Source organism: Doryrhamphus excisus, linkage group LG21 (genome assembly GCF_037039965.1).
Source record: "Doryrhamphus excisus strain RoL-2023G ecotype Guam linkage group LG21, RoL_Dexc_Guam_v1.1, whole genome shotgun sequence".
Taxonomy (NCBI): Eukaryota; Metazoa; Chordata; class Actinopteri; order Syngnathiformes; family Syngnathidae; genus Doryrhamphus; species Doryrhamphus excisus.
The window spans coordinates 15381124-15501447 of record NC_136377.1 but is presented as its reverse complement, the minus strand read 5'-3'; the positions used below and the strand labels follow the sequence as shown (position 1 = coordinate 15501447).

Below are 120324 nucleotides of genomic sequence, written 5' to 3'. Positions count from 1 at the left end.
AAAATAATTTTTACTATAAAATATTGAATGTACTATAAATGGACATTTTCCAAATCTAAAACATTTCAACAAATGTAACTAGCTAATTCCACCAAAACCCATAGTAATGGCTGATTTAATGTTTTGACTTACAGCTGACTACCACTACCACTAGAGGGCAGCAGATGCATGGCAAACTAGTGAGGAAGCGCCAATAGACAAAGTCAATAAATCAAGTATTTTCAGGCATATTACTCATCATTGTCTAGTCACTTCGTCAGAATGTTGAAATGGAACTTTTCTTTTGGACCCTCGGGTGATTCCTCACACCAACATCTGGCTGTGAGATGCTATCTTTCAGGAGGAGTAAAGTTTAATAGAAGCTGCTGCAGCTGGGAAAGATGACGGGGAGGAAGAGAGCTAATAAAAGTCTGAGTCTCTGAAAGAAATGAGTGACGAGAATGAAGGGTTCATTAGTGAATAAGTGGACATTGTTAGGTGAAATAGACACAGCATGGTTTTAAAGGCGAGCTAATGATGTCTTAAAATGCGGTTCACAGAGTCATTAAAAGTGGGGGGCGTACTTCAGGTTATGTGAGCACAAAGTTTACAAGAGAAAGGGTATCGTGTTTTTTTTACACAAAATGATGGCTGAATTCATTGCAGATGTGTGACCTTTAGTGGCCTACTTCCTGAGCTACTGTTTGAGTCCTTTTCCAGCTCGTGCTGCTGACGCCGCTTTGGGAAGGCCGCGATTGTTTCTGCTCGCCGATCCCATTAGGTCATTTTTTCCCTAAAGAACACTCTCAAGACCCCTGCAAACAAATACAAATAACATAAGAGAAATGGATTGAAAAAAAAACTTCTTTTATTTGGCATTTTCCTGCAAAAACGTATTTTTAAAAAACGCAAGCATCAAAAGAATCACATGTACAGTATTTAATTTACACACAATTGTTTTTTTCAGAAGAAACATAAAATAAAAACAATGTCTCGTCCTGCTTGTACAAAAGACTTTTGGAACACCGCACATCTCAACTGCCCAGATCTAACACAAAGAACAATATATGATGCTCACAAAAGTGTCCCTGCATGTTGTGATATGAATCCTAACGCTCATTGTCCCTTTGTGCCACGCAGGCCAAACTAGCACAGATATGAAACGTAAATTGTATCGAGACGGGAGTAAAGTAAATGGCCCTTTGAAACACAAACAAAAAGAAGAAAATACTCAAATTCAGTGTCTGACACATTCTCAAAAAACACAACCAAAGGGCACAGCAGATCGCCAACCTTGAGCGCCTGTGCGCCTGTGAACTCCGCCTGGCAACAGCCCGCTGGCAAGTGGTGTATTTACAAACAGTATGAGGGGGCGGGGGCGGGGCTTGACAGCAGTTGTTGTGAACCCGCACATGCACGCCCCGACCAGGGAGTTTAACACGTGTGTGAAAATATCTTAAATAACAAAATATATATATAATATGTACACTTTTTGATGGAGGATGAAACACGAAGCCAAAACCACGACCACGATGGCTGGGAAAGTTGAGAAAAAATAACGACAAACATTCATTCAAAAGTCAGTGTGTGTGTGTGTGTGTGTGTGTGTGTGTGTGTGTGTGTGTGTGTGGTGAATACTGCTGCTGATGTCCACTGTGATTGGTGTCCCTGCTGGTCTCAGATCAGCTCCTTGTCTTCTTAGTGGGCATGACCCCGCTGATCCTTGCGCAACTTTACTGCAAAGACACACATGCAAAAAACGTCATGGCATCACTGGAGTTTACACGTGACTTCAGTGACCGCGTTGTGTCACTTGCTCTGCCCCTTTGGCACCCCACTCAACCGGAGGGTGCCGAACATGGTCAAGAGATTATTACTAATATTGCGACACCCCTAACAACTGACTTTTTATAACGTTCATGTTTTGTTACATATATGTTTTACCCTTGTAACGCTAATACTTGGGCCTGTCAAGAATGATGTCATTGACATTTGAATCATTAGATGGTACTCAGGTATAGTGTACCTGCGTGAGCCCCATTAGCATGACACAGAAGGTGCCTGTACGTATTCTATGTTGTTTATCCAATCCAATACACTTTATTTATATAGCACATTTTATAAACAGAGTTTCCAAAGTGCTGCACAGACTAGTAAAAAAAATAAAAAGTAAAAATAAAATACAATAAATAAAGGTACAAATTGAATTTAATCCAAAACTAAAAGATCAAATAAGAAATAAAATAGTAAAATAGATATTAAAATATTAAAAACAAGAAGCAAAGCAATAAAAGTATAAAAAATAAAACCAATTAAAATAAAAAGAAAGAACTAAAAGGCACAGGACAAGACGACTCACTCAGAGTTAAAAGCCAGAGAATAAAAGTGGGTTTTAAGACGAGACTTAAAGCTTTCGATGTTGGGGGCCTTTTTTACTTGGGAGGGGAGAGAGTTCCATATCTTGGGGCCAACCACAGAAAAGGCTCGGTCTCCCCTGGTCTTAAGTCTCATCTTGGGCACCACAAGTTGGAGCTGGCCCTCGGACCTCAGTGGCCGCGCTGGAGAGTCATTTTGGATGAGGTCCGAGATGTATTTGGGGGCCAGCCCATTCAACGCCTTAAAAGCAAATCAAATCTTCAAATCAACCCTAAAGCGAACAGGCAACCAATGCAGGGAGGCCAGAATTTAAAATGTATGCCATATCCAATGGTTGCACTTCTTTTGCAATGTAGCGAGCGACACTGTCTGTGAGCGTGCATCATTTTTGAACTGTTTTGTTTATATTTCCATTGCCGACCAAACGCCCCACAAGAAGGCCGAATGAGATGAGGGCTCACCTTCTCCCTTCATGCACTACAGAACCAATGCGTCCCTCTTGTCATCCAGCCTGTTTTTTGGTGACATGACCTCTGTAATTCTTGTAAGGTTACAACTTTGCTCTGATAAAATGATGACTTATTTTCATAATATTACAAAGTTAGGTCTTTTTTCATTGGAATTGGGGGTTATTGATTGGAATTTAGCCGTAACACTACTATACATAAATCCCATTTTTAGATAATTATTACTATTACTATCATGTTTAGTTAGGAAAGCAAGTTAGGAAAATATGGTTCTTTAAATAAGCTGTGAAAATCAACTTATGTACATAAAAGGAAAAAAAAAGGGTACCTGCTCACTCGGGCCGTTTTTGCCCCCGTTGACGGCCTTCAGGAGCACAGTGTCCTCGCTCTTTGTTTCGGTCTTCATCTCTACCACGATGTCATCTTTGGTGGTTTTCTCTTTGCAGCTAAAGGGGGTGATGCAGGAGATATACAGTATTTAGAAAGAAACACAACAACAACAAAAGCCAAGTCGGCCAAAACTCACATCTCCTGCTTCCCCGAGCGTCCGCAGGGGATCTTGCCCTTCTTGTGTAGGAAGTAGAGGACGCTGCCCAGGATGGCGAGCAGCAGCAGACACAGGATGATCACCACGATGATCACGCCGCTGCCCTCCACTACACAAACACACAAAAGTACAGCGTCATTACACATCATCCATTTTTCCCTCCATTCCATACAATCAATTCTATAGCTGACTTACTGATGATTGTACCCATTCCTCATTTGAACACAGAAGTGGAAACAAAAGCAGAAGAAAAGGACAAACAGACAAAATAACAATTTATGTTTGTAAAATTTGGTCAACACGTTAACTTTCACTTGACGTTTTCTGTCACTGTGGTCATTTTTTTGACACATAATTAATGTGTGTGCCTCCTGTTTGACCCTCATCCCACACCGTAGTTTGATTGACGCATGGTGACTGGACAAAAAATAAGAAAAAGAGCACTTTGATTAGTAAAGTTGGCTTCAAAGCCCTGGCAGATGGCTCTTGTAGCAAGACCTAAGTTATTTGTATCTACTGTTGCTGTGTTTGACTTATCACGGATTACGTAGCCTGCCAGAGACTGGAACTGTTTTCAATGCCATATACAGCAGTGCATTGAACCACAAGCTAGAATTGGAGTTACAGGCTGTCCATATGATGACTGTGGCTGTTGTGCTAGCATTTGCGATTTAGCACGGAACTAGCTAGTGGAAGATTATCAACACCTCAGTAAAAGACACATACATTATAGCGATGTGATTGATCTTATCTATGATGTATTGTGTAAAACTATGACAGGAACAACATCAAAAGAAAAGCACTAAATGAATACAGAGCCACCATCCCGCTTGGTGGACTTTGTTTTTCAGATAGGTTGTGTACCACAATTATGCACATTAGCGCTCAAAGTCATCACATCTTACCTTTATGGATTACCCCATAGTATCAACATCTGGGAGTAAATATGAGGTGAAAGAAAAAGGGGTGAAAATACATACAAAATACAGCCAGGTGTGCATGGGACAATGGTAGATGGTGCGTTCAGGGACCGTCAAACAAAGTAGGAAAAATCAGCGCTTGCATTAAATTTTCAGACAGTATCCTGCTCCAAGATAAAATGTGTTTTAGGTATTTTAATTTGCACATGTCAAGAAGGAAAGGTCATTGTGGCAAATATTTCATAATAATCCTTTCTGAATGTTCCCAAATTTTCTACTGCCAGCACAAACATATTCATGTCACAAACATATTCGTAATATTAAACCAGCATGATAAATAAACCAATCTTACTTTGAGCTGACACTGTAATTAAAAAAACAGTGTGAGAGGTCTCACTCGCTCACATTTTGTATTTACTGCACCACTGGCATGTTTAAGAGCGAATAAGCTATTAATAAAGAAAAATAGTAATACAAACATATGACTGTGTATTATTATTATTAAAAATATAATGGCCCATCTTTCTGAAATTGATATCCTTTTATATAAAATTTGATGTACTTATCGTTGTAGTTGCACATCGAAGTGTTTACCATAAAGCGATTCCCCCTACTTATTATGAAGAAAAACTTTATATCTGCAATTAAATGAGGAATTAACTCAGAGTAAACTGTGGACAAAATGTGATTAATCATGATCAAGTATTTTCAGCGATTGACTGATACGTGTACACACACACACACACACACACACACATCTGGACTGTTATTTTACTGCATTAGCTTTTCCATGAATGTAATTATCCACATCAGCAATGTGGAATGGACTGAATATGTAAATACATATACATAACATTTTACTTTCCATACATTTTCTACACGTCATACAGCATAAGCTCGCTGGCCACCTTATTAGGAACACTAGTATAGTCTAAGAAGATGGACAATCAGACCTTTGTTGCTAACTTTGTGCTCACTATACAGCTGAGGGTGCTGCTGTACGACACCAAATGTTCATTGAAGGCATCATAATTGAGCACTGTTATGTTTCTAAAACCATGTCTGCTACAGTTCCAGTATGTGATTAGTGTACCTAATGATGTGGCCAGTACATTATAGGATGAGTACCCTAGAAGTAAAAAAATCAAGTGCTAGAAATGAGGATTGGATGAAGGCATGCAGCTTTGTAACATAATTAGAGAGAATTTCCACGCAGTCATTCAAACGGCTGTGATGTTTTCTCTCCTTCTATGTAAAAGAGAATATTTAATCTGCCCACAGGCCGTCCGAAAAGCTCTGCCAGCAAAACTAGCAACAGTCCCAGAAAGAGAGATCATAAATAAAGCATGGACCAGCTCCTCAAAGCCTTCACTGTCAAAAACGAGGAGGAGGAGGAGGAGTTGGCGTGAAATGAGCGAGGAGCAAAAAGCGAGTGCGGTCGCAGGACGATTCTTACCGGGGGAGAAGGGAGCGCTTGAGGTGACCAGGGGAACTGCGAACAAGTAGAACAACACTTAGAGACATGTCTGTCGCCATGCGCTTTCTGATGTAACCCCTAATGTCATGTCACTCCATAGCCACTGTTACGTGTAAGAAAAGCCTCAAAATAAAGCAACACAATGGACTACAAGCTCCCAAAAAGAAAATACAGTAGGAAGTTTTTGATTCGGGGGGGCTAGACATCGTTAACAACTTACTAACAGCTTACACTTCCGTTAAATGAGCAGTCGTTTTTTTTTTGTTGATCCATCTAGACAATAAAGTTTCTTGAAATTGATTTTGAAGTCCTCGTGTCCACATTGCTGGCACAAAAGTGGTTGGTTAATCAGCTAAGTTAGTGGGATGACACATTCATTCATTCATTTTCCACCGCTTATCCTCACGAGGGTCGCGGGGGTGCTGGAGCCTATCCCAGCTGTCTTTGGGCGAGAGGCCCAATCACAGGGCACATATAGACAAACAACCATTCAAATATTTCCGTGACATTTTGTAGAGCGGTGGAACATGGACAAAGAAAGAAGATATTACATTTGGTGCAGATCTGGATAGAGATGCGCATCAAGGTTGGTGGCACAGCAGGATGTGCTCGGATGCAAATGTTGAAGCTCTACAAAAGGCCTTAAAGTAATTCACACAATGTGTAAACTATGTTTTACCGGTGAAATATCAATTTTCCCATCACAGATGCGCATCAAGTGACAGTCTACTTTCAGCGGCAGTAGTGTGTGCCACAGGGTGTGGTGCAGGGGTATCCAAAGTGGAGCCCCAGGGTCATTTTCTATTGGTCCTTGGCATAATCTCAAAAATAAAGAACTTCATATGGTATTAGATATTAAAATAATTTTCTTTGTCACCTACACCACAAAGCTAAAAGTGTCTGCTTTGTTCATATAGCTTAGCATGTACTGACCTAATTGGATTGCTTTTAATCTTTCATGTACAAAAAGGAAGTGCCCGAGAACCCCGTAATTTTTCTGTATTCAGCCATCACTGAAAAACTTGACGGATTTAATGCAAAAATTGTCACATTCAATAATCCACATTAGTCCATCATGCACCTCTCTACCCAGAAATGAAAAGACAAAACACACTACGGTATGATCGCTCGCTCTTACTGGCTTTGACGCTGAAGGCTCTGACGTCAGCGCCCATGTCGTTGGACGCGTTGCACAGGGCGCTAATATCCGAGTCGATGGCGACGGACACCACGCTGCGGGTCATGTAGTCGTTTGATTTGCTGACTACCTCGTACCAGCTCTGTGGAGACCAATGGGGGTGTCGGTTTGCATTTTAGCTCAATCAGGAAGGGGCAAAGCTTAGTGCTGAAAATGATTCCTGCACATCTGCCTGCAATGACTCACATGGCTTCCGACAAAGATCCACGTGATGCTGGGCGCAGGGTGGCCCCGTGCCTCGCAGCTCAGGTTCACCATCCTGCCCACGGCCTCCTCCAGCTGCACCTCCTGCTCCTCGCCCACCAGCTGAGGACCACCTGTGTTTATGCACACACAACCACCGCAGTGTGACACAGGTTAGGTGTGACGTGACATATTTAGAGAGGGGAAATGGTAGTGAAGGGAATTACTGACCGTGAACAACAATGTGAATGGTGCCACTGGTGTGCAGGGTGGGCAGGGAGGGTACAGCCACCTCGCATACGTACTCTCCCGCCATTTCGTAGGTGGCGTCCTGCAGGTGTAGTGTGTTTCCTTGACTCACCATCTTACCATCCTACACACACACACACATTAATTACAACTTACTTGCATTTTAATGAAATGGCGTCGTGTTTCAGCACACCAACCTTGTACCAGATGGTAGATGTTTTCAGGGAAGACAAGGCGTTGCATGTTGCAGTCAAATCTTCACCTTTGAACATGGCCTCTGATTCTTTGGGGACCATCACAGCTGGGTCCAGGTCTGAACACAAAAGAACTGACTGAGTGCAAATGAATGTTAATGGCTACTAGATTTCATGGGGGTTATCATGTGTGTTTACACTGCGTCCTCTTATCGCTTGACCCCTCTGTGTGTGTGTGTGTGTGTGTGTGTGTGTGTGCTCGTTTCTCACAGTGCACAGTGAGCTGCATCTCTCCTTTGACCTTGTGGCGGGTGTTGATGTCCAGAGTGCGACACTGGTAGATGCCGCTGTCTTTGCGCGACACCGCCTGCAGCATCAACACGCTGCCACGGCCCTCCAGGTCCACATCCGGGTCCTGCACAAAAACAAAAAGGTCTGACGTGTAAAAAGGGAATTTAAAAGCGTGGGTATCCACGAGGCAATGGGGAAAATGGTAATTAACAAAATAATTAAATCTTAAGAACAATGACTTATTTTTACACATACGTGACATGTAGCCTACACTTCAATAATTAGCAGAAAAGTTTTAATGTCAAACTTTTGAACACAGGAGCAGCTATATAACTATTTCCTTTATATTTCTTTTATTTGAATGAATTCACATCTCATTAGCCTGCTGGAACAGATTGTGTTTAGTTTCTAAGAGTCTACTGTGAACAACTCGATTGACTGATGTTTCTCACAGTTGCCTGCTATGTCAAGATGACCTCACTATTATGTGTTGTGCTGACACACAATGGTTTTGTGTTTGACATGGGAATGAGTCCTACCCCTGAGCCCTGCCAGTGTCTCAGACCCCAGACCGGATCTGCTGGGTCACATGGGAGAGGGACCTTTGCACATTCATGTCTACATGGGGGCCCTGCGTGTGAGCTCTCCGTATCAAAAACATTCTCTACGTGTCTCTTGCGTGTCACCCCTCTCTGTCTTGGGGACGGAGAGACAGAGAAGGCTGGCCATTCTTACATGCTCCCTGCTGAAAATGAAGCTTGGCGGGGGGTTTCCGTCACCGTGGCAACGCAGCTCCACAGTATCCCCCTCTTTGACCAATCCCTGAGGTGACTCCCTCCAAAGCTCCACCATGGTGGTGGGGTCTGGACAGACAGACAGACAGACAGTCAAGTTAAACGGTCTTACTCAGCATGCTAGTAAAGTCTCATTCCAAAATGATTTCCATGAGGCTGACAGCACAGACTGTGTTTGGCTCTGACTGACAAAACAATGGACCAACACAAAGCTAATGTGCCTCTTAAAATGTCTTTTACACAACCCTTGGCCGACATTTGACAGTGGGGTGGCCCTTTAAATGACAAGCTGTTTTTGGCCAAACGAATGGGAAGTGGTGCTGTGTGTTTTACAGTGACAATACACAGCCACGTATGTACAAATGTTGGAAATTACAGACACAAAGCAGTCATACGTCAGCCTGTTCGTTTCACCCACCGAGCCCTGACTTACAGTGAATGCTGATGCTGACGCTGTTGGACTCCACAGTCCTGATGGCCCCTGGCACAAAGAAGCTGACCTCACAGGAAAAATTAGCATCCTTGTCCTCCTTGTGCACCGTGTATTCCAGCGTGCTCTGCACCGAGTACAGTCCACTGGACTCAGCTCTATCGGCAGTCCACACATTGACACCTGCAGGAGCACAGTGCTCAATAGTTTTATTATTTTGACAGTCAAAAACATCTAACTACTAGGTACTAAAAGACTTACAGCAGCATGCAAACAGGCTAACTCGCAGAGATGCGAGATGCAAAAGTAGCTAAATGTATTAGATGCATGTGTAACCTATTGTGTGTATTTGAATATGCTTACTTCGCATATCTTCTTTGCGTTTGACCTTGTCAAAGTGTTCCAAGTAACTTGTACTTATATACAATTGTTATGAAAAAATTTAAGTTTAAATATTTATAATTACAGCATGTATATATAATTTTGACCCTTTGTACATTACAGAAAATACACAATAAATTCAAATGTCTATTGTCCATGTCATTCCATCCATACATCATTTTTTTATACCACTTGTTCTCATTAGGGTCAAGGTGAGCTGGAGCCTATCCCAGGAGAGTTTGGGCAAGAGGCAAGGTAGACCCTGCACTGGTTGCCAGTCAATCGCAGGGCAAACATAAACAATAATTCACACACACAATTTACAGCGCAGGTGTCAAACTCAAGGCTACTAATTGTACATCTGGCCTAACACAGCATTTTATGTGGCCCTCGAAAACCTCAACTGGCGTTTCAAACCCAAATCTCCTGACTGTGAGGCCAACGTGCTAACCACAATTCCACCGTGCAGCCCTATAATCATTGCACCCAGAAATAAGAATAGAGCAAAGAAACCATCAAGGCCTCAAAATAATAATAATAATAACTCAACTGTTTAAGAGAAAAAGTCAAAAAGTGAAAGGAAACGCAAAAGATCCGGCAAGTTAATCCTTCGATATTCACTGAGGCTCACATCTTGAATAATGTCATGCTTGACAAGGGTTTTTTCTCGACATTTTCAGTGACACTCCTGCCCTCATCAGGTAACTTCTGAATTATGGGGTCTTGTTGAACGCTTGAGCCTTCAAGCAAATACCTAGCTTGGCCACTTACGTCCCTCTGCAGGCACTAGAGGCATGTTGTTCCTGTACCAGGTGATGTTGGGCTTGGGAAAGCCATTACGGGCCTCACAAGTTGCCACCTAAAGGAAGTGACAAATCGAAGAAAGATGGCAACATGGCTCTTCCTTTTAACCCTCGTGGCTTAATAATATTCAGATTACCCACCTTTGACGGCATCTCATGTGTTACAGATATACCAGTTTCGACACCACTGATTACTGGAGCATCTGGGGGAGCTGATGAAGAAGCATTTGAGTCATTTTAATGAGCTACCTAGGATTATAGGTTGTTATAAACATTACTGTAAGTGCAGCCAGGGGCCAACTTCCTCACCAAACACCTTGAGGTGGGTCCTGCTCTCCATGCTGCCAGCAGCCAGACCATTCACCACACAGAAGAACTCCCTCTCGTCCGAAAGCTGGACCTCCTGGATGCTGAGGAGGGTCCCCTGCTGGTCCAAAGTTACCTGGATGCGACCACTGTACTCCGTATTCTGGTCCACCATCGTATCCTTGTCATCACCATAGTATATGCGGATCCGCATGCTGCTTCGCTCAGCTTTCTGGATAGAACAGTTAGAAATGTCACAGTAGAACATTAGTATTTGGTGGGAATACAGTTTCATTCTGCCAGTCCGCTTATGTAAATACGACTTCTAAAAGGCACAGCTTGGTCCAATTCATTACACTTTAGTCACACTCTAAGTGAGACTGAGGAGATGGATGACATCCTTCATGCACACGTGGACTGTCCCACAGAAAGCACCACTCACCACAAACCACTGGATCATAACCAGGTTGGGCACACTGTTGACGTCGGTGAAATTGTACTGGCATGGGATCTCGGCCGAGTCGCCCACGTAGACTTCAACACTCTCGGGCATAGTCACATCCACTGTGGCCCACACTGGAACATAAGTACATTCATGAGGCATAACAACAAAGAAAGATAATTCCATCTCAACCAATAGTTAAATTCCTAATATGCAACCTAACCCTCAAGCGTCTCTTCGCTCTCTTTTATTTGGCACAAGACATACGGGAACAGAAGTGGAACAAAGAAAAGGCTTCTTGTCCACATGGTGTAGTTTTTTGTCTCCCTTCCGCCTGGCTAACTGACACATCTTGGCCACAAAACCAGTTTCCTGGGCATCATCGGGGGGAATTTAAGCAAAAAAAAAAGTGGCCAGGCTGACACCGGACTGCTGAATCCCTGAGCCAAGTTGTTCAGCAGCCATGTTGGACTTGGCTGCTGTCTTCTTTCGCACAGTCAAAAAGAAAACATTTTGGCACAATATTCTGTTTAATCTGGCGTAGAGTAGTTATGCGAGACGGCGGAGGATACTCTTGTTCTCCACTTACACGGTCAAAAATAACTCTGTGATTTATTTTCAGTGATCTGTTTCCTCAAACCATTTTTTACATTTATTTGTTTGCTATTTGCTAGCACAGAAAGAGGACTGTTGTTGTGTTTTGTTTAACTGAGATACTACCATCATTAGTGATGGAAATGTGGGGTGAGGTACAGTGAATGTCGATGAATGCAGTCGAGCGGAAGTCCCCAAACACCGATCCATGGGGGGCAACCCGGGTCGGGGACCGGTGGTTGAACTTTCAGAGGAAATTATAAAAAAGACATGTTTTTTTGAATAGTTTGTCAGTGACTACATCAAATTTGATGTGAATGTATGTCAATTTTGAAAACAAGGACTGTTATTTTCTTGGCCAGATAGTATACTAGGCCTGTCACAATAACACATTTTGCTGGTCAATAATTGTCCTAAAAATTATTGTTGAAAATCAATATTAAAGACAACATTTCTAGAGACCATTTTAAAAATAATTATATGGCATAATAATGAGAGTACATGGTATCAAAAGCAATAAACTTTCATGTCTCAAGAGTATTTAACATTGAAACTGAAATGTGAAGAACTTTGAAATAAATTGAACAATTAAACATTAAACAACATAATAAACAGACAAAAAATGAAAATGAAACAGACTCAAAACAATAAAAAATAAACTCTGTCTCTGAGTTCAAGTTGTACATAACCTCAAGTTAATTCATGCTAGCACACTGCCTGGCACTAACACATCAAACAATGATGTAAGAATCCTCTCTCCGGAAAACAAATTCCAGGCTTGTAGCAATGGTGAGTTTGTATCCATTTTATCCTTTTAATTTGATGATGCTGTAAGCTACTTTTTTGTTTTGTTTGGTGCAGTCAGACATGATGAAATGTGCTGCACTTTTATTTTTAATCTGGACACTTCAGAGGTAGATTGTAGTCGACTTTTGAAAAAGTCCAAACACTGATTGTTACTGCTGTGATAAGAAACAACTACCAGGAGGTAGACCTCCAAGTTTTCAGTGTAGGTTAAAAACAGACCAAGCATGAAAAGCGCTTTAAGACACCCGTCAACGCCCTGCTGCCCCCATTCAGTTGACTGCACCCCCATCAGTGGCTCGTCTCCCTCCCTTGGTCTGCACCAATCAGTTTCACGACTCAGGTTTTTCTCTAACCCTCCCTCCTCAACTCGGGCCCGTGCTCAACCAAGCATTGCTGTAAGACGATGGGTGAGCCATTGTTCCCCCACCTGGGTGGACTCCATCCCTCCTCTCACTCCCCTTCTCGCTCTCTCGCACACACCCATAAAAACACATGAACAGAGAGGTGAACAGTTCATTGAGGGCTGAAGTTGTTGTTTACTGAAACAAAACTGAGCGACGAGGAGGGCGAGGAGCAGATTATGGCGGCTGAAGAGGGTGGGGGTGGCAAAAGGGCAAACCATGTCAGAGAAGTCGATGTAAAAAATGTTGTTGCTCTTTGGGGCCGCACCGCTAAACTTTTCAGCTAATCCGATTAGCGATGGGGGTTTGCCGGGGATTTGGCTTCCAGAGCCAACCTGGGACCGGTCTTATCTATTCCCGTTGTGCTTTTATGTTACATTGACTTGAGCACAAATACACATCACCCACGATCTGTGGAGCCTGACAACCAAAAGTTCTGCCTTCAGGGTGTACAAGCATGCTTTATACTGATGTACGTAGTCTGAGGTCTAGCTGATACGGCGCTGAGTCATACAAAGAAAACTACAGTATATTTGGAGCTGTTGACAGGACTGGGCCTGTAGACCCCATTATCTCTCCAAGAGATAACCAACTTCGCAAACACAGTAGGGCTGTTTCACAGCAGACATTTAAGGAAAGTTCAGTCGAAAGGTCTAAAATTATGAGAAAAGAAAAATGTGAAAAGTTTAGGGGAAATTTAATGTTTGCTTATCAATCAAACAAAACCAAAAAGCAAACAAACCCTTGAGGTAATACGAAAGCCTCTCGAGGACCTGACGAGAGTTTAGGCCACAAAACAGATGCAATAAATAACAGGCTTTGCTGAGGCAGCTACTTAGAAGAAAGCCTGTATGCATACAGTGCCTCACTAGGTCATTAGCACACAGACAATGCCCTCGGACGCTAACAGGAGTGGTCACCATTATTGGCTTCCACATTTGATTAACGCTGTCAGCTTAAGTCTGTGCTAGATCTACAGCCCTGCCACTGATAAGAGCCCCCAAAATCACCTCCGACACCACAAAATGGGCCCCGGTTCTAATCCTTCACGTGGCTGGCGAGCCATGAAATTAGGCAAGACGCTTGTGAAATAATAAACCTTTATTGTAATGAAGGTTTTTAAAGCTGCCATGTCCACTGCGGGCTACTGTGTCACGTCTCCATCGCTTCTTAACAGTTTAGCTTCCATTTTGGAAATACAGTCACCCCTTGTTTATGGAGGTGAATTGGTTCCAAACCTGACCACGTCAAATGAATTTCCGAAGTAAAGGATTCAATGGATATTCAATGAAATATTATCATAGAGCATAGAAAACCTGTTAAATACTTTCTAAATACTGTTTTAATTATTAGAGCCCTGTAGACATGAAATAACACCCCTATAGTTACCTTTACACGCCTTTTATTCATTGTTTACACCACATTGCAAGCTAGCAAGCTAACAGGTTAGCCTCACACGTATTTATTCTAAACTTAAGAAGCCACCTACCACTAAACCACTTCCACACAGAATGGGAGGAGAATAGGCCTGACACAACATCAAATTTTGCTGGTCAATAATTGTGATACAAAATATCGTCAATATTTAATATTATTAAAATTTTTGAGACCATTTTTTTCATTTGAACCACTAGTGTACCTTGTACCTGTGTGGGACATTAACTTAACACAGAAGTTCCCTGTATGTGTGTATGGTTTTGCAATGTAGAATGTTTTGAGTCATTACTGCTGCCTCGTGACCAGAATCCTACATATCACTTGTATTTCAGTATGTTTTGACTAATCATAGACCATATAGTCTACCACAAAACACCAATCATTGATTAATTTCTTAAAAAATGCAATATAGGAGGGAGCAATTTCTCAAAGCACGATATTGCAAAGGACGACTGTAATGTGGTTTCAGCTATGTAAAATACAGTTTCATCATTTTCAGGTATACTAATGCGGCAAAACCCGTGTGTGTTGTGTGCGGAGAGATGTTTTTTGTTCTGTCATCTTGGATGAAAGTACATTGCAATAGCATTCGATTACGCTGGTCTCTGGTCTCTGGGTTCAGAAAAGTTTGGGGACCACTGACTCTAAAGCGAAGCTCATTGAAAAGCTTCGTTGGTATGTAGCTAGCTAATCTGAAATGTGCTGCAGTGAGTGCAGACGTAGAGAGAGGCTCCCTCAGAGGGTGTGAAAGAGCTAGCATGTAAGTAAGTCTGACAGGCAGGAGGATTTCTCTATACACAAGGCTGGTGTGGTGATGAACACCTGGGGGACAAAGTGTACTGTCTCACATCAAAGCGAGCACACACACAGAGCAGAGAGAGGAGAGGTCCTTGTCGCGCTTTCATAAGCAGAATGTGGCACAAATCTCTCAGCGGTTTGTTCCCTTGGAGACAGTCAGTAGCCGTGAGCGAGTCCACGCTTCTTTAGTCTTTTGGCAAAGACAGATAAGGAAGTGCTATGTATCTCCTCAAAGGCCTCTCTTTATGTAATTATCTTCCCTTTCATGCAGCACAGCACAGCACCGGTCGAGGTCATGACTTGAACGTTTGTGACTGATGTTCAGGTGGACCTCCTCCAGGGTAGGATCACTCTGGATGGCTTGCTTTGGTTTCAACACTCAAAAAAAAAAAAGTTTTATTTTTTCCTAAATTCCACTTTATTCTTTCCCAAATGTTTCCATTTCATTTGTTTTGTTATTAATACAAAAAATTGTTTTACTTTTTTCTGCTTATTTTACCAGTATATTGCGTGTGCTTTTTGGGTTAGTGGATAAAATGTCCATTAAATGCAAAAACCTTTACATTTATAGATGCGATGCATCATTGAGAAATGGATGTAGCCTGGCTAACTTTTCTAATGGGATTTCAGCTTCACACATTGCCACAAAGTATTTTTTTGAAATGATAATGCCCATGCTTGTGATTAAGGAAGATGTAGTCACAGAAGTAATTCCAATGTAAGATATTTTTATGACACCCTGATTTTAAAACATGGCAAACAGTGCTCTTACTTGGAAAGCAGGAAGTGCATTGTGTGTTGAGAAGCTAGGTGCAAGAATAAACGTGCCTCTCGTCTTCTTAGCTCAGAACCTGCACGTCGTTAGCTGGCATTGCAAAACACTTACTTACAATGAAGCAGTAAAACACAACACGTTGTAAACACTCATCGAGCTGGAGTCGCATGCACTGCTAAGCTAACCATGCTAGCTTCCATTCATGAGTCATACGGATTTTCCGAGTTTACTCACCGCAGTTTTGACATATTTGGGAGGTGGGTGGTGTTTGTGATGAGATTCAGCTATGATTGAGCAGTATGCCCCGAAAATACTTCCCCACACAAATGTACCTCGTCCTCCTGATGACATAATTTTGTTCACATCACGTCACTTTCCGCGAGATTCTGCGTTTAACAGTAAATTGTGTTTTATTGGCCAATTCCACGATTCTGTCCACTATTCCGAACGCAGAAATCATCGGGCCCTATGTTTGTTTATTTTTGTGGCTTCAAATTATTTCTGGGAACACAAAATGACCAGAGTGAATACTATCACTAGAGCAGCTAAAACCTTGTACCATCTTTTTTACCAACTATTTTCATGTTTTTTCTAGCCATTTAATGGTTTCACTGCCTTGGCATTCCAATACTCAAGAATCATCATTTGCATTTTACTGGAATTAGTCTGACTAAAAGTCCTCTGATGCTGGCTTTTAAGGAACTCTAAACTATTTCTCCTGGTTAGCAACTTCTCAGGCAACTACATAAATTTTTCATCATCGCACCCTGTGGGTGAGACTTCATGAAGGGGGGAGTAACATAAATGTTTTATGTATGCTTGTATCTGATGTGTTGCGTCCCCCCCGCCTTAGAGCTGCGGGGTTTGGCCATGCAGGTTGCTCTGCAGATACAGAATGGCTAATTAAAGGTCAACATGCTAAACACAGAGTATACACAAAGGAGAGGGGAGGCAATGCAATCAACAGAACAAAAACAAGACTGCAGTCAAAGAAGTTTGCTAAACATTCATTTAGCAGTCACTGGTTAAAAAAAAGCTGAGGATCTCATTGGACCCCCACGGTCCCAATATGGAAATGCAGAATAAGCAGTTGTATAATTTACCATGTACAACTGCCAATACAAATGTGACTAGACACCCCATAAGCCTAGAAAAATGTTTTTAAATAGCAGAGACAGACTACAATGGACAGCTAACAATGGACAGAGCTCCCCCCAGTTCATGGTTGAGCACGTGTCCATGTAAAGATAATGTTGACGATTCGGCACCTTGTTATAAAAGCGAGAGAAAGACGGGACATGAAGGGAAGAGGGGCCAGGTATGCGGAGTAGGCTTGTGTCGACAGCACGCCATCATATTGCAGAATACCAACAAAGGCCTTCTTATGCATGCCGGCCTTATGGTCATCATCGTCATCATCACAGCTCGAAATATCCTTGAAAGATATAAGCCTGGTGCCAACTAATTCAGCCTGCCTTGCTATAATTGGCTTTCACTGGGGTAAAAACTTAGTTTAATCCTTACAAAACCAACTATCCACATAAAGGTCATTTCATCTGGTCTAAATGAGTTGGTTCCTTCTCGAATCCAAGCATAACAAAAAGCATCACAACAAACAACCAGTTGTTAGGTCACCATCAAGACGAATGCTAGATGAGGGTATCTTCAATGGGAATAAACACTAATACCATGTAATTGCATTATAAAATGGTTTTATGAGAGATGACCAGCTGTTTCTGTCCACTGTGTTGGTTGGTTTGTTTGTTTCTGTGTATAATAGCATTAATGCAGCTCCAGTCCCAAAACAACAAAGCTCCTTTCACAACACTGCCACTCCTTTTATCCCATCCAACAGACGTGAGGGGAGCTGTCGGCCGAGCATGCCACACCTAATTCACCGGGATCAAAAATGGCAAAACCCCTGCCCCCTTAAAATATCCCCCACTGAGAAGCTTAATGCTCTCAAAGAGAATATTAGAGCGATCACAGGTGCACTGCTGCGATAATGAGGCAGAGAGGCTACTCCCTGCGCCCAGGCCAGCACTCCTACAGACCCCTCAGACACACAAAGTCCATGCATGATTCAAAAGTACAATTACCATCACTAGCCCCAAATCCAAGAACCATCCCTCATTTAGCATCAAGTGTAAAAATGGACAATCAAACAATCCTGACAGAGCACGTTTGAGCAAACAAGTACCAAAAGAAACTGAAATAGGGATTTCAAACATGGCTTACTGACTGGTTGGTTAGAAAGCCAATGATAAAATCATATTTAGGGATCAAATTCACAGGAGGAAAGATGTATGGCGCAGATTAGCCCCTTTGGCTGCTGGTGTTTTGTCGAGTTAGCCAGTGAATCATTTGCTGTGTGAGCTCTGAAGATGACCACAAGCTGGCCAGGAGCCTTTATAGTGGCGTGGTGGTGTGGAGCCGTGGGGGGGTCTGGCGGAGCTAGCAGAGGATTGCAGATGTTCCAAAACACTTCAGAGTCATTTAGGAGACTCTGAGACAGGATTTTACAACTCTGGAAAGTTGGTGGCAATTGTTCCAACAAGACAGTCATCAACACGGTTCTTTGACTACTACTTCTGACTGAGGACTCCCTTGAACAAATACGTAAATAATGCTCCCAAGCCTTTTTGACATTTTCTCCCAATAAGCTGGCTTGCTGTGTGCATATAAACAGTCTGGGGTTAAAGATTCAAAACATGTCTAAAACGGACATGTATTGACACAACAAACTCGCCCTTTATTTCTCTTCGGAACAGCGTCACGGCCTCCAGCAAAAGTTGTCAAAGAATTCAAGAAAAATAGTATGTGCATCGTCGTCCACTATTCCTATCCAGCCCCTTTATCTTGATCGCTAGACAGGAGGCTCCCGTTCTCAGACACTATCCACCACTGTTTGTGGGCCCGGTGCCAAGGCCTTGAGCCTGTGGTTATGACTGGATTCCCAGTAGTCTGGTGGCACTGTGTCCCGCTGGGCTGGGTTGGATGGAGGAGGTGGGCTTTACTTTAACGCAAAGAGAGCTGAGAACAATTGGAACGTTGCCCCCATTCCCATAGAGAGTATGTTTTTGTGTGTGTGTGTGGGGGGGGGGGGGGGGGGGGTGCTGCTGCTGCTGCAACAACACCTGTGGGCAGTCCATTTTTCAAATGATTTGTGGGAAGGAGTGCATGTGCAATCGGAAGAGCGGAAGGGAAGGAGAGCCAGTGAAGCCTGTGGAGGCTGCTGGTGGTGGTGGGGTGTAAACTTAGTTGAGCTGAGCATTATCACAAGACCACACACAATGTATGTGTGACAATGCTCACTCACTCACTTACTCACAAACACATACACACTCACACGCACACCTGTCTTATATGATGTTGTACTTCCTGTCTACTGGTAGTATTCATGTTCAGTGTTAGATATTGTATTTGATATTTTGCATGAAGCACACCTCTCTTTACTTTGACTATTCTCCCCCCGTCTAAAGTCAGCTGTGCTTTTCCTTGAGGACAATTGCTCAGTAATTCAAGGAAGACCAGGAAACCTGCACCCAAGATGAGCTTTAAGAAACACACATTAAAAAAAAATGACCCTGACGTGATTTGAACACGCAACCTTCTGATCTGGAGTCAGACGCGCTACCGTTGCGCCACAGAGTCTGACAGCAGGTGCTGATGTCAGTATTCTAACATACTCCAAAGGCACAGCTTGAAACTGGCCTACTTGCCAGATAAACCCAAATTTTGTGCTAACACCTAAACGCTAACTCCGCTGTGAAAATCCTGCACTCTTTGATTAGGCCGTTGATCTTTTAACAGCATCCAATATGAGGGCCAGGGAAGCGGGGGGAGGATTTGATATGTTAGCGTCTCTTTATCCTCTCCTTTTTGAAATGTCAAGTTCAAAGATGCAAGCACAGCCGCCTTGATCTGTGAGCTAAGACGACCTCGGGAATCGCCCAGTGACTCCGAGAGACGGACGTAGCGAGCGGCGAGACGGTACACACAAAATGTTATTAAGTCTGATTGTATTAAAGTCAGGAGACAGGCTTTTGATGTTTGTTCCTCGTGCTCCCGACAGACCTGTTTAAGCTAATTACAGCAGTGTTTTATCTTCAATGAAACGCTGATGTACCTTCTTTGGGGAGAGCTGAATTGACGGTATTTAATTACACTTTCCCAAGCTGTCTGTCTGATGTAAAATCGTGCATACACTGTAATGTTTAAAAACTGCATTTTGAGTTTTTGTTGAGACTTTTGCATCTCCTGCAAAGAAAACTACTGGTTTATTTGCTAATACGCAAGCAACGCTTCAACGACCTACTTTTATCATATGAATGATCACTAATTAGCCCACCAAATGGCTGTTTAAAGGCAGTTTAATGGCTAAGGAAGATTAATCTTAGGCAGTCAAAACTCAATAGGCCAAAATCAATATCAGCCGATTTCCGTGAAAAATGACACAATCGGTTGTTGCCTTAAAACATTGACCACTAAAGCCGATCAACTCTGACTCGTACTATTGCAGCATGCAGCCTGTAGCGAGTGCCCCCGCCCACTTTCCTTCACACTGCGCAGACGTGCCAAACCCAAAACAAACATGTCTGCCATGTGGAACTTACAGCTGTGTACATGTTGATTAGCCACAGGTTTTCTGCACAGTTATTGTTAATATCGTTCAAGTTCACTCATACAGTAGATCATTGGTATCAGAATTGGCAGCATAAAACCCTGATCGGAGCATCCCTACTTTTAAAAAGTAAGATGAAAGTTTTCTGAGGTCAGGCTCTTTGAAAGGAAAGAGTCCCGCAATGGACAGCGTGACAGTCCACCGAGTTACCCCCCGGACTGTGTTTTCTAACCATGCAAATCGCTTCTGCATGATACGCTTTGCAGCTTCAAAGGAAAACTACACTTTTGGGGGAATTTTGTCCATCATCCACAATCCTTAAGTGAGCCATGAGCTTCTTATTTTTTAGTATTTAAAAGTGCTTTATTTGTACTTTCTCATTGTTTTTTGTGCCATACCGAGACCTCGAGCATGTGTGCAGCTACGGATGTTCATCTTATGTTTGCAGCTTGCCTCTTGCTCCATTGTTTACACTCGGGAGGAGCTGTTAACTTTGAGCACCCCTTCGCTATGCCAAGTGACCGGAGATCCCCGCGGATCTGCATAGGAGAGGCCGCACAGCAGGGGTGAACAGCGGAGGAGTACAGGCGATTCTTTTTGATAATGTGCTGCAACATCAATGTACTACAGTTTTGCCACCGTTATGCCAGCTCCATTTGACAGCGTAAACATCGCACCACTCTGTCTGCCTTTTTGAATTTGATATGATCCCAAACTTTTGACAACCTTTATTGTTTGACTTCAGCCCAGTTTTTCCCCCATGTCGTTATTGTTTTCATTTGAGCCTGTCTCCTGTCTCCATAGAATCCAGCACCAACATCACCCCTTTCACGTGTGCTCCATTGCAGCAGATATTTTAAGTCCCCGTCATTCGGTGCAGTCCGGATTTGATCAATTATTATTCATTATACTCATTAAACAAATCATTGGAGCAACAGAATACTAATCCAAGCTTTTATCAAATTAATCCTTGAATCATTGCAGCTCTAAAACAAAGCATCAGAGCTTTTACTGTAGAAGGATAAGGTGCATGAACTTCCTATGTAAATAAAGTGTTAAACCATAAATGTTTTTCAGTGTATAAAAAGACATTTGAAAACCAAATTTTGATCTCTTGCTGTCCTTTTAATGGAAAACCTGTATTAGCATAAACAAATTTGAAAGGAGTGAGTGCCTCACCAGCCATGAACCTCACCAACGACCTATTATGTGGCACTAATAACCGTCTGCGTAATGTAGACCTTTAACAAGCAACAGTATGTTTTTAAACCCTGTCGATATCAGTGTTCCGGCCCTCCGCTGGGCAGCAGATGCCAACCTGGCTGGAGGTCGAGGAAGCCCATGGTGTCAAAGTCCTCCAGCCCTTCAGGGGGCCTTGCAGCGTTAGAGTCAGGTTCTATCGTTTTCAATGTTTACATGTGGCTTTTTTTGGCCATGGTTTTACTATTGGCCCAAAAAACACTACTAAAAACACACACAGGCCACATTTATTTACAATTTGAAGACAGCCGTAGATGTTGTAGATATTGTATAGTAAAACAAATCATGCAGCACGACTACAGTAACACTTCATTACTTATTAAATGGAGCTCTGGATGGGTTCTGGTATATCAACATGAATGCATATTAGATGACTGCGGCATATGCTGCAACTTAAACACATCTTTGTTGGTTATTGAGAGCAAATGACTGCTTGTCTGGTCACTGAAGGCTGTGGAATTCTACTCTTCTTCTTCAGTGTGAGCAGGTAAGCTGAGCAGCAGCTAATCACACCTTAAGACAGCCTTACAATTTTTGTTTTATTCTTCAATTCGAGAGGGAAGAGAAACAACACCCCCGAAGGTACATTCTTGACCCCAAACTTGAGCCTTAGAGGAGGATCGCATTCCAACTTTCATTAAGAACGTTTTATAAAGACTGTGATGGTGTCTAACAGGTGCTAAATTACCCGAAAAGTCCTCTGTGATGAATAAATCCAGAGAGTGTGAATCCCCCTTTGAGAGCCAGATTCTTATCTCAGAACAAAGGCAGCTATCCTGTTCCACCTCAGGACCTGTGACATCACAGGACTAGAGTGGAACATCAAAGCTCTAAGATAATTCCTTCCGGGAAGCTGGTCAACCTCCACTTTGTTCAGATTTCAAAACTATTTTACCCACTGGAAATAATAGAATTTAACTAATTTGTTAGAGGTTTTTTTTTTTAAATCAGAGCCTATTCCAGCTGACTTCAGGCAAGAGATGGGATACACCTGGACTAGTCGCCAGCCAAACACTGGCCACATACATTCCAACAACCGTTCATATCTACGGGCAATTAGCTCGTAGCCTACAATTAGTCTAACACGCATGTTTTTGGAATGTCTAGTCTGAGAAAAAGCCAAAGCACCCACAGAAAAGCCACACAAGCAGGGGGAGAACATCCAAAGTTCATACAAAGATGTTCCAATGGAGATTCAAACCTGTATCTACAGACTGTGAGGCTGATTTCCACTTATCACTTTGAAACTCTGTACCTGTACGTCAGAAAGGACATTAAATTCTGCCTCGCATAGCGCACATACACCTGACGTATGGAAAGCAAAGGGGGGTAAGCATGCATATTTGCTTGTTTTCTGTGTCTTCTGTGCTTGCAAGTATAAACGTACTATAATTACAATGATGTGCAGCCCAGATATGTCAGATTGTTGCAAGGAACAGACAGTCCGAAGGTATTGTAAATCAACAGTTGAGATTCCTCCACCAATCTGATTTTCTTTAATCTGTTCTCTTATAGTTTAATGTTCCAGAGAGACACTTAAAGAGATTAGCCCTCTGGGGGGATCGGCCAAACACATGAGCTGAAATGACTAACTGAACCAATGCGTGAGAGAGACAAAAAATAATTAGCCCCTGCACAATGAATGAGCTGAAGGGCAGAGCCCCCCACTGAAAACATGATAGGTGACATAAATCTGGCATGATGGTTTGTGCCTCCAGGGTTAGCAAAACATTTAGAGACGCACTGACACATGACCCCTTGTGCATGATATCATAAACAGCCTTTCCTACAGTTTGCGGTTTCCTACAGATATCATTTCAACGAATGTGGGTCAGAGAGAGCTGCTAATTACAATAGAAACCAATAAATGACTATACTGTTTGCTGTAATGATGAGATTAATCAAGGGGAAATAAAAACACCAGAAAGCAGCCAGCCGAGTGTGCCATTCATGGCATGGCACAGCTCATTAGCACAAGAGGCAAATATGTTGGTTAGCCTGGAGGTTAGCATGAATATTCATGTGCACATGTAGGCGCCGCGCTCATGAAATGTCTTTTTGACTTCAAAGTCCGCGCTGCAGCACATCATTTTTAATTTGATGACAGATGCCAACGATTGTGCAGGGACAGGCGAGGAACTGGCACTGTGCCTGGTGTGGGGTGGTTTACTTTTACTGACTAAACTCAATAACTGAATAAAAGTGGTGTTGTTTTGGCCACTTGCTTACATAACAAAGGGGCCTCACGGTGGTAATATTTAGAACTGTAGACATTTTTGAAACAACAGCATTACAATTTCCATGAAAATTGTCATATAGGATGCACCAGTAGGTTAAGGTCTAAAGCAGTAGTTCTCCACTGGTTTGTTTGCGGGACCCACCATCACTCCTCAGTGCCAAGCGGTGACCTAAATTACGAATCGTTTGTTAACTAAAATATCAAAATATCATAAAATATCTTTTATTTAAAGGCACTGTTTGCAACAGTTGCCAGGCTGTCTGTAGGGCGCTAACTCGATGATGAGCAGTAGGCTGGTCACGATAAGTTAATAAATCAATATATCTATGTCTATAGACAATACATCCATCCATCCATCCATTTTTTATACCGCTTATCCTCACCAGGGTTGCAGGCATGCTGCAGCTTATTCCAGCTGTCTTCAATTAAATACAACTAAAATATCAAATTTAATCTGAAATCTTAATGTTCAGAATAAGGGTTATTATTTTATTAAAAATACTATAGAATGACATTTATTTATTTGAAAAGTAAAGGTTACAGATTTGGAGTCTTTTATCTTCACTCATCAATCATTCAATAGTGTAAAAGGTTTGTCAATAAGGAAGTAGGTGCTACCAATACAACCTAATCCCATGTATCCTTTTCTTGAACCCTTCACCCACAAACCCCCCAAAAAACCTACAATTTACTCTGAGTGGCAGGTAGCAATGAATTATTTGTGCTCTTTGGTCTAAAATGTCACGGAAAATGTCACTCCTATTATTTTAACCTACGCCAAAATGTACTCAATATATCCTGCTGCAACTTAATCTGGGTAAAGCTGAATAGCACACAAAGTCATTTTTTCTAAGCGCTACAGGTGACGCTTGTCACTTTTTGCTGTTTGACACTAACCCCAAGGACAAAAGGTATCAGACGACTTGGAATTCCTCTGGACAATAACAAGGTCAGAGGGGATGCCCTGAGCAAATAAAGTGGAGACGACTCTGTGGCATTTGCCTTTGTCCTGAGAAGAAACATGCCTCATATCCATTACAAGAGAGCTGACTTCCAAGATAGTGAAACCATGACATAATGCTGCTGAGGTCGCATTTCACACACCTCAAGCCCTCAGGATTTAAGACGGAATGTGTGGATTTTTTCTCTCTCAGCCAGCAGGAGTGACAAGAGTTCATCTTGGCTTCTTTTACAAACACTCTGTAGCAATCACCACTGATGGCTTTTGTGCTGACAGTCTCCTTCTTGTTGTTAAAACTTTCCAGCAGTGCAGTTTCATGTAATTGTTTGGTGGTTTAAAGTAAGAAGGACTTGAGAAGCAAAGAGGGTTGTGATTCTGATTCATCGGACAATTATTTAGTTAAAAAGGGAAAGAAAACGGCATCAGAGGGAAGTCGAGGAGAGGAAGAAGTTCACCATGAGATGAAAATTTGGGTCAAACCAAAGAAAAGCTTCTTATTTTGTTGCATTCGCTAACCAGCTCCTGCACAGTAACATGAATAGCTTCCAGCAGAGAGCAGACCACCAGCATACAGGAACCATACAGTATATCTACGTATATCTACAGTAAATGATGCTGGTCGATAATTGTAGTATTATCACAACATTTTTTAGACCATTTTTTTCATTTCATATTTTAGTCACGAGAAGTGTCATTCACATTGGAACCACAAGTGTACCATGTACCTGTGTGATACATTAGCTCGACACAGAAGTTGCCTGTGTGTGTGTGTGTGTGTGTATGTTTTTGCAATGTAGCCAAGTGACACTGTAAATTCTGTGGGCGCGCACCATTTTGCAGTATTTTGTTTATATTTGTCGATCAAACGCCTCAGCAAGCATTGGCTGTTGGGACGAAGGCGGCACTGACCGAGCACCTTCAACTGTCCACGTCGGTCGCTGGTGTTAATACGCTCACTGTGGTCATTCTGTTTAAAACCGAAATATTACCACAATGTGGCTATGGCATTCACCTTAAAATCATTTTACAAATTTCCCCACGGAGAGACGAATAAAGGCATATCTTAATCATTTTGTGTGGCCATTCATGTTAGTGTATGCCAGGGGTCGGGAACCTTTTTGGCTAAGAGAGCCATGAAGGCCAGATATTTTAAAATGTGTATCTGTGAGAGCCATATACATATTTTTAAACATTGAATGCAATAAAATGTGTGCATTTTTATGTAAGACCAACAGTTCTAGATATAATGGGCTCTAATTACGTAGACCAGGCACACTACCCCACGCCAATGGGGTGTGGCCAGCACACTTTCGTGAGCAGCGCAGTGTCTGATAATAAATCAAATACTTGTTGCCATTAATGCAACTTCTGCTGCTGCATAGTTTTGCACCATACTCAGTATATTTCATTCTTTTGGCCATCTTTGCCAGAAGGCTTGGTTCTGCAGCTTTAGCTAGGTGACTACTTGACTAAAGGAGAAAAGTTTATATTTACATGTTGACATCTCAATGACCGAGGTAGACTACCGCATTATCCAGTAATAATCGAGTTTTGGTGTTTGACCTGGAAAATATCAGGAAAGATGGATATGGTCGGCCGTATTGCAGTAGAAAATAGATGGACGAATTAAAATGCATAAAAAAGTTGTTGATTTTTAATATTATTTTTCTGTGATGTTTACTTTAAAATGTTAGCAAAAATACATTTTTATTGTGGTAAGAAATGCTTGAGAGCCAGATACAGTCATCAAAAGAGCCCTACCTGGCTCCCGAGCCATAGGTTCCCTACCTCTGGTGTATGCTCACAGAGCTGGCTAACTACAGTAGCCCCGCCTCCACAAAGATGCTGAATGACATGAGAGCCCACTCTCTCCGTTCATTCCACTTATAGAACCAATGCACACAGACAGATCTAGCTCGGGTGTCACAGAGAGATGAGCAGACACGCAAACACGCATACATACATGCATATCATTTTATCGGAGACATCATAATTATCAACCTGTTTTTTTTATTGTTCAATAAGTCGATTTATGACAGGCCTACATATATCTGTTTGCTGATCCATCTGTTTGTTATTAATCAAACTAGCTTCGACTTCATAGACTGGCTCGTGGACACAAGATGTTGTGAATTGACTGCTGGTCTAATTTTGATTCTTAAGTAGTCAACTCATACCAAGCTGGGTTTTGGAATAGGAAAAGGATAGAAAAACAAACTTAGCGACCAACAATAAGCCATTTACAAGCAGTAAATTTGTTGGCGGTAAAAAATGTGAAATAATCAATTAGGTTATTAGCTGCTAAAACTCCAGTTGATTGTGCGAAACACTTGATAATGGTGTCTGGGGGTAACATAACGTCAGCGATGGGGTGCTGGGCAACACACAGATTGCTGCATTATTCTGCTCAATACAATGCAGGTATTGACTTAATTGATTGTTAATTTTGTCAAGTCCATGAAAAAAATTCAGCCCAAATGAAAAGTGATTAACAGATGGCAAGATTAGATCATGAAAAAAGAAGATGTAAAACCTTTAGATGCAACCAGATGCAAAATCTTGATGGGTTGGCTAAGACTTGGCATTTCTCACTCATCCATTCCACATTTATTGAATTAACCCCACTTTTTATTTGCATGCTACTACTTCTTTTGTGCTCCTGTTGTTGACAGCCACAAAAGTAAATATTCCCAGGCCCCATCAACTGCCCTCAAGAAGCAAAAAAGCCTATGATAGTGGTGGTGGGAGGGCATGAGAGAGGTGTGTGAGGACATAAGACAAGGGGGTGGGACACCGCTAAGAAAAGGCGCGAAGGTCCCCAAACTATTGTGGCGTCCCGTTTCAGTGTAACGTGAGCAGTGTACCTCATTGTGACGGAGAGTCAGATGTGTGCAGCTGCTGGTTAAGCTCTGTTTGGAGAGTAAAGCGGCAGGGAGGCGGCAAAGGGAGGAGGAAGGAGAGGACTATTAATGAAGGAACACTGTAGGCTGTTATTTTGTCTCTCTGTCTGTCTGACACTGATGGGACTGATGCCAGGAAATGGATGGCGGCCCAAGACAGTGCCATGTGTCCCACAGATGGGCCCTCTAAATATGAGGGGACGTCATGTACAGATGGCCACTTTTGTCCGAGTACAGTTGAGAGAAAAGCGGCCAAACCTTCATCAATCAGAAAGGTCTTTTTTAAGAGATGGGAAGACCAGATTAAAGAAAAAGGAGATGAAAAACCTTTGATTGTCACCTAATGAGCAAAGTCCATAATGCTTGCATTGAAAAATGTAATATTTATGTGACGATTTTTAGAGCTGCAACAATGACTCAATGAATATCCAATTCATTGACAACTATTTTGGCATCAATTAATCGTTTTTGAACTTCAAAATGTAAATATCCTCTGATTCCAGCCTCTCCAATGTGAATATTTTCATCTCCTTTATTATCCATGAAAGCAGACCTATTATCTTTGATTTTTAGGTAAACACACATCAGCTGTGACTTTGGAAACCGGTGATACACATGTTTACCTCTTTTCTGATATGTTGCGGACCAAACCACTAACTGTGTTCGGTTCATATTGAACTTGATCCGCCTGGGGTACCGGTGCCCATTACATCAATCAAATGTAGTGTGGGTCGATCGCATGTGTCACCCACAGCCTAAATGTCACATGGTAGATGTCACATGACATCAGTCAACTGACATTAAGATCCCCTCCTGGTTTGCTGTTGCACCTCTGCGGCAAAGTAAGCGGTGATCAGATTATGGCTAAACTAACTCTGTGGTAAATTGCCTATAACAAAAGTGATCTGTGTACTTGTACTTGTTTGGCAAACTATTGTTTCATGATTGATTGGTATGTATATAGCACCTACCATGTCATTAAAATATCATTCAAAGGCTAACAAAGGCCAATTTAGCCATACAAAAGTGACCTACATGCGGCAATCTGACAACGATAAGCAAAATTACATCTTTTGTCATCAATTCAAAACATTTCGGTCATTATCCAAGGTTGTCAAAACAAAGTTAAGTGTGTCTCTTGAGTATCTTTGTATGTCAGCCTCCCATCCTGGCATCAGCAAACATGGATGTAATCATATCTGGGTCAGAACGCAACAGTGTGTCTAGCTGCAATGCTACCCTCAGTTATCTTGTTTGTGTTTCGTTTGCGACAACTGTTTTTTTTTCTTTGTGATAATATGTCACTATTTGAGTGTGCAATATGAAGAACATCGCTTGCAATCTCACCAGCACAGTCTGGATGTCAACTTGAACAGACAGTAAGTGGATATTTACTTGTCTGTGGTGCAACGCTAAGGCCAATAAAAAGGGAGCAGACAAAAACCACCATGTGCATCACACTTCTGTACAAACAATCCAAACCAAGTACACAAATCCAATGTCAGCTTTCAGGAAAAATGCTTATGTAGATCCCTGTTCCACGTTTAAAAGATATTACAGCAACTATCAGCAACATGGTGAACACACTGTACCTTCTTTTTACCACGGTATGTACTAAGTAACACATGACCTGACAGATTCTCATGAGTAATCCCCTGCAGTTCGCCTCTGGAGTGAGTTGGCTACCTCAAATTCCCAAGACAGATCTTATCTTCTCAAGGGCAGATTGCTCACCGTATGGATTTTCCACCCTTTCGAATGATGCGCTCTGTAAGCAACAGCGCAGCAGTGAGGACGTTCCAGGCCTCTTTCCTCAGCACCTAGTAGGTAGTCGATACGGGAGCTGCAGGAGAAATTCCCCTCCCGGAAGGAGTGGGATCAAACTACACAGGCAGCTGCTGGATATAAAATCCCCGCTCTGACATCAGGCTGTCTACGAAGCGCGCACATACAAAGACAAAAAGCTTTTAAAACCCCAGAGTTTAGGCTTCAGGGTGGAAGGCAGCTTTGGCTTTGATTGTCCAAAAACACACCAAGATCTGAGCACGCACTGGCTTTATAGAAACCACTGAAAGATGGTGTAGAATAAGGCAATACAAATAATACACTATGTTCACAAAGTGACAGCAGAACCCTTCCAACAGTCATATCACTTTTTTTTTTAATTTGCAAAAAGCTAGGGTCTTTTTAGCCCTGTCTTCATATAAATACAGTGGAACCTTGGTTAGGGTCATTAATTTGTTCTGACACTAACAAATACATTTTTCTCACAGGTAATAATGTAAATCCAATCCAATTAATCTGTTCCAGAAAGCCAAAAATGTTAATGCAAAACACATTGTTATAATTTTGTAATTATAGTTTAACATGCAGAAAACAATTAAAAAACACATAATTTATGAATGGAAGGGAAGATGTGATTCTTGACTGTTCCCAAAGGCACATTGTGGCAGCAAGACACCATCCTCCTGTTTATTTCTTAAATTCGCCAGCTAACAGGATGCTAACATGGAGTTTTTGTGTTAAAAATGCACAAAAAACTCACACAGTGTATTAACAACACGCCATATTGTACGCTAACTGGGGAATGCATAAAATCATCGAACTGAAACTGAAAAACATGCTAACCGGGGCAGACGCTAACCCAGGTTCCACTGTATTCCTTAAATCTTTCACTGTTCTTCAAAGACTGGTTCAACAGTCAGGTGTGGCACAACTGTTTCTCTCATCAGAAATGTCGGTCAAACCAACAGAAATATCCAGAGAGCATTCATGAACGCAGTCCAATTAATAGCAACGCACACAACATGGTTATCTGCATTAGCTTGCATCTATTTGAGAGTGTTGCACCATACACCATTATAATGCCAATGGGATGAAACGGCGCACTCTCTTTAATGAAAACAATGAGCCAATACATTAGATTACATGGCTGTCAGGCCGGGCTATCACTCAGACAGAGGCACTAATCCTAGTGAACAACTGTAGCCGACAGCTGCACACTTCCTGCTTCACGCACACAGAGCATGGCGGCGCTACCAAGGCATCCTCGGGCAGTCGGCCGCCAAGACGACACGAGGGCGTGAATGGGGCGGGGCAGGTTCATGGAGAGAGCAGCCAATATTTACACCAGGAAATTTACTCCAGGGTAGAAATAACAACACATTTTCACATTTAAGTCAATAAAAACAAAATAATTTGATTGGATAAACAAAAGTAACCCACACCAAGGCCTAAACATTTCTTTGGTAGACTGCACTGACCAAAAACATGACATATTAAGCCAGTTGTGTGGATTAAATAGTGGAGATAAAGCAATGCTTTTCTTCACCGCTTCAGAAACATACATTGTATGAGACTTCATGTTTCGGACCATAAAAATGCCAAGACCCTCACCGGACCCTGCTTTAAGACTCCATAAGTCAAACAACTGTTGTCCTACATATGCCGGTGTACAGCTGTCCCACATATTTTAACTGCACAGGATACTTCACTTGACAGAGAGACACTTGAAGGATCTCCCTGCACGTCTGGCCTGCGCAACAAGGATGATTTATTCACAACATACATGAAGGCTTTGCTGTGATTTAATGTCCAAAATGACCGCCTGGACGGCTTGTTTGTGCCTGCAACACAACATGACCATCATGCTGATGAATGAAGTCCGCTGGAATCAATACAGGTCAGCATGCACGGCACCCACTATACCTATTTGGTTTTCCTGTCATACCCACCAAGGCTTTTTTCCATGAAGGGAAAAAAACACTCTGAAATTGTATTTAAGTAAGTGCTCCTCAAGGCCCATTAGGGAAGAGGAGGCCAGTTTTGACAAGGGCCTGGTTTAGCTGCTCTTTAGATGGATGACTTCTCCATCAGTGGCCAGTGACCTAATCCAAAAACAGACGGCTTTAGTACGTCTCCGAAGGAGGTAGAAGGGAAGACAAGGATTAGGTTGTGGTAAACCTAATTAAGACAAGGCTGATAGAGTCAAAAACAGGGATTTAGGGCAAAAATAAGGATAAGGTGAGTGTTGTCCTGTTGTGAGGCATGGGGTAGACATCTAGTATGGTGTCTATTGTTTGGTGGTATATTCCGTTTTTACTGATGTTCATTGGCATCCATAGGTACCGCAAAAACGCAGTTTGGTAAATAGGCTTGGAGTAACATACTGTACAGTGAAACATCTAAAGAGCACATGACTTAGTATTCTTAGTTTTAGTATACAAAACTAAATTAACCACCTGAAAGTTCCATTTAAAATCAATTGTGTTTTCAGCATGAACTGCAAAGAAAGGCAAGCCTGGAAGTAAAGGTCTTCTTCTTTTGCTGATGTCGGCTTATTGCCCCTTAAGCCATATTGTACTGAGCAGCCAGGACAGTCACGCACGGATGTCGAGATAGATTCCTTTTCCTGCTCTACGGTAATCATCTAACTATACGTGGTGGCCTCACGAAAATAAAAACAAAGAAAAACAAAATATGCGTGGCATTATTGCTTCCAATGCTCACTGAGCTGAAGTCTTCCACTGGATTTGTTTCATAATGGGAAAAAGATTTTTATAAAACGGCCCCCTCCAAAAACCTACAGCTCGTCAGTCCAATGGATAATAGCCAGTTATCGTAGTTAATAGCATTATTGAATAAATGCACTTGAACAGACATTTAATGAGATGTAACTGTAGCTCATTCAGAGTCCAAGTAAGGCAATGAAACCCCGAACATGACTTGAAGTGCGCACTCTGTGGGAGTCCAGGGGAATATTTTGGCAGTTTGCGGTTCCGCTAGTTATTTAACACTCACACAGATGCCAGCAACTTCCATCCTCCAACAGAAAACTGCTAAGAGCACCACTGCGCTGCTTTTAATTCGAATTGCACGTCCCTCATGCTGAATTTTAAGCATGTATCCACCCTCAGGGGATTTGGATTGTCTTTTTGTTCGCCTATATTTCAATAAATAAGATACAAATACGTACATATACGTATATCATAAATATTCAGCACTGCACAATGGTGCACAATAATGAAATGGGAATTTCAATGTATTGCTATATTTTTCCATTCATTCATTTTCTACCACTTATCCTCACAAGGGTCGCAGGCATGCTGGGGCCTATCCCAGTAGTCTTCGGACAAGAGGCGGGGTCCACCCTGGACTGGTCGCCAGCCAATCACAGGGCACATATTGACAAAGAACCATTTACACTCAAATTCATACCTATGGACAATTTGGAGTCACCAATTAACCTAGCATGTTTTTGGAATGTGGGAGGAAACCGGAGTACCCGGAGAAAACCCACACATGCACGGGGAGAACATGCAAACTCCACACAGAGATGGCCGAGGGTGGAATTGAACTCCGGTCTCCCAGCTGTGTGGCCTGTGTGCTAACTACCCGTGCAGCCTATATTTTTCCAATTAGTGAAGGAATTGGGATATTAGGAGTCAATTAAATACATATTGTACACAATACATACATAACAGTACATGTATTTGTAAGAGGATATTTTGGTATGGAACCTTAGATTACATTTTCAAGCTGCCTACACAAAAGGTAAGCATATTTATGTTTTGCATTCCATTTTTGCCTTGTGTAGCAACAAAGCCTTTTTGTCATAGCATGAGTACCCCCTTACTCATACGTGTTGATAATTCTCCAAAAGTCGAATTTAACACAACTGTCTCTCTGGGGAATCCTGTTATAGCGCACGCGTTCCATTATATTGTGTGGCTTAATATGAAATGACTGAGAATGTTTAATTATTACCTTGGATGTGAAATGTTTCCGCGTACCCCCTGCAATTTGCTGGCATACCACAAGGGGCGCGCGTACCCCTGGTTGGGAGTCACTGTCTCAAGTTACCAAAAATGAACGTGAACTTGAAACCGTGGTATGTATAAAACTGTTATTATGCCATATAACTATCAGTACATAATAATAATAATTACTGAAATAGATAAATATGAATATAATACACACATGATGACCGCATATGACACTGTACTGTAGTTACTACAGTCAAGTTCTTGAGGTGAAAGCGTGGACATTTGGGATAGAATGGTTTAGACCATATAAATGTATTTTTTTTTTCAGATATGTTGACTTTTCAAAAAAAAAAGTTGGAAATGTTCTTTTCATTTACGTGATGCTGATGCTAGCAGCGATCTAGCAGGTAATTGGCCCTAACGGCATCAATTATACCGTAATTAAACGCACCTTTACACGTGTAACAATAGCAAGAAACGTCCTGCTATTTAGACAATGAATGAAAGAGGTGCTAAAATAAGACACGCCACTGTTATTAATCATGAATGTGATTCAACAACACGTGAATTAGCTTTCAAATGAATCCTTGAAATAAAGGACAAAACTAATAGCATCAAGTGTGCACGAGGCGGAGGGGTGGGGGGTGTTGCGTGGTTTCATTCAAACTCGACGAACTGCTTCAAAAACATTATAACATTATAATTATAACATTACAAAAAATATTTATATCAAAAGAAGAGTTTGTTTCAACTCACCACTCCAGGCGTGAAGAAAGAGAAGGATAAAAGCTCCTCGCTGGAGAGTCATGTCGTTGCTGTTCGCCGTATCCAAGCCAGAAAGTAAATGAAGTGTGCCGGAGGAGGAGAAGTGGGCCTGACGAGGTGGCTTGGCGAGGAGGCTTAGGGAGGAGGAGACTAAGGGAGGAGGAAAGGAGACTTGCGGAGACAATCGAGTAAGGACAGGAGTGAAGTAGGCAAGATTCGAACAACGAAAGGAAGGACGTATAAGGAGCCTAATTCGTTTTTTTATATTGCTTATCATTTCCTTTTTTAATCCTCAAGGTCCAATTCCTTATCATCAATGCCCACCTTTTCACCCCAAACCACATCACCTTACCCTTCTTTATGTGTATTTTGATGAATGGATTGTAATTTAGCTAATTACAAAAGTGAAGTTGAATGGATGAAACGATCATTAGCGATATCGGTACAGTATCAGATCAATACTATAGCGGGATGAAATCAATATTTTTCAGCGCTGTATTTTCATAAACATCTGCATGGTTTTAGTTATGCTGTTCCAATATATTGTACGTATGTATATATCAGGGGCCTCAAACTCAATTTACCCGGGGGCCACTGGAGCTAGGGTCTGGGTGAGGCTGGGCTGCATCAGGTTTTCAAAAAAAAATTTTAATTATTAAAAACTGAATTTTTTTTTTGCGGTTTTTACTGCTCTCAAATATCTTAATTTTATCTTAAATATCTTAAAATAAACAATTAAATAAACAATTTAATCAGTCATTTCTGGGTTCATGATACCATACAGCATCCATATCATTCATGTCAAGGCGGGGGCCTCAAACTAGCATCCTGTGGGCCGCATTTGGCCCGTGGGCCGCCAGTTTGAGACCCCTGGTATATATCGTTGACAAACTCCTACAGCCAACAGCAGTTCTTGCTTTTGGTTACTTAATTAGCACTATTGTTTTGAAACATGTTCGAGGAAAGTATCGGTATCGGCGATACTGGCCCTTTCTACTGAGCATCTGTTTACTTGGCATCAGATTAATGCCAAAATATTGAGCCTATAATAGCATTGCCTACATGTAGCCAGGCTCACGGTGGGTGGATCAATCCCAATATCGATAGTAGCCATACCGAGGGTAGTCAGAATTAGTACCCGAGCAATATTAACATAATGAGCTTGATATTTTTTTGCCTGGTTTTGATCATCTATCCATTTTCTAAGCTGCTTATCCTCATTAGGGCATGCTGGAGTCTATCCCAGGTGTCTTTGGGCGAGAGGCGGGGTATACCCTGAACTGATCGCCAGCCAATAGTAGGGCACATAGTATAGACAAACAACCATTCATTCATTCATTCATTTTCTACCGCTTTTCCTCACAAGGGTCGCGGGGGTGCGGGAGCCTATCCCAGCTGTCTTCGGGTGAGAGGCGGGGTACACCCTGGACTGGTCACCAGCCAATCACAGGGCACATATAGACAAACAACCATTCACGGTTAAAAACAATGAAAGTACATACTGTAACTACTACTACTACAACGCTGCATATCACAGTGAAACCCAGAAACACGGGCACTTTTACGACTTTTTAACAGATCTGCCGCTACCACAGAAGATGGTAAAGTGGTTGTGAGATGAATACTGGTGCCTAAGAGTTTGACTGAGGAAAAAACCCTGATAATAACGACAATGACGGCAACGGTTGTGGCAGTTATACCATTGTTTACATTTCACCCACATACGTACAGTATCTCCCCCGGAAACATGCAATTTCATGTCCATGTGATACCAAGTAGCATTCTGGAGGTAAAAGGATGACCAGGAAGTTTTTAGTAACACCAGAGACAACCTTTGCTAACAGCTGCTACAGGGAAGTTTCACGGGGTTGCTCGCACAAGCCGCCACACCCCCCGCAGCTGTCCCGCCACCATCCCACAGCTGCTGTGAAGGGTAGACGTTTACAGCTTGGTGGCTCCACTTTGTAAAAAGCTGTATCGTTCCCTCTGGTATGCCACTGTCAGGATTTACACACTTGCACACCTGCACCAGGGTCGACCCGGGGACAAGAAAGACCATTCAGTACAAATCCGCCCAGCGGCGCTTTTTAGATTCAAAAGTGAAAGGAAACCACTTGGGTAACTACTTTAGTGGACAGTTTGTATAGCAGTATAGATTTACTATCCAATGAAAATAAATCAGCACACGCACATCTTTCCCGTAATGAATCGTAGCTCCCTGAGGGCCGGCAGCACTCATGCAGCCACAGCCCAGACACAATGATCTTGTACTCACTTGTGTTGCCAGCTATTTAGACGATAATACCAGTATGTTGAGAGTTAGTGGATGGTAACTCTACCTCATTTCCTTTACGTCAGTGGACAGTAAACCTGTGTACCTGCATAAGCTGTACACTGACTACTCTAGTATGTACAAGTTTACTTTCTATAGTATCGACCACAATGTTAGTTGTGTAGCTCAGCTCACATACGGTACATTTGTGTATTCCTGTCCCCGTGTCCCATTCCTTGATGTTACGTTGTTGTATGTGATATACGTATGGCATCTATTGTGTTTGCCAAGTGACAAGTTACAGTGTATCTGTAAAAAGTAGGCAAAGTGGAGACACACACCGTCAGAAACAGGCATGGACAAACACAGCTCATTAGAATTAAAGCTACAGACGTGTTCCCATTGGGATTATAACAGACTGTTATAGCACCTCTGATACTAGTATTTAAAATTGGGGGAAAATAGTATAATACTGTAACCTGGGTTTTTAATGCTTTTGCTAACTGGTCCTTCCATTGACAGTAGTCATTACCTCTAATGGAATAGCACTTTAGCTTTTCATGCCAAGTAGCCTGGCCTAAAGTGAGGGCTCACATGTGTAAAGAGTATCTTGCACCTCATCAGGGACTATTTGCTTTGGAATTGAGCCAACATCGCTCCCTTGACTCACCTCTTGAATGAAATCTACTGGCAGGCTGCTCTTAGAACAGGTTTTTCCTCTATTTGCACACACACACGTAACGTTCACTCCATGGTTACAGTCATCAGCACGCAAGCCTTTCCTATCTAAATGCTATAAATCCATGCATAACTGACTTGCATTGCAATGTAAATCCAAACAGAACTTTTATTTCTGTTTTTATAATCAAAACCCCTGAACTTTGATATTCTAAAGTAACCCGAAGCAGCGTCCTATTAAATCTGATCTCTTTATTGAAAATTGTTTTATTACGCAATATTCTTCCTTGACGTTGCCTATTCTCCCATATCTGATAACAAGGTCTTCTGTGAAAAGCAGAACTTACATAGTTAAAGTGTGTTTGCATACGTCTCCAAATATCCCCCTGGCCATGCACACCATGCAGGACTGTTTTTTTTTTTTTCATCAAAAGCGAGTCGCACACTTTAACGAAACATCTGTGAACTTGACAGCACTTTACATGTGAAGTTTTTCTTCTTTTCCAGCCCTCGAGGCAAGAATAAAGACGACTCCATGCTGACAAATCACTCAACTTTAAATCAAAGTGAAGCTTATTTTGTTTTTTTTTTATTATTTTACTCATCTCTTTCTTTAGAGCAGATAGCTGTGGTACCAATGTGAGGGTAGAAACAGATGATTTTGATTTCTTTTCATGAAATATGACCCTATCTCTGAATCTCTGATATGTATATTAAAATAAAGTTCACAATATTTTCTGAGGATAATGCTTATTTTTCATTGCAATTGTGGTTGCCTGCACAAGCAAAACCTATCCTATCCAATGTGGAACTGAGCGTAGACATTCAGTGCTACTTATTGATTGAATAAGTGATGCAATAGGACACATCCAGGCAACAAAACACACTTGCCAGTTTTGCTCACATAAAAAAAGGGTGAGCTCAAACAAGATGCTTGTGCATCCAATCCAGATAATTGACCTCACCGTTCCAAAGTACTTCAGGAGAGCACTGCATTTATAAAAGACCAGAATTATGTGTGGACGCTACCTTCCCGTAAAGCCACATTTTTGTAACGATGGCGGTGATCATCATATCTGCATCGCCTGTTCCACGTGCCCCCTGCAGCCCACACGCGGGGCACCCAGATTGGGGGGCAGAGTGCCTCACTGCAGGGGTGCCAGACAATGTCGAGGACGGCTGCGTTGGAGAGAAACAGAGCGACATGAGTGTCTTCAAGGGCAGGGGAAAACGTGCTGACAGTTAAAGCTGATTTATGTCTATAATAATATCTAAAAGTGAATTACATCAATGGTGCCCACAAGCCAAACTGAAAGCTTATTGCATCACGTTTATTGTGCATTCTGACCACATAAACAGCCTTGTACTGGCCTCTTTATGTTGCTGATATTTTCCATAATATCAATGTCTATTTTATAGTCTTATATCAGGAGAAAAAGGAGGCCACCAGATCCCCAATACTACATTTCATTTTACATTTCATTTTAACATCAATAAACAGATACCGATATCTGCGATTGGCTGACGACGAGTCCAGAGTGTACCCAGCCTCTCGCCTCAAGTCAGCTGGGATAGGCTCCTGCCTACCCCCGCTACCCTAGTGAGGATAAGCGGCATAGAAAATGGATGGATATCTATAATATCAATAAATTTACTATAATATCAATACATAGATAATCTTTGACAATGTTTTCCAATGATCTGAGTTACCTTGTCTTACTTCCCGTCCTGTCTACTCTCCTTGTCCTTGTGTGCGAATGTGCCTAGTAGCAACGCATCACTGAGCATGCTAGCTTGCTAAAGCTTTGTTTATGGTTTTAGAAAGCTGCAGAGTAATGGAAGAAATGGAAGAGAAAGCTATTAATTGAATGGAACTTTATGTTGTGGAGGCATAACGTGGAATTACATAGTGGCAGGATTTTCAATCATTTTTGTTGTCCGTGCAGTTTAACAGAGAAGTTTACTTTGCTACAAAATTGGTCGATATGAGGAATTACAAGATTGATTATTTGATGAGATTATTATGAGATTGTTCCATGAATCAGATAGATGGCTGGACGGCAAGTGCATGTGTGTTTGTGCAAGGTAGAGAACGTAAATGACTTAGAAGACTTTTAGCGGGGGGTTAAATGAATGATGACTGTAAGCCCCCCCCCGTCCAACCCCACCCCCTCTGGAGGGGACTGTGGTGTTCCAGCTGACGCCACAGTCACCATGGTTACAAGTCACCCTAATGAACTCATGCATCACGGTGGCACACCTCATCGCCGACACATCAGTGTCTAGTTGAGAGCACAGAAGGATTGTGTGGAGCCAAGTGGGAGTTCATACAGATATAAATTCTACAAAGTGGGGGGGCAGGACACAGGTGGCTGAATGTGCCTAAATGCAGACATGGCAGCTCTTAATCACCTGCAGACAGCTTCACGTTGATTAGATTGCATTAATACAACGTGCTGAGCTTCACAGTCTAATTTTGTTGAGTCTACTCACATTAGCAAGAAGCCTGAGCCACGTTTGTGTATTTTGGTGCTCTTCGGTATGTGGACATCCTCCAAGTAGGAAGTTTGAGCTATACTCCATCCAGGCCTGCATGGACACAAAGAAAAAGAGTATATTATTATATGATTGACGGGCTAGTGTGGAGGAAAAGACACGACTTTAATGAGACTTTAAGAAAGTAAAGATTTGCTGATTGTTTTCAGTTACAGTATGTTGTTGTTGTGTTTACTAGCTAAAGATTTGCCTGCAAAGAATTGCATGGACAATGTTATGTATGGCACTGGAAGACAAAAAATACAGTGTAGTGTCCCTGACCTGGCAAAAATTGAGTCATTGTGCTGTCGTACAATGTACAACATACAGTGATGCAAGAACTTTCACTGAAGGTGAGCATTGGCTGTGCTACAGATACGTCATATAAGGTCATGTTTACAATGTGCCTCCCCCTGTAACTTGAGTGACAGCCCCAGGTCAGGTGGCCACTGTTTAACCCAGGCTGTCACGAGACACTTCATTCACGAGATGAGATTAGGTCTTCAAGCATGAGACGAGATTTTAATATTAACATTCATTCATTCATTCATTTTCTACCGCTTATCCTCACGAGGGTCGCGGGGGTGCTGGAGCCTATCCCAGCTGTCTTCGGGCGAGAGGCGGGGTACACCCCGGACTGGTGGCCAGCCAATCCCAGGGCACATATAGACAAACAACCATTCACACTCACATTCATACCTATGGACAATTTGGAGTGGCCAATTAACCTAGCATGTTTTTGGAATGTGGGAGGAAACCGGAGTACCCGGAGAAAACCCACGCATGCACGGGGAGAACATGCAAACTCCACACAGTGATGGTCGACGGTGGAATCAAACTTGGGTCTTCTAGCTGTGTGGCTCGCGTGCTAACCACTTGGCCAGTTTTGGAACCTCCCATACAAAATATTATTGAGAAACTGATTGTATCTATGAATTTATGTGTACTGTACAGACTGAACTTGAAACTGAAGTGAACTGCAGTGAAGCGTATTCAAGAGTCAAATTGCAAGCTGAGTACCACAAATGTTGGCAGGTCTGCACTAATATTGAAAGTCCTCCCTGCCACAGTTCACCACATACCCGGGGGAGGGGGGGGGATGGGGGTCCCGCCCCACTATTTGAGAAGCACTGATGTTTTGTATATGAGTGGGTTCAAAAGGTCATGCTTGTCTCTTTAGGTTGGATTTTATTTTATTGCGCTGCAAGGATTTGCTGTACGCTGACAACACAAGATCAGTGTGCAGCTTACCGTTCACTCAAGCAACGTTTTGAAACGTGTGAAGTTGACTTATTGTGGAGCAGGGACTGTATCAAGAATGTAAATGATGATGATAATGATGATACTCACATTTGCATGCCAGTTGTGCGTGCATTGTGTTGTGTTCAGGCCTGCAGAGTAGGAGCTGCATGGCCGTGAGGTTGTAACCAAGGGAGCAGCTGTAGTGACCGGCGTTCATCAACAATGGCTGCAGTAAAAACAACAATGGGGCTTTGGAAATAAATGCAAAAGATACAAACAAAAGCAAACAAAAAAAGAGCTGGATGGAAAGAAAAGAAAGAGTATTTTAAAGCTGTCACAGAGCAGCTGTTTTTGTGTTTTAGGAGGGCCCGCTGGCCTTAGTGTTACCGCATCCTTAGCATTTTGGAATGGACAAGCAGAGCTCTGCCCCTGTCCTTCCTGTTCCTGCAATTTTGCATGACAATGAGTAAATCGGTTGTAAACACGTGTTAAGTATGTATTAACAGTGCGCAAAGAAAAAAAGCCATGTTGTTTGGTCTGGAGACAGCGCCACTGAGGGAAAGACAGGAAGCAGAACTGGAGGTAGCAGAGATGAGGATGCCGAGGTTCTCATTGGGAGTGACCAGGATGGATAGGATCAGGAACGATTACATGAGAGGGACATTACATGTTAGAGGTCTTGGAGATGAAGTCAGAGAGGCCAGACTGAGATGGAGAGATGGTGAATATATCGGTAGAAGGATGCTGTCAGGTAGGAGGCGTAGAGGAAGACCAAAGAGGAGGTTTATGGATGTAATGAAGGAGGACATGAGGGTAGTTGGTGTGAGAGAGACTGATGTAGAAGACAGGGTTGGATGGAGGAGATTGATTTGCTGGCGCGACCCCTGAAGGGAAAAAAAAGAGAAGCCCAAAGAGAAAGAAGAAGAAGTAAAAACTAGCATAACAGTTTGAAATTTATTCACAATTGGTCATTGTTTCAAAAGACAAACATTTCATTTCAGTCATAAATTGCATGTAAGTTATGAAAACATAAGTAAACACAACACAAACAATGTGCAAACTGGTCTTCACGCTTTTCAGAGCGAATTGAGGGACAAAGAGGAGGCAAAATTCGGGCAAGTGTCAAGGTGGCATTAGTGTTTCCAAATCCTTGCTGTTGTTCATTCCTTGGAGTTTTGCCATCCTTTGTGGTTCTCCTACCTGGTTGGTTTTCCTTCCTTGGGCTTTCTCTATTCATAGTGTTTCTTGATGTCTGTGGTGTTTATGGTGTTTCTCCATCACAGCTTTTCCATCTTTTGCGTTTTTCAATCATGGTGTTCCTCCAACCTTTGTGTTTTTTCTCGACACTTAAGTATTGTCTTCAACCTAAGTGTTTCACCAACCTCCAGTCTTTCAATCCTTGGAGTTTGATCATTCTTGTGGTTTTGTCATCCTTGGGGTTTTTCGTATCCTTAATGGTTTTCCCTCTTTTGGTGATTTCTCCATCCTTGTTGTTGCCCCATTCCTAGCTGTTTTCCAGTCTTTGGTGTTTTCTCCATCTTTGTCTCCATCCTTGATGCTCCTTTATTGTTGATGTTTGTCTAATGTTCGTGTTCTCCAATCATATATTTTGCCCTTCTTCGTGTTTCTTCATCCCATGGGTTTCTCCATCTTTGTCCATTTTGGTGTTTGTCCATTATGAGCGTTCGACATTGCCAGTTTTTCTTATCCTTGATGTTTGTCCAGCCTTCCTGTTCCGAGGGCTTCTTTCTTCTTTGTCAGTCTCTCCATCCCGTGTGTTTCTTCATCCCTTGGGTGTCTCCACCCTTGCAGTTTCTCCATGATTGTGTTGCTCCATCCATGGTGTTTCTTTGTTCTTCGTGTTTAGATTGGATTAGATGCTTTGTCTGCCCTCAAGGAACGTAAGGTTCCAACAGCAGCGACATTGTATGTCGTACACGAGACACTAGTGGCAATAGCAGCACATCGCACAGTGAACAGGTTTCAAAAAACACAATGACCAACTATGATAGTTAATCATTTCTTATCAAAATGAGAATTCATTTTAAAGAACTGTATTTTTTTCTCTCCAATGCCTGCTTCAAGACACTCCAAGTCTCCCACTGTGCTGAATCAGTTCATGAAGGTGGGTTGTTGAAGGTACACGTTTTGCACCTGATGCATATGCTAGCTGTGCACGGCAGGAGAATTACTGCATTTTTCCATTCAGGCAGACGTGGGACTAAACACCTTGTGATTAATTTTCCTGCAGCTCCAACCAAATTGGCCATCTGGCCCACAAGAAATCCCGGTGTGTGGGAGTGGACCCACTCAAGCACTTTATTGTGTGCAATGCCCCTCAGGAACAAACATATCTCATATGTGGGTCAAGGACTGCGTGGGATGAGGTACCATCGACATTCTTAACTTTGGAATTGAATTCATTTGTCTAGTCAATATTTTTGTAGCGTCCTAGCTTTAGCTGCACATTACAAAGTGAGTGTTTTCATGTATTTTTCTCAGCTTTGTGTTAGGAGATTGCTATTAGTGTTACAGTGGTGTCATATCCTTGACTCCCATTCATTTTGTTGTATTATTGAATATGTTTACATTCTTATAATCAGACTTTGCTTTTAAGAAAAATCCTATTTATATGTAGCCCTACTATGCTTTATCTCCCTCTGTATGCGCTTTAAAATGCTGCTGATGGGAAAATCATGTGCGTTACACTTGCTAGGCTGTTGTTTACAAGGAACTCATCAGCGCTATTAATGCTGCTTGAGTACTTTGCTCCTCTTGTGACTACAACATTGGTTCTGTTGCTGCTGTGTTGTGCAATGAGAGCGATTTTACACCTAAAAGGATAAAACTGCCAAAACTGCAAAAAGTAACTAGGCACACCCACAGTGTAATTAGATATAGATATGACATCTACTGTGTTTTGATTGTTAGATGAACATCAAAACTGGTCATACCCAAAAAGTAGGATATGGTTTATTAGAATGTATTTCCATGAGCTGCTGCTTACTTTTTAATCAGGGAGCTGACAAAGAAGGTACCTGTTCCAAAATTCTATTTGATGCATCAACAAGAAGTACGAAATAAAAACGATGAAGCACAAGCTAGGCAAGTCTGATTTTGGTGGTTGCTATGGGAACCCATCGTGTGCAATCAGCTCATTGGTCGGTGGTGGAGGGGATGTGTGTTGTGCTTTGCTGGGGTGAGGAGTGGTGAGGAGGGGTCCTGCCATGCTGGGATTTAAAATAAAGATGAATTCTCTTTTTTCCTGCACCCGCGCACACGCTCTGCGGGACCTTGAAGCTTTCACTCATTAGACAAGTGGATGCAATCATGTACCCCCCTTATTAAATATGCATATTTGGGTTTTTGCACGGAAGCTATAAGCTGCTGTTGTGGGACTTCATTTGCTAATGAGGAGCAAGAAGAGAGGAGGAGAACTCTCGTTTATGCTGTGGCAAGAGCATTACAAGTGGTTTTCCAGAGGATATCATTTGGATGAAGCATTTAGTTAACATATGAATGAATTATGACACCCGGCCCTCTCATTGGTTTTATTACGACAAATGTAAATGGACAAAATTGTCCTTGTTTAAGTCTTTCTGGGTCAACAGTTCATTTTTTATGATGAAATGTGCACTACTATGAAATGCATTAGCAATATCAACAGCAGAGCATATCCACGTTTTTTTTACCCTACCCTACTTTTTACCCGACTGTTCCAGACCAGACTGTGATGAGAGTTTCTTCAAAATTGGATTCTTTATTTATAAACCCAATGGTTACAGCATAGAAAACCTGCATATCACCTTCTGTGGTGTTTAACATTATTAGAGCCCTATAGATATGAAATAACATAATATTTCCCAACAGAATAGACAAGTGATTCCATTATAGTATAAGCCATTATAATAAGTAAATACATTTATGTTATATTACATTTTATACTATATTATAATAGACCAGAGTTCAATCCCACCCTCGCCCATCTCCGGGTACTCCGGTTTCCTCCCACATTCCAAAAACATGCTAGGTTAATTGAGACTCCAAATTGTCCATAGGTATGAATGTGAGTGTGAATGGTTGTTTGTCTATATGTGCCCTGGGATTGGCTGGCGACCAGTCCAGGGTGTACCCCGCCTCTCGCCCGAAGACAGCTGGGATAGGCTCCAGCACCCCCCGCGACCCTCGTGAGGAAAAAGTGGTAGAAAATGAATGAATGAATAATAGACCAGAGTTCAATCCCACCCTCGCCCATCTCCGAGTACTCCGGTTTCCTCCCACATTCCAAAAACATGCTAGGTTAATGGGCGACTCCAAATTGTCCATAGGTATGAATGTGAGTGTGAATGGTTGTTTGTCTATATGTGCCCTGTGATTGGCTGGCGACCAGTCCAGGATGTACCCCGCCTCTTGCCCCAAGACAGCTGGGATAGGCTCCAGCACCCCCTACGACTCTTGTGAGGATAAGCGGTAGAAAATGAATGAATGAGTAAATGATACCATAGTAAGCCATAAGCCATTTAATACATAAATAAGATTCATGCTAGTTTGTGTAGCTGTAAATGTGTTGCCGTGTGAGGGGAGCTGAGTGGGGGGTGGACAGGAAGTGATGTCAGGGTTCTACTTGAAAATGCTTAATTTGGGAAAACAAATAGGTAAAATTTGCATTATTATGGGCTTCACAACTAGGAGACCAGAGTTCAATTCAACCCTCGGGCTTCTCTGTGTGGAGTTGCATGTTCTCCCCACGCACGTGTGGGTTTTCTCCAGGTACTCCTACACACATTTCCTCCACCAATCGCCCATAGGTATGAATGTGAGTGTGAATGGTTGTTTGTCTATATGTGCCCTGTGATTGGCGGGCGACCAGTCCAGGGTGTACCCCGCTTCTCGCCCAAAGACAGCTGGGATAGGCTCCAGCACGCCCGCGACCCTTGTGAGTATAAGCGGTAGAAAATGAATGAATCCACCAGTATGCTTTTTTAACTAATAGACCATATTCAACCACCAAACAGCATGATTTATTGATTAATATATATTTTTAAAGCTATGAAGCTGTGAAATTTGAAGTGCAAAGTGGCGAGGGAGGACTGTAGTGAAATATGAAATGGACAAAGACGTGCTCATTATTTGAGTGTGTATTAGATGACAAATAATGGTCCGGCCTCACGCTAACAAAGCCATTGATCGGGTGGTGAAAAGAGGAGAAAATATGGAGAAAACTGGAACAATAAAGTAGTCTCCCGACTGAGGTGTGTCCCAGAGACTTGAGTCTTTGGGTCTGATACATGCTTTAAATCAAAGACTCGTCTTTGCTCCGGCCTCCCTTTTAATCATTCCCGTGATAGAAGCTTATCATCTTGGGCTCTCCCAAAGGAAGTGTGTGCATATCTGACCTGCTCCAGATAAGAAGCCTCCCATGGTGGAGCTTCTCAGGTCCTTGGAATCTTTATCTTGGTCCAGCAGGGAGGTTTGACAGGGCGGTCCTTCCATGCCTCCATGGTTCCACCACCCCCATCTTCAACTCCTAGTTGCTGGGACTCAGTCCCCCGATCCCCATGTCCTCGGGCTCCTTCTTCTCCTTGCAGCTTTATAATGAGACACATGAAAGAAGAGTCGGCTAGAAGGGAAGAAGAAGAGAATCATCCCATCCTCCAACCTCCTCATTTACCTCATTGCCCTGGAGCTCCAACACATACATACATGCATACTATACTTTTGGACAGCATTGGTAGAAAACTGGTTTCCATTTAAAAAAATATAAGTGTCACTCCTTGTGATCTTTTGTGCACATTTCTTGCCATCCTTTCATGTCTCTCAATGTGGTAGCAGCTGCCACGGTCAAGATGTTTAAATCATAAAGCCAAGGAAATACTGCACAGGCTTACAGGGATATCATAAATTTTATGTCATTAGCTCATATATATGTTAGAACTGTGGCTTTTGGGCCATGGATTGAAAGAGCATCCCGGATTGAAATGCCAGATTCAAATTCTCAATAAGTAAAAGTACCAAAGCTAGTTTTGCTGTCATATTTCTATGCTGTGTTTGGTGAATAAGCACCTAATTGGAGCTAGATGGCCTCAGGGACGTTTAATCTTAAGAAAAAGCAAATATGGCTAAAGTAGACTTGGAGGAGGAGGAGTGGGGTCAACACAACCTACAATAATGTAGTGGTATTGCTGCCACCTTGTGGAAGGTTTAGTGTACTGCTGCTCATTTCGACTGCTGTTTTTTTCTGCAGAAAATAACATTGGAAGGTGTTTTTTTTATTTCATGAAAAATTCTATCTATTTATGTATTTATTAGGTGCTGTGGAGCAGAATCCCCCATCTTCAAGTATGCTCTGCAACAAATTTAAATAAACTTGAACACTAATTTTAAAACTAATATATTCAATTCTGAAATTAAAGAATTAATCTTTTATTATGTTGTCATAATAAACAGATTTTTGAAATACATAAAGAAAAATGAAATTAGTGTTGAGCAACAACACTAAAGCAGGATGCCATGAAGGAGTGCTTTTATTCACTTTTTGGAAGGAAAATAATAATAAACATGGCAGCAGCTGAGATGCAAACTACCCATTTTTTACCCCAAGAAACATATTTTTGAGGTGTTTTGTTCAGAAACACATCCAGCAAGGACACTTGAGTAACATTCTTCTACAGCAAAACAACAGTTTGACCAACAAACTGACTGATAAGCTGATAAGCTTAACAGTAAAACGGTGCAGGGAACAACAGATTCCAAGGACTACAAGGACTTAGACTTGTTGTCCTGGTTCTTCATGTACTTCTGGTAAACCACGCCCAGTGTGGTGAAGAAATTCCCCAGATAGAGCACCATGTAGGAGCAGCCGCACATGGCAACCTCGACATAAAAAAAATCATGTTTGATAACTTTTAACTAACACAATAAGAAACGCAATCACAATAATCAATATTTACATTCACATCTTAAGGATACACACCTGCCACTCTTTGCATTCTGGGAGCTGGATCATCTTGAAAAGTGTGATGCTGTTGTAGAGCTGCCAGAACTATGATGAGGGGGAGGAGGACAATTACATTCAAGGATTTGGACAGGATGATGATGATGATGATGATGATGATGATGATGATGATGGGAAAAAATGTTGGTTGTTGTCTGAAGCCTCTATTAAATGTGCGGTTTTAATTGATCGCCAATAATGGCACACAAAAGTGATTTATGATTCATGTTTACCACAAAGTCATATCCTCTATGGTTTGCGTACAACATTTATCCATGATATGGAAATACATTATGTATTTTCAAAAGTTTGGTCCCAATTTGGCTACAAAGCCAAAATATGAAGAAAAGTCCTTTTTTCAGTACTGCCTACCCAGAGGTTAATTGGCGACTCCAAATTGTCCATAGGTATGAATGTGAGTGTGAATGGTTGTTGATGGATGGATGAATAAACTAAGAAATAGGTAACACATTTACTGATAAAGATTTGTGCACATAAAGTAATTTTTAAATTACACTCAACATTTTTTATGTAATTAATGAAATAAATCAGGTACTGCCGCTGATGTTTTTTGACAGCCCTAATAATTACAAAGTTCAATTCTAATACAATTATAATAAAAGGGTGTTCTTAGCAAATCAACTACAACTACAAATCAATTCATAAACTTTTTTAATAGTGTTTTTTTATGGATTGTATTATATTCTGTTTCTCTTGGTGACAATAAACTTTCTTTGTACTATAATCTATAAACTATATTGTACTTTCTTTGTACAATAAACTATCTTTGTAAGAGTAAACTCAGCAGAGGACTCTTTCCTGGTTTGTAGAGGACAATGACCAGTGTTGTGATTCGGTGTGTTCCATTGATGCCAAAGTCACTTATTAACAGTAGAAATAAATGATCGCGCCTTTATCCCTCACCAAACATGAACAGTGTCTTACAAAGTCAGCGATATTGGTGAAAAATGTGTGCAGTTTTTTTAAAGTCTAAAACTACAAACTCACGTGACCAAAGAACAAGAATGGCAGCAGGAAGGTAAGGCCTCTCCACATCCATGACTGGAAGCCCTCTGAACAACACAAGAAGAAGTCACAAGAGCGCCGATGACTGAATGATTGACGCCACCATTGTATCGTTGAGATTAATATTGTTCATGTGTACCTAATATTGCGACCAGTGTACATGTATGTGCGTATAGAGACACGAACCAACAGTGAGGTCCATGTTGTGTCGCTCTCCCAGCGCTCGTAGTCTGTACAAGCAGCCGCTCTGGTAGTAGTACTGTAGAAACTGCACAAAGCCTACAGAGGGTAAACATCATCACATATTTTTAATTGGCATACAAGCGTAAAAATAAGTTAACCACTGTTAATAGTGAATGCTAAAAACATCTACTTTCGTCTACTTTTGATAAGATGCATATGGTGACGATAAATGGGACACTAGAAGTTAAGCTAGGCTGTTATTGCTGTCATCACAGGGGTTAACTTCTCTTTTGCACTTTAGCAACAATGAATAGTGGAAGTGGAAGGGTGACTGATTAAGCTGTACAGTAGCATTATTAATTTTTCACTTATTTTCATACTTCTATGACAGTTAACCTAACACAACATATGAATGAATACGTTTGGGTAGTATGGATGTCCTACTTTGATACAAGCAGTATGAAAGGAACTGGTTCCGAAACATCTGGTACAGGGTCCCCTCCGGCCTGCAAGCACAGACGACAAAAACATTTTAAAGGAGGGACCTTTGTGATGAGAGAGAGCTAAAGTGCTGTTTTTGCAGCAACGCGGACTCACCACGTGAGCATGACTCCCGACAGGAAGGTGGACACATAGTGATGGAACACCCACCAGCCTCGGATCCTAAAAGCAGACAGGGGGACAACGTTTGGTGAGGAAGGTTTCAGAATAGTTTTGTAACCATACCAAACTGTAATCTTCAGTTCCTCAAGATACCTCGAAATTGCACCACTAGAGCTGTAAAGTGAGATACAGTAGATACCAAAATTCACAATTCATGTGATAAATGATAGGGTACAGTGAGCATCTATTCATTTGCCACCATGAGGTGCATGCCATGTTTATGACCGACTTGGCCAAGCTTGAGCAGGGGCACGGAAGGACACGGAGTGGACTGTAGACTTAAGACACTGTCCCTTAAGACACTTCCCTCACTCGTGAACAAGAGATACCCTGAGATACTTGAGCTCCTCCACCTGGCACAGGACCTCATTGCCAACCTGGAGGGAGCACGGCACCATTTTCCGACTGAGAACCATGATGCCCCAGCACCTCCAAATCAGCACATCTGGATTGGAGGTGTATTTAGACATATATTGTATATTTAGAGTAGTTACTCAGGAACTATTGAGGAATTCATGAGTGGCATAGTTATGGAACAACTAAGGCACATATGTACATTTAGTGCAATTACTGAAGAACGAATGAGTAGTGGTTAGGGTTAGGTAGGATTGTTCCTCATTAACTTCTGTAAATCATGTTAATGTAAAGTGTTACCATCCATGGTTAGTAGCCTTCTTTGTATTATTCCATATGATGTTGTTAGCCTTCTTTAGATGTCAGCATGTGATGGTATGTCCTTTTTTTCAAAGACGTCCTCCATAGAGGAATGTTCTCTCCTGCCTGGGTGTTTGACCATGTGGTAGATAGCTTTAACCTCTCACTGCGGAGTACCCCTCCCCTCGCATATGGACATCCTATCTATTTGTCTCCTTGCACGCAAGCTTTATTCAACTGTACCTGTCATTAATCTCAAAGAATTTGAGAGTCTCTTGTCTATTCTGAACTCATGGGAGACTATCACTTAAGAACAGTGAAATGATTGCTTGAAGTCTGGTCCTGCTGGCCAATGTTAAAAATGCATGTGGGTCATTCATTCATTTTCTACCGCTTTTCCTCACGAGGGTCGTGGGGGTGCTGGAGCCTATCCCAGCAGTCTTCAGGCGAGAGGCGGGGTCCACCCTGGACTGGTTGCCAGTCAATCAATCACAGGGCACATATAGACAAACAACCATTCACACTCACATTCATACCTATGGACAATTTGGAGTGGCCAATTAACCTAGCATGTTTTTGGAATGTGGGAAGAAACCGGAGTACCCGGAGAAAACCCACGAATGCACGGGGAGAACATGCAAACTCCACACAGAGCTAAGCACTCGACCGCCGTGCAGCCCCATGTGGGTCATTATTCATCATAATTCTGCACCGTGAGCCGTTGTTGATAAGGATGCTCTCGCGGATGGTGAGCGTGCAGTAATACCACACCAGGAGGAAGTTGAACATGGCGTCTAAGGCTCTGAAAAAAGAAGGGAAAGAAAGGTTTTGCTATAAAAAGTTTTTACAGATGTTTGCATGAACTTTGCCTCCGGTCCATGCTACTCAAACTCATGCACTTTATGTACTATTCACACAGGCTAACTTCTTTTTACGCTTGTATGCCGACTTATTTCTACACTTGCAAGCACGTAGACATGGTAGTAAGTGCGTTCCTACCTGTAGCTGAACAAAAAGCGACACGTGAAGGAGAAGAGAAAGAGGATGACGGTGAGGACCAGCTTAAATTTCTCGTATTCATCTTTGTAAGCAAATCTGTTCAGTTATGAAAGATATTTAGGAGGTTAACAACAGTGTGCCTTGGAAGCCCATTACCATGACAACGACAAGTGATACTTACTTTGACTGCTTATTGAGGAGCGTAACGTTGACATTTCCTAAAACAAGAGTGAGGTATAACCTGAAAGAGGAAGAAGAGTGAGTGGAGCTGAAGTCCCAAAGGCAGCAAATAGAAAACAGGAACCCGTTCAAACCCGTTCTTCTTTGGCAGGAAGGCTTCCATCTCAGAGAAAGTGTTGTCTCTCTCTCCGATTGACACCTCGATGTCAGAGATAGACTCCACATCCTCCGGACTTAACTTTTGCTCTGGATGTTTGGCCTTGCACCTAAAAATAGAAAAGAACAGTGCAAGACCCTAAGTAGCATGCGTGGATGGTGACAAAAGTATTGGGACATGTCTCTATTAGACCAAAAGGATCCAAATATGGGGTTGGTTCCCCCTTTTTGCAGCTATACCAGCTTCCTCTCATCTCGGAAGACTTTCTGCAAGATGTTGTAGCATTTCTTATGGAATTTTTGCCCATTTCTGAAATCAGTTGACACCTCTTACACACTAAACTCATTCAAGAATCCATCTTTAATTCTCCATATGGGCGACTTACTCATTTAGTGATGCAGAGAGCTCTTTCAGCTTCTTCCTCTGACGCTCGATGGCAGCGGTGCAGCTCACTTGCATTTTGGTGACTTCCTCAAGTTTCAGTTTATAGAGGCGATGGGTGTCCTGAAAGGGGAGAAAACAGATGAGATGAATTGTGGACAGGGTTCATGCACACCGCTTTGACAAAGCAGGTCTATCTCAGCAGCCATTGAATAGGGAACTGTAAAATGAGTATAAATGCGTATATGTGTGTTCATGACATTGCTACCATTTAAGTAGAGCCAGTATAAGAGTCGTATGCACAATTATGCCTTGATTGAGATGATAAAACTCAGTTTTGATTGTACCAGGTGTACCTGATGTTGTGATAAGTATCTCGCCATTTAACTTGGATAATTGTTAGCTAGTCTTTTTCAATTAGTGTCCACATACTAACATTCATTGTTGGGGTTGAAAATTGTTAAAATAAACTAAAATAAGCCTCAAATAATTGGTGATCCAGCGACCAATTTAACGGTAGGACAAACGCTCAGACACCCGCTGTGTTGCGTTCGCTTGCTAGTTTTATAGTCTTGACTTTGTCATTTGTTTTCATAGAAATATATAAAATACGGAAATATCTCCTGTAGGCAGAAAAAAATGACACCATCTTAAAGAGGGCGGGTCCCGGAGACGCCTCCTTCCCGCCCACTGGGCTGGAAGCTAGCTAGCATTTTCCAGGTGACGTTTTGACCACAGGCTAGCGTCTTCCCCTGAGACGCACACAGACACAACTTACTTGAATTTGTTGGTAGTCCTTCTCTAAGTCGCCCCATTCTCGAAAACACTCCGACACGCCTGTTGGACTGAACAACATGTCGGGAAACGTCCAGTGGTTGGGAAATGTTCCTCTGTGTGTGTGAGTGTGAGTGTGAGTGTGTGTGAAAGATTTGTTTGAGGAGCAGTCAAGTCAGCTTCCTCTTAAAAGGTTCCGGTTAAAACTTTCAAAATAATGCATACAATTGTGGCTGCCATTTGATCAATTTCACGCACCGAGACGTCTTGTAAATGAGTTTGAGCGTACATTTTTGCACACTTCTCGAAGTAACGTTCTCCCTCGTTTTCTGCAACTGTAGCGAGCTCTGTTTAATGAAAGCATATTTAGCAAATTCCGTTTACCACAGCTCAAATTGGCGGCTTTACCAAGCTGTCAAAAATACATCTGTCCGTGTTACGTAAAGGGTCAATATGCTAATTAGCAACGCCAGCGTCCAATCAGATGTTTAGTTTTTAGCCCGTTCTTGAGTCTTCAAGACCGTTGCATTTGAAGCGCTTAACCTTAGTTATTGCTCTCATCTTTATTATTGTCATTATTTTTAATCCTGTTTTTAATTAAAAACTGTACATTTATATTGTACATATCTTTTGTTTAAGTAACAAAATACAATTGTGATCATATTGTACTGTATATGTATATTCAATGCTGTTTTCTCACTTACATACAGCACACAGAAAAAAAATTTACTTGGGAGACGTCCAAAGTACAGCTCGGGGGCCATTTGTGTCCCACATTGTTTTTTATTGGCCCTCTCAGCTTATTACACAATTTAAATTAAACACATCCCGTGTTACATTACACAGACAAAAAGATTTTCTGATGCGGGGTATTCCTTTGGTTAAATTAAGCATGTATTTATGGCATTTGTGCTTGGTAAGTTTCTGAGTATGTTAAAGCCCCCCAATTAGCTGATTAGCAGTTTATTTAGCAGTGGCTGAAATGATAGCAAATCATACAAATGCACATTTATTTAATATTTCAAAAGAAAATTTGGGTGATCTTTAGATTTTAAACTTATGTAACTACAACAAAATCATGCTTTACCATAACTAACTTTAAGAACTAGACATTATTTTTTGTCTGGAAAAAAGAACTGAAGAATGCAACAGTGTTTTTCCTAAGTGAGTGGCATGTGTAGTTTTAATGAAACTACACAACATTAGATGGAAAGCCCTCACTAATTACATATCATGCATGTCAAGTCCATGTTTGCAAAAAAGGGCCAAAATGAGTCTTCTCACGTGAGATAAATGTGCATAGTGATGTCTTTATAAGCCAAGCAAGAGTCCCAATTGGTGTAGAAGAAGGTGGTCCGAGTTTCAGCTACACCTCTGCATGGACTGGGCATTCGCCCTGGTAAGAGAATCAACATAGTGAGTATAACTTGGAGGGTGATCAAGTTCAGAAGTGGATCCAATACTGTTGACGGAAGAGTCACCCGGGGAAAGATCCTGCCGAACAAAACTTGGTGAGGTCCCAACCTGAATCAGTCATTTTGTAAGGTCTACCTTTTGCTGCAGGATGAAAAGCGACGTCACCGCATTCTTTGCGCTGTGCTGCATCTCTTGTGGAGAGGCATCAGCTGTAGGAAAAACAATATGTATGACTAAGTGTATGTAGGGTCATTTTAGCATTCCACCCTCCAGCCAAGTAGCTGGCAGTATTGACCCTATTGGCTGATTTGCCGAACCCATACAACATTAAAAAATTATGATTGATTTTGAAAACAGTGGTCCCCAAACTTTTTACAGTTACGTACCCCTTCACACATTTGATCCTTACTCGTGGACTCTTGAAAAAAACAAACCTTTTTATCTTAAATGAAAATGAACTTCAAATATTGAAGGTAATTAATTGAAATGAATGAATGGTATAGTAATTGCGGATCAAAAATGTGTATTTTGCATGGTCACATTTTGAAGTTTGACATGAGCACTGATAAAAACCTAAGTCATCATTCTACATATCTTTTATCATATCTCATTCCCTTTGAATGGCTTGAAATTAAGCATATACTGATAGAAGATACTGTATTAGTCTACATATTTATTCAATGGGAAACTGTAACAATCACAACAAAGTAGTATCCAAACTACAAGAACGCATCGTACAAGTATTGATGAAGCCGGATTTCTGGGGGAATACCCACACACAAAGTGGCAAAAGTGCCAGGTTTTCCCCACTGCACCATGCAGGGATTGGATAAATGAAATCTTCAAGATAAAACACTCTTAATGCACAAAACAATAACTTATTTGTTTACATGATGCACACAGAGCAATGAACAGCTTAATACTCTGTCTCCTCTCTGCGCCGTGAGGCGTTCAGGCGCACCTGTAATTTTGAGTGTTGGGCGTAAATTTCTTTTTCATTTTTATTCACATACCCCCCAATTGGTGCACATCATGGGAGTACGTGAATAAAAATTAAAAAAAATAATTAGCACCTATAGTGAAGCTCTGTTCAAATGAAATGGATTGAAAGGGAAGGATGCCAACATCAGAGTGGAGTGGAAGATACGTACGTATGTGGGATGATAACTTACCCATTTATCAGTGCTCATGTCAAACTTTATCATACGTTTGGGAACCACTGCTCTTGGGTGTACCATTCCAAACATTATTTCCCATGTTTATTATTTTTTCAAATTTTGGGATTAGTTCAATTGTTTTTTTATTCCAGTGCATTATTTCTAATTTGAAAATCAATCCTCCAAAATGTAACTGTAAATTTTCAAATTAATTTGCCTACCTGTGCGCGGCCTTGATGTGCGTTGATTATAAAGTCTGGAGAAAGACTTTCTCATCGGGCGTCTTGGGCTAATATAACACAAACAAACAGATTGCTTGCATTAGGCTATTTAGTTTTGATTTTAAAGTCAATAAAGATGGTTGATACTTTTTGTATGGTGTCCAGCAGGCGCAGACTGTTACCAAGGTGATCAGGAGGAAGATCCCACCAGTGGAGAGAATGATATAGATGGAACTTCTTTCTAATAGGAGAATCATGCAGTACAGTGAACACAACAATAATAGTTCCCATGGGTCTTTACTCACTGTAGACACTCAGTCTGATTGGCAGGCTTGTTGAGGAGCCCACCGGGTTTTCTACGATGCAGCTGTAGACATCGTCATCCGCCATGGTGACTCGAGTGATGGTCAGGTGCTTGTGGTCATGTGACAGCACAAGCCTGGTGTCATTGCCAAGCGCTGTGCCGCCTTTTAACCACCTGTATGAGGTCCTGGTTCCTGTTTCGTGCGAACAGTTGAGGATGACGTTTTCACTGCGCTCCAGCACGGATGAAGCCTCCAGGAGGATGTAAGGTTGGGACACTGGCTCTGTGGGGAGACAAGGATGTCCCGTTGTAAATGGTAAGTAAATGGTAACCGAATCCACTTGATGGCACTGTGGGGAAAAACCAATATTTAAAAATGTGTCACTTCAACTGCAAGGTGAATGCGTACAAATAAACTTGCCTCATATACTTTCTAGTTTTGTTTCCTTAGCCATTTCTAGAACTTTTACAGTGTTGTTGCCAACTCTCCCTGTCCTTTTTCAGACCTATGGGGCAGTGCACGCCTCTGCCCCAAGTTGCCATAATGCGCATGACTGGTACACACCAATTTTATTTATTCAGGTTGGACAAAAATTGTGCCCCTCCATATTCTACCTGTCAACAAGCTTTAGACGTTGCTGTGTATGTTGTAGCAAGCTAAAATGTGACATTAGGAAGACCCGGGTTCCATTCTCCGCAGTTTGGATGTTCTCCCTGTGCGTGCGTGACTTTTCTCTTTCTCTAATGAGTTTTAGGATATAAATGACATCTGTCTGCTCTCCTACCATCCACCGTGAGCGTGATGCTTCCTTCCCCCGTGAATGTATCATCCGTGATGGAGATCTCCACATCATACGTCCCCTCATCAGACACCCTCAGGTTGTGCAGGAGCAGAGATCCGTTCTCAAATATCAAGATGCGATCGCGATACTCAGGCCTGAGCGTCCCCACGATGTCCGTACCGATGGACTGGACGATGGTGACTGACTTTTCCCTGCGGAGCTGCCACTTGATGATAGGCATGTCGGTGCTAAAGCTAGCATAGTGTACCGATAGGAGGGCCTCGCTTCCCATGATGCCTCGGATGAGGGTGCTGGGGAGGGTCATGTTGACCGCTAGCACCACACCTGCACAGAAAGTCATGGCCTTGAATAGTGCTTCAACAACAAAACTGCAGGAAGAAAGGAACTTTCGACTCAATGGTGAGGCAGTTTACACGGCGGCGCCATGTCACCACGGCAACCGTTGTCAAATGTCTGTAGGATGCATGGGCCAACATCCGTTAACAAAAGTGGCAATTGTCCCTTTCTTGGCAGATGATGGGGAGCAATACAGCTGCCATGCTATGCTAGCAGCTCCGTGACTTTGCAGCTTGCTACAATGGCTGCAAACAACAAACTTCTGGAAATCAGTATCAAAAAGGTGGCATGTTAAAGTTCATACAAACATACACGCACGTGGGAATATCTGCACTTGTGGTAATACTGCACATTATTTTTCCATTAAACGATGGAAAACGACAAATCAAGGAAGTAAAGCTATCTGCCAAAAGTGCGTGTGCGTGTCTTATTTATACAAAAGAAGTATGAATGACCATTACATACCATCAAATGATGGGAAAAGTCCATAAGAAGCCATAAACGTTTGAAGAATGGCCAATATTTCAATGTGCAGCATTAAAATGTTAGCATCCAACATTGTTGTTATAATTGAATCCAAAAACTCAGAGCACTGCTTGACACATCAGTTACATTTGCTGTGAACTTTGAGGCAAACGTATAAAAAGTGCACACTAACCTGTTTGGAAATAATCCAGACACGACAGCAACAAAATCCATCGATTTATTTTGGCTTTTAATAAGGGAGACTCAGCCATCATCTTCATCATCATCATGACTTTCTATCTCCGTTTGCCCCGCCCCCTTGGCCAGAAAATGACGTTACGATGGGCGGGACTGAGGGGATGTCCGCCATTGGTTAATTCATACACACATTAGTAGAAATGTGCAGATGATGCTACTTGCTGTTATGTCGCATTTAGAAGCTACTGTACGAGTGTGATGACGTCACAGGCGTATTCGACTCTTGTATTTGCCTTTAATGCGGCGTTAAAAAGGCAGCATCGACGCTAATGCCTCTCCCTTCCAAACTGTCAGTTTGGGGCGTTGCGAGAGGCAGGGAGTACTTTCAATGTTTATTTTTTTCATTTAAATTGATCCATTTTCTACCAATTATCCTCACGAGGGTCGCGGGCGTGCTGGAGCCTATCCCAGCTGTCTTTGGGCGAGAGGCGGGGTCCACCCTGGACTGGTGGCCAGCCAATCCCAGGGCACATATAGACAAACAACCATTCACACTCACATTCATACCTATGGACAATTTGGAGTTGCCAATTAACCTAGCATGTTTTTGGAATGTGGGAGAGCCACGCACGCACAGGGAAAACATGAACTCCACACAGAGACGCTTAGATGATGCCAGGTCTTTCCCGATCTCCTGACTGGGTGGCCTCCATGCTAACTAGTTATGTAAATAAAAGGTTCATTGATTAACTACAGGCTGCACAGCTGAGTTCGATCCCACCCTCGGCCATTTCTGTGTGGAGTTTGCATGTTCTCCTCGTGTGTGCGTGGGAGTTCTCCGGGTACTCCGGTTTCCTCCCACATTCCAAAAACATGCTTGGTTAATTGGTGACTCCAAATTGTCCATAGGTATGAATGTGAGTGTGAATGGTTGTTTGTCTATATGACCAGTCCAGGGTGTTCCCCACCTCTCGCCCGAAGATAGGCTCCAGCACCCCTGCAACCCTCGTGAGGATAAGCAGTAGAAAATGAATGAATGATTAACTACAATGAATATGTCCATTTATTAGTAACTTACACAACAGCAACACAACCGATGTTGGGTAATATTGGTAATGAGCAAATCGCTTAGTAGTGTGACATTTCACAGCACATGGAGAGGTAGGTAAGGTGCGCATGATACTTCAAATGCAGCTACCGTCATCTTGTGGACTTATTAAAAGCCCCAAAACCTACACGAGTTGCTTACAGGTACAGCTGTTAATGCTAATTATTTTTTTTAAAACTTGGCATTAATTAGAGGCCTCAGGAAGCAACTATAGGAAACTGAATGGCTAAGTGACAGAAGGCATGAAACAACATTTTCAGTTAGTTTGTTGTCAACACCTTACTTACTGGTTCCCTCGTCATATCATTTTGGGCATTCATTATCCAGTGTTTTGAGCATGAATCCTATTGATTTCAAATGAACAGCTAACAAAATGGCTGAGGTAGTAATACGATAAACTCATACATTTGAGTTAATTATCATTAATGTACTGATGAAATATAAATGATGAAAATACGAATGAAAGTTAGAAGAACCACATGGCCCTCAACCCTGGTGGACATTCCTGCAGTCAACGTGCCTTTGTATTGTTTGTTAGACTGTCGAGATGTCCTGCAGAAGAGTCTGACTGCGTCACCGAAAGAACGGGCCACCCTAAAAGAAGCTGCAGAATCACCGCTGGCTCAGATACAACGACAAAGACGTTATCATGGTATGCCACTTTTTTGCAGGGTTTGGGTTTCAATGAATTCACGCCTCCCTTTCTGTGTTACTTTAGATTTCCAGGATTTCCAGGACAGACAACATCTGTTTTCAAATCTACCTTTCATATCAAGTTGCAATAAAGTCAACACACACAAAGCTTGACTTGACAACAGCAATGCATGGTGACACTTTATTGATGCAGGACAAAATCATTTCATTCAATTCTTTTACCGCACTGCTGGTTAAAGATGTTTACTGGAGTGCACCAACAAAAAAAAAACAACATAAACCTGCAAGTCACTGTTTTAAATTGGGGAAAATCCACAGCAAGGGATAAAAATGGACACATGGAGTATGTTTTTGTACATAGTATTCCCGCCAACAAGTGATATGCAGCCAGAAGTAGGCTTAATTGTGTTATATATAAAGGGTAATCAATGCCAATGTAGCGTACTTTCTACTGACACAAATATCATGACTAATCTACACAGGACAAAGGCAATACTGGGCCTCCACACCTGAATTGCACACAAAGCGCAAATATTTGGGGACATATTAGCTCATTAGAACAAAACAAACATATATGGCGAATGCTTGGTCCTGCAAATTTGGTTTACTGAGATGCAAAAGGTTTGAACTGGCTCAACAAAAAGTATGAAACGAAAACAAGAGTTCATTGGAAACCACAACAACCAAAAGGCTACCGTCATTTTAAAGGAAACATAAGAGGTAGATGAACAATAAATAGCATTCAGAGTTTGCTAAAGTACAACTATGTGGTTGCAATAGTGGGACGATGGGTTCCATCAGGGAGGTTACTTTACAGTTATGTAATATAAGCGAAAGAGGTCCATTAAATGTAGCTTTAAGATTCAACATCAGTGCTTTGCAATCATTTGGTCATGGATTAAAACAGCAACTTAGCAAATGCTAACTAATCCAAAAGATGGAGTGCTGAGTAAGACGCATGGTAACAATAGCGGTATCATGGCAGGCCTAAAGAAAAAGATAGAAAGAAAGCCATAAACAATGATGTCTGGAAGTTTCTCTTGGGGGGGGGGGGGGGGGGGTACTGTCTCACTGTTTCCACTGTAGGTCACAACATTAAGACACTTGAGGATGGAATGATTGACACGCTTTCACAGAGAAGCTAAAAATATCATGAATGTTTAACTAAGTGTTCCAAAATAAAATCTCTTACCTCATATTGTGCATGGTGTACAACACATTTGCATGAGTGATTACATAACATTTATCTTTTCATCTATGGGAAGGAAATCTATTTGTCTTGTCCTGTTGGATGTAGGATGTCTGCCTCCATTTTTTTTTGGCAGGGAGGTAACAGGATGAATGAAAAGGGCCGGTTCTTCAGTTCTTCAGCACTGCGTCGTACATCTGGAACACGTACTGAGAGACTTCGGGGGCCCGACACTTCAGAGACAGCTGTAGGACCAGCCAGGACACAAGAGTCAGTCACACCTATCCGACCAGGTCATTTGAAACAGCACTTTTTATCCTAGCGACAAAAATGTCATCTTCTCAAAAACAGTGGTAAAAAATCTTATATGTTGATATTTAGTAAACTGATGTAAATGCTTACTATATTAATGTCAGCTGACCGAAAAAACGCACTGTGTATATTATGTATATACTGCTTAAAAAAATAAACGTGTGCTCCACATTTGATGTCACATAAAGTGTTTGAAGGTTTTTTGAGCAGTACATTATATACCGTACCGTGTAGTTCGGGTTTCCCGGCTGGATGCGGAGCTCAGCCAAGATCCAGATGCCGTTGGTGAGCTTGAGTGACTGGTAGAGCATGTCCTGTCCTTCTACATTCCTCTTGGCGATGGTGTAGATGTTGTTGTTCTGCAGCTTGCCTGACACCGTGTCTGCAAGAGTTTAAGCGTCACTGAGGAAAAAACATCCGCCGCAATGCTGCTGTGATGCTAGTCTAATTAAAACAGCTATTATAAGCAACATCTCTATGAGGAAGAGGATGATAAAGTGTCTCTATGTGGGTTTAACTGACAAGCTAGCTACTTTGCTCAAATTCGTACAATTCTGAGCATCATCTGATAGGAATGATGATGTTTCCTTCAGCAGGAAGAGCAGGCGGTGATGTGTCCTATAAGAAGCATGAGGGCAAAAAAAAAAACAAAAAACAGGACTCCGGGTCAGTTCTTGTCAATGTACATGTTTGACTGGCATGTAACTAGTCAGTAGCCGTTGCCGTTTCACGCTGTAAAGCAATTTTTCTTAGAAATGACCCCTTCAGGTCTCCCATTTTATGTCGACAATAGAGGTTCCACTGTACCATCACTACTGTTGTAGTCATGGGAGACCTACCTGCATTTAGGTGGCACTCCTTTATCTGGTACTGCAGCTCATTCTCATTGGGAATGTCCTTCCAGGTGGCAAGAAACACTTGTCGCTCTAAGGACAGAACACACAAAAACAAGATTTCCGACTAACACGACATATGTTTTATTCAATGCAGCCGTTTTTGTGTGTGTTAGTACTGTCATAGTAGGGGATCTATGGCACCCTTGTGCTGTGTTACCTACTGTTGTACGTTAACAAAGGGGTGGAGCTAAATACATAGCATATCTTCAGCAAAGTTACCCATTTTCCCATCCTCCACAAAGAATATGTTGAGAGGGATGAGCACGCTGTAGTAGAATACATCAATGTTGTTCTTCACAGCCACCTGTGTGGAAAAAGAAGAATATTGCATGAATCCTTCTCAGCAGGTGTCTTATTGTTTGGATGTGTTTCCATACCTGGAGATTATTGAGAGGGTCCATCTTCATGACTGGCCCGATGGTGTTGATGGGCAAGGAGATGTCAATGCTCTGGCTGGGCATTAGAGGAGTGTGGATGGGCAGCGGGCTGGTTGGGATCATCCCAAAGCTGCAGTAGACCACAAAGGCTAATGCTCAGCAACAGCGTCCACTTCATTATAAACACACACACTCACCTGTTCTTGTTGAACTGGACTGCAAAGTCAGTCATGTGCTGCAGTGCCTTGTTGGTGAAGGTCATGTCCATGTACATATGGCCCTGACGGCGAGAAAACGTTCCGGAGATCTCCAGTCCCTTGGCTTTCACTGCAGGCAGCCACACCTGGAGAAATACGTGAAATACGTTCTCTATATGCTGCAATAGCACGAGCCACGGAATCAGATCAGCCGTTATAGGGATATGCCGATCACGTATTATTCCACAGAAATCCTCCGATACTGATTGGTGGCCAATCACTCAAAGCATCCCAATTTCCACGGCTAAGTTACTAAGTGGGACAACCAAAGCTCTCACAGCTGCTAATTTAATAATATACCTGAGATTATTGGAGCAGTTTAAATGATCAAATGATTTGTTCTCACAGCTTTGGGTGCCACATAGCCTCCGGACGCAATGGCCATGCCTGTAGAGAGCTCAAACAAGTCGTTGAGGCCGCTGCTGCTGACGGCCGGAGGTGCCGGAGTGGGCGATGGGGCAAACGTGCTGGGGACGGACGAAGGGATGAAGTTCTGGCCCACCTGAGGGAACATCACAGTGAGAGTATGTGGTCATAAAGTCGGCCCTCATAGCATTAGCTAAAGCTATAGCAAAGTCAAAAAAAAAGAGTGCTATGAAGCTGAGAAGAATCACACAAGAAGCTCATGCAAATGTTCTCCACTGCGAAAACACCTTTATGAGAAGAGGTGAACAAAGTCAATGTAGGTGTCACTTTTTCATGTTTTAGCCCAGATTATACCTTTGATGCTAACATTTTGTTGCTGTTGTACTGCATTGGATAACATCAAATGGGCATAGCCATCTGCCCCAATGTGCTCTGCTGTCAGCATTCACATTTCTGCATAGAAAACACAGCAACAGGGCCAAAACATGCAAAGTGCAACAATGTGCGCTTTTAGCTGAAAGCATGCAAGAGGAGTAGAGCGCTTCTCAACTTGATTCTAGCACGCAGGCAGGCAAAGAGAGAGGGGCTTGACTTACAGCTGGACTGCCCCCAACACCTCCGCCAAGGTCTCCCCCCAGCTACAGGAGAGAAAAGGATCAGGACCCCCCCAGGAAAGGGCATCCAACATCACAGACAACACCAAACACACAAAAAAAGACAAGACAAGAAAGACTTTTCTTAGCAACCGCAAGCCATCAAGAATAGTTGTCGCTTCTGGAACAAAAGCATTTCAATTTGTACACCACGCTACTACAGCATTTCTTTGAAATAAAAGTAACATTAATACACTTTTAAGAACTTTCAAAATCGCATTTAATACATTTGATGAGATTTTAAAATAATCTTAGACATTTTAAGGCCTTAAAGTGCACATGACACCAAGAAATTAATGAAAGTACTCCTGCTGTCATACTGCTGTCATAGATAAAGAAACAACTAGGAATTTTCTGAACTGACGCCATCTTGGATGTGAAGACCAGAACACGATCCAGGAACCAGATTCAAACAAGCAGCAAAGCCAAGAAAGTGACATATTATTAGTGACATACTATGTTTTGATAACTATCATACAACACACACAAAAAATGGCCACATTTTTTGGACTACCACTAAGTGGCACTGACAGCTCTATGTACAAAATAAAAGACCAGTTATTGCTTCTTTAGCACTGGAATGAGCGCCCATAGAACATATCTACTCAAAATATTGACAGAAATTGACATTGACTGCAAGATGCAAGACAGCAAGCCACGTTTTGCTCACAATTCAGGTCTAGAACCCCTACGGGTGACACAGCAATAAAGTGACATATTCACCACAATAAAACCATTCACTAATATGGTGTTGTGAGGCGTATATTTTACTGGTAGTGATAGCCTAAGAGCCACCAGCTTGCTCTCTGCACAAAGCACAGAGCTGAAGACAATAAACAGTGTTATTTAGCAAGTTGGGGCTATCCAGATCTGACATCACTTGCAAGAAGTGACCGAAATTATAAAAAATACTGAAACATTTGATCACACATCTAACACAGGAAATATGCATTTGTTTTTGTGTCATGGGCACTTTAAATTCAAATGCTTGGACTTTAGACTTCTTAAGACCCTGCAGATACCCTGATTACTGTGCACGTTGCGGCTCTAAGGGCATAATTTCCCCCCATGTGGACAAATAAAGAATATCTTCTACTTCTAGTCATCCTCAATGGATTAATGATGGTGATCATGTTGTAGCGGCAACTCTAAAGCTAAGCATAAGTGTTTAAGGTCAAATGCATTGTTGATTCTCACCAAGCTGTCCAGGCCCCCTCCCAGAAGGTCCACCGCACCCATCTGCATGGAGGACACCTGGGGAACATTGACAGGAGGGCCCAGGTCCAGGTTGAGAAGGTCACCCAGCAGATCGCCCTGGCTGGGGATTACATGCGGCTGGTCCATGGCAGCTGCTGGCCCACCGCTCACTGGACTCTCACCTGTGTCGATGCTGTAAATGTGTACACGGGGGCTTATTATCCACCCAACTAAGTCAACACACCATCCAAAACATTAGGTACAATAATCTTACATAATCCAATACAAAAGTTGTAAAAGAAGATTGTGTTGTCATGTTAGCTTACACAATACATAGCATTTTGGTGCAGATCTGGATAAAGTTGAAGGTATTGACAATATAGTTATTGTACCCATAGGACATGTTGAAAGTCTAATGCAGGTGTCACCAACACGGTGCCCGCGGGCACCCGGTCGCCCGCAAGGACCACATGAGTCGCCCGCGGGCCGTTTCCAAAAATAGCACATCTCATAGAGAGCTGCGTCTAAAAATTAATTTTGTTCTGTTGCTATTATTTTTTTAATCACACTTGTATGTATATAGATTTAAAAAATACTATCTTAAAAATACTTTAAGGTTAACGCGCACAATATTTACCTATGGGCAGTAAAGTAGAGCTTGTGGGATGTGGAGAGTAAGCTAGCGGGCGCTGTATGCACTTTCGTACCCCAAAAACATGGCAGAAAAAAGAAAGAAAACGTATCTCTTTCACAGTGAATGGGAAGAGGAGTTCTTTTTTACGACTGTAAAAGAAACCTGCGTGTGTCTGATTTGCGGGACGACCGTGGCGACAGCAAAACGGCACAATGTGGAGAGACATTTCAATACGTGTCACAAAAGCTACCATGATAAATATCCACCTGCAAGCGCCCTACGGGCAGAAAAAGCCCGTGAGCTAAAGACCGCTCTGGGTAAGCAACAGTCTTTTTTTACGAGGCCGGCCAAAAACTCACAAAAAGCAACCGAAGCCTCGTTTAGAGCTACACATTTTCTGATCAAGAAAAAAAAGGCATTTACAGATGGAGAAGTTGTCAAAGAAGCGATGTTATTAATTGCTAACACTGTATTTAAAGACGAGAAAAATGGAAGCGACCTAATCTCCACTCTTTCCGACGTCCAACTGGGGGCATCTACGATGGCAAGACGAGTATCAGCTATGTCCAGTAACTTGGTCGATCAGTTGGAGCAGGATCTGGCGAAGTGCAAGTGGTTTAGCCTCCAGTGCGATGAGTCCGTGGACAGCAGCAGTACAGCGCAGTTATTGGTTTTTATCCGGATGGTGTTTAATGATTTCTCCACAAAAGAAGAACTCCTGACACTACTGCCCTTAAAGACAACTACGAGAGGAGTTGACATTTATAACACGGTGAAGGAGTTTTTCGTGCAGAAAAAGGTGCCATTGGAAAAGCTGGTAGCGGTGACAACAGACGGGGCTCCTGCTATGGTCGGCCGACAGACAGGTTTCATCGCTCACTGTAAACGTGACCCAGACTTCCCCAAATTTCTGCATTACCATTGCATCATTCACCAGCAGGCGTTGTGTGCGAAAGTGATCGGCTTTGGGCACGTGATGACTCTCGTTGTGAAAATCATAAACAACATCCGCTCCAAAGCAAAGCAGCACAGGATTTTCAAGGTACTATTAGAGGAGATGTCAGCAGAATATGGGGACCTACTGCTACACACAGAAATCAGATGGCTCAGCAGAGGACGAGTTTTGCATCGTTTTTTGTCTCTTTTGCGTGAAATCAAAGAGTTCATGCAGTCCAAAGGCGAAGATGTCTCACTGCTAGAGGACACAGAGTGGACACTTGACCTTGCATTTTTGGTGGACATTACTGGGAAACTAAACCTCCTGAACTGCCAGCTGCAAGGCAAAGGTAAGACTGTTGTCGATATGATAAGTGCTTTAAATGCATTTAAAGCCAAAATGAATGCATTCTCTGCAGATTTACAGAGAAAAAAAGTTCTGCACTTTCCCTCTGTGCAGTCAGTGCTGAAAGACAATGCTTCTGCATCTGAGACATTTGAAAAAGTGGCAGAAAAGTACATTGAAGTAATAAACAGACTTGGGCAAGAGTTTGAGAATAGGTTTTGTGACCTTCATCAGCTTGAACCATGTGTGTTCTTCATTTCCAACCCTTTCATGAATGGGGACACAGCATGCTTTGCTGAGCAGTTAAGTGCAACGTTCAACTTGGATGCTGGACAGGTGGAGATTGAAATTATAACATTGCAAAATGATCTCCATCTCAAAGCCTACCAGGCTGCACCAAACTTTTGGCGCCTTGTTGACACAGAGAAGTACAGTGGAGTATGCACAGCAGCCATGAAGGTTGCCAGCCTGTTTGGCTCAACCTATCTCTGTGAATCAGCATTTTCTGACATGAACTTCATCAAAAACAAACACAGAACACGCCTCACTGATGCACATCTGAGAGACTCACTCACAGTTGCAGTGTCAAGTTACACACCAGATTACAACACACTGGTGAACAGCATGCAATGCCAGTCTTCCCACTAACCAAGGACGGATACCAGATGTAGTCAGTGACAACATGGTAGTGCCATGGCAAAGTTGAATTAAAATATTGAAGAATTGTGTTCAATTTAAAAGTGTGTTCATGACATTTAAAAGTTATAATTTTGTTAAACATAACACAGACTTGGCCACTAGTTCAAAATGTGAAATAAAAAATGTATTACATATTTAAAAATATGTAAGTTGATTTTGTTTAACATTACATAATTGTTAACTTTTTGAAACATGTTGCAACATAGTTCATGATTTGTTAACAGGGCATGTCAGTGGCTTGTGCAAATGGGATATTTTTTGCTAAAATGTAGTGATGTAAGTGATCATCTGAAAATGTAACAAATACTGTGATTAATAGAGATAAAGTGTTGAATATTGATATCTGTTTCCCACCTTGTTGTCATTTTTGATAATCATTGTTAGAAATCATTAACATGATCAGTGTCTTTACATAGGTGAGTATTACTAATCATTATAAATAATGTATAACTAAAGGCAAACTGAGCAAATTTGTTATTTCAGAAGAGCGTATCAAACTGGTAGCCCTTCGTATGATTCAGTAACCGTGAAGTAGCTCTCAGTTTCAAAAAGGTTGGTGACCCCTGGTCTAATGCATCCATGACAGTTTCAATAGACAACATAATGTGGCCAGTATGTGTGCATGCTGTGTCAGACCTGCTGTGCTGGACAGGGAGGTGTTTCCGGTGGATTCCGTGACTGCCCTCCACAAAGGCGCTGGGCGGCTTGTGATAGACAGACGCCAGAGAGCCGATGTGGCAGATAAGTTCATCCAGAAGGGTGGGCTCAATAAGATCAGTCTCCTCTGAGATGAGGGGCTTCTCGGACAGCACCACCTCCTTGGCGGTGACCGGGTCGGTGGAGAGCAGGCGCCAGTAGATGTAGCCTCTGTCGCGTAGGTCAGGGTTGTCCGAATCCTGGAGAGAATGACGCCAGGTCAACACTCACACATTCAGTGCAGGAGAAGCTGTGTTTCAATTGACAATTCACAGTTCACCTGAGTGGCCAGGCTCAGGACCTGCTGCACCAACTCCTGCGTCTCAGATGGCTTCTTCAGGAAGAGCTTGACAATGGCGGTCAGGAGAGTGAGCTGGACCTGGAAGGCACAGCACACATCGTTTGACTAGGCAGCTATGGCAGGATGCTCCTTAGAAGTAAAATTAAACCAAGACAAACCTGCGTGCTCTCATCATGGAAGCCCTCCAGGAAGCTCTCCAGCAGCTCATCGGCATTGTCAATCCTCTCAGCGTACTCGCCAACGATCCAGATCATAGCGGCGCGAGCATCTGGCTCATCCAGAGAGTCCAGGTTCTCACATAGGGTGGCGATGATGCTCTCATACCTGGGGAAGAACCAGTCTCTCAGTACTGACAACTCTGTAGGTACAGTCATTAGCGGTGTACCTCTCTGCTAACATTAATGACATACTTGTTGGGGTACTTGCGGAAGATGTCTCTGATGACCACAATGGCCTCCTGAACCACATAGTTGACTTTGGTCTGGATGAGGTCCAGAAGGGTGCTGACACAGCGCTCTGCCGATTGCTAGAAGCGTCCAGGACAAGATGACATCAGTGTTGTCAAAGTTTATTTTCATTCATTCATTTTCTACCGCTTATCCTCACAAGGGTCGCCAGGGTATCCCAGCTGTCTTGGGGCGAGAGGCGGGGTACACCCTGGACTGGTGGCCAGCCAATCACAGGGCACATATAGACAAACAACCATTCACACTCACATTCATACCTATGGACAATTTGGAGTCTCCAATTAACCTAGCATGTTTTTGGAATGTGGGAGGAAACCTGAGAAAAACCCACGCATGCACAGGGAGAACATGCAAACTACACACAGAGATGCCGAAGGTGGAATTGAACTAGGGTCTTCTAGCTGTGAGGCCTGCGCGCTAACCACTCAGTCGCCTTGCAGCCAGTTTATCATCAATTCCATTCAAATATTTAAAGGTTACTGTTGGATGAGGAGGAAGTGTTTAGGAGAGAGAATGTGAGGAGGAGCTGCTGGAATTAAGAATTCCTATTATAAGAAGAAGGTGGTAATTGATTTTCTATGCTCCAACTATGAAAATATTCCATTTATGAATAACAAGCAAAGACTGTACACTGTATTGAATGTGTACGAATAACAAAGTAGCTCAGCCAATATTGGAGGAAATAATATCCCTTGACTGCTGTCACGTATTTACTTGTAGGACAAGTTACCTCAACTTTGATGGCACAGCGACCAATTGCACGTACAGCCTTGCGCACAAAGTCAACGTCCACCTCTGTGGCATACTCCTTCAACTCAGCCAGCACCTGTAAAACGGACCAATCCGATTTGTTATTTCCAATAAAAGTGACAGTTCTAACACATTAATTCCATCTCAAATAACATTCTCCATCTCTCTTTAACTCTCAGGAGTCTACGACCATGACATTGTAGGTCGTCGCAGGCACAGCATAATAGGTGGCGTAGCATGATGACGCAGCTAAACAAATGATCCCTTTCAACTCGTGGTGAAAGTGCAAACTTCAAAAAATCGGTCAGATAAAACCAGATTAATGATCAGCCGTGTTTACTGTGATTTTGTCATTGTGTTGTCATGTTATGTCTCATTTGTAAGTGCTTTCAGTGTCGGAAACCACTGCTTTGAAAGCTATAGTGAAGCCAGCAATGAAACATGGCCCCACTTTCCTATTGGTGGAAAAAAGCTTGTCATCAATCAATCCAGTGCCATCAAGTAGCCAAATGTCACACATCATGGCTAGGAAACGCAGACACGGGCTGGAGTTTTCGCTTTATTCAGCTTTCTTGAGGTTGACAAAGCCTATATTTGGAATGGGACACAGTATTAGTTGTATACATACGTAGTACACGCATAGTAAATTTTAATAGCCAAGGCCATGTCTGCTTTGAAGGTAAATATTTATTCCACTACCTCTTTACTTACGATGTATTTATCTAATTTATATACGTTGTACACAAGGTTTTGAATTTTACATTTGCTTTTTAAGCTATAAAAAGCGTTCATTACATGTTAGTAGGCCTGTCATTATAACCAATAAATAACTTAATCGAACATGTGCTTGCGTGTTTGTTTTCTCTTTATCGCACAGGCTGGATGACAAGAGGCTTCACTCTGCATTACGGTGAAGTTAGTTCCACATTTTAAATAATTTCACATAGGCAGTATGAATATTCGGCTCTGTTGCATGGTCTTAAAAGTGTTGTCAATAATATCGATTATCAACAATCATTTGTAGGTCAATTATCGTCCAGCAAAAATTCGTTATCGTGATCTACATATGAGACTAGTCTGATTTTAGGTATGTGGGTGATTTTGGGGCCTATGTGTTAAAAAAAAAGACACCAACCCAGCCAAGAGAGTTAGTTTTTAAGATGAGCCATGAATGTAAACAACAGTATGTAAAAACACTCCACAACTCCAAAGTGTTAATTCTTTAGTGACATTGGTAACCAAGGGGCCATGTGTTTCATACCTGAGCAATGTTAGCCTGGGAAGCCAAGCGGATCATGATGTCCAGTTTCTCCAGTTTTACATAAATGGGGTCGTTGTACTTGACGAAGAACACTTTGATTTCCTGCTTTAGTATCTCAGGCCTGCACACAAACACAAGATGAATTCCAGTGACATAACACAACACTGCCATTTGAATTTGCATGCTACAGTATGATCCGCCACACACCTTTTCTGCACTATGAGGTTGATGTTCCTCAGCGCCACGTACTGTACCTCAGGCTCCCCGGAGAGCAAGGTGACGAGTGGCGGGGATAGCTTCTTCAGCAAGGTGTTGTAGTAGTCGGAGTCTTTGGGCAGAAGCTCCAGGAACTTCATCAGCACCTTGACCGCTGACAGAACCACTGCAGAGTTGGCGTGGGAGAGCCGAGGAGTGACGCGCTCGCAAATGCTTCAAGGGGGGAAAAAAAATAAAACAAATTCAAATGTCAACATTGAAAATGTTTTGTGTGTGGCTGGTACCTCTGGGCCTCGCGCTCATCTTTGGGGTTGTAGTTGGACAGGCAGTCCAAGATGAAGATCTGACCCCATTCAGTGCACTCGTTGAGGGCAGTCAGCAGCTTGTTGATGTTCTGGGGGTTGAGGTCCAGCAGGTTGCTGTTGGGGTGAGACTCGCTGATCTCTGACAGGGCGGCGACGGCGTTGGCAACGACCTGAGAGTATGGGATTTTATTTCAGTAAAGACAAAAGGGAACCTTTTTATCTCAGGGGCCTGCACACCTACCATGGGGTTGGAGTCGGCAATGAGATCCCTCAGCGAGTCCAAGAAGCCCTGGTCCTCCACCATCTGGGCGTTGATGTCGTGAAGCTTGGCCACACACACAGCTGCCGTCTTCCTCACATAAGGGTCCTCGTCCTTCAGGCACTTCCTCAGTGGCTCACACAGGTACTCCGTGATCTTGTCCACTCGGATGCAGCCCATAGTGCGGACGGCCAGGGCCCGGATCAGGGGGTTGGGGTCCTCACAGTCCTGGAAGGCACAATAAGACTCACAAATACTCCCACTGTGGTCCCGGAAGGACAAATCCAAACTAATCTGTGTTTGAATACAATATAATCACAGAAAAACAGAGCACTGCAGCAATGTGGAGACTCTGGACTGGCATGTGTTATATCATGCAGTGGAAAATAGCACATTGTAATGCCTGCTTCTGCCAGCGGAAAAGGGACATGTACTGTAGGTACTGTGCAGCAAATAGTGGGCATTGCGGCCTTGCCTTGACAAAGCTGTTGACGGCCATGATGGCCATGTCCGGCTGGCTTTTGGCGTAGTTCATCAAGTAGAGGTACACCAACTTCTTCAGCTCCAGGTTGTCGGTCTGCATGCAGTTGACCACATCCGGGAACAAAGAGCTGCAAAGATAGATAGATAGATAGATAGATAGATAGATAGATGGATAGATAGATAGATAGATAGATAGATAGATAGATAGATAGATAGATAGATAGCTGGAACTCAAACACTCACTTTACAGGTGTTGTACTTCTACCTGGCTGGATGGTTTGGACTTTACCTGACATCCTTGCCCACTGTCATGGCAGCAATGACCTTCTTGACCGCTTCCTTTCGCTTCTCCTTCTTCTCATTGTTCAGCTCTGCCTTCAGCTCAAAGATCTCCCCTGGAGGAGGGTCGGAGCAGGTTAGTTTTACATTTTCAAAAAGCTTCACTGTCAAATCATGTGGAAAGACACACTGTAACGTGGACTCACCTTTTTTGTTAGTGGTGAAATATTTGGAGTCAGTCATAACTGGTTCCTGTAGTCTGCACAAAATACAACCAACATTAAATGTGCTTTCAGGATCACTTTCTTTCTGTGGCCCAATGGGGGAAATGCACAGCAACATCCAAACAACACAAACTGAAATGGTTGAAAACCAAAAACACACCAACATCATAAAAAACAACGCAGTGCGAAAATGCTGTCAACTAAAAATACTGCAATCATATAAACGCTGCAACACATAACTCCCTCAAAACTACTGAATGAGATAAATGCTCCAGGTTCACAGAACCAAACAGAAGTTTGCCAGACTAAGAAGGGGTAGACCTCAGGAATAAGACAACTAACAGAATGCCCAGAAGGAAGTCTTTGTGAAAACACTTGGTCTCATTCAGTTGCTCTACAATATTGTAAAAATATTACGACCAAATTGTTTACATTTCACACTCTGGCATCTCTGTGTGGAGTTTGCATGTTCTCCCCGTGCATGCGTGGGTTTTTTCCAGGTACTCCGGTTTCCTCCCACATTCCAAAAACATGCTAGGTTAATTGGCGACACCTAATTGTCCATAGGTATGAATGTGAGTGTGAATGGTTGTTTGTCTATATGTGCCCTGGGATTGGCTGGCTTGTTTTAATCCTTCACCATATCTCATGCAGTTGTTTTGGGGCTTTTATGTAGTTTTGGGATTTGCAGCAGTTTTGCATTTTTTAAATCCTGCAGCATATGAGATTGCATCATTTTTAATTTGCAGCATTACCCCGTTGCATGTGTTTTTGGTTGTATCGTTTCAGTGTTTGGAGCAGTTTGCTCCAGTCGCCTGCGGTACGTGACTGTCTCTCTCGCTCGCTCGCTCACTCTCTCGCTCGCTCACTCTCTCGCTCACACTCACACGCCGTCGATCTCCTCTGGTCAGTCAAAAGTCAACATTACAACAGCTCTTAAACTCGAACAGGTTTTTCGAATAAAGTGTCCAGTAAGATGAGAAACTACAAAGGGCTTGTTCCGCCTATTTCTGCAACGTAGCTAACAGCATATTCACACTAAAGCTTATTTAGTCGCCAATTTCATCGGCATCGTATTAAATATTTGCTATCCTACGACACGAACAATGAGTCTATGGCCGAGATAACGTTTGGTTTAAACTCACTCGAACGTAATTTTGGCTCAAATGAAGCCCGAAAGGATGTTTGCTAATGCTAGCCTGTTAGCTAAATTGCTAAAGGCTTCAGGGAGTCTGCGATGAGCTTCAATCTGTCGACTGGTAATAAAAAAAAACGCTGTTTGACAAAAATTAGTGATTACAATTTGGTGTCATCCAGGTCGGTGTTAAAACATTAAATGCAGCATGAAAAGAAGCCAAGAGAACGCTGGCCCACTTTCAATTGGCGCTGACACATCTCTATGGTCGTCATCTGTAAATCCAAACCTAACGACAACTTACAACTTACATCTTGTGTGTATGCTGACAAAACAGAATCATCTACTTACCGAGACGAGTGAGCAGAATTGGTCAAATATTTTAGATATGCGCAGGACGAAGGTTGGTCCCTTGCCTAGTCGGAGGAAGATGGAGAATTGTGTAAATCGATGCGACGTTCACGGAACACTTCCCTCTTCATGTTCAAAGGCTTGATGAAGTGCAAACAGGAAGTCCACAAGACATTGAAATGACTGTTTGAATATTTGCGTCATTTATATTATAGTTTGTTTTTGACCTAATACTAGAAAATAAGATTTTCTACTGCTCTTGACAGTTCGGCAATGCTACTTTCCCAATGTATTTGAAGGCACCATTGAATCCATGTGAATTATCAAAGATACTGTATTACCAGGTGTTTCATCGATGGAATATTCAGTATATGTGAAATACAACTCCATACTTCACAGTGGCCTTCAAAGACAGTGGCACAACTACTTCATCGCATCTTCAAATATTTAATTAGCAGTAAAACAACCACCTTACAACCTTTGAGGTTTCCTTTAAAAAAGTCCTCATTTATTTTGACTTTATGTATTACAAAAACATGTAGTGACATTGCAGCAAATTGTTCATAAAAATATAGTCACAAATGACTATCTAGTCTGTGCTTGTATCACAGTCATATTGTTTTAAACAGCAAATGCAATTTAGTCACACTGATTTTCACTCGTAGGCGGATCATTAAATTTGGAGTTGGGAGGCTGAGGCGATGAAGTCTCTGGGAAGACTTTCTCTGACTTCTTGCATTTTTCTTCTGGCCCGTTGAAATGCATCTGACAAAGTAAAAAAAGTGACATAATTCAAAATGTTGCATAAGAAATGATTATTATCCTACAACACTGATACCCATGGTGCTTAAGAGCGTATCGTGATGACTAAATCCCTGGGTGTGGTCAGCGACATAGTGCCTTCTTCTTTTCGATGTTGCAGAATCCACAAAGGCCCTGCAACAAAATGCGGATGTAGGCAAACCGATCAAGAAGAACGCTCTTGTTTTATTTCAGTGCTGCAAACCCTTACTTAGATTGCTGGATGCAGTGAAGATTAAAGGTCACGCTTCCTGAACTTTCAGTAGAAAAGCCCAAGCGACTTAGCCTCTCTCCCTGCAATGAAAATATTGTTTTTGTGTTTTGTCAATACATATATTCAGAAGAATTCAACCAACAAAACTGCAGACCTTGAAATGTCCTGGTATCCTCACGTAGCTATGATCCTCTAGCTCTGGAGAACCTCCAATGAAGAAGCGTCGCATTGCAGAGGCTGTGCCTGTCTGGACGGGTCTCCATGTGTGACACGTCTGAGTGTGTTTACCTGCAGCGCACACATGCAAGTAGGGCTTGATCTTGCTGCTATATGGGGGGAAAATGCATGTTGCATCCCCTCAAACTTTGAACATACATCATTTAGTGGCTCAAAATTACAGTATATACCTCAGGGGTCTCAAACTCATGGCCCCTGAGCCACACTTTGAACACCTCTGCCCGCAAAAGATACCTTGATAGACTTGTGTTGACTTGTACAACTATTTCACTTTTTTTAATATTATGGAATGCTTCTTATTGCATCAGTCTCTCTCTCACACCTACTACCCTCATGTCCTCCTTCACTACATCCATAAACCTCCTCATTGGTCTTCCTCTATGCCTCCTATCTGGCAGTTCTAAACGCAGCATCCTTCTACCAATATATTCACTATCTCACCATCTCAGTCTGGCCTCTCTGACTTTATCTGCAAGGCCTCTAACATGTAATGTCCCTCTGATGTACTCGCTCCTGATCCTATCCATCCTGGTCACCCCCAGTGATGAGCCAGAAATCTTTGGTTTTTTGGTTTTAAAATGAAAGAATTGTGTGCATTTCCATCATGCATGTAAACACACGGGAGGATGAAAGCACATTTATGTGATACCTGCCGTGTCAGGAAAGAGCAGGTACCCGTAGCCCTCAGTCCGATACCGCTGCCAGGCGTCCAGAGACAGAACCTTGAAATACAACACGGGCCAATGGGGAACTGATTCTGAAATGACAGGAAGTGGATTCATGCATCCTTCATTCAGTCTCTGCAGCCACAGCATCCACATGCAACACCAACCCTCGCTCTCTTTTTCAGTCATGTAGAACGCCTCAAAGGTGAAGGGGCAACAGAAGTAAGCCACGTTGTCCTGTTGACACAGAGAAAGCAGCATGGTGAGCAAAGTTCTGAGTCTCATCCTGGAAAATTGTCCACCAGTTTGTCAAATACACACCTTCCCTAATGCTTTGGTGCGTGAGGTGTGGGTGACTCCGGAGTGAGACTGCATTGGCAAGCTGGACCAGTCTAGATCGCAAAAATAACTATTTATTAGGACTATGAAGAGGCATTGAAGTTGTAAAATGTGGCTGTAACTTACTGTTTGGCAGCTCCATTATGTAATCGATGTATAGGTTATCATACTCAAAGCCCTTGGCAGACACTGGACACAAACAGAGCAAGACTTTGATTTAATAAATATGGACACAAAATGTCATAAATAAGTCATTTTTAAAATGTATATTATAAACACTAAAATAATGAACAATGAAGTCTCAGCTTTCCTTACCTATCTCCCCGTTTATTAAGTACCGCAGAATACCTGGAGGAGGCTATAAGAGAGAAACACACAAAATCAACATACTTGCCTAATATTCTAGGTAGAGGCATTTTTATATGGGTAAAATGGTGAGTCTCACTACTAACAGGGGCTTTGTATCAGGAAAACTACAGTACTTTTACTTTTTCCCTCCAGTGACTAAACCAAATAGTTTAACTGAATGACTTTAAAACACAATAGACAAAACATGCTGACACATTTTGCTCATTCTTTTGGTCCACTTGTTGCTGAGGATAAAATTGTTTTTGCCAACCCCCCCCAGCATTTATAGCGTACATTATAATGGCAAAATTCACTCAGACCACAGCACCATCTGCTGGACATAAAGGGGCACTGCTGACTAATGTCCCTAATGCAACACAGCCACTGACTGATGAGTGTACAGTTCTGCACTGACATTTAACATATTTGCAATAACGTACCATTTCAAAGTCCTGCCCGACAAGGCTATTTGGGAAGTCCTTGTGCCTCACTAAAAGCTGCAAACAGAAAGAGAGCAAAGTGAATGTTAAACAAAGATGTATCGATACTTTTTATACACGCGAATGCCTGATCCCAAAGACGTATTTACACATCTTTTAGCGTGAGAGGCCAAAAAAGGCAATGACACAACTGCACACTAATAATGGGCTGACGACCCCGCCTCTTGCCCAAAGACCGCTGGGATAGGCTCCAGCATGCCCACAACCCCCGTGAGGATAAGCGGTACAGAAAATGGATAAATGTATAAACCCACATCTTTGTACAGGTGCTTCTCTCTCTCCTTTTCCTCGGTTTTCATGGGCGCTGAAACATTATCCACGGTGAGACGCCAAACTTCTTTGTTGGTCCCCTCAGTGGTAATCCTGAACAAGCGACAAACGTGTCATTAGTTTTTGCATGTACCTTAAACTTGGCCATGTCTTCGGTGAACTCGCCTGTAGGGCTCTTTGCCCTTGTTGAAGTCAGGTTTTACGATGATCGTTCCGTTGCCGTCGGTTTTTACAGTGACCAGCAGACATTCGTTCTCTTTTTGGCCCAGTCTGAAATAGTAATGCAATTAACGTTTACAGACAAAGCAAAAACATTCAGACATGGACGTTGAATACATGACATATGTAAATTGCATCATATCCAGATAAAATATGGTTTGACACTATTTTTTCAGTGTACATACACGTTCAAGATGTCATTCAAATGTTACAAGATTTGGGGTTTTGCATAAACCCAAACATACATGAGCTGCACAGTGTATTGGTTCATCTAATAGAGACTGCATGTTGACTTTAAGTACCAATAGCCAACATTTTCCAGCAATAAGATGCTTCACAAGTCGTGATGTTTTGTTAGTAAAATACTGCACACTGTAAGCCTGTAGTTGCTTCTCAACATGTAGAACAAAATTTAAAATGAGAAACATTTCATAGGGTTTTTGGCTGTTTTTAGGGCTTTTTATGGGTGCGTCCATTCTATTCTATTCACAGATTTTGTTATTCACAGGGATTACTTTCACAGACCTCCAGGAATCTACTGGACTATAATAAGCCTACATTTAATGGAGTATTTTTGTAATTAGAGCATAGAAAGTGTCTTAACAACCTTGTAGGTATGCTTTAGACATTATCTAGATATGAACTAACACCCCCATCGTGACCTTTACACTCATATTACCCAATATAGTAAACATAATAAGAGTAAATAAGTCATTTAAAACATAAGTCAGGGTGACGTCAGGGTTTCAGAGTGGTCGGCGTTACATTACTGACACCGAGTGACGCCTTATATTTGTATTTCAGGTCATTTAATAATGTATACTTAATTTAGACACTATTTACTAACAACAGGCCGTACTGAGCCACGAAACAGCACGACTTATTAATTAATATAGTTTTGAAAAAACGTGATAAGGGGCAGTTTGTTTTTAATTGGACCGCTATCAATGTGGTCTTACTTTCCAGGCGGTCCCAGGTCTGCCATAATGTGCATGGTCTGCATGACACTGTTCATCTCATGACTGCTCCTCATGAAGTCTTCACTGGGCTCCCAGTTGATGATCTTGGACTTGGGGAAGCTGGAGTCCCTGCAGACAGAAAAAAAACAAAAAAATTACAAACTAGTAAGTCTGTCTTTGTAAAACGACCAAAGACAAATGATTTTGTTTTTCCAAACTAACATGGTTCGCCGATCCTGCCGTCTGTGTCTCACGCTGGCCATTCTCTCAGCCAGGAAGGTGGGCCTGGATTTGGTTGTGGTCAGTAAATCGTTGCCCTGCTGCTTTAAAGGTTAAAAAAAAATCCCCATTCAATAGTTTATATTAATTATACATTATATGCCCTTGCTATAGTTGGCAACCTACTAGCTGCTGGAGCGGATGGTAGTTGGTGTAGCGATCGTAATCTGTGTATGTGAAGATCCTGTTATTCTGCCGACCCTTTGCCTTGTTCAGGGCCGTGACCTCTTTGTGGTACTGGCGGTCCAGAGGAGTCTGGCAAGCCGCCTCGTTTTGGAACAACTCCATTTCATACTGGACGTAGTAAAAGACATGTAATAGCAATACTCAAATGTATAGAGTATAACATATAAAGTCCTACCTGACTGAAGAGTTTCTCCTGCCAGCCCACAACTACTTGCTCCTCGTTGTCACCTGGCCCCATCAGAGAAACATGTCAGGTTTTTGGAATATGACTTAGGTTCCTATCCAAAGGTTCTATTCTCACCACTCTGGGCCTGTGAGGTGAGAGGTTTCAGTTCAATGGCTCCTCCATCCTGCTGGGTCAGAACTTCTTGCTGGAAGTGCATAGAGAGAGTCGCAGTGGTGGTCACCCTCTCTAAGTGCACCCTTTGAGTGGACGCACATAGGCAGATGTTGCATTAAAATACATGCTAACTGAATTAATATATGCTAGAATTAAACCTGCAAAGTTATGAAGCTATCGCTAAAAAACACCGTTAACAACAAAATGCACATTTTAGCTTTAAATGTAAAATTATGTTTACATGAATACTTACTTTATCCGCAGGTTTTTGATAGCATCCAGAGACCGGTAGACAGCCTCTCCTGTGTCGGTGTTGCACCAATCTGACATGATCGATTATAAGCTAGCAAACAACTTGCAGCTAACTGTTTTGATCCGTTGGTCAACACTTCCTTCACCTTTCACCCGTCATTTCCTCTACATTACAGCTTCTTAACTATCTAGATGACCTATACCAGCCATTTTTACTAATCGAAATGAACGAGTTTGATAGTAGAATAACGATAAGCTAAACACGCCGCCGCTAGCCCACAAAAGCGCTATGCTAAATATTTGTGGTTGCCATAGAGATATGCAGACGCTCTTCTTCTAGCATATAAGAGCATGTACGCAAACACAACAGCGTCACACACCGGACTGTCAATTACAGTACAGACATAGAGTACACCAATGCACTATGCTTGGTGTATGAATCCATATGAATGGATAATTAATAAACCCAGTGCAAGTTATCCATCTGACGCTTGGTGGCAGAAGTGATGTATTTTGTGACATTTGCAGATCTCCAGAGAAACGAAGAAAAATAAAAGCATTGGGAAAAGTGGAAGAGATGGGGTATCCTGGGTCTTTACGCGAGCCAATCGGGAAGTGGAGGGGGTGGGGCATCCTGACCATTTGCGCGAGCCAATCAAATCGCCTGGCGCGCCTTGAACTGTCATAGTTTTACAAATAAAATATCTATATACCCTTGTGTTTCCCGATGTCGTCGTTTGTCACTGACGTTCTCGCCATGTCTGGCAAACTGGAGAAAGAGGACCTGTCCAGTAAAATCAGCAAAATGTCACGCAAGATTGAAGACACAAAGGTAGGATGCCCCGTAGTAGCATAACATAACATAGCTTAGCATAGCATTAGCTAAACTGATGCTAGTCGCTGGAAGTTTTGGGCGAGCATTGATAGCTCACGTTGACCTAATATGACTACCTCTAACTCCTACAACTGTACACTCACATGCATTTGAATGTAGATGTTCCGTACAAAAAAATGCCAATAGGAATTTTTGAGGAGTTTTGTGCTTCTTTTCTGTCAACGTGGCCCCGTTACAGTTGAACACTTGATAACGTTAACGGCGCAGCACACTGTTTATTTTGTATTCTTTTCCTTTATGGTACGGCAGATAGAATTGAGATCATCCTGACAGAATTTAATACTAGCATCTTTGGTCTAGTGAGAGTCATAATAAATGCTACTGTATATGTCGAACCATATATAGCAGGGGTCACCAACCTTTTTGAAACTGAGAGCTACTTCACGGTTACTGAATCATACGAAGGGCTACCAGTTTGATACGCTCTTCTGAAATAACAAATTTGCTCAGTTTGCCTTTAGTTATACATTATTTATAATGATTAGTAATACTCACCTATGTAAAGACACTGATCATGTTAATGATTTCTAACAATGATTATCAAAAATGACAACAAGGTGGGAAACAGATATCAATATTCAACACTTTATCTCTATTAATCACAGTATTTGTTACATTTTCAGATGATCACTTACATCACTACATTTTAGCAAAAAATATCCCATTTGCACAAGCCACTGACATGCCCTGTTAACAAATCATGAACTATGTTGCAACATGTTTCAAAAAGTTAACAATTATGTAATGTTAAACAAAATCAACTTACATATTTTTAAATATGTAATACATTTTTTATTTCACATTTTGAACTAGTGGCCAAGTCTGTGTTATGTTTAACAAAATTATAACTTTTAAATGTCATGAACACACTTTTAAATTGAACACAATTCTTCAATATTTTAATTCAACTTTGCCATGGCACTACCATGTTGTCACTGACTACATCTGGTATCCGTCCTTGGTTAGTGGGAAGACTGGCATTGCATGCTGTTCACCAGTGTGTTGTAATCTGGTGTGTAACTTGACACTGCAACTGTGAGTGAGTCTCTCAGATGTGCATCAGTGAGGCGTGTTCTGTGTTTGTTTTTGATGAAGTTCATGTCAGAAAATGCTGATTCACAGAGATAGGTTGAGCCAAACAGGCTGGCAACCTTCATGGCTGCTGTGCATACTCCACTGTACTTCTCTGTGTCAACAAGGCGCCAAAAGTTTGGTGCAGCCTGGTAGGCTTTGAGATGGAGATCATTTTGCAATGTTATAATTTCAATCTCCACCTGTCCAGCATCCAAGTTGAACGTTGCACTTAACTGCTCAGCAAAGCATGCTGTGTCCCCATTCATGAAAGGGTTGGAAATGAAGAACACACATGGTTCAAGCTGATGAAGGTCACAAAACCTATTCTCAAACTCTTGCCCAAGTCTGTTTATTACTTCAATGTACTTTTCTGCCACTTTTTCAAATGTCTCAGATGCAGAAGCATTGTCTTTCAGCACTGACTGCACAGAGGGAAAGTGCAGAACTTTTTTTCTCTGTAAATCTGCAGAGAATGCATTCATTTTGGCTTTAAATGCATTTAAAGCACTTATCATATCGACAACAGTCTTACCTTTGCCTTGCAGCTGGCAGTTCAGGAGGTTTAGTTTCCCAGTAATGTCCACCAAAAATGCAAGGTCAAGTGTCCACTCTGTGTCCTCTAGCAGTGAGACATCTTCGCCTTTGGACTGCATGAACTCTTTGATTTCACGCAAAAGAGACAAAAAACGATGCAAAACTCGTCCTCTGCTGAGCCATCTGATTTCTGTGTGTAGCAGTAGGTCCCCATATTCTGCTGACATCTCCTCTAATAGTACCTTGAAAATCCTGTGCTGCTTTGCTTTGGAGCGGATGTTGTTTATGATTTTCACAACGAGAGTCATCACGTGCCCAAAGCCGATCACTTTCGCACACAACGCCTGCTGGTGAATGATGCAATGGTAATGCAGAAATTTGGGGAAGTCTGGGTCACGTTTACAGTGAGCGATGAAACCTGTCTGTCGGCCGACCATAGCAGGAGCCCCGTCTGTTGTCACCGCTACCAGCTTTTCCAATGGCACCTTTTTCTGCACGAAAAACTCCTTCACCGTGTTATAAATGTCAACTCCTCTCGTAGTTGTCTTTAAGGGCAGTAGTGTCAGGAGTTCTTCTTTTGTGGAGAAATCATTAAACACCATCCGGATAAAAACCAATAACTGCGCTGTACTGCTGCTGTCCACGGACTCATCGCACTGGAGGCTAAACCACTTGCACTTCGCCAGATCCTGCTCCAACTGATCGACCAAGTTACTGGACATAGCTGATACTCGTCTTGCCATCGTAGATGCCCCCAGTTGGACGTCGGAAAGAGTGGAGATTAGGTCGCTTCCATTTTTCTCGTCTTTAAATACAGTGTTAGCAATTAATAACATCGCTTCTTTGACAACTTCTCCATCTGTAAATGCCTTTTTTTTCTTGATCAGAAAATGTGTAGCTCTAAACGAGGCTTCGGTTGCTTTTTGTGAGTTTTTGGCCGGCCTCGTAAAAAAAGACTGTTGCTTACCCAGAGCGGTCTTTAGCTCACGGGCTTTTTCTGCCCGTAGGGCGCTTGCAGGTGGATATTTATCATGGTAGCTTTTGTGACACGTATTGAAATGTCTCTCCACATTGTGCCGTTTTGCTGTCGCCACGGTCGTCCCGCAAATCAGACACACGCAGGTTTCTTTTACAGTCGTAAAAAAGAACTCCTCTTCCCATTCACTGTGAAAGAGATACGTTTTCTTTCTTTTTTCTGCCATGTTTTTGGGGTACGAAAGTGCATACAGCGCCCGCTAGCTTACTCTCCACATCCCACAAGCTCTACTTTACTGCCCATAGGTAAATATTGTGCGCGTTAACCTTAAAGTATTTTTAAGATAGTATTTTTTAAATCTATATACATACAAGTGTGATTAAAAAAATAATAGCAACAGAACAAAATTAATTTTTAGACGCAGCTCTCTATGAGATGTGCTATTTTTGGAAACGGCCCGCGGGCGACTCATGTGGTCCTTGCGGGCGACCGGGTGCCCGCGGGCACCGTGTTGGTGACACCTGATATATAGTGTATGTATTGTTTACCCCCCCCCCCCCTCCCCACTGTCTTTATGGCAGGAACAAGTGTGTGACATGATATACAAGCGATATCGGGACTTCCTGCCAAGCCTTCAAGCATCCGAGGACCTACTGGTGCAGGTGGACGACGTGTCCAAAGAGATGGGCTCCCTTAAAACCTTCATCGAGACAGAGGTATGCATAATTATTGCGGGTAAACTGAATTGTTGGTTTGCATATTCTCCCCTCCTCTTCTGCCACATGGTTGTTTGTCAATATGTGCGTGGTGATTGACTGGCGATCACCCCAGTGTGTACCCCCACTCGCTTGTGATCCTCATGAGCACAACTGGAATAGAAAATGAATGGATGGAGTGCATATGCTGAATTCGGTTTTTCTCAGTTTCAGTTTTGTTATTTAAAAAAAAAAAACAGGTGCAACTGAACATCCACGAGGCCGTAGCAGAGTACACAACGTTCAAGCAACAGTTAGAGAAAAACACTGTCGTCATCACAATGCTTGGACACCTGAAAGAGGTACACAACAATGTTTTGTGGATTATACCATTTATGACGCATCTTTTCATCTTTGCAAGGCACTTGCTTTGTGCTAAATAACTAGGTTTGTGTGTGTATGTATGTCTCATAGTTTCACAATTCAATGGAGGAATTCAGCAAAGCCTTACAGGAGAAGAAGTATGTTGATGCAGCCAACCAGCTGGAAAGGGTAGGGACCAATTTCTAAAAATATTTAAAAAATAAAAAGTTTTAATTAAGAGTGTTATTAGATCTGGATTATGCTTATTTGTTTTGTCACTTAATAACAAAGATTATATAATTTGAATTGTTTGTAGCATCCTTTATTTGAGAATTCTATTTAATAACGTGCCAACAGTTTGCATATTTTAATGTTTAATTAAAAAAATCAGTGTTGTGTGTGTGTGTGTGTTTGTATTTTGTTCCCTTACCAAACCCAAAAGGAACTGAACCATGACCTTATAACTGAAGTACTTACCATGATTATGTTACACCAGTACACCCCTAGTGAGTTATAATAGGAACATTGTCAGATAAAAGGCTCCATTTGGATACAGTTGACACTGCGTATTTGGATTCCTGATTTAAACAAACAAATTATGAGTCTCTCTGGCCTCTTCCAGGCAAGGACCAGTGTGGAGTCCCTCAAAGGCTGGAAGGTGTCGCAGCTCCCACTGCTCGATGCTCTCACCTCGGAGTTGACGGTGCAGAGGGAAAACCTAAACTATCATCTGGGAGATGAGTGGAAGCGCCTCGTGATCTGGAAATTACCTCCCTCAAAAGGTAGGAATTTATCACAATTACAAAAACAATGGTGAATTTGTAACTCCGACCCGCAGAGCCGCCAGGCGTGGCCTCCTTCCTGCAGGTGGAGCTTTATCTGAGCCAATCATCCATGAAGGACAGTGATGCAGAACCACCTGCTGTGCTGTGCAGCGTCCTGCAGGCTTTGGCCATCCAGGGAGATCTCCTGCACAAGATCAAACTCTTCAGTGAGCGCAAACAACAGCACAAATCTATTTAATAAACATCTATACTTGGTATCCAAGATAACAAGCAGCGTGCTGTTGTCCTTTCAGGCCAGGTGCTGCTGAAGAACATGCTGAAGCCGCTGGTGCTGCACTCTTCTCTGTTGGTGCAGGTGGCGGAGCAACAGGGGAAGGGGGTCGCCCTGACCTTCAAGAGCATGAAGGAGTGCATGGAGGAGCGTGCTACTCCTTCACAGGTCTACATCAAAGTGCTCCTGGTGCTCAAGACTCTTCACTCACACCTTCTAGGTACAACATGATGATCTACATACAACCTCTTGAGGCTTTCATTAAGATGGTTGGTCTCTCCCTCCCCCAGACGTTCCTATTGGTGATAAAAAGCTGTCAACCATCTTTGGTGAGCTGATGTGGGAGGAGCTTTCCCAATGCATCATCCACGAGTGTCTTCTCCACTCCATCCCCACCAACAGCAGTCAGCTGGAACAATACAACACGGTACGTTGGACATCACGGCCAAGTGAACACATAGTGCAGCATCCAGTCGCGTGACTTGTGACTCATAAAGCAGGTGATCAAGGAGACAGAGGAGTTTGAGAAGTCTCTGAAGGAGATGGAGTACCTTCGGGGCGACTCCACGGACCTGCTGAAGTATGCCAGAGATGTGAACTGTCACTTCGCCAGCAAGAAGTGCAAGGACGTCATTGTGGCCGCTCGCAAACTCATGACCTCCAAGATGCACAACACCGTCAAGGTGCACCTCGTTTGACTCCTTGTTTGTGTTTTTTATCCTCTCCATGTGCGTCACGAGTGCCTTTAACCCCCAATCGCTAAGATTACGCCAGAGTCCAAGCTGCGTCTCCCGAAGCTCCCTGCACCAGGGACGTTGGTAAAGGTGAAGCAAGAGGCGGCCCCAAACGAGCACGCCACCATGGAAAGTGTCAGTCAGCTGTCGCCGTGGAGCTTGTGTCTGCCAGCGTGTCACATCAGCGAATCGGTGCAGCAGCTGATGGAGCTGGCTCTCAACACGCTGTGCGAGGCAGTCGGAAGCTCCTCCCAATGGTTTGTTGACCAGTCATTTCAACAACAACACTTTTATGGTGCACCGCATGCACTTTTTGCATACACACTTTGACTCTGCTGTAACTCTGCTTGTCCTATGTAATAGACACCATACATCATACAATAAGACATGGGGCATGATGACACAAATATTAGCAACTCTAGGATAGCTATATGAGCACTCATTTTCATAGCAGCATCATGCAAGGTCAGCCTGTTCATTCATTCATTTTTTTACCGTTTATCTTCATGGGGGTCGCGGGGGTGCTGGAGCCTATTCCAGCTGTCTTCGGGCGAGAGGCGGGGTACACCCTGGACTGGTGGCCAGCCAATCACAGGGCACATATAGACAAACCATTCACACTCACATTCATACCTATGGACGATTGGTGGAGGAAATGTGTGTAGGAGTACCTGGAGAAAACCCACACGTGCGTGGGGAGAACATGCAACTCCACACAGAGAAGCCCGAGGGTTGAATTGAACTCTGGTCTCCTAGCTGTGCAGCCCATACTGATGCAAATTTTACCTATTTGTTTTCCCAAATTAAGCATTTTCAAGCAGAATCACTTCCTGTCCACCCGCCACTCAGCTCCCCTCACACCGCAACACATTTACAGCTACACCAACTAGCATTAATCTTATTTATGTATTAAATGGCTTATTATAATATAATTCATTCATTTTCTACCGCTTATCCTCGCAGGAGTTGTGGGGGGTGCTGGAGCCTATCCCAGCTGTCTTAGGGCAAGAGGCGGGGTACACCCTGGACTGGTCGCCAGCCAATCACAGGGCATATATAGACAAACAACCATTCACACTCACATTCATACCTATGGACAATTTGGAGTCACCAATTAACCTAGCATGTTTTTGGAACGTGGGAGAACATGTAAACTCCACACAGAGATGGCCGAGGGTGGACTTGAACTCTGGTCTCCTAGCTGGGAAGCCTGCACGCTAACCACTCATTCGCCATGCAGCCAATTAGCCTGTTCACTAAAGAAAAATGATATGATGAAGCTTACAGCTCCCATGTCGGGCTAACTGATGGATAGTTGGTGGAGCGCTTTGCTTTTAAGATGTGTAGTGAAGCCTTTTTACACGAAATGGTGGGTGTATACACATGGCGGGCCCCATCAAGCTAGGAAAAAGTCAGAGGTGGTTCTTTCCTCAAAAGTGGATCAAATGAGGCAGATTGTTCATATGTTTGGTGCTCGTAAAAAGGCTCTCGAGACCTATTACAAAAAGTCACTTTTAGATAATAGGGGACATTTTTAATAAAGGTATCTTCATTTCTTCCTCACAGTGCTTTGCAACTCTTCTTCACCGTCAGAAACATCTTCCAGCTCTTCTACGACGTGGTGCCAACATACCACAAGTGAGACTTTCTCTGGCCGATACCACACCCCCAGCCATGGAGCTTTTAACCTGAAGGTGAAAATTATTTTTCTCAGAGAGAACCTCGTCAAGTTTCCTCACTTGGCGGCCATCCAGCACAACAACTGTATGTACCTTGCCCACCACCTTCTCACCCTGGGCCACCACTTCAGCGCCCACCTTCCGCAGCCCCTCAAGGGCGTGGCCACCTTTGTTGACATGGTGCCTGGATTCAGGAAACTGGGTAACACATCGCTGATTCCCCTTGTGGACAAGATACCATGACAATTAAGGGGGATCTATTTTGTTCATTTTTCTGCCCTGTATTGAGTTGTGGTCTCCTATAGAGCAGCTGCACACAATAACCCGCACAGAAAACGTTGTACATCTTCCAGAATCTGCACCCATTCCAGCTGTTTCCTTCGGTTTGCTGCTTCCCGCCAAAACATTCTGTTTTACAAATGTAAATACAAATGTATTCCACCCACGGCCTGCCTTCTGTGATTGGTCAGTCCCAAGCGCTCCTCAGGACTGTACTTCCAGTCTACTTCCGAACCCCAATTTGTAATTTTGTGGGTACAGGAGTTAATAAAGGAATAAAGCCTTTGGACAGTTAATTGAACAGTGGTTAGGAGCTACTGGTAGCTCAGGGGCTACTGGCTGGAGATCCCTGACTCACCATGTATAAACTCAAAGAGTGGTCAAGGGCAGGCACAGTGTGTCGACAGTAATGCACCTTTCCTGGAGAGAGCGCACAGCTTTTTATAAATGTTCATGTTTACAAAAGGCTGGCGACCAGTCCAGGGTGTACCCCGCCTCTCGCCCGAAGACAGCTGGGATAGGCTCCAGCACCCCCGCGACCCTCGTGAGGAAAAGCGGTAGAAAACAAACAAACGAATGAATGAATGAACGTTTACAAAAACAGCCCTGTGTGAAATGCTATTGACAGATAAAAGTTTTTCTCTTGCTGGAATCGCCAACTCCAACCACTTCTGCCTGAGCTTGCCTTGTAGAAAGATTTCCTGGAAGCCATAAATAATAATCATAAATAGAGTGAAGCAGAGCTGCGGGGAGGGCAGTCCTAGAGCATATCTGGCCCACAGTGCATGCCCATATAAGGAAGCCATTCATTTGTGACGTCACAACTAGTCAGTGTTGGGAAAAAAACGGTGAAACCGAGCGTTCAGAGCCATCCCAAACTTCTTTCAAAGCTCACTTCCATATGCACAAAACTCATTATCTGAAACTTTGGTATTGTTTAACACGAGAATACAGCATTTATAGGTAAGAAAAGTAGAAAAAGCACAATAGGTCCCCTTTAAGCATCTAAAGGATGATTGGAGGGCAAACTGTTTTATTTATTTATTTATTGCTATGTAGGCGCTCAGTGTTTCTTAAATCAGCTGAACGTCCAGAGGTCAGAGCTGTTGGAGCGACTGTCCACCGCTCACAACTTTTGCAACCTGGATGAAGAGGACAACTACACAGCCGCCAGCAAGGCTGTGAGACAGGTGGGAGGAAATCTCTACTTGTGCTGCGTTTGCTTTCTCCTTGCAGCAATCTTCTCATGCATCTCTCATCATGCAGATCATCCATCAGTTGAAGCAGCTAGGGACGGTGTGGCAGGACGTCTTACCGGTCAGCATCTACTGCAAAGCAATGGGCAACCTCCTCAACACAGCTATCACGGAAATCATTGCCAAGATCATGATGCTGGAGGTTTGTTGTTGTTGCCGCCACCACACACGGCGTATACAGAATAATACATATGAGGAAAATATGCATTCCAGGATATCTCGTCTGAGGATGGAGAGCACCTCCATACGCTCTGCCAGACAGTCATTGAGGAAGGACCACTAGTCTTCATCCCTCTGGCAGAGGAGCACAAAAACAAGAAATATCAGGAGGAGGTTCCCCTCTATGTGAAGAAGTGGGGAACCTTCAAGGAGCTGGTCATCGTACTGCGTGCCAGCCTTTCAGAGATTATCGACAGGTACCAACAATTGAAACATTCGTGATTTTCTAGCTACAATGTTCACACTCTTTCCTCAGGTGGGCGGACAGCAAAGGTCCTCTGGCGGTGGAGTTCACGAGTTTAGAAGTGAAAAGTCTGATCCGAGCCTTGTTCCAGAACACGGAGAGAAGAGCTATGGCTCTGACCAAAATCAAATAAACAACCACCAAGAAGAGACTGAAGCGCTTTTATTTCTTTCCCTTCCTCTGTCTTTCTAATATACTCCATTTTTGTAAACTTCCCTTGCCGTCCATCCCCAAATGTTCTCAGTTGGATTAAGAGCTGGGAAACACACAGGTTGGTCCAGAAGATTGGGATTATTTCTTTCTCGGGCAAGCATTTTGAACTGTAGCGTTGTCCTGTTGAAAATCCCAGTCATTAACAACAAACGTGAGCATTCAGTCATGAAAAATGCCCCATGCATCATCTCCACGTTGCCAGTTGACGCCCCTGCACAATCCGAAGCTGCATTGTTGTTTAATTGAAGAAAAAAGCGCCCCAGATCACGACATCACCTCCCCCCTCCACTGTTTTTTTCATCAATAAAAATATATTCCACCTTCCAATATCCCATGTGTGGTGTTTTTGTGCTAATTCCATCCATTGATTTTCAATGCCGCTTATCCTCATTAGGGACACATGGCTCACTAACACTGATTGACACTTTTTAAAGTTTATGGAGTATTATTTATTTATGCATATTTTAGCATTGTTTCTTTATCACTGTTTTTTATCGTGCTGGCAGGCTTTCTTATGCAAATAGATGGTTGATTGTTTTTCTCTGTTGACTATGTGTTTTATGCTGTATTGTTTGGTACATGAACTGCACACGCTGATGCTCTGCACAAATGACGTTCTAATGGATAAATAAAGTTCTTAAGTAAGTAAGTCATGGGGGTATGCTGGAGCCTATCCCAGCTGGCGAAAAGCAGGGAACACGCTGGACTCTTCGCCAGCCAGTCGCAAAGGGTGCAAATTCTGAAAACCCCTCTCACCGCAGATGCCATCTAATAGTTATTGGCCTCAACTCTACCAGTAACCTTCATTTAAGTCGAGCATCAAAATATCAGCTGTGGCGACTCAGTAATCAGGAAAAAAGCCATAAGAAACCAAATCATCCTGTGTCTTGACAGGCAATCGTATCCTCCGGCTCAAGGATGGTGACAATTTTTTGTTCCAATAACCTTCAGGATTTTCCAAGAAGTTTTAAATGACTTTCTTAAAGTGTCTGCATTAGACTTTGCTTGTGCATCTTAACAATTCACCTGCTTCCAAAGAGAGAAACCTCTTTGCCATCACAAGATCATGACAGTGAATACCTGACAGAAAATATTAGAAACCAATACCGCAACAGAGAAAGCATTTGTGTTAGTCCTGTATTTTTCATCAATATTCGATAAAGTGTTAGATATAATGCGTTTAATTATTCCTAAAAGTGCCCATGATCAATTTGTGGCGATGTTCTTCAGCACACACGATCCAATTATTCCTACAAAGATTACACCGACATGTCTCACTTGTTTTTTTTACCCTTGCAAAACCAGCTGAACTGCCATCTGCCACCCTGCAGGCTTCATGAACATACGGTAGATACCATATTGATCCCTTTTCCGACAGGGACCACAGTTTTTGTTTCAGACATGCTTAGCTAATTTCATTTCAGTTGGAACATTCATATTATCTTTATGTTTAGATACCTTGACCATGAAAACATAGGTTAGCAATTGGATTCATAATGATATCAATACTAGTTCAGTCGCTATTCACAAAAATGGCATTTTCCACAATGGTGATTTTCTTCTGGAAAGAAGGCTACAACAGATCCGTTGGCACAGCTCAAATTCCACTCTGTCTGGGCTCTATATAATTTGTTGCATGTTTATTGCTTCATTTGTCGTCTTGTTGTGATGAAAATTCCAAAGGTCTCCTATTTTTTCATATTCAAGATCTTACAATCTAGAATGATTCCATTGTCCGTATCAGTCTTTGATGTGTTGTAGAACATGTTGGAAACTTGTACTGTTTTTTTCTGACCGTTGGGGGGGGGGGGGGGGGGGGGTGGTCAGGAAATGGTCCTATTTCGCAATGTTAAAGGATCGTTTAAAAAGACTCCTGGATCGAGATGATAATCCGGATCACCCCCAAAATTGAATCAGATTTTCCATGTCCCATTTCTGACAAGTCCTGAAAATTTCATCCAAATCCATTCAGAACTTTTCAAGTTACTCTGAACACAAATGTAAATAGACATCATAGAAATGCGTCTGAAATATTATCTCACTTCTTTTGATATGATTTCAAATTTAATTTGAGTAAATTGTCCAGCTAGAGAGAGTTTGGGGTGACAATGGGAATGAACGTGTAGAAAAATGATTATTATTATGACTATTATTATGACTATTATTGATGTTTATTGTGATTTGCTGTGGTGGGTAACATGTATGACAATGTGTCCCTTAAGCCTTCTGCTAATCTTTTTCCAATCTAACGTTTTCTTCAGAGCTTCTCAGATGGACATGAGGATTAATAAGGATAATCCTCCACTTGGGGAAAAAGGGTGGTGGTCCACTTCAAGTGGTGTTTGCCAAGACACAAAGCTGCTCAATCATACGGAACGCTCAAAGCATTCCAACCATCTGGCAGTCTTTCCTCACTTTTCATTTTCATTGTCCCGACAATCCGATCGGAGCCTCTTGAAGCCCTTGGAAATGATCTCCAGCGTGATGTGCGGCGGTGGCAGCAGAGCAACAGTCCGAAGCAACAGTCTCGACAGTAGCCAGGTCAGGATCAAGCCTCGCAGGAACTCCATCCCTCTGATGAAGACTCAGCTGCCCAGACCACAACCTGAATCTACCTCTTATACGGTACGGCTTTTTAGAATCCTCCACTATTCAATCTGATATTTCTTTTATTTCAGGCATCTGTGGTTACCTCAACAATGACCACAAGACCTGGCTTTTCATCATCTCAGGAGGTCTCCCAGACTCAGAGTCCTTGCAGCCAGGCTCCAGTGTCAGTTCGACAAGAACTGACTTTGTTGGAAACCATCGAGGAGGCCCCCAAGCCTCGGCGCAGCAGGAAACTCAAGCGTTTCAGCTCCAGGTGGTCATCAAGAGGCTCCAACGGCAGCAACAACCTCTCCATCCAAGCAACCAAGACAGAGAGGAAGCGTCGTAAGCTCCTGGGCGACGAGCACCCAGTGCACGTGACTGCCAGCAACCAGCGCCAACGCTATGTGACCAAGGACGGCAAGTGCAGGGTCAACCTGGGGCCCATCGAGGACAAAAGCCGCTTCCTCTCGGATATTTTCACCACACTGGTGGACCTCAAGTGCCGTTGGTTCCTTCTGGTCTTCACCATGTGCTACATTCTCACATGGGTGGCTTTTGGTGGAATCTACTTCCTGGGCGCCTGGGTGCGAGGCGACATCAAACATGTGCGTGACCCGCACTGGCAGGCGTGCTACGAGAACGTGGACGGCTTCCTGTCAGCCCTGCTGCTGTCACTAGAGAGCCAGAGGACAATCGGGTACGGCTCCAGGATGGTGACGGCAAAGTGCCCCGAAGGGGTGGTGCTACTGATGATCCAGTCCATCCTGGGCTGCATCATCGATGCTCTCATGGTGGGCTGCATGTTTGTGAAGATCTCACGGCCCCAGCAAAGGGCCCAAACACTCATCTTCAGCAAACATTGCGTCATATGCGAGCGGGATGACAAGCTCTGCATGCTCTTCCGTATCGGGGACCTCCGGGAGAGTCACATGGTGGATGCTAAGATCCGCGCCAAGCTCATCAGATCCAGGCAGACCAGAGAAGGAGAATTCATCCCGCTGGAGCAGTCTGAGATCAACATGGGCTACGACACGGGTGGAGACCGGCTCTTGCTAGTTGAGCCCCAGACCATCACGCACATCATCAACGAAAACAGCCCCTTCTGGGAGGTGGACGCCGATCGTTTGAGGAGGGAGACCTTTGAGATCATCGTCATCTTGGAGGGCATTGTGGAAGCCTCGGGTGGGTATTTTTTAATGCTTTTAAATCAAGCTGATGATGCACTTAAGTGACCGTTTTCTCATCCTTCTGCAGGTATGACATGTCAGGCGAGGACATCCTACACGGAGGACGAGATCCTGTGGGGTCACCGGTTTGAGTCATGTATTTCCTTAGAGAAGGGTGCCTTTCGCGTGGACTACGGTGCGTTTGACAAAACCTTCGAAGTCCAAATGTCAAAACTGAGCGAAAGAGAGAGAAGAAAGGCAATGGAGCAAGACCATTCATTTTAGTTGGATACCAAACAATACTGTTGGTCTCAAAAGTCTGTTTTTGAAGTGTTTATACCCTTTATGTAGTTATGGAACACTACAGTTCTGGTGCTACAATGTACAAAACAGTATCCATTATTTTACCATCCATATGCTGTATGTGACATTTCAAACACAAAATAAAAACAAAAAAACACTCAATTGTCTGAAATGTGGCATTGTGGACTGTGGACTGTGGACTGTGTGTCCACAGGCTAAATCTGGACCAGGAATGACATCAGACCGGCCTGCTAGTTCAGTTCAGAACTAGCAAAATGTTCACCAAATAATCACTTATGCCACTTATTGGGAATCTTTGATTAGGGTCCTTGAAAATAAAGAGCCCTGTCATAGAGACAATATTTGACTTACGCTTATGTTTTCATTCATTCATTCCTTGTAGATTCTAAAAAACGTGTGTTCTGACATGCTGATTGTTCTTGGCAGCGACACCACTTCCATCCATTGGGCGGCGCGATTGCGCCTCACCTGAAAGTGAAGCACCGTGGTAGCCAATGCAGAAGAAGCAGTATAGAGCAGCATGATGGGCGCACTGCCGCCATGTCACCTAGAGAGAGAAATTTAGCTCTTCTTTCTGCTTTAGCCTTAGTTTGTCTAATCCTTTATTTCGTTCCCTCGTTCCAATACGTTGTTATCACTTTAGTGCTTTGTGGCGTGGCGTGGCTCCTTTTTTGCGGAACGCCGCTTCCCGCCAGATTAGGCCTGAATCCCTGGGCCGGACTAATCGCTCCCTTCGGCTACCTTCTTCGCTTTTGGGACTGGTGGGTGAGCGACGTGTCGGTGGTGTCACGGAGGAGGACCAAGCTCGGCGGTGAGAGGCGTGAGCAGCGGAGCGAGTCACAGCGACCTCTCAGACAGACAAGACCGGGCTTTAATGCCGTTTATCGCGGGGAACACTTGGCGAGCGAGTCGTTTCTCTTCAGCCCCCGGGACTTTCTCATGGGGAGCTACATTGGCAAACCCGAAAGTCCGACCGGCGACTTCGGGAGGCCCAGAGTCGTTCGGAACCCCAGAGAGCAACTTCGGGAGAATTTGTCCAGACCCAATCATGCTGTCTACACCCCGAACAGGAGGCTGTCCTTTGCTGGGTATGTTTATGGTCAATTGTCGTGAAGGGATTTTCGGCTCTCTTATTACTCGGCTCACCGAAAAGAGTTGGCATCGGCTCTTTCGGCTCCCAAATGGCTCTTGCGATTTCGTTTGTAAATTAAATTTGTAAAACCAAAGTATTATACAGCTGTATTATCAAAACAACCGTGTATTGTTTACAATTACTTGCCATTAGACAAAACATACATATCAAACGTTTATTGTTTTTATTACTTATTAGACTCAATGTGGATGTGTATAAAAATGTACAGTGCTTCTTGAAGGTTTGTGAACCCTTCAGATATGTTGATTTTGATCAAATAATTGTATTTACAACTGTCTTTAAGACTCTGTATTTACTTGGCACCGAATCGATACCAAATTAACGGTATCGCACAAGACCACTGTAAAGGTGACTATAGGTGTGTTACTTTATGTCTGTCTCGAGGGCTTTAATCATGCCAAAAAACATATTTATGCAATGAATGGGCGACAGTACTATGAATAGGAGCCCATTTCAGTCAACACATTCAGTGAAAATCAAGTACAGGCTAAAGTCTGATCTCTAAATCCAAAAATACCGATTTTCGATATCGTCAAGTCCACAGTCATCAAAATAGTAAAATCTTGTGACACCTCTGTTTTAAATTTTCAAGGGGTTCACAAACTTTCAAGCAGCGCTGTATACATCTTGAAGACCCCTCTGGACCCTTGCCCTGTAAATAATTTGAGATTTATGGAGTATTTTATTAAAATTAACGTATTTTAATTCCCCACTGGGATCCAATATTATTGTATTAAAGAGGTAAGGGGAGTGAGTGGATATTTAATCCCAAGGTGTGTCACATCTTTTTAAGGGAGGCGCCAGGCTCAGCGGGACGCTTCAACATCACCCCCCAGCGTCACTACCCTCTTCAGCAGCCAGGCGTCTCCTCAGTAGGGCTCCTGTCTCCCGTCAGGTGGGATGGCTTCAAGAAGAAGAGTGTCCTCACCCCTCGAAATTCCCTGGTTGCCCACAGTCCCGTCACGATGAAGATTGCCCGGCCGGACCGCAACAGCCCCAGGTTTCTTTTCACAAACACACATAGTGGGAAATGATGCTTTTGATGCAATACTACGTATGTGCTGTGGAGTAGACCTAAGCATTACTGGAATCTTTCTACATTTAGTTTGGACCACCTGAGTTGCGCCAAAGCTCCCGGGGATCCCGTTGACCCCTGCTCCAGGGAAAGTGTCCTCAAAGTGTTGAAGGAGAGCCGTAAGAGAGAGGTTGAAGATGAAGACAGGAGCTTAACCACGGAGCAGAGGAGCAAGAGAAGGTAAACAAACCAGAGGAGAAGCAAGACCAGATAAAACCATTGCGATATAGGTCCTGTTGAGCTTCTTAATCTGGCCTTCAAATGTTTCCAAATTGGCTTAAATCTTTTAACATTGAAACTGTAGCCAACACTAGGATTTGTGATGGAATTTCCACCAACCGAGGATCTGGATAAAGAGGAATAATACAGGAATGTATTATGATAGTTTGAATCAGTATGGATTAGGAGGAAGGAATGGTCTACTCATCCTTCATGAACAGGAAGTAGCCTGCTAATTAACAAACACAGATACTCCACAATTGCTCGAGGTCGAATGATGTGATTAGTTGGTTAGTGTAGGTGCCATCCTACTAGCAATTATATGCTTGCCTGTGAAGCCCTTATTGTAATAAGCAATGATGTTTAAGTGTGTTTCCTTGCATGGTTAACAGAGGTAGAACAACAATTTCAAGCACAACCCTTCCTTTAAAGCTTCCAGCAGCATGGCAGTCAACTAGCCCCACACTCTGACCTATGTCAGCAAGGGAACTAACATCACTAACATGATGTAAGCTGGTCCTTTTGTGGCAGGCCTGAAATGCAGTGGAAATGTTGTTTTTGAGATTAAGTTCCTTCTTTTGCAATTCATTGCCATTCATGTCACCAATAGCATTTTAGAGTACAGTCTTGTAGGGCTGCAACTAACAATTCTTTTAATAACCGATTAATCGTCAATAATTTTTTGTCATTAATCGATGAATCGTCAAAGCTGATATGTGTAAATATCTTGTTTTGGCTAAAACACAAAGATCTGTGTTCATTGATGTCTAAGGAAATTGTAAAAAATATTTACATTTGAGAGGCTGAAATCAGGATATTTACATATTTAAATAAAAAAATGATTAATTGGGTAATCATTTAACCATCGATTAATTGTTCTGCATACACCCTTGGATAAATAACCACATACATGATTTCATGCATACATCAGGCATAAGTAATTTGTGTTTTTGAATTCCCAGGCGTAACGACAGTGGAGGAAGTGCACATTCAGCTTTTGAACCTCTTTTGCCCAACGGAGCGCCATCACAACTGGTCCCGAAGTGAGTCTAACTTCCCCTTACTGTCACTTTGTGTTTGTATAGACTGGATCTTCTGTAGTCCTATGCCTCCACCTTTTCATTCATCCAGACCAGGAAGCCTAAAAAGAGGGATGACCTCGGTGGTGGAAGAGTCCATAATGAAGAGGTCTCGCACCTCCTCCATCAGCTCTGCCAGTGGAGTCCATGCTCCCAGAGGCACCCCTGGCTCCAAGAGAAACCCCATCTACAGCTCCTACAGCTCTTCAATGGGGGGTCTTGTGCAGGTAACCCAAGCACACCGTGTGTCATTGTTGTTAAAGCCGATTCAAGGAGATGATGATACATTTACCTCCTTTGACAGTTTAAGAAACCATCGGCGCCAAGCTCGCCAATGTCCAGCCCAGGTTCTTCTCGCTCTCAGACACCAGAAGCAGCCTCCAAGAGAGCCAGGTGTGTTTTTATAGCCTCCCTATTGATTGAGTTCACATAAGAGTGTAGGTTACTGTTTTTATCTCCTTGATTTCTTTTACCAGAGAGGATGACGGTCCTTCTCCCAGCTCAGCGTCCTCTGTTAGGTCAGATAAGACAGCCTCGGAAAAAGCGCCTGAGACTTGTAAGTGTGACTCGGCAGTCTTCCACAGTAAAGGACCTTGTCATGTACTCATGTCCAATGTATTGCAGCCAAACAGACTCCAGTCCCCAAAGTCCCAGTTACAACTTCAACAGACTCCGCTGGGAGTGGTGGGAAGAGAAAACGGAAGATCCAGCTGGTATCCGCCAACCGGGACGACCACATCTTGCTGGTAAGGAGTGACAATGACTGTTTGTTTGTACAGTGGAACCTCCAAAGTTGGAGACGCATTCGGAAACAATTTTCCCATAGGAGGAAATGATGAACTATCTATCCTGTTTTGCAGCCCCCACCACCTGAGCTGGGCTACACCGTCACTGTGAAGGATCTAGATGATGAGAAGAAAGCCGCCCTCAGCAAGATCCAGAAGGTCCTGGAGACACCTGGTGAGTTGCCGCAGATATGAGGAGAAGACACCGAGATGCATCTTTGTGTCATTTTGAACACCATCCTAAAGTCTGACATGTGTCTATCAAGCTCCCGAACCCCAAGAGTCCACCTCTTCTCTGACCTCCACCACCGTGTCCACCACGCCTGCCTCATCTACCACCTCTGTTCCCAGCACCACTACCCTCACCCTGAGTAGCCTTTTAGCTGCCCCTCTGCCCATAACCTCCAGCTCGGCCGCACCTGTCATCAACCTGGATCCCAGCCCATCACCCTCGGCTTCCAACCCTCTGCTGGAGGCTCTGAAGATGAAGAGTCCTGTAAGCGCTGCTGCCAGCACAACCACAGGTAGGACCACCGAGTTGGAAGACGTGTATCTTATGGGCTTGTTCATGCTTTTTGCTTGATTTTTTTCCTGCTTGTGTCCACAGTGTCTGCATTGACTACACTGGTACCACCCAGCGTCTCACACCCAAAGGTGTCCACTGTGTCAGACCCTCCAAAACCCCCACCTGCCTCACAGTCCCAGCCCTCTTCTATTGGTGCAGGCCAGCCCTCTGCCTTCACTCAGGTTCTGGGCCTGGTTTCCAAGCCTGCCAGCAGCAGCAGCAGCACTAGTACTCCATCATTAGCTGGAGTCAGCCCGTTTGGACTATCCAGCCTGTTCAGCAGCAGCACCGTTGCGTCCTCTGCCACTACCCCAGCCCCTGCCACCACTGCTGCCACAAGCAGTTCAGATTCGCTCAGTCACTCCAGCCCTCAGCTCCCCTCGGGGTTCAAACCCATCTTTGCTGCCACCGCAGCTCCCTCCACCACATCAGCCATGTCAGCCCCAGAGAGCAAACCACTTGTACAAAACTTCAAGCCCATATTTGGCAGCAGCACCAGCGCAGGGCCTGGCTTTGCTCCGCCTCCATACACGGCTTCCATTACAACATCTGCCACAGGTTCTTTGAGCTCTTCAATATTTGGTTCCTCAGCAAACAGCACCACTCTTACACCGTCACTTTTCACTGAGTTGACCTCCACCAGCTCCACCACCAACACCACCACCACCAACACAAATCCTGCAGCCCAGCCTGCTATAAAATCCATGTTTGAAACCTGGTCAGCTCCAGCTCCAGCTAACGTGAGTACCACCTCAGCGCCTGCTCCTGCTGCTGGGGGCACCTTTCATTTTGGAGCTGTCACCACCACCACCACCACCACCACCGCTGCTGCTGCTCCCGCTACAACCGCCGCTCCCGCCTTTGCATTTGGCATGACACAGCCTCAAGCCACCGGTCAGAAGGTCTTTGCTTTTGGTCAGACAGCGGTCAGTCAGAACACGACACAACCAACTTTTGGAGGTTTTGCCATGGCAAACGGTACCCCCGTTGCTGCAGCCTCTACCGCTAATGCTGCCGTCACCACTTTGGCACAGTCTGCATTCACCTTTGGAAAGTCGTCGTCCTTTGAAGCGCCAGCCTCGCAGACGACCTTCAGCTCCACAGCAGCTGTTGCCACCGCATCAAAGCCCTTTACCTTTGGAGGTAGCGTAGCACCCCCCGCACCTGCTTCCAATCCCGCCCCACCGGCTTTCCCATTCGGGGGAGTTGCCACCACCGCACCATCCAGCTTTGTGACACCAACTAAACCGACATTTGGGGGAGGCTCCACCGCCTTTGCTTTCGGAGGCACGACCACGCCATCGGTGGCGCCAAGCTTTGGACAAGCTGCCCAGACTCAGGGCACGCAACCCGGCCCTGCTTTCACGTTTGGTGGCACCACTCCTCAGCAGACACTCTTGGGCACCGCACAGCCTGCAACCGGCGGATTTAACTTTGGCACCGCTGTATCGCAGCCCCAGTTTGGAACACCCCTTGCAAATAATCCAGCGCCGCAGATGGGAGGCTTCAACTTTGGGGCTGCTACTGATAAACCAGCGTTTGGTAAGTTCTTGGAATAGTACTCTGTTTCCCACACGGCATGTGATCATCGCAAATGTAACTGTAGAGGAGCGATCACATTACGGTCGGCTATGCTGCACGTGTGCACGTAAACTTACTAATGTGTCTGGTTTGCCTATTTTTGAAAACCTGTGTTTCATCATTTGACTTTCCCCACAGGAACATCTACTCCATCTTTTGGCCAGACCACTTCTGCAGCCCCCGGTCCAATTCCCTTTGGTAATCCCGTAACACCACTACAGGGCTTCAATGCCGTTCCTTTCGGTAGGTCATGAATACATTTTCATAGCTGAAGGAATGATATTGCGGCTTGTTTATAACTGTTGTGCTGTTTTTCTCATCAGGTTCTCCGGCGACTCCCGCCTTCTCCATCGGGGCTGGTTCCAAGCCAAGCGGGGCGCGGCAGAGACTGCAAGCTCGGAGGCAGCACAACAGGAAGAACATGAAATAACCTTGCACTGATTGAACTTTAATTGGACTTTCAGTCGCTGCTGTGGCTTATCAATTCTTTGTTCCAAGCCCCGACTACGCCGCCCTGACCACCCCTCCAATCAGGCGGCGCCATTTTCTTTGATGGGGTCCCGGCCAAAAACACTGTTTTTGCCACCTGGGTGACTACATGATGCCGGAGGATTTACTTGAGGAGAAGATTCTGAGTCATATCCAGAGTTGTCTTAAGAAGAACAGAGAAAACGGCGCATCAGCGCAGTTTATTTTTTTACGCAGACTGATTTGTACTCCCCACGAAGCTGGAATGGAGGGAGAAAACCAACCACATAACTGTCGAATTGTGACGCATTTTTAAATTATTTTTTTAATTGGCCGCCTGCCCGTGTAAATGACTGTCACTCATCTGCACATAAAGGACGATTGCGTAGTTGGCTTTGATTGCTAGCCATAGTTATTTGTGATGTTTCTTAACTGCAAACATTCCCAAAGTCCTCCCGTGGACGGCCTTTATGTTGGGATTTTTTTCTTTTTCTTTTTTCAAGCACTGACATTCGCAGGTCAGTTGAATGATTTTGACATGTACTGAAGTACCAAAGCCAATTGGGACAGGAACATTTTAATTTCTTTTTTTTGCGTGTGTGTGCCAGACTACCTCTATTGAATCCCAGGCATTGAATCCTGGAATTACTCAATTCATGAATTCATGTCAACATCAACTACTGTTTTGTCAACGAATCTCAATAATTAAGTCAGTTTACAGGACAGAAATTTCATCTTGTGCAGCATCTTTTTTTTTTTTTGTTAACACCACGTTAGCTGTCGAGTTGTTTGTGAAATTGTGTGCAGCATAAGTGAACCTAATCTGATGCAGTGCCGGTGGTTTATGTTGATCTAATAAAAGGGATGGGTGGATGTTCCAAAACACAACTAAATTATTTTTACAATTAAAGCTCAGTTCACAAACAATTCGGTGATGGCTAAACTTCCTTATACTCAACAAATATACTCTAACAAATCTATCTACATAAGTAGTATACATTTCTACTACTCGTGCAAAGTATTTGTGTATTATCTACATACATAGAAAATAAACCAAATAGGGTATACATTTGAAGCTGATGGATGGATACATTTGCCTTGAGCTTACCCGCCAGGCCAACAGATGGCGACAACGCGCCACGACACTCAAACGCCGCCAACAGCACGTCAATAAAGCTCCCAGGGTGGTTAGCGGCAGGACTCAAATTACGTGGCACAAAGAAAGTGCCTAGAGATGGAGGTGGTCGCCTTGATCGCGTTGACTTTGTTACTCGGCGCCCTGGTGATTTTAGTGGCTTTCGCCGTGGGGAAACGGAAAGAAGAGCTACGAGAGGAAGCGGCGCAGACGAGCGAGTGTGCCGGTAAGAGCCATGCTATGCCAGGGAGATAGCGTCTTGATAGGCTAGCTTGTCTTCGCTGTGACGTTAGCGATTAGCTACCCGGTCAACTGCATCCATGGGAGTCTTTCGAGTCCCTATTAACGACATTTATTTTTGACAGCTACGCATGGGACGATATTCTGCGTCCACACAGATGCACAATTGTGGAGCTGGTTTGGGAAATTAAGGGAAAACTTAACACTACACAGGTGAAACGACAGAAAACTGACCTGTGACTTGTTGATTATGGATGGGTGGATCGAGCCAAAATCACAAAGCCATGCAATAATATTGTACATTTTCATGTAAAAGGTATTAATATCAGTGTTACCATTATTGGAAATACTGCCCCCTATACAGTATATGTTTGGTTATTTAATTGATTCGGACATCTGCATGATTACACTGTAAATAGAAAGTCCTCATGTACTGGTAAATATAAAAACACGCCTTTTTTAAAGTACTGTTTGTGCAGTAGGTACACACATAAAACCATACATATGCAAAGAATTAAATGTGCAGTTCTGACGGGAAAAGATTGTACAAGGACTGGATGGCACGTAGGAGCATGCATCCAATCTCGTACTCCCAGAGTCAAATGTCTTTTCCAAGTCCACAAAGCCAATGTAGACCGGTTGGGCACTCGTGTACCCTCCATTACCCTCCAGTACCCTTGTAAGGGTGTAGAGTGGGTCCAGTGTTCCGCGACTGGGACGAAAACCACATTGAACGTCCTGTAGCCAAGGTTTTGACGCCTTTTAAGCCAGGCACATAATCCTGCTGTGTTTGTGTTTGGTCTTCCAGTTGAAGGCAACGTGTCAAAGGCTCCTGCAGCCAAGAAACTAAAGCAGGACAAGCAACAGCGCAGTCGAAAAGAAAAACCTTCACAACACAACTTCAACCATCCGCTGTTGGCAGCATCACTTAAGGTAAGTGTAAAAGCGGTAAAATATACACAATATATCCTTTGGTTTCCTGTTTATTATTGTGTTTAGTCAAGTCAAATTGTTTGCATCCTTTAGGGCCACAGCGGCAATGTGACGTGCCTCGATTTCAGCAGCAACGGCAAGTACTTGGCGTCTTGTTCCAACGACCGCACGGTGCGGATCTGGAGCACCAGAGACTTCCTGGAACGGGAGCACAAGTGTCTGCGGGCCAATGTGGAGCTGGACCACGCCACGCTTGTTCGCTTCAGCCCGGACTCCAAGGCGTTTATCACCTGGCTCGCTAACGGGGATACGATGCGAGTCTTCAAGATGAGCAAGAAAGAGGACGGTTCTATGAGCTTCAAAGGGGCCTCAGAGGACTTCCCGCCCAGGCACAAAGCCAGCATCCTCAACATTGGCATCGCAGAGACTGGTAAACTCAGGACAATGTATACTGTAAATATTATAGATGTGATATTGAAATGTACCTGTTGACTGTCTCATTGCAGGTAGGTTCATCATGAGTGCCTCCACCGACACCAGCATCAACATTTGGGACTTGAAAGGAGAAATACTGGCTGCGATCAATACGAACCAGATGACCAACTCCTATGCTGCTGTTTCCCCATGTGGCAGGTTAGTTGCCGCCATTGTTAACAGGTTACTTACTGTCTTTTGTATCGCTTCATAACGACCTGCCTTTTTACCTCACTCAGGTTTGTGGCATCCTGTGGCTTCACCCCTGACGTCAAGGTGTGGGAGGTGTGCTTCGGCAAGACGGGCGAGTTCAGGGAGGTGAAGCGAGCGTTCGAGCTGAAAGGTCATTCAGCGGGAGTCCATGCGTTTGCATTCTCCAACGACTCTCAAAGGTTAAAAAAACCCCCACAAAAATCCCTCTACTTTCACAGTTAAGGGTTCTGTATTGTAGTATTTTTCAACAATTTGAAATAAGTCCAATAAGTGTGCCAAAATATATATTCCCATTTCGAGGGAGAAGTTGGAATAAGGCTTATGAGTCAGAAGTAAAGTTTAACAGTGTAACATTGAAAAGGTGTAGAAGTTAGCAATTGCAATGCCAGCGCTGGAAAGAAGGGTCAGCCCCCCAAGATAGAGGGCTTAGCGTCCTAGCTAGGAGACAGGAAGGATGACTCATAATAAATCCATGTGATGTGTGTGAAGTTAATTAAAGGAGGACAGGGTGCTATTGTTCCGAGATAAGCCTTGGCATGTGTTATCTCTCTGTTGCAGATAAGGCCTACTTACAGGTCTACTCCCACAACAGAGTGGAAAAGCTTTCACAAATAATGTGAACGCAAGGCATTCGGGACGTGATGCACATGACCAGAAAACACGTCATCGGACACTGTCGGACAATATTGCCCCAATTTGTGGTCTCCGTTTAATGGATTGTTTGTAACTGAGGGCTGCATGGTAGAGAGTGGTTAGCACGCAGGCCACACAGCTAGGAGATCAGAGTTTGATTGCACCCTGGGCCATCTCTGTTTGGAGTTTGCATGTTCTCCCAGTGCATCTGTTTCCTCCCACATTCCAAAAACATGAATGCTAGGTTAATCGATGACTCCAAATTGTCCATATGTGCCCTGTGATTGGCTGACGATCAGTCCAGGGTGTACCCCGCCTCTCGCCTGAAGAAGACCCCCGTGACCCTCATGAGGATAAGCGGTAGAAAATGAATGAATGAATGAATGAATGTGTGTAACTGGAGTCAACATATTCTTAACAAATGTATTTTGCATAGGAGATGACAAAGGCAATACTCGGTTTTGCATTATTATTTATAATTTATTTATGATTATTTGGGACGTTCAAATGACTGCTGTGACCGCTGCTTTTTATGGTTTCAGAATGGTGACCTTGTCTAAAGATGGAACCTGGAAGCTGTGGAATACCAATGTGGAGTACAAACAGCAGCAGGATCCTTACCTCCTCAGGACCGTTCCCTGCAAGTCGTCCAATGGCAGCCGAGTGGCATTGTCGCCCGACGGCCGAGTGGTGGCCATCAGCGACATTTGTAACGTGGCCATGTACAGCGCATCCACTGGCGAGCTAGAGGAGCAGCTGCTGAGTGTGCACAGCGAGGAGATCACGGACCTCAGGTTTGACATCAACGGACGCTTCTTGGTGTGCAGCGGGGACAAGGCCATCCGAGTGTTTCACAATGCTCCTGGTTACCGGGCAGCCATCAGGGACATGCAGGACATGCTGAAGAAGGCCCAGAACGAGGCCATGAAGCAGAGGCTGCAGCAGCAGATCAGCGACGCTCAGAGCGCTCTGGACGCTGTGCTGGCTGCTCCTGTTGAATAATCCCTGATGCTTTTGGACGCTGTGTGTCACCCTCTGCTTGCTGGGAGGTGACTGCGTTTACATGAAATTTTAATTAAAGAGGATCTTTTAATGGCAAGATGACATGTTTGCTGTATGCTGCTGTTGCTCTGTGTTTGTGCCACCTCTTATTGTTGGTTACAGTTGTTGGTGACACTTAATTCCCGTTCCTGCTTCTGTCCTCATGGCACAGTTTGCGGACCTGAATGTTTTTTTTTCTCACAATTTGAACCTTTTGAATTACTTTTCTAATCCTTAAAAGTTTTTGCGGGTTTGTAATATGAGAGGAGAGATGTTTCTGGATACTTAAAAAATAAAATATATTTGTAAAAACATGCAAATTCAGTGTTCAAGTTAAAAAAAAATAGGCCGCACGGGGCATGAGTGGTTAGCGTACAGTTCAATACCACGCTTGGTCATCTCTGTGTGGAGTTTGCATGTTCTCCCCGTGCATGCGTGGGTTTTCTCCGGGTACTCCGGTTTCCTCCCACATTCCAAAAAACATGCTAGGTTAATTGGCCACTCCAAATTGTCCATAGGTATGAATGTGAGTGTGAATGGTTGTTTGTCTATATGTGCCCTGTGATTGGCTGGCCACCAGTCCAGGGTGTACCCCGGCTCTTGCCCAAAGACAGCTGGGATAGGCTCCAGCACCCCCCACCGCCATCGTGAGTATAAGCGGTAGAAATGAATGAAGTTAAAAAATACTTAGTTTTACACATTTTATATTACAGTGCTTAGTTCACTGTTTGGATTTTTTGTTAAATAAGAAGTAATTTTTTTCCTTCTATTATTAATAGAATTAAAAGAATCAGTACAGTATTCCGGTAAATATTTCGCCTGGTCGCCTTTTGTATTGCTCAATAAAGTTGTCGAAGTTCAAACTCGCTGACCCGGAAGTACTCCGCAGATGTTCTTCGAGGATGCACGTTTTCGTCTGTGCTGCTAGAAGCATGTTGCTGTGAGATGTCCGCAAACATGGTGGAGCTTCAGGTGAAAGCAGCCGAGCCGATCCGGACAACCGGGATCCTCCAACAGAGCCGCGAGTTCCTCGACTTCTTTTGGGACTTGGCCAAACCGGACCAGGAGATCCGTTTGAGGGCGGTGGAAAACCTAATAAAATACCTGGAAAACAGTAACAAGGTAGGTGACACATGCATGGTTCACCGACATGCGGTTCTGGGTGAATTTATTTGTTTAAGAACAACAAAAAACATACATATTGATATTAATTTACAAATTGTAGTATTCGTGAACATTATCATTTTACAGGCCTGTTAGCTAAGCATAATAATAATAAAGTAGTCACTTGGTAATGACCTTTTTATTATTGCGGGTGTAGTTTATCTTGTATCGTGATATTAAATAACAGCAAAGTATACTAAAGCTGTCAGTACAGCGATGTGAGCTACCTTATGGCACATTATATTAGCAATGTAATGCTAGTTTCTGCCTACCTGATCAAGAAAATCAAAACGATGAAACTTACAACTCTTGCGTTTGGAGGTGAATAAATTAACATTGCTTCCATCCATCCATTTTCAGTACCGCTTGTCCTCACTTGCACATATAAACAACCTTTCACACTCATATCCATAACTATGGGCAATTTAAAGTCTCCAGTTAATCAAAGTGTGTATGATTGGTGCTGACATTTGTATCAGTAGACACTCATCTGTGTTATATTAAAAGTGAAACAGTTTTATCTGGACACCCCTAGAGCGGGCTGCGGAATTTGAGCGTTTCATTGAAAGAAACTCACTATAGTGCCTCACTGGAATCCAACATCATCTTAAAAGCTCCTGAAATGTGCAGGATAGGGTTCCCTTGAATACGGCTCTTGTATGGAATCGCATTAGATGTCATTAACGGTGTGTCATGAGTTACTACTTCATCAATGGAGTCATGATGTTGTCTATTCCACTACCTGTTGTCTTGTTCACAGGAGGATGAGCTGGAGTACACGGTCAAGAGGCTGGTGGATGGTCTGGCTCACACACGGGAGGTGGCGAGGCCTGGGTTCAGCCTGGCTCTGGGTCAGGTGGGTGAACATTTTACAGAGGGAAGCTGGAGATACAATTAGGGATGCACGTTCCATTTTTTTCAAGCAGATACCAATAACTTCCAACCTCTCAAGACCAATACCCATAACTTTTTAACTGTAGTTTGTGTACATCTTGAAGTAAGAACAACTCAAACAAAGTTGGATTTGACAAAGTGTCCTAACCGTATATCACTACTATTAACACAACCTACAAAAAAAACCCCAACCTTATCCTTCAAGGGTCGCGGGCCTGCTGGAACCTATCCCAGCTGTCTTCGGGCGAGAGGCGAGTTACATAGTATAAAATAAATTGGTATACTGCAAAACATTGTCATATGTATTTTTTTTCATTGTACTTTTCTTAAAAGTTATTTAAAAGTCTCATCTCATTCTCATAGACCCAATCTTGTATATTTTGCCTATATTTTAGCGCTATTCCTTATAATGTTATCGCTATGATGTCAGAAGTCCTCCTATTGGTCGGATAATTAATGGTCCAATATTTATTGTGCACCCCCAGATAAAGCAATGCAATTTGTATTTTATGTATTGTATTGTATTATTATTGTATTACTGTTTTTTTCAGCTCCTGAGCTCTTTTGAGGACCTCTCTTTACAGAATATACTTGACAGGATCAACGAGAAGCATGATCTGCAAAAAGCCAAAAAGGTAATAAAAAAAAAAACCAACAGTTTTTTTCGGAAGATGGATATGAAAAGGTGCAAACATGTTATCATTGCTCATCCCACAGAAATTGATCAGAAATGCTGCATTTGGGAGCTTGTTTGGTGTCCTCGCTCTTCATCAGTCAGGTCGCCTCTGTAAAGTAAGAACCCGTTTTATGTCACTTTCTGAAATATTGTCATGTCACAGACTTGTTTCTTATTGTCCTTGTACAACAGAATTAGAAGTGCCGCTTCTGACCAAGCACACTCACAAGACAACACTATTTACTACATTAGGGTAAATGATTGACATCTAAGAACTAAGCATGTTGCACCCTTGCAGGAGCCCCTGGTGGTGCTTGGTTGTGTGAAGCTTCTGCAGAACCTCAGCCAGCACAGACAACATCTGAAGGATCTACCCAACAAGACCATGATGGACATTCTCACTGAGGTAACAGCAGTAACTGTGGACTCACACAAGGCCAATTGTACCATGCCTGGGCCTTCACATATAAAGCACTGTACCATTTATATACTGCACATGCTTCTCTTTTGGCACGATTGGAAGAGGCGGCCCGTGCACACACAGTGTAGCTGCGTCATGGGGTGAATGGAATTATGACCATTCCATGTAGGTTCTTAATGACAGATGACACTATTCAAAATAGAAATAAAATACAAAGACCCCAGCGGGGGCCAAGTCCAGCACAGTAGGCATAACCTAGTGTGAGTCCATCTAACACCGACTTCACGTACGCTTACTGTGTTGGGTCCTGAGTTTTTGCTTTGTGTGTATGCGCAGGTTCCCGAGAAGGTGTTTGAAGAGGTCCTGCTGAGTGCCCTGCAGGCTGACCTGGCATCTGCCTTCCAGACACCCGAGCAGCTGCAGCTGCTGCTGGTGGCGCTGGAGCGCTTCCCGCATACCCTCAAGCCCAAAAAGCTCAAGAAGCTTCTGGGCTCCACCAACATCATCAACAATGACAACATCTCCAAGTAAGAAGAAGATCTGACTTAGTGTTGTAATGTGTCCTTAAAGGGACCTATTATGCTTTTTCCACTTTTCTAACCTATAAATGTAGGTTAGAATGTTATATTGTTGTGTTAATCGATGCTAAAGTTTCAGATAATGAGGTTTGCGCATTTGGAAGTGAGCCCTGAAAGAAGTTTGGGATGACTTAAAACGCTTGGTTTCAAAAGGCGTGGTAAAACTGCCCCTTTGTGATGTCACAGAGGGACGGGCTTCATAATACGTAAACTCTCTGCCCTCCCCCAAGCGCTGCTCCGCTGTTTACTTGCTAGCAATGCCTCAGAAGGGAATGATGCATTTGTTTACAATTCCTAAAGAAGTCACCATCAGGCACAAGTGGTTGGAGTTCCTGATTCCCTACCAGCCAAAGAAAAGCATTTTTAATGTCAACGGCATTTCACACTGGACCAGCTAGCTAGACGAGCCGACAAACTTGCTGAAGCTCTACACATTTCCAACGTTATTTGGTTGTGTGGAGGAGTCAGAAGGGCAAGGATTAAGTAACAATTCATCAGTGTCCTTGCTGTGTTTATTTTGTGTAGGTCATGGAGCAAAAGCACTTGTAGCGCTGTGTAGCATTATAGCATACAGGAAGTGGGGTTGCTAATAGCCATTTCCCACTGCCATTAGTGGCTCTACCTAAGTTTTTTTACACACTGGTAGTCCTGCAAAACACGTTACCGATGTAGAAAACCTAATACTAAAATGCTAAGGCTACTTACCGTTGAGAGACGTCTTGAGAAACTTGGGACTGGACAGTCTCCACTTGGATTCAGGTTCCAACACATGACTGTATGTTAAAAGTGGACATTTTAAAAAAAGATAAGACGCTGTTTATTATCAACTCCTATAAAGTTAGGCACAAACCTGAACTCTTTCTATGCATTCGGGAGTGTGACCAACCCCAGCAGAATGATAATGCCAGGGGGCGGGCCGTGGGTCGAATACATTAAAACAGACCGTTTTTGCGGGAACCACTACATTCCAAAGAAAAATACAACTGAATAGGTGCAGATTCTGGAAGAACTAGAACACTTTCTGTGTGGGTTATTGTGTGTAGCTGCTCTATGGGAGTCCACAACTCAATGCAAAGGGCGGGAAAGTGTTCATAATAAGTGCCCATTTTTTCTTTTAGGTTGACAGAGGTTCTGAAGATGTCAACACTGTCTGTGAAGAAGGAGTGCATCCTTCCAGCCGTCTTCCTGGATCTGCTCAAGCTCTCTCTGAAGGAAAACAGCTTCCAGCTCTTCTGGAATAAAGCCATTGTGGAGGGAATGTTCAAGCAGCCGCCAGGACTAGCGCAGTAAGTGGTAGCACAGCCAGCTCAGCCAATTACTTACTTATAAATGTATTTATTCATTGTTACTATAGCAATGTTTCATTATTTCTTCCATTCCTGTTTGGTGAACAGCTATGTGAGCTTCCGCTTGTTAGGCAGCGCTCTGCCGCTCCTGTCCTTGGACCAGCTCAAAGAGGTTTTGCAGGGAGAGGTGATGAAGCACTATGGCGAGCACGTTGTGTCCGCTCAGGTTAGTAAAAGCCCACTTTAATGCTACAGCAACACAGCATATATATATATATATATATATATATATATATATATATACTTATATACTATATAACTTTACTTTGTTGAGTCACCAAGCACTTACTGCAAAGGCCATCTAAATATAACAATTAAAAATAAAACTAAGAAAGCATCATACTTGGACGGATTTGCGATTCTTTTTCCTTGTTGCTAGGCAGAGTTCATTAGGTTCTCTCTGAAGGGCCCCATCAGCCAATAAATGTTGTTTATTTAACAAAATATGATACTGTACAACACCACCACATACAAAAAGGTAACACATCACTTGAAGATGGCTAATTTAAGTTTTATTAAATTCAATCTTCCCAATCCTAATTTTGGGAATGCCTGGTATCAAATAAACCAGTGGCATTTACTTACTAAGCTGTAGGGAGTATCAGGTTCGTGTTGGGGTAAAGGTGTTTTGTTCAGGGGCCTCATACAAATTTAGATTTTTGTTAAAAATCATTTTTGCTACATTTAAATGATTATTTTATCCATTTTCTACCGCTTATCCTCACAAGGGTCGCAGGCGTGCTGGAGCCTATCCCAGCTGTCTTGGGGCGAGAGGCGGGGTACACCCTGGACTGGTGGCCAGCCAATCACAGGGCACATATAGACAAACAACCATTCACACTCACATTCATACCTATGGACAATTTGGAGTGGCCAATTAACCTAGCATGTTTTTGGAATGTGGGAGGAAACCGGAGTACCCGGAGAAAACCCACGCATGCACGGGGAGAACATGCAAACTCCGCACAGAGATGCCCGAAGGTGGAATCAAACTCGGGTCTCCTAGCCGTGTGGTCTGCGCGCTAACCACTCGTCCGCCATGCAGCCACATATGAATAATAATAATACTTAAAAGTATTTGTCTTACAATATGCCCACCCTGCCCCCGGATGTTACATCTTCTTATGCAATTTTGTCCGGCACAGAAACAAGAGCGCTTCAAGTTGGCACCGGAGATGGACGCTTACGTGTCGGACTTCCTGGAGGGCTGCAAGGATGCAGACAAGCAGCTGGTGGTGATGGTGGGCTTCTCTTCGCTCACTCACCAGGGCTACCCGGTGGTGCCGTCCGTGTGGCGCGTGGTGCAGCACCTCCAGCCGGCAGCGATGCAGAGCTACGTGGAGTGGCTGAAGAGCACCTTCCTGCAGCCAAGGATGGACCAGCTGCTCAACTTCAGCACCCGCAAGCAGAAGGAGCGCCAGCAAGACCAAGAACAGTGAGGGTCCTTATTGACTTGGCGATAGCGGATATGAGGCGTGACCGCTCACTCATGCCCACTTTCTCATCAGGAACCCCACATTCCGTCTGAGGAAGTGGATCCTGGCCAGGCTGACCTCCATTCTGGACAACCACCATGTGAAGAAGGATGAGAAGCTCACCATAGAAGTGTCCAGGTCAAGATTTACTAAGAAGAACTCTCAGCCAAGCTTTGCAGTCTCGTCAAGCATTTGTGGCCCAGGAAGAAGACCTCATCATTCCTTCTGCTTTGTTTTTTTTTTTTACTGCAGGTTTGTTTTGTTTCACGCCTTCTTCAGCACCAAGAAGGTATGTGCAGACATTCCAGAGACAGAGAATAAGCTCCACGTCCCGCTGGACGACTCAACCAGAGGGGTGCTGGTCAATTCCTTCTTTGGGTAAGGTCGATTATCTTATCTTTCTTTTGGCTTACCTTTATTAGTCACATGAATGATTCATTTCATGAATGATAATTAAAAAAAACGACATCATTTCAGTGATATCATCTCCATTGTGACCCATAGCCAACATTGCATCATTTAACTGGTGCAGTCCTGTTTGTCACTGTTGTTGTTATGGGAATTGTTGCTGCTGCTGTTTTTGTCTCTCTCTCTACCCCCCCCCCCCCTTCTTCTTTTCTGTGTTTCTTCTTATAACGGCAAATAAAATTTCATGGTACAGGGAAGTTGTACCATTGTACCTTTCCTGACACAGAGCAAATCTGTTTAGCATGTAAGGGCATTTAGATCAACAATACTGTATGCCCCAATGGTTGGACGGGACAAAAAAAATAAATTAAAAATGGCATCATGAGGTTGCCTTCAGCCACAGGTGATAGTGGTAATGTTCATGATGTCTCTATCAACCAGACTCCTGCTCTCCATGCACAACATGCCGCCGGCTGACGACACAGCAAAAGACCAGGCGTTGAGCCACAAGCGCACTCTGGGTGTAATGGCTGATGGCACCTTGTGGATCTACCACCTGGTCCAGTATGCCCAAGTCCTGCTCAACCAGCCCAAATTTGTGCAGAGCATCCAGCCATTCAGTCCCGAACAGAGGCAGGCGTGGGACAGGTCTGGAACCGTTCATACAATCTGTCTCTATTCATTCTCCCATTATTGTGCTGCACTTTTTGTAAGTTTCAAGTGAAAAGTGTTTGAAAGTTTCAGTTTTCCTGCAGCATGCTTGAGTCGGTGGCGAACTTGAAGAAGAAATCCAAGAAAGGCCAATTGGCGGAAACCAGCGCCTTCCAGCAGCTATTCCTCTTGATCGGCCTCCACCTCTTCAAGGTACCTGCTGACACAACATCATTTTTATTTTTTAAGAAGTAAATCCTGCTGAATAATTTGTGTGTTTGTTGTAAAGGCTCCAGATGAGCTACTGGACATTATGAAAGACCTGCAGAGCTGTGTGGACAAAGCCCAGCAGAAAAAGGTCAAGAAGAAAAAGACAAAACAAGGTAAGACATCAAATACGTGATGATGAAAAAAAACAAGGATAGGCTGGATTATTATTTATCCATATAAAAGGAATAATGGGACCATTGTCTATTATTATAGCATATTCACCTTGAATTGTTTATATTTTTATGATTTTATATATCAATGTATGTGATCATAATTTTTGATGTTGTGATGTTTTTATTATATTTAATTGAGTCTGGGTATTATTGATAATGTATTATTTTGGCTTATTGGTGTATTCTTTATTTTATTTATGACTTTATTTTAGACATGAATATTTGTTTATAATATAAGTTTAATTTTAATTTATTTTTGTATAATTTAATTTACAGTTTTTTATCATTTTTATTTAGTAGCCTAGTTTGATATTTTTGTCTTATTTTTGCTTGATAATTTTTTACATTCATTTTTGTTAGTTTTAGTCATGTGATCATTTAATTTATCATAATTGATTTCTATATATTTACAGTATTTGTACCGTAATTTTATTATGAAGATTTTTTGGGGGATTGGTATTTTATTTATTGTTGTTAATTAGTTTTTGCCAAATGTTTATTTTTTTTTAACTCGCTTTTTTCCGATGTTAACTGTAGATGTTTTTTGTTTTCTGCATGTTGCTTGCCTTATGCATCCCGGGGAGTGTCAGCGTCTTATTTCCTACCAATTTCAAGTGTTCTCTATGAAGCGCATCTGTTCATGTATCTAGTGGCTGACATGTTTTTTGTTTGTATATCCAGTAGCTGACATATTTTCCATAATGATATAATGAAATTGTCAAACGCACTTTTGCATGATATTTTTTCCTGGCCACAGCCAACGAGCAGGAGGCGGAGCCAGAGTGGGTGGAGGTGCTGGTGGACATCCTGCTGTCCCTCCTATCTCAGCCGAGTCGACACATCAGGCAGGTGTGCAAGACCGTCTTCGCCTCCATTTGCCCCCACGTTAATGCCGCCGCTCTCACAGCCATTCTGGATGTAAGTAACAGACCACTACGACAACAATGGTGGATCTCGGCTTTGCTTAAATATGCTTTTGGGTGTTTGCTGTAGGTCTTGGATCCAGAACGAGACAGCGAGGAGGACAGTGCTTTTGTTGTCGTGGAGGACAGCAAGAAAGCAAAGAAGAAGAAAGTTGAGGAAGAGAAAGACGAAGAGATGGTAGTTGATTCTTTTTTTTTCAAAAAATGTCACCATTCATTCATTTTTGTTCACAAAACCTCTGATAGGATGAGGAGTCTGACACGTCAGGTGATGACTCAGAGGAAGATGAATCAATGGAAGAGCAAGAGGTGGACCAAAACTTCAAAATGGAGTTGATGAAGGTGTTGCAGCAGAAGAACGCTCTGGTGAGTGTTGTTGTTCGAGCCTTAGTTCTTATTTACTCCACGCTGGGGTGCTAACAACTCTTGGTTAACAGTGGCTCTCTGCATATGAAAATGCAATTAGCAAGCTGTCACACAGATGCCAAAGCATCAGGGGGCGCTACAAAACCGTTTTAGACAGTTTTCCATGGACGTAATACCACACTGCATCGAAAAAAAAACAGTTTTAAAAGCATATGCTTTAAACTTGTTCAGGCTGCAGTGGAGGGCGGCAGTGACGATGACGACGACTTGGACGATGACGCCATGATGGAGCTGGACAAGAGCCTATCGGTGCTCTTCTCGGAGCAGAAGAAAAAAATGCAGGCCAAGAAGGACGACAAGGCCAAGCTGCAGAAGGAGAAGACGCTGGTGCGTGACTTCAAGATCAAGGTAACTGGCAACTGCTAGCTTAGCGTAGCTTCGCACCAAACACACATTTCCATGAGAACTGACTCGGCAGACACTCCCGTTGTTGCAGGTGTTGGACCTGGTAGAGGTGTTTGTGGCCCGTCAGGCGGGAAGCCCTCTGGTTTTGGGCCTGGTGGAGCCTCTGCTGTCAATCATCGACCGAGGGATGACCTCAGGCAGCGAGCAGCAGGAGCAGGACTTTCTCCGCAAGGCTGCGGACATTTTCAAGTACGTCAAGCGCCCCCCCCCCGTGCAGTCAGCTTTTAGAACAAAGCTCACGTGGTTTTTGTTTGTGTTGTTTGATATTCAGGAACCAGCTGTGCAGGTCGAAAGTGTATTGCAAGACCGCCGATGACCGACAGGGGGAGCTCCACGACCTGCTCCACAAGCTGATGCAGAAAACGCAGAAATTGTCAGACTCCTCCGTCTGCCTTTACTACTTCAGGTAGATCTTCTGTCTTAAATAAATGACCTCATTTCCCTCATCAGATGGTGAAAGTATATCTTATGTATCTACCTGCCTTCTTTGCAGCGCCTCTCTGTACGTGGTCAAAGTGCTGCGAGGATCTCCGGCTGATGCGGACGTATGTTCACTGCACGCTTTCTACTTCTGTCTTCCTAAATGAGGTGGCCATTAATGCTTGACCACATTAGGTCACATTCTAAACTGATAAAAGAAGGCCAATTGTTGCTTATTAGCCAATCCTGTGGAGGTTTTAGGGAGTATTCTTCTGAGAGAATCCATTTGAATGACTTGAAGGGGGCCATAGATCAGGTGAGAGGTCACGATTGATTCTTACCAAGACTTGGGGATTCAAGGAACGGGGCTCAATTTTTTTTTGTCAATGCTACTACTACTTTGCAATTGCCCCCCCCCCCCCCCCCATCTATTGGCAAGATCATCCGTCCAAACTGCGTAATGACTGAAATAGATGTAAAAAAAAAAAGGCAAATAAGCTGTCCTTGATGATACATTATGATCGTCTACAATCTTGCATTTGTGTTTTTAGTTGAGATTCACGGGTAACCTGGACGTGGAGAGGGTCTCGGCCATCTTCAGGGAGGCACTGGGCTCCTTCATGAGTCGCAGGAAGAGTCCACTGACCGCCCAGATGTTCACCGACTTGTTCAACAGGTTCCCGGTGAGCGAGCATGCGGTCACATGACGCATGACGCAACTTAGTGGCACTCATTAGTCCAACCTGTGTGTGTTTCTGGCAGGTTTTGTGTGTTAACCTGTTGGACACAGCGGTCCAAAACATCATGTCAGGGGTACGACAGCACCAGCAGGTAAAGCTTGACCAAGGCTTTTTTTTTAAAACTGTTTTTAGGTGTTTATTGTCCAGAAAAGACTTGATATTGTAGCATCATTCAATATCACATGTCATTCACTACTAAAAAGATAATAGTACTAGGACATATCAAGCACGGAAGTGAAATAAATCGTTTTTTTTACCCCTTGTATTGGGTTGTGTTCTCCGATAGAGCAGCTACACACAATAACCCGCACAAAAAACTTTTTAGATTTTGCAGAATCTGCACCTATTCCCACCAAAATGCTCAGGTTTAATTTATTCCACCCATGGCCCACCTCCGGCCACGCCCACTCCGCTGAGATTGGTCACACGGCCAAAGTGCTTCCTAACTATGAACCATATAAGGAAGTCCGCCCCTCTGTGACATCACACAGGGGCAGTTTTACCACGCCTTTTGAAACCGAGGGCTCACCTCCAAATGCGTAAACCTCATTATCTGAAACTTTGGCATTGTTTAACACGGGAATACAACATTCTGACTACATTTATAGGTCAGAAAAGTGGAAAAAGCATAATAGGTCCTCTTTAAATTGTATTCATTGTGATCCAAATGGACTTGTTGAAACTTGCAGAGACCCTGTTAACCTTGACCAGCCTTCCTAATTGTACTGAATTGTATATTGTACATTTTTATCGTAACTCTGAGTGTTGAAAACACTCTTGCATTGACCCTAAAAATGCATCCAAGTGAAGTTCACCGTGGAAAACTATTGCACCTTACCTGCTTCATGTTGACTGTATTGTAGTGTGTTGAGATGTGTGTGTGTGTGTGTGTGTGTGTGTGTGTGTGTGTGCGTGTGTGTGCAGGGCCAAGCGTCTGTGCTGGTGCTACGAGCCATGCAGAGCAAGGCAGTGCAGCAGCTGATGAGTGGTGCTCCGTGGGTGGAGCTCTGTGCCGATGTGGCGGCTCAGCTGGTTGCGGTGAGTCGGCACCGCGCCTCCTCTTGACACCAAGAGTGTTGTTGCTTGTTGCTAGGCAGATTTCATAGGCCTCCATCTTAGCCAAACACTTCCACTAAACAGAGCTCAAACGCGAAGGATATGACTCCCCAAACTGCACTATAAGATATTTATACCTGCTAACTGGCAGTTGAATCACTGTTCTAATGTAAAGTGGCCACTTGGTGTCCCTCGTTCACACTCTCTCTCTCTTCAGGCTCTCAAGCTGTCGGGTCAAACGGAGAGCAAAGTGCTCAGGGAGAAGGTGGTGAAACTTCTGGAGCTCTGTCAGTTCCTCGTCAAGCATGTCCACCAGCAGGTCGGTAGCATGATTTCCAAGAGTGAGGGGATTTTAACTCCAGAAAAAGAACCTGACGTGTTGTGCGGCCTGTATAGAAGCTGCCCGTGGACCTGGCACCCCTCAAGAGGATCTTGCAGGCCCTGACGGACATGCTCACCTTCAAGAAGACAGGCTCACTGGAGGACACCTACTGGACTGTGATGAAACACTTTGGAGTCACGTGAGTGCTGTAGGCAGGAACCTCATGCCAAGCTGCTTTACTCAACTACAGAGAGTACCAGGCATTCATTAGGGGTAAAGTGCTGCCTGTAGAGGAATAAGAGTCAAATCAGCTAACTGTATTTCATAGTAATAATAATAATAATAATAATAATAAGATAAGATATGCCTTTATTCGTCCCTCAGTGGGGAAATTTGCATTGCACAGCAGCAAGAGTACAGAATCAGTTAAGCAGTACAAAATACACAATATAAAAAAATAAACAAGTATTAAGAACTTTACCCAGAGTTATAATCAAATCCAGTTTACAAGATAATATGAAATATGAGATGAAATATATGACAAGTCTATACGGTATGAGATCTTGCTAGTGAGTTAATATGAGGCATTATAAAAATACTGCACTTAGAACTTAATATATTGCACTTAGAGCCCTAATATTGCACAGTGAATGGAGTCTAGAATAACTATACTGAATATAAAAACAAAGTATTGCATTGCAAGACATTATAATAATAATAATAAAAATAAACACTAGCAGTACTACCGTCAACGTTAGCTTTACAGATGCCATGTTGGTGGTGTTTGTCGTGACAATCGGTGATGTTAAAGAGATGCTTAAGTGGAAGAGACGCTTGACTAATAATTGAGCATCCATTAGTGTGGTGAAGGTATTTCCTCGTCTCATGTACAACGTACAGCAACATTTAAGCCTGGAGCATCAAGAAGATCACCTGTCTGCACCTTGGTCAAGGAAAGTGTGTGGAAATGTATGTTTTTAATTGGGTTTTTTTTAATTGTGGCGGAGTCCGGAGCAGCCAGAAAAAAAACTCCTAAAAAGCCCCAAAGTCAGGTGTTTTCAAGAATGGACCCAGGGACCTTCTTCTACTCTGATAAGAGTATTTTATGAGATCAGCTTCTGCGAATGGATCCTGCAAACCAATCAAGTGTTGGAAGGCACATTCAAAGTCATCTTGTTTATCTCCCCACATACACAGGAAGCCCAAAGCAGAAAAGACAAAGCCTGACAAGGACGCCAGCCAGCCAACGCAGATGCCGATGCCGCCGCAGAAGCCTGCCAAAAAACAGAAGGGCTTCCTGCCAGAAACCAAAAAGAGGAAAAGGCGCCCTCAGCCTGTCTTGGAGCCTGCAATTGCAGCGGAGGCAGCAGCAGCAGCAGCAGCCGCGGCGGTGGCGGCGGCGGCGGCGGCCACCTCTGGCCCAGCAGTGCAGAAAGGAGACAAGAAGAAGATAAAAAATAACAAGAAAAAACAAAAACGTCCGGCGGATGACGCTGCAGTCTCACAGGCTTCCCCGGCCAAGAAGAGCAAGACACAGCCTGAGAGCAAGCCGGTGAAAAAGAAGAAGAAAAACAAAGCGAAGAAAGATGGAGGAGGGCAGGTTTAATGGCCACTCTTGAAAGCTTTCTATCTCACATGGACACCGCTGGACTTTTAATAGGATTTCGTCTTTTCCATTATCAGCCGCCTTTTTTCTCTTGTTTTTCATCATCTGACCTTGACCGACTGTCTATATATGTGTGTGCGTGTGTAGGACGGCAGTGTTGAAAGCTTATTTTTCTAATGCGTGATGCTATTATTATTGGAAAAAAATCCCCAAAACAACTGTCGCCCACAATAAATACTTTTCTCCTGCTGGAAAGCCACCATTACCATCGTTACCGTTTTTGCACCCACTCCTCAACCTTTTGTTTGTGTTATGCAACACTCATTAGATGTGTGAAATTGTTAAAAAAGAAAAAAAGCACATGAGCTCTGTATCACGACGCTGCAGAACTCCAGCACATTTGCATTGTAAGCCGTTTGATGTTGCAACACGTCAGTTGTCATTTTCAGACGCTTTGAAGAATGATAATAGAGCTGCTTTCACAGCTGCTGGAAAGAACTGAACACTGAACTTTTT

General features: G+C 43.1%; 10 protein-coding genes and 1 non-coding gene across 18 annotated transcripts; 5 read left to right on the top strand and 6 right to left on the bottom strand.

Moving 5' to 3' along the window:
- Positions 1-832: 832 nt before the first annotated feature.
- On the bottom strand, positions 833-34521 carry mcama (melanoma cell adhesion molecule a). Of its 2 annotated transcripts, XM_058087155.2 has the most exons (16): positions 34355-34513; positions 11038-11171; positions 10599-10827; positions 10431-10501; positions 10258-10345; positions 9109-9288; positions 8617-8744; positions 7861-8005; positions 7594-7709; positions 7379-7520; positions 7151-7281; positions 6905-7046; positions 5746-5781; positions 3349-3478; positions 3151-3268; positions 833-1715 (listed from the first exon to the last, which is right to left on the bottom strand). In XM_058087155.2, exons 1-16 carry the CDS (start codon positions 34404-34406, stop codon positions 1713-1715), a joined length of 1845 nt encoding a protein of 614 aa, XP_057943138.2. In that variant the 5' UTR covers positions 34407-34513; the 3' UTR covers positions 833-1712. The 2 variants fall into 2 exon arrangements, with proteins under 2 accessions (XP_057943138.2, XP_057943139.2); XM_058087156.2 differs by lacking the exon at positions 5746-5781 and having other exon boundaries at positions 34355-34521.
- On the bottom strand, positions 19432-19503 carry trnaw-cca (transfer RNA tryptophan (anticodon CCA)). Its single transcript has one exon. It is a non-coding gene; the product is annotated as a tRNA-Trp (tRNA).
- Positions 34522-47581: 13060 nt separating the features above from the next.
- On the bottom strand, positions 47582-53266 carry tmem120aa (transmembrane protein 120Aa). Its single transcript, XM_058087157.2, has 12 exons — positions 53106-53266; positions 52332-52450; positions 51924-52055; positions 51791-51850; positions 51610-51705; positions 51323-51412; positions 49891-49956; positions 49738-49799; positions 49297-49389; positions 49093-49157; positions 48064-48132; positions 47582-47963 (listed from the first exon to the last, which is right to left on the bottom strand). The coding sequence occupies exons 1-12, from the start codon at positions 53181-53183 to the stop codon at positions 47847-47849; spliced, it is 1047 nt and encodes a 348-aa protein (XP_057943140.2). The 5' UTR covers positions 53184-53266; the 3' UTR covers positions 47582-47846.
- A 604-nt stretch (positions 53267-53870) lies between these two features.
- LOC131138476 (hepatic and glial cell adhesion molecule-like) lies at positions 53871-58126 on the bottom strand. Its single transcript, XM_058087417.2, has 7 exons — positions 57997-58126; positions 56985-57326; positions 56201-56482; positions 56043-56136; positions 55896-55963; positions 54653-54726; positions 53871-54595 (listed from the first exon to the last, which is right to left on the bottom strand). Exons 1-7 carry the CDS (start codon positions 58091-58093, stop codon positions 54464-54466), a joined length of 1089 nt encoding a protein of 362 aa, XP_057943400.2. The 5' UTR covers positions 58094-58126; the 3' UTR covers positions 53871-54463.
- Positions 58127-59930: 1804 nt separating this feature from the next.
- ap2b1 (adaptor related protein complex 2 subunit beta 1) lies at positions 59931-74512 on the bottom strand. 2 transcript variants are annotated; one of them, XM_058087001.2, is made up of 22 exons: positions 74353-74512; positions 72849-72901; positions 72653-72758; positions 72356-72491; positions 71863-72108; positions 71601-71791; positions 71308-71529; positions 71101-71221; positions 69820-69915; positions 69033-69148; positions 68781-68946; positions 68602-68700; positions 68262-68521; positions 65011-65203; positions 63757-63798; positions 63141-63296; positions 62735-62880; positions 62538-62667; positions 62380-62464; positions 62104-62190; positions 61492-61646; positions 59931-61197 (listed from the first exon to the last, which is right to left on the bottom strand). In XM_058087001.2, the coding sequence occupies exons 2-22, from the start codon at positions 72883-72885 to the stop codon at positions 61123-61125; spliced, it is 2865 nt and encodes a 954-aa protein (XP_057942984.1). In that variant the 5' UTR covers positions 72886-72901; positions 74353-74512; the 3' UTR covers positions 59931-61122. The 2 variants fall into 2 exon arrangements, with proteins under 2 accessions (XP_057942984.1, XP_057942985.1); XM_058087002.2 differs by lacking the exon at positions 63757-63798.
- A 332-nt stretch (positions 74513-74844) lies between these two features.
- mks1 (MKS transition zone complex subunit 1) lies at positions 74845-80293 on the bottom strand. 3 transcript variants are annotated; one of them, XM_058087007.2, is made up of 18 exons: positions 79963-80293; positions 79671-79792; positions 79545-79597; positions 79310-79477; positions 79127-79224; positions 78905-79033; positions 77892-77996; positions 77711-77819; positions 77397-77453; positions 76924-76966; positions 76735-76797; positions 76591-76661; positions 76437-76506; positions 76254-76361; positions 75522-75655; positions 75365-75447; positions 75191-75288; positions 74845-75117 (listed from the first exon to the last, which is right to left on the bottom strand). In XM_058087007.2, exons 1-18 carry the CDS (start codon positions 80037-80039, stop codon positions 75026-75028), a joined length of 1680 nt encoding a protein of 559 aa, XP_057942990.2. In that variant the 5' UTR covers positions 80040-80293; the 3' UTR covers positions 74845-75025. The 3 variants fall into 3 exon arrangements, with proteins under 3 accessions (XP_057942990.2, XP_057942989.2, XP_057942992.2); XM_058087006.2 differs by having other exon boundaries at positions 79127-79227; positions 79963-80291; XM_058087009.2 differs by having other exon boundaries at positions 79127-79227; positions 79671-79740; positions 79963-80290.
- A 305-nt stretch (positions 80294-80598) lies between these two features.
- Positions 80599-90501, top strand: zw10 (zw10 kinetochore protein). Of its 2 annotated transcripts, none has more exons than XM_058087005.2 (16): positions 80599-80793; positions 84022-84156; positions 84396-84497; positions 84610-84687; positions 85121-85280; positions 85337-85489; positions 85577-85774; positions 85845-85981; positions 86055-86237; positions 86319-86545; positions 87855-87926; positions 88003-88169; positions 89306-89436; positions 89513-89644; positions 89716-89918; positions 89978-90501. In XM_058087005.2, the coding sequence occupies exons 1-16, from the start codon at positions 80689-80691 to the stop codon at positions 90096-90098; spliced, it is 2304 nt and encodes a 767-aa protein (XP_057942988.2). In that variant the 5' UTR covers positions 80599-80688; the 3' UTR covers positions 90099-90501. The 2 variants fall into 2 exon arrangements, with proteins under 2 accessions (XP_057942988.2, XP_057942987.2); XM_058087004.2 differs by having other exon boundaries at positions 86052-86237.
- A 2029-nt stretch (positions 90502-92530) lies between these two features.
- On the top strand, positions 92531-94425 carry LOC131138300 (G protein-activated inward rectifier potassium channel 3-like). 3 transcript variants are annotated; one of them, XM_058087115.2, is made up of 3 exons: positions 92531-92719; positions 92857-93952; positions 94025-94425. In XM_058087115.2, exons 1-3 carry the CDS (start codon positions 92648-92650, stop codon positions 94219-94221), a joined length of 1365 nt encoding a protein of 454 aa, XP_057943098.2. In that variant the 5' UTR covers positions 92531-92647; the 3' UTR covers positions 94222-94425. The 3 variants fall into 3 exon arrangements, with proteins under 3 accessions (XP_057943098.2, XP_078644121.1, XP_078644120.1); XM_078787995.1 differs by having other exon boundaries at positions 92531-92803; positions 92911-93952; XM_078787994.1 differs by having other exon boundaries at positions 92531-92803.
- A 318-nt stretch (positions 94426-94743) lies between these two features.
- On the top strand, positions 94744-102145 carry pom121 (POM121 transmembrane nucleoporin). The gene is made up of 13 exons (XM_058087731.2): positions 94744-95348; positions 96207-96413; positions 96519-96668; positions 97670-97750; positions 97839-98013; positions 98091-98179; positions 98263-98342; positions 98411-98532; positions 98647-98746; positions 98838-99095; positions 99179-100678; positions 100856-100960; positions 101041-102145. Exons 1-13 carry the CDS (start codon positions 94801-94803, stop codon positions 101145-101147), a joined length of 3522 nt encoding a protein of 1173 aa, XP_057943714.2. The 5' UTR covers positions 94744-94800; the 3' UTR covers positions 101148-102145.
- Positions 102146-102324: 179 nt separating this feature from the next.
- tbl2 (transducin beta like 2) lies at positions 102325-106168 on the top strand. Its single transcript, XM_058087741.2, has 6 exons — positions 102325-102546; positions 103369-103493; positions 103587-103923; positions 104000-104126; positions 104207-104359; positions 105356-106168. Exons 1-6 carry the CDS (start codon positions 102420-102422, stop codon positions 105813-105815), a joined length of 1329 nt encoding a protein of 442 aa, XP_057943724.2. The 5' UTR covers positions 102325-102419; the 3' UTR covers positions 105816-106168.
- A 567-nt stretch (positions 106169-106735) lies between these two features.
- Positions 106736-120070, top strand: mybbp1a (MYB binding protein (P160) 1a). Its single transcript, XM_058087730.2, has 27 exons — positions 106736-106976; positions 107779-107874; positions 108464-108547; positions 108630-108704; positions 108887-108994; positions 109346-109536; positions 110706-110873; positions 110982-111099; positions 112079-112368; positions 112442-112546; positions 112661-112786; positions 113258-113464; positions 113572-113680; positions 113757-113850; positions 114668-114828; positions 114904-115011; positions 115080-115199; positions 115431-115607; positions 115696-115853; positions 115936-116070; positions 116158-116209; positions 116636-116767; positions 116847-116915; positions 117749-117862; positions 118098-118199; positions 118277-118401; positions 119400-120070. The coding sequence occupies exons 1-27, from the start codon at positions 106800-106802 to the stop codon at positions 119806-119808; spliced, it is 3810 nt and encodes a 1269-aa protein (XP_057943713.2). The 5' UTR covers positions 106736-106799; the 3' UTR covers positions 119809-120070.
- Positions 120071-120324: the final 254 nt, after the last annotated feature.

Coding starts and splice junctions, on each gene's coding strand:
- mcama (XM_058087155.2), bottom strand. CDS start 34,406: ATGACTCTCCAGCGAGGAGCTTTTATCCTTCTCTTTCTTCACGCCTGG. Junction 8,745..9,108: donor CGTCAGCATCAGCATTCACT/GTAAGTCAGGGC, acceptor CTGTCTGTCCAG/ACCCCACCACCATGGTGGAG. Junction 5,782..6,904: donor AGCCTTCAGCGTCAAAGCCA/GTAAGAGCGAGC, acceptor ACTTGTTCGCAG/TTCCCCTGGTCACCTCAAGC.
- tmem120aa (XM_058087157.2), bottom strand. CDS start 53,183: ATGTTGTTCAGTCCAACAGGCGTGTCGGAGTGTTTTCGAGAATGGGGC. Junction 51,851..51,923: donor TTCCTGCCAAAGAAGAACGG/GTTTGAACGGGT, acceptor TTCCTCTTTCAG/GTTATACCTCACTCTTGTTT. Junction 51,706..51,790: donor CTCCTCAATAAGCAGTCAAA/GTAAGTATCACT, acceptor ATAACTGAACAG/ATTTGCTTACAAAGATGAAT.
- LOC131138476 (XM_058087417.2), bottom strand. CDS start 58,093: ATGATGATGATGAAGATGATGGCTGAGTCTCCCTTATTAAAAGCCAAA. Junction 57,327..57,996: donor TCTGGATTATTTCCAAACAG/GTTAGTGTGCAC, acceptor CTTTCTGTGCAG/GTGTGGTGCTAGCGGTCAAC. Junction 56,137..56,200: donor AATCAGACTGAGTGTCTACA/GTGAGTAAAGAC, acceptor TTCTCCTATTAG/AAAGAAGTTCCATCTATATC.
- ap2b1 (XM_058087001.2), bottom strand. CDS start 72,885: ATGACTGACTCCAAATATTTCACCACTAACAAAAAAG. Junction 72,109..72,355: donor CCGTCAACAGCTTTGTCAAG/GCAAGGCCGCAA, acceptor TGTGCCTTCCAG/GACTGTGAGGACCCCAACCC. Junction 61,647..62,103: donor GGAGTGCCACCTAAATGCAG/GTAGGTCTCCCA, acceptor AAACTCTTGCAG/ACACGGTGTCAGGCAAGCTG.
- mks1 (XM_058087006.2), bottom strand. CDS start 80,039: ATGTCAGATTGGTGCAACACCGACACAGGAGAGGCTGTCTACCGGTCT. Junction 76,662..76,734: donor CATAATGGAGCTGCCAAACA/GTAAGTTACAGC, acceptor TTTGCGATCTAG/ACTGGTCCAGCTTGCCAATG. Junction 75,656..76,253: donor GCTCTTTCCTGACACGGCAG/GTATCACATAAA, acceptor TGTGCGCTGCAG/GTAAACACACTCAGACGTGT.
- zw10 (XM_058087004.2), top strand. CDS start 80,689: ATGTCGTCGTTTGTCACTGACGTTCTCGCCATGTCTGGCAAACTGGAG. Junction 85,281..85,336: donor GAAATTACCTCCCTCAAAAG/GTAGGAATTTAT, acceptor TCCGACCCGCAG/AGCCGCCAGGCGTGGCCTCC. Junction 88,170..89,305: donor GCCTGGATTCAGGAAACTGG/GTAACACATCGC, acceptor ATTGCTATGTAG/GCGCTCAGTGTTTCTTAAAT.
- LOC131138300 (XM_078787994.1), top strand. CDS start 92,648: ATGATCTCCAGCGTGATGTGCGGCGGTGGCAGCAGAGCAACAGTCCGA. Junction 92,804..92,856: donor CTGAATCTACCTCTTATACG/GTACGGCTTTTT, acceptor CTTTTATTTCAG/GCATCTGTGGTTACCTCAAC. Junction 93,953..94,024: donor GGGCATTGTGGAAGCCTCGG/GTGGGTATTTTT, acceptor ATCCTTCTGCAG/GTATGACATGTCAGGCGAGG.
- pom121 (XM_058087731.2), top strand. CDS start 94,801: ATGTCACCTAGAGAGAGAAATTTAGCTCTTCTTTCTGCTTTAGCCTTA. Junction 98,343..98,410: donor GGAAAAAGCGCCTGAGACTT/GTAAGTGTGACT, acceptor AATGTATTGCAG/CCAAACAGACTCCAGTCCCC. Junction 99,096..99,178: donor TGCTGCCAGCACAACCACAG/GTAGGACCACCG, acceptor TTGTGTCCACAG/TGTCTGCATTGACTACACTG.
- tbl2 (XM_058087741.2), top strand. CDS start 102,420: ATGGAGGTGGTCGCCTTGATCGCGTTGACTTTGTTACTCGGCGCCCTG. Junction 104,127..104,206: donor GCTGTTTCCCCATGTGGCAG/GTTAGTTGCCGC, acceptor TACCTCACTCAG/GTTTGTGGCATCCTGTGGCT. Junction 104,360..105,355: donor TTCTCCAACGACTCTCAAAG/GTTAAAAAAACC, acceptor TTATGGTTTCAG/AATGGTGACCTTGTCTAAAG.
- mybbp1a (XM_058087730.2), top strand. CDS start 106,800: ATGTCCGCAAACATGGTGGAGCTTCAGGTGAAAGCAGCCGAGCCGATC. Junction 112,369..112,441: donor CGCCAGCAAGACCAAGAACA/GTGAGGGTCCTT, acceptor CTTTCTCATCAG/GAACCCCACATTCCGTCTGA. Junction 114,829..114,903: donor CTCTCACAGCCATTCTGGAT/GTAAGTAACAGA, acceptor TGTTTGCTGTAG/GTCTTGGATCCAGAACGAGA.